The 141,864-nt window shown below is 39.8% G+C and overlaps 12 protein-coding genes, 3 long non-coding RNA genes and 1 other non-coding gene across 33 annotated transcripts in view; 10 read left to right on the forward strand and 6 right to left on the reverse strand.

Moving 5' to 3' along the window:
• Positions 1-2,214, reverse strand: part of LOC103723166 (2-oxoglutarate-dependent dioxygenase 19-like) — a 3,397-nt gene extending 1,183 nt beyond the window's left edge. The window contains exons 1-2 of the mRNA XM_089927396.1: positions 1,589-2,214; positions 1,283-1,518 (exon numbers count right to left, since the gene is read on the reverse strand). Of these exons, the coding sequence (XP_089783522.1) occupies positions 1,283-1,518; positions 1,589-1,855 (503 nt within the window). The 5' untranslated portion in view covers positions 1,856-2,214. The remainder of the gene's footprint in view (positions 1-1,282; positions 1,519-1,588) is intronic.
• A 1,796-nt stretch (positions 2,215-4,010) lies between these two features.
• LOC103723165 (2-oxoglutarate-dependent dioxygenase 19-like) lies at positions 4,011-6,373 on the reverse strand. 3 transcript variants are annotated; one of them, XM_089927394.1, is made up of 4 exons: positions 5,883-6,373; positions 5,576-5,811; positions 4,743-5,070; positions 4,011-4,646 (listed from the first exon to the last, which is right to left on the reverse strand). In XM_089927394.1, the coding sequence occupies exons 1-4, from the start codon at positions 6,354-6,356 to the stop codon at positions 4,395-4,397; spliced, it is 1,290 nt and encodes a 429-aa protein (XP_089783520.1). In that variant the 5' UTR covers positions 6,357-6,373; the 3' UTR covers positions 4,011-4,394. The 3 variants fall into 3 exon arrangements, with proteins under 3 accessions (XP_089783520.1, XP_089783521.1, XP_008812215.3); XM_089927395.1 differs by having other exon boundaries at positions 4,011-4,661; XM_008813993.6 differs by having other exon boundaries at positions 5,687-5,811; positions 5,883-6,332.
• A 1,783-nt stretch (positions 6,374-8,156) lies between these two features.
• Positions 8,157-10,439, reverse strand: LOC103723164 (E3 ubiquitin-protein ligase ATL31-like). The gene has a single exon (XM_026799996.4). The coding sequence runs from the start codon at positions 9,813-9,815 to the stop codon at positions 8,457-8,459; it is 1,359 nt and encodes a 452-aa protein (XP_026655797.2). The 5' UTR covers positions 9,816-10,439; the 3' UTR covers positions 8,157-8,456.
• An 8,970-nt stretch (positions 10,440-19,409) lies between these two features.
• LOC149751260 (uncharacterized) lies at positions 19,410-21,346 on the reverse strand. The gene is made up of 3 exons (XM_089927423.1): positions 21,171-21,346; positions 20,668-21,058; positions 19,410-19,478 (listed from the first exon to the last, which is right to left on the reverse strand). Exons 1-3 carry the CDS (start codon positions 21,344-21,346, stop codon positions 19,410-19,412), a joined length of 636 nt encoding a protein of 211 aa, XP_089783549.1.
• A 14,607-nt stretch (positions 21,347-35,953) lies between these two features.
• On the forward strand, positions 35,954-39,599 carry LOC103718747 (transcription factor bHLH94-like). The gene is made up of 3 exons (XM_039134215.3): positions 35,954-36,586; positions 37,320-37,733; positions 37,842-39,599. The coding sequence occupies exons 1-3, from the start codon at positions 36,119-36,121 to the stop codon at positions 37,935-37,937; spliced, it is 978 nt and encodes a 325-aa protein (XP_038990143.1). The 5' UTR covers positions 35,954-36,118; the 3' UTR covers positions 37,938-39,599.
• An 11,661-nt stretch (positions 39,600-51,260) lies between these two features.
• LOC103718737 (uncharacterized) lies at positions 51,261-52,850 on the reverse strand. Its single transcript, XM_008807687.5, has one exon. It carries the CDS (start codon positions 52,633-52,635, stop codon positions 51,577-51,579), a length of 1,059 nt encoding a protein of 352 aa, XP_008805909.1. The 5' UTR covers positions 52,636-52,850; the 3' UTR covers positions 51,261-51,576.
• A 4,481-nt stretch (positions 52,851-57,331) lies between these two features.
• On the forward strand, positions 57,332-58,355 carry LOC103718746 (uncharacterized). Of its 2 annotated transcripts, none has more exons than XM_088711336.2 (2): positions 57,332-57,685; positions 57,774-58,355. In XM_088711336.2, the coding sequence occupies exons 1-2, from the start codon at positions 57,435-57,437 to the stop codon at positions 58,138-58,140; spliced, it is 618 nt and encodes a 205-aa protein (XP_088567462.1). In that variant the 5' UTR covers positions 57,332-57,434; the 3' UTR covers positions 58,141-58,355. The 2 variants fall into 2 exon arrangements, with proteins under 2 accessions (XP_088567462.1, XP_088567463.1); XM_088711337.1 differs by having other exon boundaries at positions 57,332-57,650; positions 57,751-58,355.
• Positions 58,356-62,615: 4,260 nt separating this feature from the next.
• On the forward strand, positions 62,616-64,081 carry LOC103718736 (mavicyanin-like). The gene is made up of 2 exons (XM_008807686.5): positions 62,616-62,877; positions 63,495-64,081. The coding sequence occupies exons 1-2, from the start codon at positions 62,712-62,714 to the stop codon at positions 63,863-63,865; spliced, it is 537 nt and encodes a 178-aa protein (XP_008805908.1). The 5' UTR covers positions 62,616-62,711; the 3' UTR covers positions 63,866-64,081.
• Positions 64,082-72,661: 8,580 nt separating this feature from the next.
• LOC149751261 (uncharacterized) lies at positions 72,662-73,503 on the reverse strand. The gene has a single exon (XM_089927596.1). It carries the CDS (start codon positions 73,413-73,415, stop codon positions 72,972-72,974), a length of 444 nt encoding a protein of 147 aa, XP_089783722.1. The 5' UTR covers positions 73,416-73,503; the 3' UTR covers positions 72,662-72,971.
• Positions 73,504-78,197: 4,694 nt separating this feature from the next.
• On the forward strand, positions 78,198-78,300 carry LOC113463503 (U6 spliceosomal RNA). Its single transcript, XR_003387838.4, has one exon. It is a non-coding gene; the product is annotated as a U6 spliceosomal RNA (small nuclear RNA).
• A 7,860-nt stretch (positions 78,301-86,160) lies between these two features.
• On the forward strand, positions 86,161-104,123 carry LOC103707981 (uncharacterized). 11 transcript variants are annotated; one of them, XM_039134219.3, is made up of 16 exons: positions 86,161-86,297; positions 86,974-87,020; positions 88,222-88,315; positions 89,035-89,213; positions 92,917-92,967; positions 93,591-93,647; positions 95,893-96,013; positions 98,783-98,849; positions 98,978-99,019; positions 100,527-100,632; positions 100,730-100,840; positions 102,755-102,826; positions 102,916-103,017; positions 103,097-103,143; positions 103,241-103,268; positions 103,750-104,123. In XM_039134219.3, exons 2-16 carry the CDS (start codon positions 87,003-87,005, stop codon positions 103,849-103,851), a joined length of 1,197 nt encoding a protein of 398 aa, XP_038990147.1. In that variant the 5' UTR covers positions 86,161-86,297; positions 86,974-87,002; the 3' UTR covers positions 103,852-104,123. The 11 variants fall into 11 exon arrangements, with proteins under 11 accessions (XP_038990147.1, XP_088568082.1, XP_038990145.1 ...); XM_039134217.3 differs by having other exon boundaries at positions 86,188-86,380; XM_039134222.3 differs by having other exon boundaries at positions 86,191-86,380; positions 89,021-89,213.
• A 1,765-nt stretch (positions 104,124-105,888) lies between these two features.
• LOC120113269 (uncharacterized) lies at positions 105,889-110,968 on the forward strand. 4 transcript variants are annotated; one of them, XR_015973750.1, is made up of 5 exons: positions 105,889-106,587; positions 108,528-108,613; positions 108,724-108,825; positions 109,497-110,010; positions 110,433-110,968. It is a non-coding gene; the product is annotated as an uncharacterized LOC120113269 (long non-coding RNA). The 4 variants fall into 4 exon arrangements; XR_015973752.1 differs by having other exon boundaries at positions 108,724-108,817; XR_015973753.1 differs by having other exon boundaries at positions 108,528-108,608; positions 109,708-110,010.
• Positions 110,969-111,762: 794 nt separating this feature from the next.
• On the forward strand, positions 111,763-112,223 carry LOC148699928 (uncharacterized). The gene is made up of 2 exons (XR_015973755.1): positions 111,763-111,902; positions 112,001-112,223. It is a non-coding gene; the product is annotated as an uncharacterized LOC148699928 (long non-coding RNA).
• Positions 112,224-114,072: 1,849 nt separating this feature from the next.
• LOC148699929 (uncharacterized) lies at positions 114,073-114,878 on the forward strand. Its single transcript, XR_015973754.1, has 2 exons — positions 114,073-114,267; positions 114,397-114,878. It is a non-coding gene; the product is annotated as an uncharacterized LOC148699929 (long non-coding RNA).
• Positions 114,879-130,081: 15,203 nt separating this feature from the next.
• Positions 130,082-131,142, forward strand: LOC149751262 (uncharacterized). The gene is made up of 3 exons (XM_089927465.1): positions 130,082-130,306; positions 130,416-130,523; positions 130,630-131,142. Exons 1-3 carry the CDS (start codon positions 130,238-130,240, stop codon positions 130,990-130,992), a joined length of 540 nt encoding a protein of 179 aa, XP_089783591.1. The 5' UTR covers positions 130,082-130,237; the 3' UTR covers positions 130,993-131,142.
• Positions 131,143-134,571: 3,429 nt separating this feature from the next.
• LOC103707964 (homeobox-leucine zipper protein HOX20-like) lies at positions 134,572-136,345 on the forward strand. Of its 2 annotated transcripts, none has more exons than XM_088711707.2 (3): positions 134,572-135,074; positions 135,181-135,557; positions 135,670-136,345. In XM_088711707.2, exons 1-3 carry the CDS (start codon positions 135,026-135,028, stop codon positions 136,045-136,047), a joined length of 804 nt encoding a protein of 267 aa, XP_088567833.2. In that variant the 5' UTR covers positions 134,572-135,025; the 3' UTR covers positions 136,048-136,345. The 2 variants fall into 2 exon arrangements, with proteins under 2 accessions (XP_088567833.2, XP_088567832.2); XM_088711706.2 differs by having other exon boundaries at positions 134,573-135,077.
• Positions 136,346-141,864: the final 5,519 nt, after the last annotated feature.

Below are 141,864 nucleotides of genomic sequence, written 5' to 3' on the forward strand. Positions count from 1 at the left end.
CTGATTCGCTAACAAGTGAATTGTGAAGTGCCCTCTTGTTCGCATTTTACTTTCACAAAATGAGGCAGGGCAAAAAAATACAGGGGAAAAAGGAAGAAAAAAAAAAGAAGCAGCAAAGTGGTGTGAATTAAAACACAGTTTAACAATAGTGTAATTTTTCTTTTACATCAATATTCTTCTAAATATTAAATTTTGTATGAATATCCTCCTAAATTGATATTTACATGTATATTCTTGTAAAACAATTGTTTCGCTATTCTACCCTTTTTTTTCATCCTTATTTTTGCATATGTACCCATGCTATCTAACGCCCTTAAAAAATTAACAGTTTCAAATTAAAAAATGACTATAATACTCTTAATGGTTAGATGTGCAAAAGTAAATATTTATAAGGTGATCATGATGGAGGATAAAAAGATAATTTAAAATTTTTATTTTATTTTAATTAAAATAAATATGGTTTTTATTAACGGTGTTAGAAGAACCGTTATATTAGAGGTATTTGTGTAAAAACAGTATTTTATGAGCGTGTAGACATAAATATAAATTTTAAGAGGGTATTCACGTAAATTTAAATTTTGAGGAGACATTTAAAAGAAACAAGAGGGGACATTGTGAGATGGGGAAAGCAGGAAATCAAACCGTATATCCAGACAAAATATACACCAAACCAACCAGCTCAAAAAAGATTCCAGGGCTGCTTGTGCCTCCTAAATATTATAAGAATGTGGAATATTACGTACATATCCATTTGTTTTGTTTGGATGTATCACAATTCATAGATGAAATGAAATGTTGATGGGAAAACAATTTAAGTAGCAATTCCCCATAAGAACCGACATCATCCACATAAATCAAGAATTTTATATAATTTATCAGATGGTATTTTTTTCTTAGGTACATAGTTTCTTTTCTCATCATATGATTTATGAAATCTAGATCATCAGTGCCAACTGACAACTTTAGCAACTACACTAGTTGGCATCTTCGGACCCCAATTTATAATCAAGTTATTTGATCGACAAATTATTCATTGCTACAACAAAATCTCATACGAAACTATAAATTATTATTATTGTTATTATTATTATTTTGATTGAACTATAAATTAAGAATTAAATTAAACAAAATTTCTCATCCATTCCGAACCCAGTAGTTTCATCAACCGGCAAATACGAACCGAAGCCATGAGGCCCATAATCGAAATAACCTAGGTTAAAGACATGTTCGAATTAGCTCAAAACTAAACCGGGTGAACTCAGATCTAGGTTATAAGTATTACCTGAAGCGTGGAGGCTTAGCGGGTGAATAGAAAATCGGGTGCACAAAAACCTTCAGGTAGTCCCTCCAGTACCTAACATCCTCCACCGTTAAATTGAAACTAGTCCCACACCTGATGGGATCCATCACGTGCTTGCCAGTGTACTCTCCCTTCTCCTCCTCCGTCTGATCAAAAAATTCCTTCAACGAGATCAGCATCGCCTCCATTAGTCTTTCCGGTATGCCATGGTTCACCACCTGCAATCAAAGACCAGAAGGATCAAGCAGTGGAATCCGACGGCTCGAGCATAGTACAGCTTGAACATACCATGAAGCAGCCCCACTCCTCACAAGCCTTGCCGAGGTGGCGAACCACCTGAGACCTTTGCTCAGGTGTTCCTTCGGTCAGCAGAGAGAAGTCAACGGTTGGGATTTCTTCTTCGATGATGGGTTCGATGTCCATGGTGGTCTCGGGGTTTCGGATGGCATACTGGGGAGGAACGGAGCCAAGGGATGTGGAGTTGGTGAGCTCTTTCACGGAGCTGGGGGGAGGGGAGGGTATGGGAGCGGTGTTTGGGAGAGTTGGAGGAGCCATGGAAGGAGCAGCTGGAGATGGCCGGATGGGAAAGGAGATGGAGGTGGAGGAGTGGCGTCGAAGCGACGAGATGGCCGCTTGGAGGCTGTCGACAACAATATAAGGACATTTTCACCAAAAAAAAAAAACAATATAAGGACATTTTCACCAAAAAAAAAAACAATATAAGGACATTTTCACCAAAAAAAAAACAATATAAGGACATTTTCACCAAAAAAAAAACAATATAAGGACATCGAATGGACAGAGAGAGAGAAAATGTTGGCAATTTTAGTTGGCATGGTAGCATCAGAGAGAGAGACGGGAAAAGTTTTGTCCCATGCTTATAGGGCAAATAATCAGAGAGCCAGCAAGCCAATAGTCTGAGTATCATGGCAAGTAAGGGATCAAATGAGCGATGTAATGAAGTGATTAGTAATGAATATGATTGGAGTTCCAAGTAGTCATGCCTTTTAGGTTTTTAATTATATGGTATCTCTTAGAGTCTTGTATTAATTGTATCTCTTGGGCTATAGTGATGTATTTATATGAAGAGTATTTGAAGGATCATATTGTATGTACTTAACCACTTTGTATGCAGCCAAGCATTGAATGAAAATATTAGTGAGTATTCTTTTTTATCCTTTCCTACCCCCCACCTCAAATATTAAGATAGAATGACTACTTTTCTATTTGGTAAGGGCAAAAATTGAATGGAAATATTCGTGAGTGTTCTCTTTTATCCTTTCCTACTCTCCACCTCAAATATTAAGATAGAATAACTAGTGTCCTATTTTGCTTCTATTACTACCAACATAGTGGTATTAGAGCTCTATTGTTTGAGCCCACCATACATCCAGAGCTAACACTGACGATGGTCTGGATGCAAGAAGCTCAGCTAGTTCAGCGATGGATGGTTGAACTAGTTTGAGCCAAGCTAGGTTTTAGTGACTTGTTGGATTGCTGGGAATCCTCTATTAGTTTTTTTTCTTGTTTTTTTTATAAATTTTTTTTTTTATGTTTTTATCAATTTCGGTATTTCTTCTTTCCGTTTCGGCCGGCTGTCGCTAGGCATGGCACGTCGTCAGCATGCATGGGCCGTCGGCCGTAAGAGGGTCGCCCAAAAAAAAAATCAGGAATATAAATGGAATAACCATTCATAAGGCTACAAATGGGTCGGATTGATCCGTAATCCGACCCGGTCTATTTTGGAGAATCTGTAGGGTCGGATCGGGTTCTAAAATTGGACTTGTTCTATTTTTGGATTATGTCTAAGTTTACCAAATTCAGGACATGATCCAAACGATTTATATAAAAAAATATTAAAATGTTACTATAAATAATTACCGTTCAATCTGCACTAGTTGGTAAATGTAATGGAATAAATGTTACTATTTATAGTTACCGTTTATTACATATAATATAATAAATGCATAGCGTGGCGTCCAAGATGGTCTTGTATGTTACGAATCTTTTAACTCTATTCGCATCGTTAAAGAATCTAACTGAGTAAGCAGGTAATGCTGCATCCATCACAAGATGTATCTGTTCTTTTTTCTTCTGAAAAATACACACCGGCAAGGCGGCCATTAATTAGGTGCAGGGCCACATAATTGCAGCATGCGGTGCGTGCGTGCGCATCAAATTACATGTATCCCGGCGGAGCAGGGGAAGACCGAGGGACACAGATTTTCGTGGGTGGGGGCCCACCACCGTTGTCACGTCCATCAGACGTGACAAAAATACAAAATTGACCCCACACGCGTGACGACCACCCACCTGCAGCACGACGTGGCATCTCCAGCAAGCTGGCACGTTTCTTCGGCATGTCCGACATGCGCGGCTACTGTTGTTGATGCATTGTTTAAAAAAAATAAAATAAAAATAATCTGCAGTTTCAAAATTTTTTTAGATAAAACCAAATTATACGTGAATCTAACTCGATCTGAATGATCAATTAAATTTACTCTAGACCTGAATCATTCCAACCCGATTTTCTATTGGATCGGACCTGAATCCAAAATTAAAAATTTAGAAAAAAAAATCGAATCGGATCGGATTGAACACTATCTCCCCCCCAAAAAAAATCATCATAATGGACAAACTATTCCTTTTCCATCTGTTTCTTATACTCAAAAATTAAATGAAAACAAGCAATAAATGGAGACTCGATTCGTGACGATAAGGCCTTTCTTTTTAACTACATACAATATTCATTCAATATCATACAAGCTTTGCTTTAGCAAAAGCCAACAAAGATAGCACATACGATATTTTTATATAGGGTGGATATTTGAGTTCTTTCTTGGTGCTACCTTATTTACCATACCGATCCAAACCGGCCGATTATGCTATCTAATTTATTGTATCAGTTCAAATCAGATAGCATAATTCCAAATCGGATGGTATAACTGTATCTATCTCTGATACAAATAGCATACATAATACTGAAAGATCTCATACTATACTATAATAATAGAGTACTAACGTCGCGCTAGTACAGAAAGAACCAGTTCTAATACTCAGGTGAAACACTTTGACATGTCAGAGAAGGGTGATGCTACTCGGCATGCAGTCTTACAGGATCCAGCGCAGACTTGGCCTTGAGCCGGGTGGCCTGCTGACACTCCAAGTACTCTCCATACCGCATGCCTCGAAACATCATCGGGTGCTCATCGCCCACCAGCTGAGAGGCTGGCTCGACAATCGTATCAAGCGATGGTGCCACCACGGTTGCTATCGACATCCTCGTGCTTTGGCTATTCACCTCAGCCCGGTGCAGCACACTCTTATACCTTCCATTGCTGACGACCTTTCATCACCCGAACTTAATTTATACCATCAGAACGATCATGAATTCAACGCAAGAAATTAGAAGCGATCGGTTTGCAGCTAAGGAAACTGTTACCTCCATTTGATCGCCAGTGTTGACGAGGAACGAGTTAGGGAGGGGTTCGACACGGACCCAGCTGCCTCTCCGCTTCACTTGGAGTCCGTTGACGCCGTTCTGCAGGAGGATGGTGAGAAGGCCATGGTCCGAGTGAGCGGGGAGGCCGATGGCCAGCTCGGGTTGTGGGCACGGAGGGTATATATTGCCCACGAGAACCTGGTAACAGGAATGGAGGTCCAAGGCCTTGGTCATGTCATTCTCCTCTAATCCCAAGCTCTCCCATATTCCTCTCAGAAGTTCCATTCCCATTGCTCTAGTGGACGCAGCGTACTCCTTTGATATCTCCCTACAATGAACATCACTAAATACCTGTTTTGCTGTGATGGTAGTCAATCCACTGATTCGCTAATAAGTGAATTGCGAAGTGCCCTCTTGTTCGCATTTTACTTGCACAAAATGAAGCAGAGCAAAAAAATACAAGGGGCAAAAGGCAAAAAGAAGCGAAGTGGTGTGAATTAAATTAAACACTGTTTAACAAAAAGAATTCATTTTGAGAGAAGGTTTAAATGCACCGAATTTCCATTTATGACATGTAAAAGAAACAAAAAAGGGGTCATTGTGAGATCGAGAAAGCAGGAAATCAATTTTTCTTTTTTTGATTGAACTATAAATTAAGAATTAAATTAAACAAAATTTCTCATCCATTCAGAAGTCAGAACCCAGTAGTTTCATCAAGAAAGAGCAAACTGGCAAATACGACCCGAAGCCATGATCGAAATAGCCTAGGTTAAAGACATGTTCGAATTAGCTCAAAACTAAACCGGGTGAACTCAGATCAAGGTTAGTATTACCTGAAACTTGGAGGCTTAGCGGGTGAATACAAAATCGGGTGCACAAAAACTTTCAGATAGTCCCTCCAGTACCTGACATCATCCACCGTTAAATTGAAACTAGTCCCATACCTGATGGGATCCATCACATGCTTGCCAGTGTACTCTCCCTTCTCCTCCTCCGTCTGATCAAAGAATTCCTTCATCGAGATCAGCATCGCCTCCCTTAGTCTCTCCGGTATACCATGGTTCACGACCTAAAATCAAAGATCAGAAGGAACAAGCAGTAGAATACGACCGGCTCGAGCATAGAACAGCTAAAACATACCATGAAGAAGCCCCAGTCCTCACAAGCCTTGCCGAGGTGGCGAACCACCTGAGACCTTTGCTCAGGTGTTCCTTCGGTCAGCAGAGAGAAGTCAACGGTTGGGATTTCTTCTTCGATGATGGGTTCGATGTCCATGGTGGTCTCGGGGTTTCGGATGGCATACTGGGGGGGAACGGAGCCAAGGGATGTGGAGTTGGTGAGCTCTTTCACGGAGCTGGGGGGAGGGGAGGGTATGGGAGCGGTGTGTGGGAGAATTGGAGGGGCCATGAAAGGAGGAGCTGGAGATGGCCAGATGGGAAAAAAGATGGAGGTGGAGGTGTGGTGTGGAAGCGACGAGATGGCCGGATGGAGGCTAAGTCTTCGAATGACAACAAGATGAGGACATCGAATGGACGGGAAATTGGGTAGCATCAGGGAGAGGGGGGAAAAGTTTTGTCCCATGCTGATAGGACAAATGAGCATCCTACAAAGCATCCCATATGGTATAGTCAGAGTCAGCAAGCCAACAGTCTGAGTATCATGGTATTAGAGCTTAAAGTTTAAGGCCACTAGGACCATAGCATAAGTGGCATCAAAAATTGAGGTTTAAAATCACTTGAGCGTGATAGAATCATAGCCATAGACGAAAAGATTGAGCTGCTTCCAATTGACAAGTTCAAGCAATGGGACTAGTAGACGCAGTAGATTGAACTTGTCTCATGAAATGGTTCTTCTCGACAATCCATTTATTGTAGGTTAGATTCGGACCGAGCAAAAGCTGAGAGCAAAGAAAGCGACCGTTCACGTCAGGAATAGAAGTTGTTGATGTATTTGCTTGATTTTTCATCAAGATTGGGATACTTAACTTATCTGTAGAGATTGACATTTTTAGGGCAGGTGCGAAAAAGATGGTAGATTTGGTAAACTTCAAGCCAAGATGGAGAGTTGTTGAGTATGTCTTGAGTTTATAAATCCTAAAGATCAAGTCCAAGTCGACTTAGGGCGCCATGCCAATTATATATTAACTTAACTTAATTATTATAGGAATACCAGTTTAAACCAAAATCAATTTACTCTATTATATATATATATATATATATATCTTGTATCTCCTGCAAGTTGCAACAGAAAGAAAGTAGAAAAATACAAATGGCAGAGTCCAGAGTTCAATTGGGTAGCTGTTCAAGCTACTCCATAGATTTCCGTTGTTTGTATTATTAAAAATACTAAATTTTCAATAAAGAACGCGCGACGGGTACCCCACTCCCTTCACTTCTCTCTCGGGGGAAAAAGAAAGCTAAATGTCGCTGCTCCTGATGAGGTGTTGATGGGATTTGCAAAATGGCCTATCATTGGACTCATATTGCATCAATCAGTGATCGCCGTATAGGACTTGGATGCTTTTATACTGGCTGGCACCTAAGTTCGTGGCATACATCCTAGAGATTACATATAAGTTTCTAGCGTTCGAGAGTCACAACTATTGTAGGATGAGACGCTGTCTTACTGGCTAGCACCTGGCATATTTTAGCGTTCATAAATAATTTTGTTATAATAGAAACTTTTTCTAGGTGAAAAATGATCCACTTTCCTTGGTAATTATTTATTTTTTATCAAGTTGTAACTTTATATATATATATATATATATATATATATACAGACGGGATATACAAGTCCAGCATGAGTATATCCATAAGAGCTGCAGCACTCAACTATAATATTTTGCCAGACTGAACAGAACACACGGCTCTATTTAGCTCACAGTAGTTATAACGCATTTTGAAAATATTACCATCCCTCGCACAGTAATACGGTAACTTTCATATCCTCAACCGCTGGTTATGCTTGTTAGTTTTTTCCTTTTTTTTTTTTTTCTTTCCCCCTCCTTTTTAACACCCTCCTTCCGACCCACCTACTTGGACAGCGATTCCATCGTACGCTTAGCTTTCAGGGGTCACATGCATCCATTGCAGAGGATTAATTTAATTTTATGTATGTAATCATCTAAACTAAATCCGGCCTTCTGCTGGACTTTGAACGGTTTGCAGTAGCTAATCATAAGTCAAAACACCTTGGAAAATGATAAGCTTCCAGGCACCCACCTAACACATGACATCAACAACCACTTCAGATTTAAACTATAGTACACAATCAAAGCGTCACCTTTCTTTGGTATTAAAAAAAAAAAAAACCTAACCACGCTTAGACCGTGACTTCTTCTTATCTATTTTTGGTCCCATGTCACTGACAAAGAGAGCCGGGCAATGGCCGTCTTCCAGATCACTTTCAAAAAAAGAAAAAAAGAGAAACCCATTTCCATTGCACAAAAAAAATACAGCCAAAAACATCCCCCATCCGGTTCTAGGTGTCATCCGACGGTCAGGATTTAGGGAAGAACCAAAAATTGTACAATTTTACAACACGTTCTATGTACATCTTTGAAACGAAAGAGTCTAAAACAGGCAACAGCTCTTTGATAGAAGAGGACTTAAGGCGAGCGGCACTACCGCCGCCACGTCACCCATGGGTATTTGAATTGATTTTTTTGATATAATAATGAAATAATAAATTAGGAAAGGAGAAAATTCGATACGGTCAAACCCGCCGGGCGAGTGCGGCAGAGGACGATTCGTCCACGTCGGCGACGCCTTCGGCCTTCCCGCCGGCGGCGGCTCCGCCGCCTAGGCAGTCGAAGGGCGCCATAACCGCGGAGCGCTTCCCCCTCGCGGATCCCTCCCCGTCCCCCTTCTTCACCGACCCCTCCCCCTCCCCCCTCCTTCCCGTCGCCCACGCCGGAACTCTCGCCGAGAGCGTCCTCGTTAAAAACGACGGCCACCGGTCCGACCGCCCCAGCCGGATGCTCCTACCCCCGCGGCTACTCCCCTCACATCCACCCCCTCCGCCGCCTCGGTATCCCCGCCGCGAGCTCCCTTCGGCCGCGGTCGGGAACGCGACGCAGCTTGTCGACCGGTGGAGCTTCCTGGAGGCGAATATCTCCCGCCGGATATGCTCCGGAAGCCGGAGCGTAAACCGGTCGAGATTCTCCCCCTGCTGCACGACGGAGTGTCCCGTGGAGTGAGACCTCGCGAACCTCGCCGGCCGATTGCCCGACCTAGATCGCATCGCCCGCTTCCTGCTCCCGATCCTATCCAGCTCCGCCGCCTCCTCCCTCCTCTCACTCGCCACCGTCTCCTCGTCCACCACTATCACCACCTGCTCCGCTGACGACGCCGCCCACTCCGTCGCCGGTGCCGCATCAGACCTCTGGCCGCCGCTCTCCGTCGCCTCTACGGCGGCCTGCGCCGGCAGTTGGAGATCGGTGGAGTCGGTCGGGGGGGCTTGGGGATCGAGGACGAGATTGGAGCGGCAGACGGGACAGGTGACATGGGAGGCAAGCCAGGCGTCGATACAATCGGGGTGGAACACGTGGCTGCATTTGGGGAGGAGTCGGAGGGTCTCGTCGTCCTCGAACTCGCTGAGGCAAACCGCGCACTCTAGGGCCCCCTTGCCGATCTTGAGCCCCTTCACCTCCGAGTACACCAGCGTCGGGAACGTCTCCAGCACCGCCGGATCCAGCCCCCGCTGGCGCCGCGACCGCCCCCCGCCCACGCCCCCGCGCATGGGGAAGCGAACCGACTCCGCCCCCTCGCCGGCGCACTGCCGGATATAAATTGAGAAGAACCCCAGGAAAAAGAACGCGCTGATCAGCACCACGATCACGATCGCCATCGAAGGGTTGAAATTCTGCGCATTCAAATAAGAATTGTTGTTATTGTTGTTGTTGTTGTTGTCGTTGTTGTTGGCGCCTCCGCCGCCGCCACCGGCGGAGGGGGGGGCAGACTGGGCAAGGGAGCACCGGGGAATGAGGAGAAGCAGGAGGAGCAAGAGAAGGGCAGCGATGGAGCGCCCAGCTCCGGGCGCGTGGATCGGACGGCGATGATTTGTCGGCGCCATGGGTGGCTGCACCACGAAAGAGAGAATATTGGGTCGGGGAGTGGAGCTAGGGGAGGTGATTATAACGGGAGATGGAAGGGGGAAGAAGCGATGCCGTAGCCGTCAAGATACGCTCTGGTGGGTCAAAAGTCTTCGGTGGCGAACCAGTTGAGCAGTCCGGTCACCGGTTCGTGTTTGTCACGCGGGCGTCGGCTGACCCTCACGTATGAGCTTAGGTGGGTTCTAAATCAACGGTGATGCTGAGGTACCCCTGTGCAGGTGCATTGATGGTGTTTTAGTCAAGGATGACCGCTGTGGTGGTCCACCGGGTTTCTGGAGGGGCGATGGGTTCTAGAAGAGCCTACTTTGGGGCGACCGGTGGTGGCGCGACCGCGAGATGGGAGCGGGGTGACCGAGGCGCCGGGTTTGGCGTGGGTCCGGAAGCCAGCAGCGTTAGGCTGCGGCTGCTCACCTGGAGGCGGGCCTTTGGGTCGCTTCACCGTCTCCTGCATCGCTGATGCCGGATTCAGTGAACAAGGTATCAAACAAAAAGAAAAAGAAAATATTTCAAACTATTTCATGCACAAAAATTTGCGTCACATACATTCAATGTTGCCTAGGGATGTTATCTTGAATGGATGCGGTTAGGTATATACACGTTTTTTCGTGCCAAAGTAAACATCAACTTAGATTGAAATTTGTAGGAGCAAAGCTTGCTTTACTTGCTACAAGTTCATATTTGTGAGAATTTGGAAAGTGGTAGATCATAATTTGTATGCACGTATATTCGAACTAGAGCTGCAGCTCATGCATGTCAAAGTATGGACTGCAGGCTGTTGCACAATTTCGAAGTGGAATGTAAACTTTATGGCTTGTACGCTAGAGACGTGCAGCTGTTTACTTGGTGCTATTTTGTGGCTAAGCTCGGAAAGAAAATAAGGTCGGTGACCCTCATTCAAAATATAACTCTACATCACTTATTATTCATAAGTTGTTTTTTTTTTCATTATGATTATTCATAAGTTAGTTCTTATGTAGTCATTTTTATGGAATCAAGTTAATTTCACAAATAATTTTTCCTATAATATAGGTTATCTTAGATGGAAGTCAGGAGGTTCCTATTTTTTATTTCTAATCAGGAAGTTACATGAGAAACATACTCAATTTGGTATAAAAGAATCTGCTAATTTATTAATTTTGCAAGAAAAAGCTTAGATTTATTTCTCTATAGAAGATGTGGTTGTGTGAATGAATTTGTAATGAATATTTGAATATTCAATAAATACGTATCAAATATTTTAAATTTGCATATCACCCATCTCGTAGTTAGACCCAAAGGTAAAATCATTCGAGAATATCTAAATATATACTATTGTATTAAAAAATGATCAAATCTTTTCTTGTAAAATTATAAATTAAATAAGTCCTTATGCAAAATTCACCAGAAAATTTTGCTTGCGAGTAGCATAGATCCAAGACATGGAGACCCTTGTTGAACAATTATAGATTCTAAATGATCGTGAAAAATATTCATATAGATACACATCATCTCAATTATTACAGGTGTAGATAACATATTTATTAAGTTTAATTTAACCTAATGATGCTACAATCCAAATTGAATTTAATTCAGTTTCCTTTCTAATATTGACAAATTGAGTCAACGATCAAAAACATTTTCTAGAAGACAATTTGAACTAGACTTAGCTACTTCTCCTAACCAAATTCCATGTGCCATAAATTTATTTGACAGATTTAACCAAGCAGTCACCATAGTTTCAAATATCATTTATTCTAAACAAATGTGATTGATTTCTTATGTTTGTTTCCCTATTCAAGTCTCAAATAAGTACCTTCCAATTTAACAAGCTGACTTTTTAAATATTTTGTCAATTAATATTACTAATATGCAGTCATTTTTTATTAACCTATTCGATTCCATGACTGCTTAATGAATTTATCAATTGTGTACCAAGTAATATTCTTTAATAAATTTTTTTTATAACATTAGCAGTTATAATGTTGTTCTCACAGTTTCTAAGAAAACAAGGGTAAATACGTACGTAACCCATATATGCATACTTTTAAGGTAATACGCAATAGTATAATTAATCCATATTGTTGGAACTAGCTGCTGTCCACACATTGATAATAGTATATAGAAACCAACCTATTATTTAATGGAACAATTCTGCAGCCTAGATTGCATGTTGATCCCATTTCATTAGTAAAATGGGAAACAATACTATAAGCACAAACTTCCTATATTGACTCTCTGCACGAGCAAATAGTTTATTGTAGCATTACTTACCCAAATTTATTTTTTTAAAAAAAGTTACTGCAACATTAAGCCTCGATTTAGTTGTAATTTATATATTATTTTAGCTAGTATTCTTCATAAAATATTTTTATGATTAGGACATCTTTATTGATAAAATCCTCTGGCTTATTAGCTCGGAGGTGCAACTTTCCATATCTTGTTTCACATCACTTAGGTTCAGCCTCTGATCTGAAACAACGGTGGGAATGCCACCACCAAGATTCAAACTCTGATGTTTCTTCTAAAATGAAATGTTAGGAGGGAGGTGCCTACCAATGGACCCAAGTCAAGTTTGGCTGCCCTTGGTTACCCCTTTTAGTCACCCTCTTCTTCCTTATATGCACCAGCCTGTTATCCTGAAATTTCCCAGGCAATAGCAGCAAAGAAAAAAGAAGGGTGAAACAACCAAAAGGTCAGCTTCCTCCCTGGCTTCCAATAATATGGCATCAGTAGCATCATCCAACCACATCTTTCAATACGTAAACAGGCATCCACCATGCATCATGCATGCACAACAATTCGCCACCTAACGAAATTATTAAGGAGGTCATACGAATCGACAAAGACATTTGATTAAATGTGTTTAAGGATGGCATCACCGGAAACTATCCTTGGAAAATAATGCTCTTAATTCCTCACCGCCAAGGACCATATTAGAAATCTAAAGCCTTTGCAATCAATCCTCTCCGTTTATTGAAGCCAAAGAGTTCCTGGACGACTTAAAGAAACATATATGGAAGGTGTGAGTTAGTATGGCCATGCCAAGGGCCCAACCAGCGCAAAGCACAAGATGGCGTATACCCCCGCCTACTCACTCTCGTCCTCAAGTAGTGGGAAGGATGAAGCATCCTATTGCTTGTCCTCCCAAGTTTTTTGGTACAGCTTAATCCTTCTAAGTTTTTAATTGTGGCCTGGGCCTCTGTTTATGTAACGTGGTTCCGGTAGCTCCAAGCGGCTTCCATAAAGTGTCCGTCGGCGAAGAAATAAATTCTAATCTCATCCTACGCTGATAATGTCTTCAGAACCTGGTTCAAGCATCAGTCTCTTTCTTCTGGTCTCGCAATGATTTTAAGGTTGGATCCAGTCACCTCTGGTAATAAGATGGCCCTTCCGTTTCAACTTGCACCAACATGCTATATGGAAATAGTCGTGCAACAATTTGATGTTAGATGTCTATGAAGTTATAGCAAATATCCCTTGTTTAAGTTATACTTAATTATGACCAAAAATTGATATGCAGACACCATGTTAAGGGAGGCGAAAGAAAAGAAGAATAAAAGGAAGGAAGGAGGGAGGGGAGAGAGAGAGAGAGAGAGCGCTAGGTGTCGGCTAGTGGTGGTGGCTTAGCATGGACAGTGGTAAGGATTGCGATGGAGAGAGAAGAGAGAGAGAATAGGAGGAGGGAGGAAGGGAGCCGAGACTTCTTGCGATTGTGGAATAGACGAGAAACAGAGGAGAGAGGGGAAAAAAAAACTCGATCTATGGAGGGGCTTGTTGTGGCCGGTGATGGCTGCACTCATAGGGTTGATCGGTGATGGAGGTGACTACATCAGGGACCGGATCCATCCATAGAGGTAGGGGTGGCAATTGGATCGGGTCAGGTCACATGCATCTCGGGTCAGAAAATCATAAACCTGAACCCGACTTGTTTATTAAACAAGTCAGAAATTACAACCTAAACCTGTCATGTTTAATAAACAGGTAATCCGACTCGATCTGTTTAACCTGTTTAATAAATAGGTAACCTGTTTTTCCAACCCGACCCGACCTGTTTAACCTATTTGCCAAACTCGATCTGTTAAACCTGTTTAGACCTGTTTAACCTGCCCAACCCAACCTGTTTAATCTGCCCAATCCAACCTGTTAGACCCATTTAACATGTTTATACCTGTTTAACATATTTAACCCGTTTAACTTGTTTATACATGTTTAACATGTTTAACCCGTTTAACCTGTTTAGATCCGTTTAACCTACCCAATAGTTAAACGGGTTAAACGATTTAAACGAATCAGACATTTAAAACCCGTATCCGATCTAATTAATAAACATGTTAAACCGGTCGACCTGTTTACAAACCAAACTTGTTTAGGCCAAACCCAAACCTATTTATGGCGGGTCGAACTTAAGTCGGGTTGGCGGGTCGGGTCATATTTTGCCACCCCTATATAGAGGTGGCCAATGGTTAAGAAACAAAACAAAAAAAATAGAGCAAAAGGGGCCTCACCTATAGCTAGTCTTACACCAGTTATCAGAATCTGACAAGGTCTTTTTTTTTTGTTTTTTTTTTTTGTAAAAGTGGCTACTCATATCATATAACTCTAACGTGAATACAACTTGCCAAATTATGGAAAAGTAACAAATACAAAGAAGGAAAAACATCTGGCAAGGTCTTTATTGGCTGGGTTTGGTGAAAGAAGAGGGCAGAGATTAGTGGTGGGCTTGAATGGCTAGGTTAGGCAATGGTGGATTAGGAAATAGGGGATTGGCTCCCCTTTTTTCCAAGAAAAACAGAGGAGGTCCTTCCCTCCTCTCAACTGGCTATGGTTGGCATGACATCAACAACCGCGGAGAGAGACCGGGCAGGAAAGATCAGTTGTGGGAAGTCATTGCTCAAGGAGGAGGGAAAAGAAGATTTAGCGGCAAAGTCCTGCTCTCGAGCGGTGCTGCCAACTGCCACCTGTGGACTTGAGGGCACCGATGAGGTGGTGCAGGAAGGAGACACCTTCGACGAGTTGCATATAGCTGCTGTTGCTGGAAATTGGACCCGGGGGTGGCCGTCGGCTGAGGAGGAGGAGCTCCGGCGAACACTGGCGGGCGGCAATCTGTCGGCGAGCGACGTCCTCCGTGGGAGTACCTGCAAAAAGCCGGTGGCACACTGGCGGGCGACAATCTGTCAGCGAGCGACGTCCTCCGTGGGGGGGCCTGCAAAAAGCCGGTGGCCGGGGTTTCCGGCGCCGGCCCTCCGATGCTTAAGTCAGAGAGGGGCTTAGTTTTAAAAAGAAGAGAGGAGGAAGATATATTCTTGCTGAGTTTTCTGAGTCCAACCCCCTCTGGGAAGGAAGGGTCCCATTTTTATTGGGGGGTCGGATTACCTGTGATGTGATAGGGCGAGGTCGCCGTACGACTTAGCACGTTGCTTGAGTTGGTGCGCGATCAGGTGAATTAATGCCTTGATGTCGGAGGTGAGGCCGAGATCAGAGAGTTGTCACGGCCGACCGGACGCTGCCGAGCCGATTTGCCGTGGAGGGCTGAAGATCCGTAGGTAATAGGAGCCACGCGCATTAATTGTTGAGTGAGTCGGAGATATGCATTAATTGTTGAGTGAGCCGGAGATATGCATTAATTGTTGAGTGAGCCGGAGATAGGCATTAATTGTTGAGTGAGCCGTGGGTTTGCAGAGATCATGCGTATTAAATGCTGGAGGCGGTGGCAGGGTATGGCCCCTGGCCGGACTTCGGAAGGGTGCAACCGCGGTAGGTGGGCGGCGAGGACGGACTTCCGAGGTCAGGAGCTCTTCGGGTCGGACGTTCCGGGGTCGGACACCGAGCTCGGCCGTCCAAGGTCGGCTGTCGTGCAGTCCTCTGATGACGAGGTTCTCATGCACTGGGGGGGGAGCTGCACTCCCCCAACAGCTGCAATTCTCGACAATGATGACCTGAGTAATCGCCACCATAGCCTTGGCTTGGGCCTCGCTATTGGAGTCGGATGAAGCGAGACGGCGGAAAGGGCCAGCACCACCCTCGAGCAGCGGCGATCATGACTTTCTTGTGGTCCTCTAGAGGAGCGCGATTGGAAAAACTACCTGCAGTGGGGTTGGGCAAGCAGCAAAGGAGGGTGAGGGTCACGGTTAGATGGTGTTGGCTCTGAGATCTATGCAAGCAAATGAATAGAGTTTAGTGTTATTTGAGATATGTGCGATGAATGATTCTCGGTTATGGGCATATAATAAGATCACAAGTAGATAAATGAAAAGGTTTGAAATATTTTAAGAACTGTGTATTTTCTGATCTACAACTATGAACTATATACTAAAGATACTTTGAGACCTATAAAGTAAGGTGGATGAATGCGGGAATTCGAAGTGCTTTTGGATTTGTAATTTCATGCAAAAGATACAACCCGCTTTCCGTTGGTTCTTAAAAACTACGACTCAATGCGAAAAAAATGATATAAACATTTTAGTCAAATAATAAATTTATAATATCATATGAAGGTCATGTGATACCATTCTACTAACCAAGGTGGACGATAAGATTATGTTGGAATTTAAAATGATTTGGAGACTTAAAGAGGCCTTTTAAAAAAAATTTAAAGATGAGAGGATGTTTCAGAGTCCCAAAAACTTGAAGGGGATGAAACTGTAAATTTTTTTTAAAAAAAAATTTACAGTTTATAGCGTTACCACTTTCTTGTTTTGTCTTTGTCAGCTCGTTTCCTTTTGTCCTCTAATTCTGGGTCAAGAGCCATCCGCCCAAACAAAGGAGGTTACGTTCACCCTTTTCTTCCTCTCTATAAGTGCAGCACCGCATGTGTAGCGTTGTTATCTTGAAATTGCCCAGACAATAGCATCACTAGATTTGGTTATCTGGCAGGGAAGCCATCAGCAAAAGAGAAAGAAGAGTATTCTAATAGAGAATAAAGAAGCGTGAAACGACCAAATAGGTCAGCTTCCCCTCTTGCTTCCAATAATATGGCATCAATAGCATCATCAAACCACATGTGTAACCAGAAATTATCTTTACAAAATAATGCTCTTCATTCCTTACCAACAACGGTGTTTGAATTATTGTTGATTGATTGTGCCAAACTTGGTTGATCTTCATAAAGATTGATTGTGCCAAACTTAGTCGATCTTACCAAAATTTATCAACCTTCTGATACTATATAAAGGCTGCTCCTTTACATTATAAACAGAGGTAGAATTACAATTTTTTTTTCTTATTCTTCCATTTTAACAAACGGTTTGTAATCAATCCTCTCCTCTTACCGAAGCCAAAAAGCATTCCACAAGATGGCTTAAAGAAACTTGTATATGTATAAGGTCTGAGTTAAATGGCACCCAAAGGGCCCAGCCAGCACCAAGCACACAGGATGGCATATATACCAGTCTACTCTTGTCCTTCAGTAGTGGGAAGAATAAAGCATCCTGTTACTTATCCTGCTAAGTTATTAATGGTGGCGTGGGCCTCTGCCTATGCTACTGGGTTCCAGTGTCGATAATATATGGTTACGGTTGGCGAAGAAATAAATGCGAATGCCATCCTATGTTGAGAAGCTTCTTTCAGTCTCGCAAGAAACTCGTCTATTATAATTTCAGCTTCCACCACCATATAATGGTGTAGATGTCTATAGATTATATCCTTTGTCTAAGCTATACTTTAATGTAACCAAAAATTGCTGTCTAGCTACATTGCTGTTTAAAAGTTTAGCCAACTTTCGTAGTTGGATGCTGAAAAGATGCAAGATGACATTATTTTTTTCATTAAAGAACGGGAGTTACTTGAATGTAAAAAAGGAAATTCGAACTCTGGATTATTGGACACCATAATTTAATAAGTATACTAATTAATATCCATGACAATGTCTAATTTGTTGCTACAAAATACCATGATGAAGTTATTCTTATTTAAATTTCATTCTTTCAAGATGCTACGTGATGAGATTTCTGTTTAAGTAATCCATGCAGGAGATAAAAAAGGGAAACATGCTCTATTAGATCAACAAGGCTCTCTAAAACAAATTAATTTATAGTGGCACCACTTCCCTGATTTGGCTTGTCCGCTCATTCCCTTTGGCTCTCTAATTGTACGCAAAGAGCCATCCATCCAAGCAAAGGAGGTAACGTTCACTCTGTGGTGACTCGACTTGGCCGTGACCTAAGCCATCGCGTAATGGGGGAAGGACATATTCCATCGGACGCGCGCACCTTCCACGAATGGAGAATCCTGACATCATCTGCCACGTGTCGGGACAGAGCTGTATCTTTCGCACGAAAGATAGATTCAGTTCCTCCGAGCGAATCTACCGTTGGATCGAGCAAAAGACACTTCGAGATCTGCGCATGGTGCGATCTACCGGTCGACGTCCAGGAAGAAGATCAGACATCCTTTCTCGCGAAAGATACTACCCGAACCCATGCGGCGGTGCAGGCGCCCGAGAAAACGGACAGAGTCAAACTGTTGAACGTCGCGGGACCCGCAGTCTTTTTTTTTTGTTTTTCTTAGATTGGTCTCTTCGAGTCGCGCAGAGGCGGCACGTTCGGTCAAATGCTCTTTCCAAATTAATTTGTTCGTTATCGATATAATTAAATAATTTAGGTGAAAGTTTAACATTAATGTATTCCGTTTCGCGACCGAGCTAGCCTGAGGTCAATATTCTTATTATAAAATGATGTCTCCAGATAATAAACCCCTCCGTTATATATAACGTCGTAACGGAGAGAGCAAAAAAAAAAAAAAAAAGTCCTTTCCCACCGAAATATGTTTAGAGAAGAAAATGTTAATTATTCTCGGTACTAAGATGAGAAAATTGGATGACAATAAAAATAAATAAGAGTATTATTTGCTTGTATCAATTTATTAAATAGTAAATATTTGTTTAATATTATTTATATGAATATTAAAATATTGTATTATAATTATTAGACAACGGCTTCTATTTTTAGCTTAGTTTATTTTTTGGCTAATTAGTTGCACTGCAGGATAGTCCCTAGCAAATTTTTGGCGTTGAATGCCATCGTAACTATGACCTTGGAAGGGTTAGGTGCCTTCCAATTTGGTTCTGGCGTTTTTCGGCAAAGAAAAGTTTGCTAGGTAATTATTCATATATATATATATATATACATCATATTTTTTAAAAAAAATTGTGACAATTTACAACAAAAAAAACATGAAATGCCTTTTTTGTTTCGTATATATCTTACAAATCACATTTTATGATCATTAGTTATCGAGAAAACTTTAATGTCTTAATATTTATCAATTAAAATAACTACTAAGATTATATGAGATTTTCAGCAAGGCACCCATTGCACGTATTGAGAAAATAACTAACTCAGGCAAAGATTAACTAGACAAAAATAAATCTACCAGTGATCAACTGAAAATATTACGATAATAATTTATTTTACATATAAACTAAATTTATAACATATTTTGGGGGAAATAATTTCTCTAATATCTAGTTTGTCTGCAGAAACAATGGATATATAATCTCTTAACTCTTGCTCACTCATATCCTACATTATAATATTTTTTTGTTAAAACTACAATCTATAAAGTTCTTCCTCCGGCAATTAGTTTTGCTCCTTTTCGTTCTCATCTTTAGCGCATACCAGACTGTCTCCAAATACTCCACCAGTCACCTAAAACGCAATATGAGGCAAGTGTAATCACAATGATAGCAGCTTAATCCAATCAAGAAAGCAAGAAGATTAAAATTGATACGAAGAAAAATGAATATCCTTAGTCTTACATAGCTGACCCTAAAGCACAATGTAGGACATGAAGAGCAACATATTTTTATCATAACAAAGCTGAATAAATGATATTAATAAGCAGCTAATAAAATATGTTACCAGTATCAAACACTTGAACCAAAAGGGAGAACAATAACATCAGCAAATCCCCATCATTTAAAGAAACAGGAATGTTGAAGAAAGCATATTAAGGAACAGCAAACGTTTCCATATTCATTTTGGTACCTTTCACACAACCTGAAACACAGAGGACGACAACGGCCTTGCATAAGAAAGTTGAAAGAATAATATTAAGAAAATAACTCCTAATTAATCTGCATCATAACTCAAAGCACAAGGCAATAGCTGAGGAACAAAATTCGACGTACATTGTAACCCAAAGCACATCATGCAAAGAGGAAAGAGGACCAAACGGCACATTAGGAAATAATTAAACGCTGCCTGTGTTCTTAGGCAAAGGATCCTCCATAAGCCAACTTCTAGTAAATTCCTACAATTTTGATACATAAAAGATTTGACAATTCAAAAAAAAAAAAAAAAAAAAAATCTAGATGAGATTCTTTTTCTGTTCACTACAAGAAAAACAAGATTTGGCGACGCTTTTTAATACCTTTTTTTTTTTTTTTTTTGGGCTAAACCGGGCGATCTATACAACACGTGTACGTGTACGGATACACCCAATAAAATCGGACACTTTTTAATACCTTTACCGACGCTTATAAGCGTCGGTCTGTGTCCTTTTCACGCTTTCCAAAGCATCACCAAAGAGTCGGCTATGTCAGAGTGGAAAAAAGAATTGCCGACGCTTCTAGAAAGCGTCGCTAAGTTGGTTTTTAGCGACGCTTTTAAGCGTCGCTAAAAACCCAGTTAGCGACACATTAAAGCGTCGTTATAAATATTTTTTTTAAAAAAAAATATTTTAAAAATTATTTTGAATCAGAGCCTTGTTTCCTCGATTCCTCCCCAATGTCCACCTCCGCGCTCCTCCACCGCCGCACGTCCTCCACCGCCGCCTGCCGGAAAATCCCCACATCCACTGCCCCTGTTACCATATGATATCCTCTCATCTTCATACTCTGCCGTTTCCCGCGGACGCCGCGCGGCGGGAGACGGCGAGCTCGGCGGCGCCGGGGGACTCGATCACGGGGAACATGAGTCCCTGGGGGCCAAGATCGAGGGCCTTCTTGGCGCAGGCGGCAGAGAGCTCCGGAAGGCGGAGGATGGCCGGGGTGCGGGCGGCGGCGAGGGCGTGGAGGCAAGGGAGGGCCTCGACGATGCTGCCAGAGCCATGCTCCATGTTGACGACCATGTAGTCGTAGCCGGCGAGGCCGGCGATCTCGGCGAGGGTCGGGGAGGAGCGCAGGAGGAAGAGGCCGTAGAGGGTCTCGCCGGCGACGAGGCGGGACTTGAGGATCCGCGGTTCGGGGGAGAGGGGGGCGGAGTCGGGATCCAGAATAGAGCTTCTTCTGGAGCTTGGGAGGGCGGTAGTCGGCCGAGGGCTTGAACACTGGGTTCCGGCGGATGAGCTGGGAGATGAATTCCTGCCGCTCCTTCGTCAGCCGCTTCCTTGCTCGATACCCCCGAGTATTGATCTTGATACCGATGTTGTCGTAGATTGGCTTCGGAGAGGGGGAGCGGGCGCCCTCTGGCCGGTCGTCGAGGGGCATGCCGGATTGAAGAAGCTGGTTGATTTCAAGAAGCCTTAAGTTGAGCGCCTGGACTTCGGGGTCGAGGTCGGCGACGAACTCCTTCATGAAGTCAGGGAGCTGGACGACCGGCTTGGGCTCCTCATCGGCCCATCGGGTCTTTCGCTTTCGGCCACCAGAAGACCCATCGCCAGCGCTGTCGCCGGACACCGGAGGGTCCCAGCGACTGCGGCGGCGGCGGCTATTGATCTCCTCCTCCCCGCCGGACACATCCTTGTCGGTGCCACTGTGGGTCACGGCAACCAGGCCGTTCTCGGAGACCGGCGGCCTCTCGGCCGCAGCGGCGAAAGTCTGGCTGTCGGCTTGGTCGGGCGGGGGGGTAAGGAGGTGGGTTTTCAGGGGTAGGGGGAGGGGGGAAGTGGTCGCAGTAGTCGAGGGTTTTGGAAGAAGGAGGAGGGTTTGAGGCGACGGATTGGAGGGTTAAATAGATGCTTGCATTCCGTTCTCTTCGATCTCTGGAATGGGTTGAGGGAGGAGGGATGAGAGAGAGAGGGCGGTGGCTTCCGACACCTTTTGAGAGCTCGTTGGCTTCCGACGCCTTTGGAGAGGTCGTTGGCTTCCGACGACGCTTTTTAGCGTCGTCTTAGGCCCGCGACTACACCGACCCTTATTAGCGTCGTCTGTTGCCGACGCTTGTTAAAAGCATCGGCAAATGTTGACGCTAGGCTAAAAAAACCCACTTTTTCTGTAGTGGTTGAACCAAAAAATAAAATTACAAAAACCTTCTTAAAGATTTCGTTTGTTACACTTACACCTAATTACTTGTAAAACCTATACATACGATGTTAGCAAAATTGTTTACCTCATGTAAAAAGTCGAAATTTTTTTTGATGGTAGAGAAGGATACACATATTTTTTTATATCTTTAGATGAATGTTATACCACTTAAGGTTATTTTGGTTTTTTTATCATGTTGATGTGTCATTTGGGTTCTATTTAAGATTAATGGTTTGACTAATGTTCCGTTAAATTATGAGTTGAAATGTAGGATAAAAATAAATCTCAAGAGGGGTAAGTATAGATTTTTCAAACTATTGAGTATAAGTGCAATTCATTTCTAATCTCAAAAGGGTTTTTATAATTTATTCAAAAAGAAAGAAGCTCTCTTCGAGAAATTGGATGCAGCTGGACATTGCAGAATCCAAATCATGTACCCCAATTATAAGAGGTTCTGAAAATTAAGGTTGTAAAAGATATTTGCACTGGGTTAGTTTTGTTGCTTTTCTCTCAACTTGAAGCACAATAAAGGACTGAACATTGATACATTTCCGTTGCAAAAAATCTGAACAAGTGATATTGAGAAATGAAAAGCAGGTGCTCCTTAGCTCAGCCACATGTTTCAAAACCTAAAGCATTTTGTTGAAGAGCATCATATTCCCATAGAGCTGAACTGCTGGAGAGCATATCAGGAGGACTACTGGGTCAGGTTGAGCCTGATTAGCTATGAAGCCAGACCGGGAAGTCTAAAATTTGACCCAAATCATACCTATCAAACAACTAGCTCGGGTCGTGCAGGTTGAAACCTATATCCTACCCAACATCCATTGTGTTTGCACCGCATACGGATTAGATTAGGTTTACATCCCAAACAAATAGCATTATTTGATAAGCTCAATTTCTCCAATACCCCCAAAGTATAATAAACTATTTTTGAAGCACAATTAGTTTTTTTTTCTTTAAAAATTATACTATATTATAAATGAAAGTAGAATATAATTCTGTCTAGAAAATTTACTAACCAATATGTTATTTGTTTTATAGAGAAACATCATCTCAAAATCATATCATCAATGATATTTTTCATAGATATTTAAAATACTATATTTTGTTAACCATACAAACCATTCTCTCTCCAATCTAACCAATCCCTCCACTAATTCTAAGTATTCTACTAACTTCAACTCTAGACATTTCGAAAGTACTCTCTCTATCTCCAATCCATCAAGCCCATGTCTCTAAACTACTGCCTAATTTTAATTTCATGTATGCAATACTTTTATTTTTATTTTTGTTTACAATATAATTCGTATAATTTAATTACAAATAGTTATATTTTTCCTTTTTATTTTATATATAACTTTAAATGTGCATTGCATATGTTGAGTTCCTAGTGAGGGATATACCTTGCATTATGTAAGTTGGGTAAACTATTGGGCTTCAATGTTTGGGTGGGGGGTGTTGGTTGAGGCCCACAAAGAGCAACTCCAGCCCGTAAGGTGCCACGTTATCGAGCCTAAATCAACTTGATCCATGTATATATTAAAATCGCTCCAGAATGTCTCTCTTTTGCATTCCCATACCTACGTCTTACGTTTACTAGATATCACATACGTTTAGGCCTGGCCAAATTGCTGCCACAAGCATTAGTTCCAAAGTTTGCATCTAGACCCTTGTGACCTGTGAACAGATCCGACTTAACTCGCCAAAGTTAATGGATGCCAAATTTCTCTGCAAGTTCCAAAACGGATATCAACACAACTTGCAGCACATCAGCTTTTGCGAGGTATGAAGCCGGTATGTATATGTGTGTGTGTGTGTGTGTGTGTATATATATATATATATATATATATATATATATATATATATATATATATATATATATATGATCCTCCAAAAGATATCAATTTTTTTCCAAAACCTTAATTTTACAATCACATCCCAGCATACTCCAATTCCTATTTTAGCTCTTCGAGCTCACCGTTACAATTAAACATCTAAGCCCTCATTAGGGCAAGAAATGCTAGGTGCTAAAGAGATGCTCGATTTCTTCTACAGTGGCAAGTCAAAAATTAAGATTCTAGACACAAAATGTTGAAGAAAGGCTGAAAAAAAGAGAAGAAGATGATGATGAAATCTCTATATCATGTATCTCTATTTACAATAATGTACATGTATATCAATATATAGCCTAATAATGTGGCTCATAAGGATAGTGAACATATTTTGGACTAGGACTGGTACAATAACTCAAAGGAAGTATTGAGTGTCCCATTGGTATCCATCATCTAGTAGATTTGTTCAATTGTGTTCTGATGCATCATCGATCAATGTACATGGTCAAGCAAGATTTGTGGGGAGTTACAAGATCTTGCCGAGGTCAGATGTTATGAGCATTTAAGAGAGGCCTTATGTCAAGGATTGCAAACAACTTAGGATTCACAATTGAATTAGGTGGAAATATTGGCTAACAATCAAGCTTTAGTGAGCTTAATTAAAAATAGACAGGAACTGCTACAATCCTTAACAAGATTAGAAATTTGATGGTCCAATGACACTCTCAAAGTTGCATTTTATTACCTTATGAAATCTAATAAACCAGCTGATCTGTTAGCCCGAGCAATTACCTCGCGGCCTTTTAATTTTGAGTAATTATCTCACAATCTTGAATTAAGGAAGGATAATCTCTCAATTTTATTTCCGCAAATGTCAAAGCCATGCATTACAAAAAAAAAAAAAAAACACCCCACCACGTTTCTCCCACGTGGATAGGAATGATCTAACTCCCAGTGAGCAATAAAGAATTCCGACACCATACTTAGGAGAGGAAACATTTATTCCCGTGGAGATGCTTCACCCTGTGATTCGGGTATACCCAAAGGGCTTAATATGATTTGGGTACATAGAATATTTGGAACCATGCGAGGGGTTTCCTGCGTAAATTAAAAGGTTCATTGTTTTCTTATGGTAGCCCTTTAGATTGGGTCCCTCTGCACGTATCTCAAGACGCCATGTGATATATCCATATGCCAAAATATATAAAATTTGAGGGTCTTCTTTGCGATGGGAAAAACTCGAGCAAAAGTTTCCCAAGAGAAACTGCGGTTGTGGCTGGTGGTTTTGAGATCGAGCGGCTTTTGATGAGGGGGAAGGGATCCATCGGGCCCCATGGTGGAGCCCACCGGTACAATCGGTCAATGTGTTGCCACGTGTGATTCGGAGATGACGTTCCTGGTGCTCGTCCAGACGTGACCGACGTGCCCGCGTCAAATCATGGCCGCACGTTCGTACCTGCTCCGCAACCGTCCCATGCAAAATTCCAATTTCTTTGTACCCTTTTCCTTTACTTTTGGTAGGATCATGGATTAAATGACCCCTGATTGATTGAGCCTTACCAAGTGAGGAATTATGTGCGTATAAGCGATTACGAGACACGCCAAGAAAACCAACCAGCAAAGACATCAATTGTTGTGCAATAAATCCTGAAATCAATGATTCATCTAATTGTACTGCACTCTTTCCGGATGATTTGCTTGTATAATCATGTCAAGAAGGAGATTGTATATCTAAGCATAGTTGGTACAAGCAAACAAGACGGTGTTTACATTGTCGTTAGCTCGATGTGCCAGAAATGGAATCAACAATTACAATTGCCTATGGGTCTATAAGGTATAGAGATGGCTCGAAAGCTAGCAAGTTTCCAAATATTCATGAGAATAACTCATCCATTAGTGCCCCTAAATCATTGCCGCTATTGTGAGGAAAATATGCTGCAAATAAATAGTATCGGTCCATCCTTTTGATTTTGATTTTGAATCTGTTTTAAATTTTTGACCGATGTATTTAGTCGGGTACGTATATAGGATAGTTTGCAATAATATCCAATAATGAGCTAGATGAGCCGGTTATCCAAACAAACCATATAGATATATGACTGAAACTTTGCAATTTTTTATCACAAAGCCATCGGGTACTTGTTAGGATGATATTTTCTCTTGCTATTTGGATAAAGATATGAAGAGTCAATTCTGGACAGTATCGCCTTTTAGAATAGGATGGAAGATAGAAATTAGCCTTTTGCAATCTCAAAAAAGAAAAAAACAACTTCATCTTTTGCAATCAAATCCACGTCATCATGTTGTAAGCAAACGGTCATTGATAGCCAATTGAGTTATGCATTATTATGGTTTTTTGGATACTATTTCTCATTTGAATTGAGTTGTCTTTAGGCAACAAATTACAAGATGCCCTCCTTTCTTCCCTAGTCCAAGGCCACACCATGCACTGGTCGGGCTTGATGGTGGGCCTGGCACATTGACCTCCTCTATTTCTATCATAATATAATAGACTACGCAAAGAAAGGAGTGGGGACAAGACTTGACATGGCTTTGGTTTCGACTTTCAAGGGATTCCAGATTCTATGGATTTTCCCAATAAACCCGACCCCACAAGACAAAACTCCCTGCTCTTTGCATTTGTGCCCGTGGAATATTATAAGGCCCTAGATTCTCCCGTCCACTTGGCCTTTTTTTTAGGGTGGGGGGGAGGGACAGAAAGGCCAACATCACACTCCCCACCCTACCAACATTGAGATTAGCGACACAATCTAACAAGAACCCAGAGGGGCAGGCAACTAGGTAGACATGCGTTAGTTTATAATAATGCAATTTGGGCTTATTTGAGTCTGAACACATGGATTAGTATAAGTTTCCAATAAATTTTGAAAAATACTGTAAGAATGCCACCCCCGATTGCTTCGTGCAATGATAAGAGACTTAGACCGACAGATACAATAGAATGAGCCCAAGTGCTAAGGTAGTAGCTTTATAATAATAATAATAATAAGAGTCAAAAATTAGGTTTGTTTCTAATTTATCATTTTTAGAATTCTAGATTACCAAGATCACGAATTGGTAATGCTCTTTTACTATAAGAATGCAAACCAACGTAGGTCATTTTGGCGATGCAAGTTCGAAATTGGGACATGAGATCTAATTTAATCATATAGAGGGTAGAATCAAGCACAATTTGAACAAAACCAAATGGATTTGATTACGCCCAAACATCCGGGTTATCCAACTCAATATCTAATTCAAGAAAAACAACAAGGGTTTAAGAGCTACTAGACATGCTTTGAAGTTGAATTAAATATATCTGGTCGGAGTTGAATATATCCTATTAAACATAGCATGAGTCACCTATTAAAATTAGAACCGATTGGGCCAGATTTGAGTATACATTACAAACACAAACCTATTTCCGAACTTGCTTCACCGTTGCAACCACAGAAAAGCACCCAGAAGACTCCATGGTTTGTCAATTCAAACCCATGAGAAAACAAGAAAAAGAGGGAGAGGGTAAATGAAAAGACTTGATGTCCTCATTGAGAAAAGGCAGGAGTTTTTGGTAGCAAGATTGATTGATAAGTAGAAAATCTTCGGTTTGGAGACTGATGAGGCTCTCATTCATTGAACCAACCATGCCCTCATCAGTCTCTGTCTAGATATTTTTTGATTAAACGTTGGCTGCTTGTGTTTGTGGGGATGCGTGGTGTTCATGGCTTTGAGTTGGCAGTCGTTTTTGGTGGTAGAAAAAAAAGGGGCTGATGCGGGGATTTTCGTGCCCTACGTTGTCGTTTTTTCGCGCAAAGTATGATTTATTCGCTCACGTGGCTTCTAAAATCCACGCTAAAGGTTCATGCATTTCGAGAAAATACTTTGGACGTAGCATCAATGCTCAACATGACACATGACGTTGTCATAGGAAATATATTGTCGGAATGCAGATCAGATTACCATGCACTCTCTCTCTTCTGATGCAGAGGTACGGCCTTTTGTTTTTAAATTTAAGTCCCAGTTTGTTTATTATTATGGTATATACCTGAGTTTGTAGTCTGGGTGATGCATGAAATGCTATGATATTGGTTTCCTTTTTTTAATAATTAGTTAGGGTGAGAAGAAGAAAGCGTGGCAATGGCATGTGCCTAAAGAATTTTGGGAGTTTATTTAGTAGTTTTTTCACATATATTAAGCAATAGTTTTAATGAATTTTCTATTTTTTTATAATTTGTTCTAATTTATTTGTTGTTGGAATACTACATTTCTATAGTTTTAATGATTTTTTTTTTTGTAACTAGAGATCCCGGAAACCAAAATAACTCTAACCCAAACGCAATATAAGTTGAGGTAAATTGGTTTACTTGAAGCTTTTTTCATGTCAACTTTGTGTAAGATGTGAGAGCTTGCCGTTTGCCTGAACTACGTTGGGAGGAGGGACTAGGAGATTCTTTGCAGTTTGGAATGCTTAATGACAGTTTAAGTTAGAACAATTCTTAATTTTTCAATTTTGATGACATAGATGCCCCTAAAGACTTGCGTTCGATCTTTCTCCCATTCCATCAGCCTTACGTTGTCTTCGAATCAAAACAAGAATATGAGAAATTAAGGACACAAGAAAGGAAAGGAAATGATTTTTCATTCTTTATAGGAAGACAGAAAGGCTTTTAGGCCCACCTAGATTTCCTAAAGCAATTGAAAACAAGTAACAGAGGAGTAGAGGGAGGGGGAGAGGGAGTGAGTTGGTTGACATGAAAGAGAAAACATAGTGCACATTTGGGCAAAGAGGGCTTGTCCAGTCTTTGAAAAGTTCGATGATGGTTACTGACTCCATAGTTTCAGAGGTGGCTGTTGAAGATTGACTGTTATCCTCTATCCAAAGGCACCATATACAAGTTAAGTGTAAATCCCACCTGTTAAGAAGGTCAACAGTCAGGCACTATTTGATTTGTCTACTTGTATGAAACTATAAATCAAGTTGGGTAGAGTTGAGAGCTCCATGTTAAATTAACCAAGTTGGATTAGGTCCAATATAATCAGATTAGTTAGAAATTTTTGTTTTTATTTTTATTTTAGTCGAGAGAAATCCATCCATTTTATCATTATTTATGTATAAATATTTCATGATCTACCATTCAGAGTCTTGAACTAGAACATTTGGTGTCTTTCACAATAGCGCCATGTATGCTATCAACAAATCACACACAATGTACTTTGAATTCACTACCTACTCTGCAGTATTTGAAACTGCTTTTATTTTATTTACTTTATTTTATTTTTTGAGAAAGAGTCAGTAGGTGAAATCTAATCCACTTTTTTTAAGAGAATCAAAGAAAGATAAAACTCCTCAAGAAAATTAAACAAGAAAGAACAAATAAAAGCAATACAAAGACCAAAAACCAGAATCCTAGGGAGCAATTAAAAGGAGGACAAGCAGTTGTCCGAAGCACTGGTATAATCAAAGGTAACTTGTTCTTGGTGTCACCTTAACGCAGTATACCATGAGGAAAAGGATTGAGTTGAGAACTCGATCCATTCCATACTGCTTGTCTGATAAAAACTCTGTTTCTTTCTTTTAACCTAAAGACTCCATCAAAACCACAGTATCCTAATCTCTACTCACAGAGGACCTCCAAGTGGTCCAAAAATTCAACAAGAACATTGGTAATTAAGAAATGGCAAGGGAACTTGGAATAGTGGACAAAAACAGCACCGTTGGCTCGGCAAACAAATGGAAAGCACTCAAAAACAGTGTTTGGGGTAACCATTCCCAATACGCACTATACACTACTATTGCTCTGAGGTCATTGACCGAGTAGCCTCGAGTGTGTGAGGTCAGGTACAAAATCCGACCATCACAATCTAGGAGGCCGACACCTGTCTGCTGAGATGGGAAAATACATGCATGCGAATGTGTGAATTAATGGCCTAAAGTTTTGTTTGGACGTGGAGGAGATGAGCTGTGGGACATCATAACTTGCAAGTTGATATAGAGACAAGCCATGCCTAACACTGAATCCAGCCAAGCAATTTCCCTCCCTATGCTTAATAATAGCAAACTTGCAAGAAACTGGTAGCCCTTTGTCCAAGCCCCACAAAACTTCCATACTCACACATGGGAAGAGTTTGGAGTTTGTGGATTATAGAAGAGCATCCCAATTGGGTTTCTCCCTTTTCCCACCTTCTGGTTTAATTTGTTAGGCTTCTCATTTAGATTCCATGAGAGTGACCAATTAAGGTGGCCTAGGGTGGAACTGAATGATTAGGTCTTATTAATTTAAAAGTGAATTAAAAAGAGGCTACCACTTAATTAGATCGTTACCGTCACTATTAGCAGGCTGTGCTATGTGGCTATTCTTCATACCATCTTGTGTAATGGCGACATAATGTTGAAAAAGGCTCACTCCTATCGCTGCCTAATTTAATAAGATTTGTGCTTCATATAGTTAATCGTGTTAATATTCCGATCAATCTTGACTTCTGAGCAAGGTTGCGACATTGCCAAGCATATGCATATAGGTAAAGGGCACCTACGTGCTAGGAAATGCACCACCTCACTATTATGTAGGTTGCATCTAATTTACAGTAGGGCTTGTACTTACTCATGACTCCATGGCTTATAATATGTATGTATGATTTGGAGACACATTTTTCTATATCTTACACTGCTAATGTAAATAAAATTGTAGCTTCTAGACTTGCTTCATTATATCTCGCGAGAAGCTAGCTATTAATGATCGTGTTGCACTTTAGCAAGCATGGACACTATAATTTTATAGCTCTCGGATTTTATTCTCATGTAGCTTGATGCATTCTCTCAGTGTGAATTTTCTTGCATTTAGCATTAATTCTTTATGCGCCAACAACGAAGAGAAGTGCGATGTCAATAGTTTTGTTCAGCCTTCGGGAAAATGGGCTTCCAAAGGAATTTTGGAGAATATCGCATATGTTTGCTTATTATTCTTGTTTATTTCTTCTGAGGAACACACGAGCATCAAAAGAGGATCACTGAAGTTGAAATGAGAGCCAAATCTCCCAACCTCCAAGCCCCAATCATCTGGCTGGGAGGAGGAATGATTGGGTGAACTCTGATCCACCTGTTTGACGTGTGGAATCCCCATGCAGCTTGCATCCACGGGCCTCACTAATCATCAACCTCCATCTGATCGAGATCTGACAGCCATGGCCGGCCCTATGCAGTCCCTCGGTAAACCTACACGCGCCACAGTGTACGTATCATGCAATTATTAATGCAACAATAGTGTCAAATTGCAGACATGGTCCAAGTGGATTAGCTTGTAGGGAGGGAGGGGACAGAGGAGGAAGCCTACTTGCATTCACTCACTCTTCTTCCGTATCGCTTAGACAAGGGAGATTAGTGATAAAAACATTTCAATAGGACCAAGACCACTTAGCAGCAACTCTAACTTCTGGAATACCAATTGTTGTGGTTCAAATTCGGCCCGAGGGTAACCATGTCGAAGGAGCCGGGGGAAGCTGTTGGATGGGATGGAGAAGGGAGTCGCTTCCTGCGCGCCGACGGACCTGCACAAAGCCTCGTCGGTGGGATTCCGGTGAAGGCCTTCCGATGATGAAGTTAGAGTAGATTTTAGGTGGTCCGGCCAAAAGTCTTAAAGTATTACCTGGTGGAGCTATTTATAGTCCCCTCGGAGGTACCCAGGTGGCGGAGATATGGTCTGTCTCCATTATGGGAGGGAATGGTGAAGGCCAGGTGGCGCATGGCCATGGCTTGCTTGAGGTACTGATTTCGAGTTGTTCCCACGCATGGTATAGTGTTACAGACGTTAACAGGGTATGACCCTTGGTAGCAAGGTATGGCCCTTGGTCATCATGTCGTAGAGTGGCCAGCAAGCAAAGCATGGCGCAATAAGGTTATAATGTACAGCTATGTATGCAGGCATAGGGGCGCACACAGGTGCATACGTGTATGCGGTCGTAGACGAGATCGGGCTCGCTTGGGGCCGCAACCTTTACTTGGTGAAGTCAGCTTGATAAGCACATACATTCAATGAGGTCGGCTCGGCAGACTCTGAGGTCGGCCAGGCCTCCTCGATTCTTAGTCGACTCTGTAGGACGCTCAGCTTGGGGCGTCGTTTTCTGCGGTCGTTTAGTATGTTTAGCGAGGTCGGCCCGGCCTCTTCGACTCTGAAGCCAGCTCGGCAGGGTGCCCCAAGCTCAGCTCGAGGGGCATCATTGTCGATACCTGTGGTCGATGGACCCTCTTCGGCTTTTGGTCGATCCTGTAAGACGCCCCGAGCCCGGCTCGAGGGGCGTCATTGTCGATACCTACGGTCGACGGGGCCTCTTCGGCTCTTGGTCAATCTTGCAGGGCGCCCTGAGCCTGGCTCAAAAAGCGTCCTTGTAGATACCTGTAGTCGACGGGGCCCCTTCGGCTTTTGGCTGATCCTGCAGGGTGCCACGAGCCCGGCTCGAAGGGCATCATTGTCGATACCTGCGGTCGACAGAACCTCTTCAGCTCTTGGTCGATCCTGCAGGGCGCCCCGAGCCCAGCTCGAGGGGCATCATTGTCAATACCTGCGGTCGACGGGGCCTCTGCGGCTCTTGGTCGATCCTGCAGGGCGCCTCAAGCCCGGCTCAAAGGGCATCATTGTAGATACTTACAATCGACGAGGCCTCTTCGGCTCTTGGTCGATCCTGCAAGACGCTCGATCGGGCTCATGACAGCAGAGAGATCTGGCCGAGGTCGGCTCGGCCTTTGATAAGGTCCGAAGTCGGACTGGCACTCAGTGGGACCGGGGTCTGGCTTGCTCGGTGCTGAGGTCTATTTGACTGGAATTGGGTGGTCTCATGCTGAGGTAGGACGATCCATTTTACCTGACAGCCATGGCCGGCCCTAGCTATACGCAGTCCCTCGGTAAACCTACAAGCGCTTACATGCGCTACAGTGTACGTATCATACAATTATTAATGCAACAGTAGTGTCAAGTTGCAGGCATGGTCCAAGTGGATTAGCTTGTAGGGAGGGAAGGGATGGTAGAGGAAGCCTACTTGCATTCACTCACTCTTCTTCCGTATCGCTTAAACAAGGGAGATTAGTGATAAAAACATTTCAATAGGACCAAGACCACTTAGCAGCAACTCTAACTTCTGGAATACCAATTACCACCTTGCAACTCTGAATTGGTTCTCTAAAATAAGCTGTTGATAATGTGTCTATGCCACCTTGCAACTCTAATTCCAGTTGCTGCCGCTGAATGATGCCATTACTGCCATTTTATACGTCGTCTACTCCGAAGTCATGCACTTGAAGCTAGACGCTGGAGTTGGAAAACCAGCCTCACGCTGTCCCCTTCACTTCAGGAGAGGCGCAACCCAAACCTTCGCCCGAGCCATGCAATGCACTACCCAACTTGGAACGGGCGACCCAACCATATGCAGGATCTGCACCCAGACTGTTGGGCATGACCCAGCCTCCGAACCACCCAATGCCTCCACCCGGGTTACAAGCTTCCGCTATGGAGGGTGATTGGGGATGGTCGAACTATTAACATCTTGGAGGACAGATGGCCGATAGAACAGCCACTTGCCTGGATGCCCACCATGGTTGACTCATGAAGCCTAACGGGGTCTAGAGTATGTGACTTGTTCGTTCCGGATGAGAGGCAGTGGGACGTGGACCTAGTTCATTGGGCCTTCGGGGAGCAGTTGGCGGGGAAAGTTCTGGCTATGCCGATACCCATAGAAAAGTCTGCGGACATAAGAGTATGGAGAGGGACTGGGAGATCAAAGGTCAGCGCGCGAGACCAACGGGACCTTGACAGAGAGAGGACGGCCCGATGGATCGACAGGGGCTGAATCTAAAGATTACACATCCACCCGCGTTCACCTTGTTTGTATGAAAGGTAGCATGGAGATGTCTGCCGACTAGAGAAGTATTAGCTAAGAAAGGAGTAGAGTCCCCCGGTATGTGTGTGGTGCTCGGAGGTGGTAGAGACAACCAACCATATTCTTTTTGGGTGCCCAGGGGTGGCTCATCAAAATACATTAGTGTCGGCCTAGTCTATTAGGTATCTGCAGCTCACCCGTCAAACTTAAATTGAAGACAATGTGTATTATTATCACAAAAAGATAAAGAGAAAACAATGCATAGCTGCTCAAAATAAATTGTTGTTATAACACAAATTAACCTATATTTTGATACTTTCATGTTCTCAAAATACCAAAAAGATAACGTATATATGTTGTTGATTTGCTAAAACGAAAAAACTTATGAAGGCATGGTTTTGCTAGTTCAAAAATTAAGTAGCATGTAACATGTGATTGGTTGCGAAAATAATTATACTTAGTAACCTGCATTACCAAATGTATAGGAGTTATTATTGTTCTCTATAAACGAGGTCCGTAGACAATTTTGGGCAAATAATCCTAAACCATCCGAGCCCGACGAAGTTAGGATTCAACCGTATCTCTGGTTCGGCCACCAAGAGACCTGCAGAAAGCCAGTGAGCACCTTCAAGCTTTAGGAAATGGATTGCTGATATGAAGCACATTTGCAATATTTGTCTATCTTCGGAATGTGTACCATGTTTTTTTTGTTGAATATAAAAAATACTGTAATACTGCTCGGAGAAGTAAGAAAAAGAAGCATTAGTGCACCGAGATCAACTCTCAGATTTGATAATTTCTGTCATCACAAAGTTGAGTCAATTACGCATTGCAAAGGACTTTTTTTTCTTTTTTTTTGAATTACTTCATACAAATTACTAAACTATTATTTTATTTTTTTTGGTACAACAGCGGCTCATACATGACAGGTGTGAATACGGCCAACAAAATCAGAAAACAAAATACAACATAAAGGCAATGGCACAATCACGTGGTCTGTCCAGGTGAAGCCTCCAGAGTGATGAGCCGTGGAGGACACAATTCAGTCTGCAGCGTCATTCGTCTTCCGATAAGCGTGCATGACCTAGTAGGAGCCACACTCCCTCAGTACTCTGTGAATGTCGTGGAGCACCTCCAGCTCTGTTTCCACTCAATCACCGTGGTCGAGTCCCCTCGAGAAGAAAGAAGGCAGTTTTTTTTATATTTTTTTTATTGCAATTTATCGATTATTATATGATGATTTCTTAACTTTCAATATATAGAAACAGATAGACTATAAATGACATCCGCGCCCAGTATCTGCCTCGCGTAGGAGATTTCCTTTCAGATGGCTCGAAGCTCAGCGCATACTACTGACGAGTCGAAAACCCGCAGCCCCCCGGCCGCCACCATTTTGGCATCATAGTCCTACTTCAAAGCAAGGATATATAGCTAAATCATGATATCATCTTTACATCAAAAAAAATAATAATAATAAACAACAACATAATATTTATCATTCCTTTGATCACCTCCTTTTCTTGATCCTGGATTCCAAAGTGCAACGAAGACCCACCGAAGGAACCTGCAAACAAAGCTAGTATATTATTATAATAAAAATGTGAGGATATGTATGAACTGAGAGGTGACAGGACTCCTAGGGAAATTTGTCTTCATGGCACAAAATTGCAGGAGAGAAGAAGAGACCAGACCCAAGTCCTGGATTGTGGTCACATGGCCGTTTCATAGCCATTGCACCCACACATGCTTCCTGCACTTCACCTCATCCCTTGTCTTCTAGGAAGACCCGTCGAGAAGGATCGTAGCTTATCCTTCGCGCGGATCCACCGTTGGATCGTCTTTCGGATCTGTGTAGGAGGATGGATGGCGAGTTCGGATCGCTTTGAGATCTGTGAGGTGGATGATCAACGGAGGATTCGCGCGAAGGAAGGTGAAATCCTTCTTTCGCACGAAGGATACAACCGCGAAATGCTTAGCTGCTGACCGTGCTGCCAACTGCGTTTGCTGTCAGCCTTTTTCTTCAAGCCCTTTTACTGCCCTTTCCGCAACGCTTTGGGCCCCGGCACCCGACCAAATTATAACCGAACAAGAACCAAAACGCTCACTTTACGTACCAGTCCTTGTATTATTCGTAATCTACCATCGCCCTACACCATGCTAAAACAAAACAAAACACGCTACCGCCCAACTCAGCACCATGTTACTTGTTACCTGTTGCCCTCCCTCCCCCCGTTGCCCTCACGTGGCAACCTTGTGTTGCTTTTGTTCTCTCATGCCTTTAAAATCCCATCTCTTCCTCATCTTCCCACAGAGGAAAGGTGAGTTGGGGCTGTGTGTGTTTGAGTCTTTGTGAGCTTTTCTTGGGGTGGGTATCCATAGATAGCTCCACGGGTAGAGAAGGATGGCTCTAGATGCTGTGGTCTTCCCACAAGACCCCTTCGGTTGCACCATGAAGGAGTTCTACGCCATGGGAGGAGGAGGAGCATGGAGCTACGGTTTTGGTGGGAGGGAAGGGAAGGGGGTGGTGCTCGAATGCAAGATGGATGGTGGTGTTGGTGGTGGGGTGAGGCAAGACCAAGGAAGGGGGGTGGTTGATGGAGTGCATGGGAACTGGGACTCCTCTTGCTCCTCCTTGATGCAGAACCTTGAGGAGTGGCATGTGAATTCCTCGCCACCATCGGAGACTGGTGCCCAGGAGATGGCGGTGAGGGGCCGGAGGAAGAGGCGACGCACCAGGAGTTTCAAGAACAAGGAGGAGGTGGAGAACCAGAGGATGACCCACATTGCGGTGGAGCGCAACCGGCGAAAGCAGATGAACGAGTACCTCTCAGTGATCCGGTCCCTCATGCCTCCCTCCTATGCGCAAAGGGTCTCTCTCTCTCTCTCCCCCCCACCCCCCCCCCTCTCCCACAACCCCTCCCCCCACCCTCTCCTCCTCTTCATCCCCTTAGATTTGAAATATTGTAATATTGAATTATTTCTTCCCCACTTGCACCTCACCATTTTTTTGGTTCTTTCTATTGGCGATTCAAATATGATAGATCTTGTTTTTGGCCATACCAGCCTTGGTTTTATGTTGGCTCTGAATTAAAATGTGTTCTTTTTCCCTCAAAAAATGTCTTGCGTTTGTTTCAAAGTTTTCAGGGACATTGTGGCAGTTCTGCAAGAAAGGCTGGTGAAGGTCTGTGTCCTTCAGTTTCTACACCAGCAAAGAATCTAAAATTTCATGCAGAAATGCTTGAAAAGATGCACTTTCTTGTTTTACATGTTCGTACATTCAAGGCCTAGAAACGATCACTAACTAGCCAAGCTCTCCTCTCTCTCTCTCTCTCTCTCTCTCTCACAGAACTAATTGAGCTCTATTACTTAATGTCCAGTGGTGGTTTCTTGCAATTAGCTCTTGTCAATCTCCATAAGTGCACTGAAAAGATGCATCTTCTTGTTTAACATATTTGAAATTTGACAACTCCAGGCCCTTACATCAGCCATATCAATAATTAATCGAGCTCTATTACTTGATCTATAAAGATACTTCTAGTAATTAATTCTTGTGAGTCTCCCTCAGTCTGAAGCTCTGAAGTTGTTGATTTCTATATGGATAGGGTGATCAAGCATCAATAATTGGTGGCGCAATAAATTATGTCAAAGAGCTTGAGCAACTTCTCCAATCTCTCGAAGTTCAGAAGAGACTTAAGCAAAGATCCGACACAGTTCCATTTGCTGATTTCTTCACCTTTCCTCAGTACTCGTCATGCTCTTCTCAAAGTGGAAATAGCACAGCAACCGCCGCCGCCGCCAACACCAACACTCCTGAGATGATGGCTGAGAACCGGTCGGCCATAGCTGACATTGAGGTAATGATGGTCGACAGCCATGCCAATCTCAAGGTTCTCTCGCGACGGCGGCCCAAGCAGCTGCTCAAGTTAGTGGTGGGCTTGCAGAACCTGCAGCTCACAACGCTCCACCTCAATGTGACCACCATCGATCAAATGGTTCTCTACTCGTTTAGTCTCAAGGTATCATTAGCTCGCAATTGTTTAGTCTCAATTGTTTACCTCTGATGCCATGAATTGCAGTTTGATGGATTATACACTTTTCTATTGGGTGTTTTCTGATTGGTACAGGTAGAAGATGATTGCCAATACACATCGGTGGATGAAATTGCTACTGCAGTCCATCAAATGGTTGGGAAGATTCAAGAGGAGTCCGATCTTAACTAATCTTATCTTCATGTAATCCTAGCCATCATGACATATTGTTGCAGTCTCTTGGGTTCTGATATGTTTTTAAGAATCATGTTTGCTGCTTAAATGCTAATGGTTTGAATGCCAGTAATGCCTAGACCTTGAAAGGGTACTCAAATCTATATTGAATAGAAGAGACATACTCAGGGGGCCCTATGAGATCTCTTTAAAAATTTGCCCATATGCAACCGATTCAAAAAGAACCTTTTCAATTGATTACTTTCATGTCTGGTGAAAGAGCTTATTCGAAGATTTTACCAAAGGTGCAGGAGAAATGAAGTAGGTGTATCATAAGGAAGGATCTCTCACTTCCTTCTCAATGAAAGCCACCTGAGGGATGAGAACAGTTGCCATTGAAGTTTTAGAAGGAGCGGCCAAGCTGAGCTTTTGAGTTATGATGATGGGATTCAGCAGTGAAAGGTAGAGCTTTGTGATCATGTCTGGATCCCATGGGTCTAGATGGGGACTCAAAAAGACCGAGACCAACCAAAATAAAGGGAAAAGAAGGACAAAAATAAAACACTGAATAAAGGAAAAGGCATCGCATTGCAGTGCAATTTCCCGTGTCATTTGACTAGGTGAGGAGATCCTGTGAAGAGGGTCTTTTTCCAAGTCTTTAGATGAATGATTAGAAGGTGAAATGCCTGGGACAACTACTATCATGCGGTTCCATAAAGACGTGAATAATACTGCAAGAGGAGTTTTGCAGTGTACTAATGCACAGGAAGGGGAAAAAAATAAAAGAGCAAGTCTTCGATCTTAGGTCCATGCTGTTCTTGTAAGTGATCCTCCTTCTAATGGTCGTTGATCTAAGGATAATGATCAAATGGCCCCTCATGCGAAGACCCATATTTTCCAGGTGATCATTTTGTTCATTGGTTCGTCATTCTATTTTTTGGTCTTCCATATTCGGTGTACACCTCACAGTGATGGACCAGAAGATACTCTGACTTGTAGCTGCTTTTCACTTCATTGCTATCCTGTGGGTCAATGACTACAAAGCACAAGACTAAAAAAGTGCAGTGCAAGCTAAGCCCTTTGAACAACTAGCTCACTTGCTCTTAATGCGCATGCACACACGTGTGTGCAGAGTTCTTTTCGAAGAAATGTAAGCTGAAGTTATAGGGTGAAATGCGATGCAATATTCAATACTATGATAATCTGAAGGAGTGTACATATAAAACTAGCTTGCTTGGGAAAAAAAAAGACTCCTGAGAATCTGACCTTCTGACATCCATAACCAGCATGGTTTTTCCATCTCTTGGGAGTCTTGTCCACAGACAGGCCAGATTTATGAATCAAAGAATGACCAAACAAGATTCAGAAATTATCTAAAGCCAGCTCTTTTTCTGCAATCAATCACGGCCGGATTAGCACAGAGTTCTTTTTTGAAAAAAAGTTGGCACAGAATTCATGGGACTCCTTTGGAGATGACTGGATGACCAGGTGGCAGGAAGAGAAACCTTTCTCACGCTTTAGACAGTTTAAGGTCATGAAAACAGGGATAATTTGTTTTAGATCTCTAAGAGTCGGGGAGAGTCTAGACAAGTAAGGTTTTTGTATGTTTAACTGGGAAATGAAGGAAATGTAAAACGTTAAAAATGCAGGTCTCTAATATGCCTATGCTGAAGATTACTGTAAGATCATCCATATTTACACCCTCAATTATGACCTTTCACTTTCTGCATCTTAACAGAGTACGAGAAAATATCTGACACATATGGTATACAAGGTAAAAGGTTAGCCAGAAGCATCATTAGATGGCAATGAAATAGGTGATGATCAGATCCATCAAGACAGCTCATGGGACTTGAAGTATGCATTTGATATTTTATAACAAAAAAATTCAATAATGCAGTTGTCTCAGATAGTCATTTAATAGTATTTTCTAAAAAAATTATGGAAGATTTCAAGTGGTCCTGAAGAATTCTTGAGTTTCTAAAGACAATCAATTGTCTTGACACTCAAAACTGCGCCATTGCAATTCAAAAAGAATTCACAGAAAAAAAGATCCAGACGTTGCACTGGAGAAAGATGCCAAGAACTGATACATCAGATGGATCTTCAGGATCAGAATGACCGAATATTAGAACTTCAAGGCCTGAAAGAAAATCAATGATGTCATTGTATCTCTTGACTATCCTCTGCAGATGTTTGGCTGCACTTGTTTTTGCTATTATTAATCCAAGGTATCTTCTCTGTCTCAGCCAAAGGCACTCTGGTATACAGGACTTTAGATAGCAACAATTTGATGCGTTTTTTGCCTAGCCAGCCACCAAATACATTGCCTGAAAAATGGGCTTGATTTTATTGCTCCCTTCCTCCTGACTCTTCAGAGGAGCAGATTGTGTCAAATTAGTGTTTTCAATTGAATGATTTGCTATTTAAAAGTTAAAGAAGCAACAAGAAAAGAATGGAAAGGCCAAGAAATCATGTTTGCACGTAAAACAGTTTTAGATAAAATAGAGAAGAAAGCACATAATATTTCACTCTTACCAGCTAGCTAAAGGAATTAAAAACTTGCACTCACTTGATCGATTTGTTGTATCCAAGGGGACCATTTTATTATGATGACCAGCTGTAAACGGTTGATGTTTAAATGAGGTTAATCTTAACAATGAATTTGGAGAAAATTCTGCCAATTAAATTGCTGAAATTTCTTGGCTTAGTGGAGCAAAGTATGCAGACAGACATGCATTACTTTAAACCAGTACAATTATACTTACCATTCTTTAATGGAGAATGCTGCTCAAGGAAGAAATGTAATCATGCTAAACAAAATATAGATGGGAAAGATATTCAGATGTATACCGGTTAGAATTTATAATTGATGTCACAAAAGAGAACGGAAGGAATTCAATCAGAGTAGTTGGAGAAACAAAAGCAATATTTTAAATCTTTCCACAGCCTATAGTAGGTCTTGCAAGACAGAAAGAAAAAAAAATCCAGCATCACCACAGATTTCAAAATCAAACATAATAATTGTGAAAGGTAGGAGATGTCATAATGTACTACTATAAAATATAATTTATGATATTTCATGGTTCTCAAAAATAAATAATAAGCACTGGGATTTCTAAAACCAAACAACATTTCAACTTTGGAATCGAAGTGTTACAGGGAGTAGAACGAATAGTATTTGCACCCTCACGTTGCAATTCTTTTGAACTCAGCCTTTTTTGACCAACAAATATCCCAAGTAATGCAGTTCAACCTCCAGCCTCATGGCTTAAGAACATACCTCAGAAAGCCCTATTTGTTTTATACATTTATTTTCAAGAAGCTACGTGCAGGTTGCGTTGGTGAATAGAGCTAAGAATAGATGTTGAGGACCACAATATACCATTAGTAAGCAATTAGATTTTAGCAAATAAGGACATCAATTTCCAGCTAGATCATGTATAAGATATTTGTGGCAAAGCATTTTCAACAACCTGTGGACATATACATTTGATGCAGAGTTATGGTCCCCTCTAACGGTACAAAACAAAACGGACAGTAATATAAGTTCATGACCTCATGCATTCTCCCTTCTAAATCAAAAGAAAATTGTTTAAAGAAGGAAATTTCAGTGCAGGAAGCTGACAAAACTACAGGGGTCGGAAAGTCAAGCTTAATTGGAGAGATCAGCTGTCATTGAACATATAATAGTATGCAGCCGCAAGTTAGATAACGAGTATAATGGTCCACTATAGTAGTTTTAATGCCGACTCTTTTGGCCAATTACTGGCTTCCAAAATATTCATGCCCTCATTATCTTCTCCAGGACATGGGCCTTTGCCTTTAGCATTATTCTTTGCTTGGATGATTCTATAAGATTGCCACTCTAAGGCTGGCATTTAGACCAAACATGTTATAGATGCTTAACATGTGATTTTCCATGCATCTAATCTGCTAAACTTGTCAAGTAGCAGACATGAAGTGCATAATGAAGTTGCTTCTCTTAAAAGAAGTGCATGCTGAAGTTGCGTAAGACAATATCAAGAAGAAGTTGGAATTATTGTCCTAAGGATATTCTAAGAGAAAACCAGAATGCACTGCAATCAACCAATGAAATAAATAAATTATGAATGACTAGCTTTACCCTATAAATCCAGAATGGTTACACGGTTTCTTCTTATCCCTTAATATATAGGATAAATCATCTAGATATAAGGTTTCTTTAGATTAAAAATAGCCAGGAAATGCTTTTGAATGTTAAAAACTGATGAAAGAAAATTGCCTTTTCAATCAGCAAGGTAGGCTAAATATTTCTTACTGCCAGGTTAAAGTCTGTGATTCTAAAGGAGTCATTTCTATAGTTACTAACAACTTGGTGGCAAATGGCATCAAACATCTTTAAAAACTGGAAAGACAAACAACATAATCGACATCTTACTCCCAGCTGCATGAGCCTTAAGGTCAGTTGTTCTGAAACTAGACACAATAAGCTATATTGCTCCCATAATTTTATGAGTTCTGCTTTCCAGAACCCAGTACTACTACCCTAAATTTCCAGATTACACTGTTTACGTTAATGCTATTCATCACGATTGATATTGAAGCAGTGTGAAACTATAAATGGAAGGAGTTGATGCTTCCAGATTGTTATTTTTTCATGTACAATTAGAGATGGTTTAGTACATGAATACATGTGTGTGTGTGTGTGTGTGTAGAGTAGAGCTATAATTTACATAGGATGAGAAAAAAAGAATGCTTGGTGAATGAGGATTCATAGAGCTGACCTCAAATAGTAGGAACAAGCCTTAAGCACAGGCATGACCTATGAGCGTGCAAATGCAGGGAAGGCCAAAAATTGTTTGTCGTGTCATGTAGTGTTACATTCACGCTTTTTTTTATCGTGAATAGTATTTGAAATAATTTTTGGCTTTTTCCAGCAGCAAATCCTTGGAAATTGATATAGGTTATGTTTGGGCCTTCCTCACTTTCACTAAGGTTATAAGTTTCTGCATTTCAGAACCATGATTCCATCCTCTTTCTTGATTCAAAATTTTGAAAATTTAAGGATTTTGAGTTTTTTCTGAAGAAAAAATATGAAATTGGAAAATTATAATAAAAAAGAAATTAGAGCTTTATGAAATTTATTACACAACCAAAGACCTAGGTAAGAATATAACATGTTGTACATCTAGACACATGCTAGGAGATGCTAGAAGTTTTTCCATTTTTTCATGAAGCAATTAACCATTAACCCATCTTTATCTGAACTACTCTCATACAGTTTGAATCATTGTATTTTACTTTGATTTTTAAGAGACCTGCTTGAGGCCTTTGACAGCTTTCTTCATCTAATTTACAACCTTCTTTTTGAATGTTGATAAACTACCATTAGGCCTTTTACATCCTTTTTCAGCTCATGTATGGACAGAATAATGGCCAGCATTCTAAGTTTATCCGGTGCCATGGTTGCTATACCATATCTCTCATCCTCATATTTCCTTATAGTGGGTTTGCTATATGTCACATTACTTGACCATCCTCCCAAGGCAAACTCATGGTGTATGATGATATGATTGATCTTGAGTTCGAAGCAGCATGTCAGAATTTCATGCAGTAACATGTAGCCTTTGTAAAACTACTAATTTGTGCGTGTTTGAACCGAACAGTGGCATCCACTAAGGCCACTGGATTTACGTTTACTTTTACTACAACAATCTCTTCCAACACTTTTTAGAGGTAAAATGCCAGACGATCAGACAGTGCCTGCTTGAACCATGTCAAGTGATACTCAATACCTCTAGGAGCTTACATCAGCCTTTGGTTTCATGCTAGATATTTAACTCCATCATATTCACATCCAAAGAGATGGTTCATGTCAGATTGTCTCAGGATTCGAAGCTCATGACAGCATTCCAATGATTTTTTTTTTCAGTTACATAATTCCACTACCTATGAAAGCTTAAATCCCACCAACTCCACCAGAAAGGCAGTATGGTCTAAATGCCCCCACCATCAAGCTAAGCAGCTTGTGGCAAGAGTATCAATGGCATTACAATTGTAAATATAGCCATTATAAAGGTGCATATCATCATATTGTCATGCACATGATAATTAGAAATTTAGAAATTATCATAATGTTGTAAGGAAATATATCATGGGAACAAGTATAATTTAGCTGCAAGATACAGCTGGTGCAACATCTTCATTTCATTGTCTATTTGTTCATACAAAAGGAAACAAAGATTAGAAAGTTTCACTTTCAGACTTGTAGTTACACTTTTGTTCATACAAAAAGGAACAAAGATTAGAAAGTTCCACTTTCAGACTTGTAGTTACACTTTTGTTGCCAATATTTTAGCAAATTTGGTTTTCAAGTGATTTCATATCCAAAAGAAAGAGATATACACATGTTAAAGAATAATGACACGTATTTTGATGACTCATAAGATCTGGAAGTAACATTAATGAACAAGCCTTTTCCCAACCATTTTGGTTGGCTTTAGAGATCAAGGTATAATAAATAAAAACTGGAAACATTTAACGGTTGGATAATTATAAGATCTTAAATACCTGAATAAAAATATAAAATGAGGAGACATGGGAGTAACTATATACATATATATACATATACATATACATATATATACACACATATATACGTATACGTATACGCGCGTGTGTGTGAGAGAGTATATATGTATGTATGTACGTATGTATGTTGTCCAAAAATGACTGTAAATGTGAAAAAAACAGAGGAACAAGTGATAAGACTAGTAAGTATTTCAAAAGCTGAGAAACTTAATATACTGCAACAATACTTCAAAATATGACTGATAAAAATGCTGAAAATAATAGTTTTCTCAGATGAGATATGACTCACTAGCATGGCAGTACCAAAACAGAGAATTGTTTGGCAATGATTTTGTCCCCTATGCTTTAGTGCTCCAAAGAGGAAAACTGAGGGATTGTCGCAGGAAGACAGCATTCATCTATCAAAAAATTTTGACCTATTTTCAGCATCTATAACCATACGTGAAAAGATTTGTTCTGTGACAACTGGCATTTGACACTATTGTTGACCTGAAAATCATATTGAAACATGGTAGTCTCTCTAATTGACTAAGATAACAAAGACAATGAAGATTAAGAGCAACTGCTTCATATGTGATTTCACCCTAATTATTCTAGTTGTTAGTAATTAATATAATTGAAATGTGAAATTCAATTGTTGACCTATGTAGCATCTCCTATAAAGGTGCAGAGTGCAGTCAAGTTTCAAACATTACAAAAGAAGTACTTCACTTGCTTAAATAATGCAATACTGCAAAGTATAAATCAATTATAAATTTGAAAACAACAAATCCTATTATTTCCACTATTCCAAGAGATGAATCAAATCCATTCCCAGAAGATTCAGATTTTAATCTGTTCTTTCTTTCTTTATTTATTTTTCTTTTTTGTTTAAAAGAGAGAGGGGGGGAGAAGTAAAGGATGGAAGCCTATCTGAATTCCTTTTGATAAAGAAGGTGAAAGAGCAGCAAAAAATAGAGAAGAATGAAAAAAGAGAAAAAAAAAAATAAGGCACAAAATGATATGCCAGCATGGCACCACCCCTAGCAGAGGACACCAACAGTCAGCAGGCAAAAATCTTAGGTGTGGTCAACCACTAAAAAGTGCACCACACCCGTCAGCTTTCTTTCAGCCCTTTCGGATATATTCAAAATCCAAAACTGAAAGAGCTCTGAACATTTAGTAAGGACCCTCTCCAAAAAGACTGCCTAGCAAAAGATTCCATAAGTTCTTTCCAGCCAAAAGCATCTCTAGACCTCTAGGACAAGAACATCCCTCCAGTTCCGGGGAAGCTTTAACTCTCCTAATCTGCCATTCTGATCACAAGGATACAAAGCTACCAGTGTCCCCTGGATCACCAGTCCTCTCTCATATTTCTCCATATGAATCCACAAATGGACAAAGAATAAGAAGGATAACAATTTTCCCTAGAACATTGTAGAGCACCTGACTGGGTGGTGCTATCCAGTCCTGTTTCCCTCATAAAGATCTAGCTGTTGATGCACAACTAAGAAAAAATCTTAACCCTGCAGGGGCACCGAACAACTTCAAATACAATTGGAATAAAGGGAAACAATCCCTCCAAAATTGAGAAACATGTACAGAGACTGGACAAATAAGATATCAAATCTTCGTATCTTCCAATCAAACTATTCTACTAAAGCGAAGCCAAGAAGAGAAGTATATCAGTCTGGCGCAATTAGTTATCACCAAACAATTCCTTTTTTTCTCAACTGGAGTCTTCCAAAACTGGTTATCATTGACAACAAGGACATACAGGAGAAGAGGAAGGTCCTTCAAGAACCTAGCCAAGTAAGACGAGAAGTTTGGAACACCCCTCTGCTTAGCAACCAGAGATTCTGGGTTCAAGTCTTGGGTAGTGAATCTCCAAGAATTTGGGCCGAGATAATTATAGAGAGGGCAGGTCTTCCTCCCCTTCTTTCTCAAATAAATAAAATCTTCTAAAAAGGCAAGACAAACCCTCATTGCTTAAAATTTCCTAATGATATTGCTCCCCAAAAGTTGGAATTGGATGAAACAGGGAACAGATTAGGAGAAAGGTTCGGGGGACAATTCTCCAAACCATCTATCCATCTAGAATAGTATAACCTCCCATCTCCCAACCTGAACGAGGTTTCATTACTAAAGGCATTCAACATGTCGAGAACTCCTTCCTAGGACAGGAACATGGAGGGAAGGGTCAAGGAATGTCAGAGAAGTCAGTCCTTCAAGAGTCGATTCCTTCAGCAGGGAGATTCCCTTTCAAAATGTTCTCCACTGCCATTTACCAAGTAGACCACTGTTTACATCAAGAAGTTGATCACACCAACACCATCCTGCACCCTCGATTTGCAAACCATTTTCCAATTAATTAGTCCTGCACCCATGGCTACTCTCTAATAACCTTGCCAAAATAATGCATTCCAGAGACCAGTCATCTTTTTCAATCACCCACTTGGGGAGAAGGAAGGTATATAATTAAAAAGAAAGGCCAACGGGTTATTGTTAACTATTGTCAACCTCCCTCGGCCTGCTTCCATCATGCAAGTTTCTTGTCAAATATATCCAAAGGAGCTCGACATTCAGGAAAGCAAATGCTGAAGCATATTATAGGCTGCTGCAGCTGATCACTATACAATTTTGGAACCTTGTTCACCAAACCCCAACATTCTCTAGAATGCTTAACTGGATATGAAAGCTCTTCTGAAAATAGATTGAGCCCCAAGAGAGGTTCAAATGATTATAATATAGGAGTCTGATAATGAAAATTGAACAATTGAAGTCAGAGGTGGCACGATAAATGGCTATATAACATTTGAGTTGAAGCATGTGATGCGACATATGATGTTATTGATAAACATGAGTGGTCGGATTGATCCAAGTTGATGTTACTAGAAAGGTGCCACTATACCAAACGAAGTGAACAAAAGAGAAAATTTGAAGTAAGCCCTAAGTTCCACTTATTGAAGTTCAAATTTCAAGGTTTCAGCATTAAAATCCTCCGTCTTTTTGTGTTTACCATGCAAATATTGAAGGGGCACAAACAGACCTGTCAAAAGCAGAAAGCAACAAAAAATTGACCAGTGTATGATTTTGTGCACAGCAATTTGGTCCCTGCACAATACGAAGAAAGCAATTCCAAGAATGTACCGACCATTCAATTAACTTACTAAGATACTAGAGTGTCATTGTAAAACTCCTGATCTACTATTGGTTTCACATTAAAATACTTGCAAGAAATTCCCTATTTCAAAGCCAAAATGGTAAATCCACTCAACATTAGATTTCATGCAATCCTCCATCATGAAATAATTTTCTACCTCTTCAATAAATGCAGTGCTTTGTAAAAAAACCTTATTTTGGCTGTCTTTACATCATAAATCACCTGGATTAAGCAATGCATTTGCAATTACCATATCAACTATGGATCAAAGTGGCCATGCAAAGTGGCTAAGCAGTACATATGAAGTAAGCATCTCCTTGCTAAAATCAGCCAAACGATCAATTTTATAGAAAGAATGAATAGAAGAGGTATCATAAGAAAACAAGTTTTTATTCAGTAGAAATTTGATTTTCACATGGAAGAATGAATGTAAAACCGAAAACAACGTGGAAAGAAGAACAAATGCTTCAAAAGGAGAGAATTTGGAGGTTGGGAGGTTGGAAGCAAAATACGCCACATCCAAGACTCAATTGCCAAGTTTAACTTCTGGAGGCTATAACTTTCTCACCTAGTATCCGTTTTCGACATACCGGACAATATAAGAAAATCTTAGTGAGTACTATGACAGTACCATGGCCCCTAAAGGGGGTTTTCACACCCCACTGACATGGATCCTCAACAATGTTTTGGGTTCAAAATGGGCCAGTCAAAGTAAAACTTTCCATTTTGAGCAAGACTTTAAGCACCTATAACTTCCAATCCAGTTGACGACATGGTAGGAGATAAAATTGATATAAAAATTACAATATAGCTTAGGAAAAATTTAATTTTAATATATTTTTTACTGCATTAAAATATTCTAACCTTGTTTGATTAGAGAGGAATAAGACCAGGATTGGGGGAGTCGGACCTCCCTATAAATAAGAGGTAGTGTAATCACTTATTCAAATAATGAAAGCAAAAAGGGCTTAGAACCCTACTTTCACAATTCTTTAGATTTTCTATTATTTTCTTTGGGAAGTCCGAGTTAAATAGGTTGAAAGAATTACTTCTTTCTCTCTTTAATCAGATCAAGCTCATATCAAAGGCTAGGGCCCTATCTCTAGGAGCCATAGTTTGTGGTTCAAGCCGTACGAGTGGACAATAGAAAAGCTTTTGGTGCTTAAAGCACATTGAAGGGGAAAGGCAAGGATGGCTTCTACCTTAATGTATAATGACATGCAGAGTTATCTTGGTTAAATGGAGGAGAAGATCATACAACTCATAGAGCTTGTGGTTTGACTGAAGGCTTTAATTCTCACACCCTGAACTCCTATCGCAAAACTATGTCCAACTTTTGGTGATGACAACTAGTCATCCGGCAAAGAGGAGGATCAACCTAGAGGTACCCAAAATCCCCCTCTCCAACTTTTGAAAATTGAAGTACAATTGAGATACCTATATATAATGGATGTGTCGATGTAGAGAAGTTGGATAACTAATTAGCTATTTAAAACTTAAAGATAAACATGGTAAGTTTTGGCCAGATTTCATTGGAATTAGCTGAAACCATATTGGGCCTAAACTATTTAGTTTCAGCCGAAACTGATGAAATTAGCCAAAACTAACTAAAACCAAATTTACAAGTCAATTTTAGTCAGGTGCCATCCAAACCTAGCTCATCATTATCCAAATTAACCTTCTTGAGCAGAAATATCAAACAATGGTGTATACTAGGTCATGATGGATGGGGAGAAAATTTCTTCAGCTATTGTCCTCTTCTTTTTTTATCTTTTTAGGATAAGAATTTACTTCCAGGATAAGTATATGTTTGGCTATAGATACAAATTCATTCCACGCGAGTTTCTATACAAAATCTAAAACATTATTTCAAAATTGAATAAAAAAAATAGATCTGAAACTAATTTAGATCATGCAATCTTGCAAATCCAATCAACTTAATTTATTCCACAAGAAAGGGTATTAGAGCAGAATTTATTGATTCAGCCACATGGCAGTACATGATAAGAAACATGGCAAAACCAAAAGAATGGGCGCCATCAACATCCAAAGGACACATGATAATGCAAGGATGCTCCATTTGATCATATGGAGACATACTTGAGGAGATTCTCACAATTCTAAGAGTGAAGAAACCAAACCATGATTACATATTAATCAATTTTATGGAAACTAGAAGGTTTGATAGTCAAAGATCTAGCGACTAAAGCATCAAAATTGAAGATCAATTGAGCCAACAGGAATCTTGCAGCCAAAGTTTTTTTGGGTAAGTCCCTGCGGCCAGAGATTTGACAGGTAAGGTTTCAGCAGACAACTTGATTGTGGAAGATCCAACCATTCAAGGATGATTCAACCCTTGAAGATCCATAAAATAAGCAATTACAAGATCTAGCAGTTGATTTAAATCAACAACCATGATCGAGTCCTAGCATTATGACGATCCATTCCTACATTGTAGATTCAGCATTGTTCAGCATCACTCGAGCAATTGGAGTTCAGGACCACTGATCATGAGGCACTGGAGCGACCCATCAGACTGTACGACAGCAAGGAAAAAGTCTACAGGTGTCCTAGTGGGAGAAGTTCCATTTTGCAAGTCCTTTTTATCTCTTTAACTATTAAATCAGAAAAAAGAAGAGGGCACATTTTTATGATGAATGAATAAGTTAGATTCTCTTTTTCTATATTTTCCTCTCTTCTTCTCATCTTTTCTTTCCAGACAAGAGAGATCACCTCCTGGATGTGTATTATTTCTCCCAGTATATGGATTTGTCCTATGCAAATTTTCCTGTGTAAATTCTCATGGAAGATTCAGATTTTAATATAAACATTAGGATCTGAAATTGATTTTAGAATGGAGGGATTTGCAGATTGGAGTAACTTGATCTTTTCTACATCAGAAGGCAAGTTTCGAAAAACATATACCTAGATGGACAAGATATTTCTTGTATTTTCACCGATATGTATGTGCACACTTGACCACTGCCATCTAACGCTACTATGAATATTTAATTTGCTGCCAGCTTCTAACACTACACCTAGATGGGCCATAGCACAAGATTTAACTCTGCCCATTTTCAGTGTATATAACCAAAGCAATTGAATCATGATAACTTCTTCAATTGATCCAGGCCATCAATACTGCCATCAGAAAAAAAGGCCCCCCGAGCTGTTGAAGAAAGAATTCAGCTAATGAAGCTACATAAAAGGGAGTAATATACAATACACTACTTCAAATTTTAAGTTGCAGGATACTTCTGTGGTAATGCTTAACTGATCATCTACTGTCAGCTGGAAAAAAAAAAAACACGAGGACCCTATTTCCAGGTAAGGTGGAGTTTACCAGAGAACATGGTGATCAGTAACAAACACAGCAAGCAGCTACAAGAATAAAATTATGCCATCCATAAGATTTTCAGATCATGGAAAAGCATTGCTATAAAAATATTACACTGCCTGCACGAATGTACCATAACCATAAACCACACACATTCCTCCAAAATCACATCCCTGCTTACATATTGTAACTAAGATAACTGGAAAACAAGGAAACAAAATAATGCAATCTATAGAATGAATCCAATACCAGAGAAAGAGGTAAACATAAAGAAAGATGGATAGAGAAGTAAGCACTAATTTCTGCTGCAATTTGCTTTTCATTGATCAAATTGAAACATCGATGCAGCTACTTTAGCAGGTGAAGACATTCATTGATAAGAGAACAAAGTTCTATTTATTACGATATAAGTGTGAACTGCCTACTATCTGTGACATGGAAGTTCACTTTTTTTAACCTTCCTCACTATCTCTAAATGTATGACCAGCAGTGAGTAACTCTCACATTGCTGAGAACACTTCATATTCAAAATTCACAGACACTACAAACTCGAAAGGACATTGTTTTAACGGCAACCAAACGAAACAAACCACCTGTATCCACCATCACGAGGGGAGGATCGAGTTTCTGGCCACCCGTCCATATCTTGAGAAGAACCCCCTGCCGCTGCTCGACAGAGATCTTTCTATTTCTAAATGACCCTTCCGCAATGAACCCTGTTTCGAAGAATTTCCTTGCTTTCCCCGGTTATTACTTGTCTGCTCTTCCCCAAAGTAGGGATCTTTTTGCTCCTCCGCAGAGTTCTTTTCCGGCTCCACTCTGATGGGAAGAATACCCAAGTATGGCGAGTCCATTGAAACCGACCTGCGAACCGGCTGCAACCCATCTTCCCCCAACTCGCTCGGTACCGCAAGCTCAGAGCTTTCCAGCAACTGGTCAGTCAAAATTCCAATTTCAACTCCACTCTCCGTTCCTCTATCCTCTTCTTCCACATCCTGCAACCCATTATCGCTCTCCAGTGCTTGGATTCCAGTGTCGGGATTGTCCACAGGAACCGAGGAACTCGAGTCGTCGACCGAGACAGCACCGACAGTGGTAGCAGCAGGAGGAGGAGGAGCGGCGCCGGCGAGATCCGCCGCTGGGTCAATGATGCCGGCCCGGCAAAGGGGGCAATTGACATGGGCCCGAAGCCAGGTATCGATGCAGGGGACGTGGAAGGCGTGGCCGCACTTTGGGAGTAGCCGGACGAGCTCCCCGTCCTGGAAGTCCCCGAGGCACACGGAGCAGTCGGCGGCGCCGAGGAGCCCGCCGCCGGCCTTGTATTCGGCGACGGCGATGGACCCGATGGTTGCCTCATCCAGCCCAACGGTCCGGATGTACCACACATGGTGCGGCCCCTCCCCGTCCTCGGCGGCCCCGTCGTCATCGGAGGGGGGAGAGGCAGCGCCGGAGCCGGCGGGGACGGCCGCGGGGGGAAGGAGGAGGTGGCGGAGGCGCCAGCGGCGGCGGAGGAAGGAGTAGTAGACGAGGGAGAGGAAGATGACGGCGGCGATTACGGAGACGACAATGATGATGAGGTTGCGGTGGGCGCTTGGGGACGGCGGGGCGGGGTCGCGGGGACGGTCGTCGTCGCCGGGTAAGAGGATCCGACGGTGGAGATCCATCGGGGGTTAGGTCTAGCACGGATCGGGCGGTGGAGGAGTGCCGGAAGCCGGGACTCTTCTCATCTCTCCGTCCGCCGGTCGGGAATGGAAGGGAAGGGGGAAGGAACTCGGTTTTCTAATCGGGAGGTCAATGGCGGGGGCGGGCGGTTTTGCCCTTTTTGTTGCAAAAGGAAACGCACACCATTTTTTGGCCCCCTAACCCACGATTCTACTGGCCCACACGTTGGTGGAGTCTGTGTGGGTCCCCCTGTAGTTGCATCGAGGTATAGTTCTGGGTGTTCATCGAGATGGGTGCAGTGTGCAAGGGGGCCGGGATGATGAGATCGTGAAACGCTCGTGGGGTTAAAATGGGTGGATCGCCGTGGGATGGCCTGGAAGACGCGTGGAAATTTACCATATGATGTGATGTATTTCGTTTTCCATTTGACTTTATGAGCCCAATGGTTGGAAACTTGAACACGGCTCATGGAAGGAAGCTTCATCTCTGCTTCTCTCTTTACCATCCATGATCTTAAATAGACTAGGACAAAATTCTGAAGAGACTTGGACAGCAAATTGTTGCTTGACAAATCCGACTGGGCTCAAATTCTTCGACCCATTGAGATTGGGGCCAAGCTTGGATTTACAAAAAATTAAGCTGATCTAATTTGGCCCAAATCGATGATAACATACTATTTTACAAGGACAGTTGATGTAAATATATAATATATTATTGGAATATTTTTAATTCTAAAGTAGTATTTATATCATCTACCCAAACATATTAGTTTATATCAAAATATTATTCTAATTATAGGTGGCAATTTATGACCCGGCCTACCAACTTAATCCTCAACTTTAAGCGAGTTCAGATTTGGCATAAAACATATCCAGGTTTTAAAGAGGTCAACCTGACTTAATTTATTTATTAACTAGGTCGATTTCATATTTAGAGTCTTAACCTGTTTAGTAGTTAAAACGGATTATAACCCAACACATTTAACATTTTTTAAAATTTTAATATGTTTAAGACTTATTTAATATGATTCAAGTAATTTTCTAAACCAATTATGAAGACCGGGTTCAATTACTTGTTTAATATAAAAAATAGATTTTTAATGTGTTTAATAAATAAGATGGATTAGGGTTGATAAATATTTGACCCTACTTGCATCGATCCAATTTAATGGCCACCCCTCCCCTAATTTATTTGCACATACCAATTACACCCGTTTATCATCTTTTGTCCCCTTTGTAGGCTTTTAGGTTGGGTAGGGTTAGGCTGGACTATAACTTTGGATCGAATATTGGATTAGTTTGAGCTAAAGAAAACAAGCCCAAGGTCAAGCTGGTTCGAGCTTGGGTTGGCATTTCGATTCTCCACCTTGATATTTGACCAAACCCAACCAACAAATGCCAGTCAACCTAATCTTGAGATTTCATACAAATTGAAGATATTGTCATATATGGCGATCTATAAGATAATGTATACATCACATTTTTGTTTAAGAAAACTATTTCAATTAACTTGGCTGAAGATATATAAATATTCTTGTAAGGTTCTAAGCTTATATCCATCTCTATGCTGAAATGTTGCCAGTTAATCCTTTGCTAAAGGCGTGATATACGTTTTTTTCTTGATGATAAGGGAGGCCGGAAAAGGAGCCACCTGGCTTTTATTGGAGTTCAGGAACTATATTTACAGAGGACGATGCAGTGAAGCACAAAAAGAGAGAGTGCAAGAAAATGAGTGAAACATTACATCCAGCTTCCAAGATATGCGGTGAAGTTAAGAGAAGAACGAACAAAATATGCGGTAAAGAAGGTTCATTCAATTTGGTACGTAGGGTCCTTTCTTATCTGCAGCAATCCTTCCTATGTAGGCTCTCCCAATTTGGTAATGGTTCCCTCAAATCAAAGCAGAAAGTAGGTTGAGAGACAGCCGGATCACTGAAGGTCCAGTCAAAACCCAAGAAGACACTTGCAAATTCCTTCCGAGTATCCATTCCAAAGATTAGACTTTGTGCCAAATGCGTATCAGACGAAGCAGGGGAGAACAATAGAGTGTGGTGGAAGCAGAGACTATCAAGCATCATTCAAGATCCGCCAAGCCAATAATTTGTTGCCAGGCTAAAAGTTTAAATCTATACAAATATAATCACAAGTTGTATTATTTGGATTTTTTTATTCTATATTAATATCCAAGATCTATCCAGTAAATAATCAATGTAGGAATAAATATACTCTCGCATGGTCCTCACACATTCGCCAATATTTTTACCAAGCTTTCCTACCAAGGGTTTCTCACGTGTTGAGGTTCTTCTTCCAGCATAGCTATAGGAAACTTTTCACCTTGAGTGGCGCACTGACGTTGCCATTTCCGATTTGGAAGTGAACTCTATTCCAAATGGTTGGAACGACATCTTTCTAAAAATTAGAGCACTTCCAAGGTGGTTTCCAACACATGCACAATTTCACCTTCTTATGATAGGCAAACTCTATTTTCTTTCTCCAAATATCGGGATCATTGGTTGCATTACCTCCATCCCCATTTATCCAGCAATGCATTGTTAAATTAGGTGCCATCCTTGATCCTCGAAACTCATTTCGTCCTTCTGCAAGCATATTGTTTCCCAGCTAATCTTGCATGATAAACCACGAGCATTTAAAAGGTACCAGTCCCAAAAAAGAATCTCCTGCGCTTGTCAATTCTCCTGATGACTTGGATTCGGAGCTTGAATAAAGACATGCAGTAAAGATGGAGCGAACGATGTAAGGATGAACTTGATAAGAGTAAGTCAACCTCCAAAAGAAAGATACTTGCTCTTCGAAGATGCCAGAAGAAGTCAGTCCGACTTGAAAGATTTGGCACCACTTAGAGGAAGGCCCAAATATTTGAAGGGAGTAAAAATCTCTAGATAATTAAGCCACTTCGACCATCGTACACACGCTCCATTCTTCCAACTACAAGAACCACTAGTGCTTTAACTCGTAGGCGAAGACTACATGCACTCGCGCAAGGGGATGTAGTGGAGCATTTCCCACGACGCGCTGACATCTATGATCTATCCTTCTATGAAGCTTGACAACACTGTCATATATACAAGTCTCCGTTCCACTCACGATCTCCTCCGACGTTCACCGGAATTGGTTGGTCGCCTGGGGCCTCTGCTCGATCTGCGTCTCCGTATCGGAGTCTGACGTTCACCGTCATCATCCCACCGTCCTGTAAATAGAGATGGCTCCCTCTCCCCTCCTCTCTTCACCCCGACTCGTTAAAACTTCTCTGTCGAGAGAGAAAGGTGCAATTTGACAAACTCCATCCGAAGGTCCAATACAACAAGAACAGCAAATTTGCTGTTCTTCTTGTATTGGACCCTCGGATGGACACGATTGATCAATTGGAAGGATTTCTCGAGTTTCTATGGCTGCTTTTGAAAGTGAGGAAGGAATGTACGTTGCTCCTAGTCGCAACTTTTATCACAACCCAAGGATGTGCACTCCGAAAGCTCCAAATCGAGTCTTTCAAAGCTCCAAAGCAGAGGACACGGGGTCTTTATTCCAGTTTTAGTCGGTTTCACAACTTTTTTTCTTAATTTTATTTTAAAGGTTTAAGGTGGACGGATATGAGACTATGGTACGTGGACAGCTACATGCATTCCTCGTCTTGTACTCCAGGTGAATGAGTAGCAATATCAACTGTTATTACCCAACATGGGACCTGTAGATGATTTATTATTATTATTATTGTTGAAGATCATAGCGATATTATAGTTGCATTTGTGGCAGACATCTGGTTAATTTGGACTCTATAGTTGAGTCCGACTTCAATGTTATAGTTTCTAAATAGTATATAAAATAAATCCAATAAAGTTGTCTACCTTAGGTATTACATAGTTTTATTTACATCTTCTCCAAGCTGGTGTTTCTGTGGCTCTAAATTGGCATATAAAGAAAGAGCTTAGTTGCCCGTTCAGAAATCAGGCAGTCCTAATCGCATAGATCATCATGAGCTTCTCTATAAATATCAGGCAAAGGGACGTTCTAGGTATGAGAAACTTTTCTGCTATGCTCCAGTTCTACCATCTTTCTCTCAAGTCTCTATTGTTTTCTCCTGATTTAAACATCAAAAGGCCTTCCACCAGACATGTTCTGGTTGTTTTTCACTGGTCGCGAGTTGAAGCCTACGCAATGCAGGCTTCTCCAGCCGGGTCGAGCACAGCAACATTGCTCGTCAGCTCGTCAACCTGTTTGCTCCGAGCTGCAAAATAATTTTTGTATGCATTGCCATTGAATGATCAAAGGGTAGTCAGTCATATTTGTCTAAGAGCTATCGTTGTTTGGAATACCTAGGAAATGTCAAACTACATCAAAATCTAGTTTGGATTATCCTATTCAGGATGCCGAAGGAGATTGAATCAGGCAATATGTCACTGTGAGTAACATCACTATTTTAGAACCATCTGCATGGTCCAAGGCTTCTCTCTTAATTTTTTTTCCTTCAGAAAATCCCTGAAGCGTATCATCTCGACGGCCCTGACGCACGCCATCCAAAGGTTAGACAGGCATTTGACAACCAAAGGTGCGAAGTGCGTAAATGCCAATGGAGTGACGCGAAGGAGATTGCTCAGGCACGCTACCGAAGTACCCACCGGATAATTAAAATCGTAACAACGCAAGCAACCCTTTAAACAAGGAAAACGCATGGCCTGCGGCACGCTTTTTCCAACCATCCTTTCCCCACCAACCCCCGAAAGGAACCATTCTCCTCAGCCATTCTCTGCTTCCCTCCCACGAAAGAAACCAGTTCTCCTGAGCCAATGGATGAGAAGCCAGCGTCTCGTCCACCCACCAAGAAAGGGTGGTTTGATTGGCAATTCGAGCACCATGACAAGGAGATGTTAATGGGCTTCGAGTTCTCGAATCGCACCTCCGGTGCTGCCGACCTCCTCCAGAATTGCGACCTCCCCCCTCCACTCAAGCTCTTCTCGTCCATTGAAGATGATGACAAGAAGAATAAGATCTCCACCCCTTTGGTGCCGCAGAATTCACTGCCGACCCCAGCTCCCAGGCTAGTCAGCAGAGCTTTGTTAGTTCTCAAAGATTTTGTTCTGGTTATAGCTTTGGTTAACAAAGGATGACATCGATCCTGGCAGCAGGGCGAACCAGTGGGATGATGAATGGGGACTGGATCACGGGGGTGAGAACTCGAGCCTGCTGAGAGCTCTGCGGCGCTCGCAAACACGAGCAAGAGAAGCCGAGAAGGCGGCGTCGCTGGCAAATGCGAGAAACGAGCAGATGGCCGCGTTGCTCCTGGAGAAGTCATTGAGACTCTCGGCTCATCGGCAGTGGGTGGCGCTGCTCGAGGTCGAGGTCTCGATGCTTCAAGAAAAGATGCTGTGGTCGGAGACAGAGGAACATGGAGAAGGTGATGCGGTGCCGGCGTCGGCGACGTGGTGCTTGGCTTTGGCCCTCTGCTTGGGAGTTGGTGGAGTGGGTTTTGCATTAGGCCGATGCTTATTTTGATGCTTCTTTTGTCCTAAAACTAGGTGGTGGGGATCTTAACGTTTGTATCAAATAGAGTGAGGATTCGGTGGATTCAAAAGGTCATATCTGTATTCCATGTAACGAATTATTTGAGCGGCAGCTACAGATGACATCTGCCTGCAGATTCCTTCATTGCAGACTCATAACCATGCACTTCGACAGAGAAAAAAAGGAGAAAAGCAACATCAGAATCATTTACTACACAGTTCTTCCTTTTCATCGTTTACGTCAAGTGAAGATCGCAAGATGTATTAAGTGAAAATTCTTTTGTGATATGGGTGATTACAAACTTTTATTTGGAAGTGAAAAAAGTGAATGACAATTAGGGCTAAGGTTTTAAGTCCCTGTTCCGTCCTATATTTACGAGAAAACGAGATCTGGATGGGTTCAGAACTCCAAAGAGGAGGAGGAACCATGAAGAAAAAATAAAAGTGAAAGGCCAAGGACAAAAAAAAAGAGAGAGAATAAAAAAATGAAGAAAAAATGTAGAAAGAAAAGAGAAACAAAGAAATAAGGAAGAGAAGAAAAATAACAAAAGGGAAAAAAGAAAGATAGAAGAAAAAAAAAGAAAGAAAATAAAGGAAGGTAACAGAAAAAAAAAAGAAACAAAAGAACGAAAAAAAGCAAAAAAAAAAACAGGAAGGAAGGAAAAAAGAAAAGAGGAAAGAGAGATGAGAATATCTATCGGGATACCGCCGCGGGACGGACAGAACAGCAGACATCAGGTTTTATACAGAAGCTGGGATACTCCATTCCGCGAGATTTAAAACCTTGATTTGAACCTAGCAACTAAGATTCGTAAGCGTGGAACTAATTCTCAAGAGTAGCTAAAAAATTCTCAGTGAATCATGCCTTTTGTTAGATACAGGACCACTGCAACAACAACTCTAGGGAGAACAAAAAAAAATCCTAGAAAAATATACTCACAGAATTAGAGTTAAGTAGTATTAAGAAGATTAATTGTATGAACAGATCTATCAACTTGAAAATCATGAGGACAACAAGGAAATATAGGCATAAAAGGACGACACTGTTGGAAAGAAGACTAGTAATTGGGGATAAATGAACCCCTAAGATTACTAAGCAGTTTATAAAGCAACACTTCCATGCAACTTAGGCCCATTATTTCAAAATATGGTGCAATGATGCCTCATGATTTATCAACTATTCCAATCAGCAACTTCATTTAATCGAAAAATTCAGCATAATGGTTGCCAAAATGTTCCTTGATCTTACATATAACCTAAAGCGCCCAAAACTATACTCCATGTTGTTGATTCTAAGAGTCAAAATGTACATTAAATTGTATCGGATCTTATGAAGAACTCAAAAATAATCAAAAACTTCATCATGCTTTTCCATGACATAATTCCAAGTCATAAAGAAGAAATCAGAAATAAAGAAAACCAGACATGAAAACGATCAACATAACTTAAAAATTAAAGTTGAAGCATTAAGCATAAGCTTTAATCTGCACCAAACTAATAATCCAAGTCCCATCTATACTGAGGAGGGCAGTCAGTTCTAATCAAGCTATTATTGTTCAGTTTTGGGAACATTTATTATGACTCTCAACCTGAAGTCAACCCTTCAACTTGGCATCAATTTCTTTGCAAAAGCAACCTTGGGCCAGAAAGAATCAGACATGAAATCTAGGTCTTTGGTAAGTGAGACTTGCCTACCAGATTACACAGCTTAATTATTTACCTCTCAGACACAAGTTTGAAAACCAGATAGCCAAATAAAAAACCAGACCATGAACATGCTTACAAGGAAGTATCAGATGAATAACAAATGTATGTTATTAAAATAAGGTGGAAATATAGTATTGGAACCTTAGAATTTCACTAGAGTCTCCAGCCATATCATGACAGGAAAAGAACAAATCAGCAATAGGTTCAACACAGATTCAACAAAACTGAAGCTTTGCCGCCCCTCGACATCTCATCTCCGGGTTAAGAAATCAAATTTTCATTTTTTTTCAATTGAAGACCATTCTCTATCCTTTCTCTTTTTTTGTTGATGATCTGCTAGCCAATTATCTTATGGTTAATCAGTCTTATTTTTTCCAAAATGTGTGCACTCATCATCACTCTGATCACCTGTGTGATGTGCATTCCATTGGCCTCTTTTTCAGCAAATGTGCAACAACATAATGAAGAAAGATGCACACTTACTGAACTTAGTGTATATATGATCCAGATTGAATATCGCAGATTGAAGGGTCAAAGATATACAAATAAGTCCCTAAATACCGTGCTAGTCGCATTAACATTAACATCATTTGTGCACATCCTCAAACCTTCTGCCAAATAATAACATCTACAAACCTAGCTAGGGATCATTCATAGCATGTGGTGGTGATCTTGCATGCATGGAATAAGCATCACTTATATATACATGGCCTTTAATGGCTTGGCTTGATAAGGTTGGTTCCTGATTAGCACTGCAGGAACCTTATGGAAAACACCATAATTTCCTCTGTTACTGAGAAAGAAAGGGAGTACGTACTACATGGGAGTGTAATTCACTTTTAAAAAATTATAAATACATCATTTGCCCAATGCATTCTTCTTTGGACAATGTAATATATGCTTCCATTGGGGAGTCACCTAAATTTACAATTTGCAATGATGCTTTCTGAGTTAACTACTATTTGAATTTACAAACGAGTTTCAGAACATTTAAGAAAAGAATAAGCTCATTAAAAAGATTCAAAGTTTATTCAGAAGTTTGTAGTATTGCATCAATTTGCCAACCAAGAGTTTATCCATTCTCTTGAAACGTTCTTTAAGAAGTAGTGCAGAACTTCCTGGTTTACACAATTATAGCCAACTCTTGCGAGGAAAGGATCACAAGAAGAAAGAAGCACGAAATCAAAGCGGTTAGAATTCATTGATTGATTAATTATGCTAAATTTAGTCGGTTTTACCAAACTTCATCTTAATTGATTTGTGATTGATTGTGCCAAACTTAGTCGACCTTACTAAACTTCGTCAACCTCCTAGTCTATATAAAGGCTACTACTGTACATTGTCACAGACAAGCAGAAATATAACTTTCTTCCTTTATTCTTCTTTTTCAACAAAAGCCAATACATGTCACAGTCCTATTTGTGGAAAACCTGTGCCCTGTTTGATTTGCATTAGCAAGCCCATCATCATTATTCTACCCTGAAAGTTCTATTCCTTTCCCAAAGCCCTGTGCTGCCCAAATGTAAAAGAAAAGCATATCTGGGACAAGCGAGAGAGCATCCATGAAAGCTGGCCATAGAAAGAGAGAGATGAAGTGCGTTTGGTGGCAGCTATTCCAAGCGAAAGCAACGCCTTGGCGACCAAGTTATGCCCATACACACGAAGATTCCCTGTGCAGTCACTTCCGCGCGGATAAAAAGGATCCCACTTCTGATACAGCCGGGTGGGTCCAAGTTGTTGACTTGATGAGCCAATCAATCCCACCATGAGATGCCTTTACCGGGCTGTACAATTGTGTGGCAGCCAGGTCAGAGGGCCAAGTTACATATTTGTTTGGTCAACAATTTATCAACCAAATCGGATTATTAAATAGATCGAAAATTCAGATCCAAACCTCATCTTTTTATAAACAGCTCCAACCCACGTAATATGTTTACTAAACAAATTAAATCAAGTTAAACTAGTTAAACAAATTATGTAGGTTCTCAACATATTAAACAGATCTAAAACGAGTTTAGTGGGTCGTAAAATAGGTCTAAAATGAGTTGAGTTAGTTTTAAACAAGTTAAAAACCTTTTAAATGAGGCGATCTATAATTGGACCTAATTATTAGACAGATTAAAATGGTTCAAATAGGTTAGAGGTGTAAACCTGAATCTAACTCGTTTGATAACTGAGTCTAGACGGATTAGCCTATTTATGACCCGAACTCATTTATGATAAATCTAATTATGCTTAAAATGAGCACCGGGTTGACGGGTCATGTTATTAATTGTCACCTCTATATGAAGAAAGACAAGAAAACTTCTTAAAAAGCCAAGACTTGGTCTCACAAGTAACCCAATTGGCCTTATAACAATTGAGTTAAAATTGGAGCGAATCCTAAGATGATGTCCTAGGGGGGCCAAATCATCTATTTGCGCTACCAGGTTGCCCATTTTCATAATATGTTTCTCCCTCGTTAATGATCAATTCGACTCACAACCGGCGTTAATGTTACAACATAATAAAAACCCTTGCTTTAGGTTCATGCAAATATAATCAGTCGTTTGACAAACCCTACCATGGGTCGGCATCATGCCAGATACTGGGACCTAAACGCTGGGGGGACACAAAAAAAGCTAAAAGAAGTGGTCATCTACGTGGTAGGCATGGAGTCTTTCCTAAGGCATTCTCATCGAACTCAGACTTACAGAACTCATAAAGCTTAGAGGAATATCGGACAAAATGGACCTTATCCTGTTCACTCCAACCACTCCACCCCTCAACCTCTTTATAATGACCCTCCTCTCCTTTCCTCTCCTCTCAAGCGTCCTTCTCCCCCCTTGCCTCTCTTCTTTTTGAACAGGGCCCAAAATGGCTGGTTACACTTCGGTCGCCTTGGGTGCTCTCTTCCTCATAAGTTGCGTCGCATGGGGCTCGGCCACCGTTTACACCGTCGGGGATACATCAGGCTGGACGTCGGGCGTCGATTACTCTACCTGGACCAGTGGCAAATCCTTTGCGGTTGGCGATAGCCTTGGTTAGTCTCTGTCCCTTTCTCCAACTTTATGTTTGTAAGGCTGATATCTGAACAAAAACCCAAAAGATGTCTTGAGTATATGGCCTTCTGAAGTATTTTAGCTTTAATCTCTCCTCTTGTATCTAATACTTGTGCTAATTAACAAAGTTATTGCTTCATGAATGTGTTGTACGCATTCAACAAAATAAAGGAAGTAGTTGGTTTAATTCAACCTCAGTAGCACATCAACCTCAAGAGAAAAGTTGAATCGCGCCAGCTAAAAAGAGACTACTTTCATGTGAGATTTTGACTATGATAGCTCTGCTTGCTATGGTCCCCCGTGACTTTCCGTCATGCAGCTGGCCTTTTTACTCTTTCAATAATTCAGGATCAATTCTTACGATATTGATCTCAAACTGATAGCAGTTCATAATCATCTGTTTATATTCTTTAGACTTTCCATCGCTAGACTAGTGCTGCTGCATAGCCAAATTTCTGTTTGTAAAGGAACTGGAATAAAGCAGCGTCAACAACTTGCATTCACATATAGCATACATCAAATTTGACGTCAGAGATTATGCAGAGGAGATACCCATAGCTTCCAAATCTCATCCAATTCACTCTCCTGGTTATCGCAGCGTTCAACTACGCCAGTGGGGCTCACACCGTGACCGAGGTGAGCTCGAGCGACTACGATTCCTGCTCGTCAAGCAACGCCATCAGCAACGACAGCAACGGGCCGACGACGATCCAACTCAAGACGCCAGGCACGCACTACTTCATTTGCGCAATACCCGGTCACTGCAGCGGTGGGATGAAGCTCGCCGTCACGGTCGGAGGATCGTCCTCCGGCTCACCGACCACCCCCTCCCCTCCATCCACCTCCACCACGCCTACGCTCACTCCGCCCACAACCACCACCACCGGCACCCGCCGTTCTGGCGCTGGAGGCCTCGCACCGGCATCGGCGATGGTGGCGCTCACTGGGCTGGCGGTGCTACTCTTCTAGGCCCGGCCAGGGTAGAGACAGTGCTCCTGCTCTATTATTGAGTCATTTCTTGTATTTTAGGTGGCTAGATATCATTGTGTTGGGAGAATGCTCATGGAACATGGTGGTTATTGATGTATCGTCATGACTATAGCTTTATTTGAGTGTGATAGCCTGTACAATTTGGACATCTGCTGTGATGGTTTAAGGTTAATTTCTAGGCTCTACGTTTTCTTTTGTTGCTTTGGTTGGTTAAAGGATTTGGTGGATGATGATGCATGGATGGACATGAAAGAATGGTCATGGGACTTTTGTGAGTTAGAACATGGCACATGCAGTTGGTGAAAGAGCCAAAGTGAAGTTATCATTGTAGTATTTAATTTCATGCCAAATAATTCAGAAGATGTGAGCTAGAGAGAGATCCTTATTGAATTTTACATTAAAAAAAAGGGAATGGAGAGAGTTTGTAGGGATGGGAATGAGATTCTGGGGAAATTTTATGCAGCCATCACTTGAGACAGAAGCAATATATATGGCCAATCGTGGCTGCTTTATTCCCTTTTTCTTCTTGCAAAGAATTAAGTGCTGCCCTTTGAGCCTTTCTACTTGCTGACGTTCGTTGGATGCGCGGGGCTGGAGAATCATTTCTTTGTAACCTTGTAGAAACTTCCTACAGCTTAGAAAATAGATTCGGTGGTGTTCATGAATAGTATAATTCTTGACCTTTATTCGCGGGCATCTCTCTCTTTCTTTTTTTTTTTTTCTTTTTTTTTTTTTTACTAGAATGGATGATTCATGTAGTTTTAGCATAAATACATCCAAAATAGTCAAAAAGCAGCAGATCACAGAGCGCTCTAGGCAACTCTCTCTCATCAACTCACAGGGCTCTTCTAGAGTGATCGGCCACATACGAAACTACCCAATTCACGATTCTATTAGCTTCTCTATAAACATACTTGGCCTGGAACGCTATGCCGCCACTAACCATGATCCGGATGTCTTGAAGCAAGAAGTGGCACCCACCCATACCGTCAGTGCCCTTCTGGATTCAGCCAATCACCGTAGCCCAATCACCCTCTATTCCTAGCACACACCCAGCATGGCCTAGGCCGGTCTATATCGCCCTCATCTCAGCTTCCGGAACCGAGGTATCGAGGTGTCGAAGTCTCGAAAAGCATGGGCGCGTTTATTCAAAATTAACAAATAAATGGTAGTAGTGTAAGAAAGCTTGAGAATATATATACCTATGATTTCTAGTATGGTGAAATTTTAAAAACTAGCACCAAGTCTAAGTTCTATAAAATTTTTCCATGCTAATTAGCTGTAAGTTTTTTTCCGTTATAGTTTGTTGAAAGAAGGGAAGATGCATTCACTCACAATATAATTATTCAGTTCAATTATTTTTATTTGAATGCGGCATATCATTGAGATCTGAATAATTGAACGCTTCACATGTCGTACATCCAAGAAAAATGATAACTAATGAGGTTACATCACTGCTGGTAGCACCACAATCCAAATCAAGTTATAACAAGATATTCTCTCTTTTTTTAAAAAAAAAACTATGCGGGGGAAACTAGTCACGGAAGTGATTTCCAATACGACGTGCTACCCCTTGAATGTCCCCCAAATCACACAAATCACTTTGAATCTGGAAACGTTAGATAGAAGCGGGTGACCACATTTGGGCCTCATAGCGGTTCTCTTTCTCCTGGTCTTGATTTAAGGTGATGGAGGTATGGTCAAATGTGTGAAGACTGAAGGCTAGTGTATGTGAATCACCTCACCACCTCCTTTAATCAGGTTAGGGTTGCATCTTTTGTGCCGAGCGATCGATCTTTAACGATGTCATCCATTGGATGGCATCTTGTGCGCACATAACTCAAACACTCCTAACTTATTTATTCATCCACCTACACAGATCTCAATGTAGCTATTGCGCAACCAAACAGTGGATATGTGATGGTGAATTTTCTTTCACACAAATGATACAACCCAAACCGCATTATCACCACAAAAAAAATGCTGATCCATAAAGTTTTTGAAACAGGTCACAATGCAGAAATTGGAAGTATACTTCAAGATGGTAAACGGAAACTCATCTTTTCAGGATTTTCAAATCTATTCAGGTCTCTAATATCTTCATGGCAGAGGCAGAAGCGGTGCAAAAGGGCATGGTTTCCTTAGGCCTCATTGACATGATAAGAGAGAAAGGCATGGTGCTTAACGTAGTAATTTTAGAAAACAACAGCCATCAAGAGGGAGATTAACTCAAGTTCCCTGCACTCATTTGAGGATGCATATTAAGAAGCTAAGTAGTAAATTAGTTTTCGAATAGTGCGAAAGTAGTGAAGTTACAAGCCTTGACGGGGGCTTGCCGTATCCCAAAACCTTGCAGTAGATAATGCATAGTGCGAAAAAAAGACATCCATAAATAAAATCAAAGCTTCTAGCAGCATGTTTAAAAGAAAGGAAAATTAAAAAAAAAATGGTAGGTGACAAGAGGAAGAGATGAAGATTGTGAGAAAAAAAAACGTGAAATAGGAAAACAAGATTGATAGATTAAAATTATTTAATAGAAGACCTGAAGCGGAGGAAGCAGTTGGTAGAATAAAGTCACTATACCTAACGCGCTCTCGTCTTTTCTTCTCGTCGATCGCGACTCACAATGTCTTGTTCTGTTTTGAAGTTATTTGCTCTGTTTAGCTGACAAAAATCCACATCAAGTTGATGGCTCACCCAACCTACTCAGAAAACTGACCTTCAGGCCAGGTAAGAATGCAGAGAGTTACCCTTCAAGTCTGATTAAGTTTTGTTACGCCACTGAATTCAAAGCGTTTCTTAGAAGAAGAAGAAGAGGAGTAATTGGCTAGTGGTGTAAGGTGGAAGGTGGCTGGGTGGAATGGTCCTCCTTGTTTCTTTGGCCATAAAAACGCCAGGCATATACTACTTCTTTCAGAAGACCCCATTGGAGCATCTATTTGCATACTAAAATGCAGGGTGTTTTGATGGTGATTTATGCGCGTTTACACGCCAAACCCTGGAGAAAAAAAAGTCAGGGGAGCGAGTTGCGACTAGTAACAGGATAATATTTTCATTTCCTTTCTTAATTTTAAATATTAATATTATCAACTCCTGATGATCTCATGGTGATGAGATAATTGCATCATATTTCTCAAAAGAAGATGTGGAAATTGCATGAAGCCGGTTGTTACAGTTATGGGTTTTGTAAAAATGATTCATGCTGCATTTAGGACTGATTTCTAAATCTTTATTTCGATTTTTTTTTTTTTATCAATGTAGCTTTAGTGACATAAGGAACCAGGCCTGGATGTGGATGGTCATATATGAATTATGTATTTAAGCTTTTTTTGTGGTTAGGCATCATGGAAAATGGAGATGGAGCTATTCGAGTGGGCTAGATGACTAACTGTGTATGAAATTGAAACGTTAGGTTCTTCAACCATGCTTGTAGCTTTTCAGCAAGTTAAAAACAGTATTGCTGACACTTTGAATTCCTGTGGCACGTTGCCTACCCCAATGAAGTACTTGAAAAATTGACCATTTTAAATGATAATCAAAAGGGCAATTATCTACAGAGCATTACAGCCCCCACCATGTATTTTGTAAGTTCTTTGATTTGAAATCCAGGCAACCAGCTGCTAATGTTTTAATCTCAAGTTTAAGTTATGCCATTCAACCATTTTGGTGGGATCGTGGGGTATCTTCGACTCCTCCGGAGTATCAGAAGAATATTTGGGAAGATCGATTCAGATCGAATCTTCCACAGGAAAGAATGATTGATCTTCTTGACCAACAGATTGTGTCCTATGCAGATGAACTCATTCATTCATTCATTCACTTGCATAGATCTCAAACCGACTGTTGCACGATCTAATGGTAGATTGGCATGGAGGAAAATAAATTCTTCTTTGGCGCAAAAGATACAACCCCTCTCCGATACGACGGTGGCAACGATACCCAGCTTGGTCCAAACATTAATAACTTATTGTCACAAAAAATTTAGACTCTATCCTGGCCGTGGTAGCACTTCAGCTTAGGGTTAAGCCTGGAACACTTTCCTAAACTTGAATCCAGATCAGCTCAGCTCCTGGTGGTTGAACTAATGCCAGCGCCACTCATTTGTACCCAAATTATTCTAACAGTCAATTTGAAGCTTGGCTGAAACAGCTTTCAAGTCCGAGACCATATGTGGATCCAGCTAACTATTTGCTTAGGAAAATATATGCCTCTTGCATTGCTCAAGATTCGTGTAAATCACCAATAATGCATCGATTCACAGATGCGGGAGTTGGAATTATTTTTGAAAATTTTCTCTGCAAAATTTTTAATAAAAAATAAAAGAATATTGTAAACTACAGAACCATGGCATTTTATTTAAGGATATCCAAGTAGTTGGAACAAAAAAAAAAATTGAATTAATTACACGAATGTGTGAGATCTTGACCATGCACTTCCTTCATCCATTATTTTCAGGTGACACATTTCGCCGATGTCTCACCTGCTACATTGGATGACAAGTCCAGGTGCCATTTCTATCCCATTCGCAACTTCAGCCTAGCCAACATCTGGTCTGCCTTATGCCCAACACTCACCTGTTTCTGCAACCTCTACCTTGAACCAATTGGACGACCAAGATCACCTCAGCTTGTTCCTATGGGTCAACCATCGAGACGAGCATATAATGAGTGGAGCCCACAGGAACGAGCCGAGGTGATTGGCATAGTGTAGAGCCATATGATGCATATGGTGCAAGATATAATTTCGACGGGCTCTATCCTGAGCTCTATTTGACACAAAGTGGAGGAGTTCAAAAAGCAGCTGAGAGGGAGGGCAGAGAGAATGGGTCTCAAGTTTAGGTTACTGGATGCTACTGAAGCCATGTTGCTGAGAGACCAGATGGCCACCCTAGTCGTTATGGCCAACTGCCAAATGCAATGTCACATTTGTACAATGACTGGGTCTATAGATGATTTGTGATTTTAAGTTATTGTGATTGACCTGCAAGTCAGGTTCGTTGAACTGCAGAAGCATTATTCATGCAATAAAAGTAAAGTTTGTAGCAAGATTTAAATTGAGACGATCTTCTATTAGAAGAGGTGCATAAAAAAATAATATGAGATTAATTTGGTAGGATTTGGTACTAATGGAAGTGCCATCCATGTGATTACTAGGCATGGATGACTGTGAACCCCACCCTAATAAAAAGAACCCATTCTCTTACCTAGCTCAGCTTTCATGATTCTCTCCCTTAAAAAAAATAAAAAAAAATAAAGAACTAAACAGAGAGGGTCCGTTTACTCAAGATAGGTATGCAATGGCGTTTCACAGGAACATGGCAAATGATCTGAAATGATACCCCAAAAGGGACAAATATGTCATGATCCTTTATCCGTGAGTCCGTGGAAAGTATTACATTGTGATAGGTGGATCTACTCGTCTCATTAATTTTTTTTAATCAACAAAAAAGGGAGTTAAGACCGGTAGACGTTGTCAATTGTTTCTCTATTGGTTTAAGTTTCTGGGATAAATTTGTTTGTTAATATGATATCAAAGCTCAGATTTTCTGGAGATAATGATTTCGAATTCTCCCATGAGAGGATAGTGCAGCAACCAGGAAGAACTTCGCAAAAGGGGGACTTAGCTAAGAGCCGAAGTAACACTACTGGTCAATTGGTTAGTCTTCCCACCCATTGATTTAATAGAGATTATGAAAAGACAATAGAAATTACCATGAAGAACTCGACTTAGTTGTAAAGCTGTAAGTGGATCAGGTTGACCTATGATTCGTCCCGACCAATCCCATTCTTGAAGAGCCGTGGAGCCGAAGAAGGTTCAAATATTAGACTCATTCCACATTTCGGTTCAGATTAAGATTTCATAAACTTTGACTTGATCCTACCGACCTGATTTGTACACTATATGGGTCAATTTTGAGACTTCTTATTAGTTATCCATAATCCGACCTGATCCGAATTGACTCAAAAAAAAATATTTGAAGTTATTTCTTCTTTTTCTCTTTCAAGAGAAAAGTGCTAAAACTAATTACAATACATTAAGAAACACTAGCCGTTGAGGTTTTAAGATAAATATTAATTCATTGAGTTTTAATCGTATTAGTAAACAATTTTATAGTAGTCAAAATTCAGTTTGATCCAGATGTAGGAAGATTTTTTAATAAAATCTTATTATTAAACAAATATAAATCTAGACCGAATCAGCCTTAATTTAGTGTTGAATATTGTGGATTTGGTCCGGTCATAGATGACACCAACCAATTCGAATGGCCCACTAGATCTAAAATATCTTCCATAGACCCGATCCTATCCAACTTAATTGTCTACCGAACTGGGTTCGAATCTAATATCAAGATCCGTACATAAAACCTAATTTGGTCAGATTCAAGCATACTCCGATTCAATCCGACCTATTTGCAGCCCTCCTTAGCCAGAGGCCATACTAAGACAAGAGTCCCATAGCAGAGCAACATAAAACAACAAGAAGACAAACCGAATCAATGCATGTTCTTCTCGTGGGTTTAATTTAGATAAGTAGCTAGCTTCCTATCTGCCGCTTCCCATGGTGAGAACAATCTGAAGGCTTCTTTCGTTACAACTTCCACCACCTTAGTTTTCAATGAGAATATCCGCCTGTCCAAATCTAAACTCCCATGGTTTTTACATGAAATCTCGTATGCCCAAAATAATTTGGCTCTTAGATTTTGTCTTTTTTTAAGAAGAATATATGATCGAGGACCTAGATTTGAGCCCTCGACCTGCCCCAACAGCAAGCCATCATGAGAAGTACCATACTAAGTAAACGAACAGCTGTCGGCTACCCTTGGATTATCAATCACCTGCTAAATTTCTAGTATGAGAGTATTAACTCAGCAATTACGTACGCTTCGGCACTCGCATTACTGCACATAAACTCTATCAAATTTGACAAGTCAACATTCAACAGTGCTCGGTAGGGCACCAATTCCCACGATTCACATGAATCCCTGGTACCATGCGGAAAAAGAGCTTTCTAAGTTACAGGAGTACTCAAGTAAATGGCCCTCATATACCACCACCAGGTCCCGCAAGGACAAGTTATCTCTCTCCTTCTTCTCCTTCTTTTTTTTTTTTTAAATTTTTTTTTTTAATACACCAACGGCTCACATCAGACGTCCCGTAAGGGCATCTAGAATTATCCGACAAAAAAAAAAAAAAAAAAAAAAGCTGACGAAGAGTGACACAAACAGTATCAAAAAAATTCTTTCGAGTGATGCGCAGCAAAATAAGCAATCCAGTCGGCGACACTATTTGTTTTCTGAAAAATATGAGTGATTTGGAAGTCGTCAAAGCCTCCCCTCGAAATCCCACAGATATTTTGAAGCAGTGGATACTGATTATCACTGTTGTGTCATTCCTGAATCCAGTCAATCACTGTAGTCGGGTCAACTTCCAAGTAGATACTATCTGCACCCAACACACGCTTCGCATGCGCTATGCCTTTCCATGTAGTTCTCAACTCTACTCCGTTAACAGACTCATCGAAGGTGCATCGACTGCTAACTGCTACGAGCCTGGATTCGTAGTTTCGAATCACAAAGCCCACTCCCCATTACTTGCACTCTCCGAAACACTACCATCAAAATTTACTTTTAGTAAGCTAGGTGGTGGGAGACTCCCAAAAAACAAAAACTATCATGGCCACTACATAACTTGAATAAGAGCTCCAGATGTCTCTAGCCAATCCAGACACTATCACAACAATGATACTGGTTGCCTCAACAGCATAAACCAATACTTTATCCACTACTGTTCTTGGATGCACCCTACTATCCTCGAAGGTCCAGTCAGGACAAGTTCTCCATGGAGAGCAATCCCATCCAGCCTAATTAATCAACGGTCGGCTACCTTTTGCTCGTCATTGAGTGGGATAGCACAAACAGATGGTATGAGAACATTAACACACCGAAATATACTAATGCATCATCGAAATTAAAGTACTTGGTATGTAGAAATAGTACAATTTCATCATTCATTACAGCACAAAATAATATCTGATCAGAGATATAACTTGTAAGGATGCTTATTTGATTCCAATATGCCCAGCGAAGCCAACCACAACATTTTTACAAATGGAAAAAATTTGACTTGATGGAAAACCCGGCCCGCGACGGTTCTAGAAATCCAGGCTAGCTGCTACCTTCCACCGACCATCCCTAGTACTTTCTCCTAAAACAGATCACATCATCACACATACAACCAAATGCCAACTCCCTCCCGTTCTCACCAAACCATAATTCTCTCCACGCGCGCACGGCCACATCCCCTTCCCTCCCTCGTCAACGACAAATCTCAACCATCCCTTCCCTTCCCCCGCACCTAGACCACCGACACGTGCAGCCACCTGGCTTCCACCGCCTCTCCCCCCTCTCTAGAGATATCTCTCTTGAGTCTCTCCCTAGTCGCCACCATGTCTAACTTTTTTTAATATCTCTAACCACGCGCCATGGGATTCCGAAGCCCACGCACATGGCCTTGGGGTCCATTTTGCCATACAGCTGGCCTGCGTCCCCTCGTGACCTATTTATTTTTTTATTCCTAAAAATATATTAATTAATTAAAAAATTTGGAGAGATGCAGAAGACTAAGAAAAGCTCTCCACTAACTAAAGTCGGCATCCACCACGAAGCACGAACCGCCTCTTTCGTCCCGCTCCAATCTCCGCGTTATCCAATTTCCCATCTTGCCCTCATATATATTAGTACGCGATTTAAGCAAAGAGCAAGAGAGGGAGGGTAGGTTTGGAATAATGAGGAAAAAGAATCACTAAAATAATAATGATATAACAACAATGATAACCACCACCACCACCACCACTACTCAGACGCACTCGGTCATGCCTACAACCACAGCGAAAAGAAAAACCCACAAAATTAAAAAAAGGGAAAAACTAAGAAAGGGGAGAAATAAATAAAAAGGTAATGACAAGAATAATGATGGGATGATAAAACAACAACGGATCGGGTCAGAAAAATAAGAGAGAACAGATCCAGCGACGATGACCACCGTCCGATCATCCGATCGAGCATCCGCCGCAACGAGAGATCGATCTAGAAGGCGTAGACGGCGGCGGCGGCGGCGGCCACAGCGACGGAGATCCAGGAGGCGCGGAGACCGGTGGCGAAGCTGCCGCCGTCGGCGGGCGTGGTGGGAGGTTGGCTGATCGGAGACATGGGGCTGGGGGCGGGAGGGGAGGTGGACGACGGGGTTGGGGCCGTGGGAGATGGAACGGGGGCGGTGGGGGAGGGGGTGGGGGCGGGAGAGGACATGGGGGCCGGGGTGGGGGCCGTGGAGGAGGGGGCGGGAGCACTGGGAGTCGGAGCCGCGGGGGTGGGAGCGGGGGCGGGGGCGGGGAACACGGGGGGAGGCGACGGGACGGGGGCCGGAGTTGGAGGGGCCATGGGGGCGGCGCCAGGGGCCTGGGCGGAGGAGCTCACAGCAAGCAACGCCAGCGCCACCGCGAGGAGCGAGAAACGAGCACCGGCGACCGCCATCTCAGCCTCAGAGAGCAACCGACTAGAGAGAGAGAGAGATTAGGACTACGGTTTAGTGGGAAGGGCACAGGGAAGCCAGGAGGGTATATAGAGGGGGGAGGGGGAGAGGGAGAGAAAAGTCGTGCAAAAGGGTATTTTTTTATTAATTAAAGTAATTATTATACATTGGAATAAATAAAGAATTAAATAAATAAATAAAAGGGAGGGCAACTTGTTCCTTCATACTTACTAAAATTTATTTTTTGATCCATAATTAGTATGTATTTATATTATATTTTGTGATAATTTTGGATGGTAGGGCAACGGCGGTTGGAGTGTATGATAATGAATGACAGCTATTTTGCCCGTCCGATTTAGATTGGATGGTGATGGGTCATTGTTGTCATACAACATTCTTTTTAATTTGGACTAACCCACGTTCGCGTCTCCGCGTTTAGAATTTAGTTTCCAAACCGTCTTCCGAGCGTAATCTTAACGGTTATGATTTCATGACGATTGATGCACGCACAGATAGCTACACTTTACCGCAGGTGGAAACTTCAAAAGCTTCTTTAACGGGTCCTGATCTCTTCTTAAATCCTATGAAAAATAGTTCTCCATTTGCCATCTGATTGTGATCTAACGGTTATAATTTCATGAGGGTTGGACTTGCACAAAAGGTCGCGTTTGCCGCAGCTGGAAGCTTATCAGGAAGCTGCTGGCCGTTTGTGGGGTCTTGGTCTAGTATTTATTAATTGGTTTCTAATAGCTGAAAGTTTATGGGGAGAGAGAGAATTGGTATTGTTGGATGTTGAGATAGTTTGATTAAGGGGGACAGAAAGCGTGACGGGTGAACAGGATTTTTTTAAAATTTATTTGGGGCAAATCATAAATTAATTTTGGCCAATTATGTCTGATTATTATTTTATGTGTTCTGATTTTGGGGTTGGTGTAGCATTAGCATTATAACGTGAAGAGCACATGGAGCATGGAGGGATGTGTGCCCTTCTTTCTTTAAGGGTAAGGTTCTGTAGGATACTGCTGCCATTGTGCCATCAAAAATGTCCCATGAGGTTGTATTCATGGTAGAGAAGGATCGTATCTAACTTGACAAGGAATATTTCGAGCAGTGTTGGAAATGGATCACCTATGGGTCTAATTTTTTTATTAATCCAGCTTCTTTTTTTAGTTTCTAGTTAGTCTGGTATAGTCGGTGCATATAATTAACTATTTCTAAACTACTTATATACCGAAAATCGTGTGAATTGGTGGCCACAAATTATATAATTTTTTTATGTGTAAATAGTTTAAAAATAGTAGATCACATATCAATATGTAGATTTTATCGTCCAATCTAAACATGATCAGATTTAAATCAAGATCTTCTTGAGTCTGGCAAATTATAACTCTCTCTCTCTCTTTCTCTCTCTCTTTCTCTATATATATATATATATGCATGTATGCATATACGTATACATGTATATTAACTATGCAGTTTAGCTTTCAAGCATGAACTAGCATAATCCTAATTAGGATGCAAACTACTATTTTTGGAAGTATTTTGCGGTAGTTGGAAATGAGCCATTTACCCTATTTTGTAGTGACATATAACTTGCGTTTTTTTTTTTTTTTTTTTTGCCAATGCTTACTGAAATTTTTTGATTTACTAGAGTCATCCACGATTAATCTACAGCACAATACTAAATAGTTTGATAGCAAAATATACACACCAATAGATTTTTTTAGGAACTAGTATGGTAGTGGATGTTAGCATGCAGTTCGACCTGCAAGTGCAAAGTTGGCAGGATCAAGTTCAAGATAGATGTGAACCACACCATTTAGGAAAGATTTGTCAGCATTCAAGATGATTTGAATGTAACATGATATAGTTTTAGGATTAGTATAATTAGCATGTCACCAAGCTCAGAATAAAAGAAAAAAACTTATGTAAGAATGACTAGGTGATGGCCATCCATAAAGCATCTGATGGCATGTAAGGGTGGATGTTAACAATACCTGCAATGATGGAAATGGGGGCCACTAATTATTGTGGGAGAAGCTTAAAGAATGTCATTTATCAGGAGTAAACTGTGCGAGGCTGGAACCTGGAAGGTAGGGGTTTCTTTGTTTTCTTAATTTTTTTAAGTTTCAGCACCAACCACATGGAAGATAATTGTTGGAAGGTAGAGGCCTGAATAATTGAGAAGGTTAAAGTCTTCAGGAGTTGCCAGTTCTGACAATCCATTGCAACCACCAGCGAAGCTTCCAAGCAATGGGGGGTGGAGGGGGGCCGAAGCCCCTGCCCTGATCCCAGGTATCATTGAGTCGAGATCCCAAAACAGAGGTAATGATATGTCCTCGTCTATCTTCTTCTTATCCAATATCTCATGTTGAATGTTTTAATTATATTATTATTAGATGTGTTATTTAGACTAACAACATAAGTTTCGCTCTCTCTCTCTCTCTCTCTACATATATGCTCACACATACATACATATATACCTATATATGCGATCCTATAAATATAGGATATTATATGTTTATATCTCAAAATTTATTTTATTCTCGAATATGTTGGCATAATTTTAGGGATCACGTAACAATCATATTAGCTCATATTATTTTTCTTTATTAGCATGATCCACTATCATTAGTATTATTTTTATTTGTTAGTATGATTCTATATCGGTTGGTATTATTTTACTTTGTCAGCATGATTTTGTTAAAGTAATTTTAGGGATCATATAACAAATTATATTAGTGAGTATTATTTTTCTATATTGTTTTTTCTATATAGAGCATGAACATGAGCATATATAACCTCTGAGATGTACGAAATGTGATGGAACAAAAAAATAAAATCAATTTTCTCTCTCTCTTTTCTTTGTTTTTCTCTTATTTTTCAAATATTTTTATATAATAAATTCAATTTTTCCCATGGTATCCTTCAGTTAAATTTTAAATCGACGATGCTAGATAATAACCATTTTAAGTAAAAGATGTGACTATCATTGGTTTGCGTCAATACCTCTTAAATATTTACATAAAAATATCTCTTTACAATACAAAATAAATGTTCAAATTTCTTTGAGAAGTATTAATGCAAAAGAGCGATAAGATCATTTTATACTTAAAATGGATACTTGTTCACACTAGCCAAAAATCTAATGGAAGAAGTATAGTTGCAAAAACATAAAGAGTTGAGGTGAATATGAGTAAATGATGATTTTAGGAAAAAAATATACAATATCACATATTTGTAGGGTATAAATGCAAAGATTTTTTAAACAATACATATTTTTTTCTTTTCATTTCCAGAGAAAAGACACATCAAATGTAAATTATCTGGTGTAAATATTTCGATTTTCAACTTCAAAGTTTGGAACTTGGGACCACCTTCAATTTAAGAGGGCTGTTTTGATTTCACATCTATTTAAGTTTACCTTAAGATGCTATGGTCTATAGAAAGATGTGTTGAATGGCATTGATTATGCTCTTTCTAGGCTTGTTTCTCGATCAAGCAAATTTTTGTGCTTGTTGTTTCGGTTGTTCTAATTTTTTTCATTTTATTTTCAATCCAAGCTCATTTTACCCAAAACAACTTGATTTGGACTGAAGCTGTTCAGAACTGGGGTATATAAGACTCTAGCATATTAAATCTGAGATGATCTGAACCTTCAATTTCATGGCCAGAATACAAATACTTTTGCAACTAGATCAATATTGATTCTATATAATACATTTTTACGATAAAAGTCTATATAAATATATTATACTGTAAGTTTTAGATCAAAATTTCATTTAGTCAAACACGAGCAATTTACGTAATTTTACTTTCAGCAAAGTTTTTAGATTTAAGCCTGAATTATTTGCAAACAAGCAAGTTCTAATAGAGTCAATTATGGAATTGAGCATAAGCTACTTCTATAGCCTAGCTGTGTCTCGGTAGACAACCTTGGATATATAGATTGCTGTCTCATTTCTCATTTGTTACTCTGATATATGTATACATGACGATTTCTCTAAGCTTATATTTGCTTCATGCACAGGATTGTGATGGAGGCTAAAAAAAAAGGCAAATTTTACCTACAGCTTCACGTAGTTTAGCACCAAATTGTTTTATAACTTGTTAATAATGTACTATCTTCTCATCAAGTATTTATTGATAAGAAGAAGCTGGAGTTATAAATACTTTTGTTTTTTTAGGAGCTTATACTAATTATGACTGATTTTCTGAAAAATAGCAAAAGCTAGATCCAAGGTGAACTTCAACATTTCTTGGAGGAGAACTGCAAGGTTTACTCCCTACCAATTTTCTTCTGGGATGGTTAAGGACATCTGAGGTACTCTTCACGTTGTTTCAGCGCTCCGTTTTGCCCTTGTTTCTTGGGTACTCCCACTCCTTGGCTATCTCAAAATAAACTTCGACGGCAGTAGATCAGTGGATGGTGTGACTGGAGGGGTTGAAGTTGTGATCATGGACCACCTTAGTAGGATGATTGCAGCAAGAGGGCGGCGCACGCCAGTTCTTACAGTTGTCGGGGCAGAACTGCGGACAACCTGAGAGGGTATATCCTATGCTAGGCAGGTACTTGGTGTCGAGCGGGTGTACCTCGAGGGGGACTCATCTATAGTGATCGATTGGATCCGGAGGGCGAATAGGTATGATGATGATCATCCCACGTTAGAGTTATATAAAATAAGTAGCCGTCTTTACCAAAAAAAAAAAAAAAAAATTCAATCAAAGCGAAGTGTAACTTTGTTGGACAGCTATCAGATTCCTCGACGAAGAGCACGCCACCAGTCTCTTCGGAGACATCCGATAAAATTGGAACGATACAGAGTAGATTAGCATGGCCCCTGCGTAAGGATGACACGCATAAATCAAGAAATGGTCCAAATTTTTCACGGATCACAGGGTTAGGAGAGTCCTTTGGTAGGAGATCACCAACCTGGCCGCCCAGGGTATCCCGACGGTTGTGGTTGGTGACTTCAATTGTATCCAGAGTGAGAATGAGAAGCGGGGGGGCGCTGCCTTTACTGATAGAGTGGATAGGAGGGAGTTCCGTGATTTTGTGTCGCGGAATGGCCTGGTAGACTTAGGTTTTTCTGGACCACAGTTTACCTGGTGCAATAATCAGCTTGGCAGTGCTAGGGTTTGGGAGAGATTAGATAGGGCCTTTGCGTCCCCAGATTGGATCCTTCGATTCCCCACCTATAGGGTCAGTCACCTCCCTCGGATTGCCTCGGACCACTGTCCTCTGCTACTCTCTACCTCATTGAGTCCCACCCACCACAGCCCCTTCCGCTTTGAGAAGGTTTGGCTGTCGTACCCCCAGTCTTGGGATATTGTCCGCGACGCGTGGCGGATCCCGGTGCACGGGGATGCCATGCAGCGGGTCTCGCGCAAACTTGAGTTGACCAAGAGGCGCCTTCGCCGTTGGAACCGCGAGGTTGTGGGTAACATTTTCCGGCGTTTGGAGGGGATAGAGACCTCGATCGCTGAGCTGCAAAGGAAGGAAGACCTAGGGGGCGTGCTTCCGGAGGACGATATGGTCGACCTTCGGGGCCTACTTGCGACTCACCATTCGCTGCTATGGCAACATGAGGTTTTCTGGAGACAGAAATCTCGTGTGCAGTGGGTAAGCGAGGGTGATCGTAATACTAGCTTCTTTCATCGGACGACGGTCATTCGGAGACGACGGAGCATGATCCATTCCCTGCGCGATGGGTCTGGCCATCGGGTGGAGGGTGAGCCTGCCATTCGACAGGTCTTGCTTGATTTTTTCCGCGCTAGATGGACAGAGGATTAGGAGGCCCATGATGGTCACTACCCTCTATGGGTGGACGTGGGTATTGGTGATGTTGAGTGTGCATCCTTGATCCGACCGGTGTTGGCACAGGAGGTGCATGAGGCGGTCTGGGCCTTGGCAGCTGACAAGGCCCCGGGACCTGATGGTTTCCCCCCTTTCTTCTTCCGGCGGTATTGGGGTATTATCCGACCAGCAGTGGTGGAGGCCATTCAGTGCTTTTTCACCCAGGCAGCGATGCCTGAGGATTGGAAGGCCACCTTCATCACGCTTATGCCTAAGCGCCAGGATGCGGCTGAGCCTTGTCACTTTAGGCCCATTAGCTTGTGCACAACCTTATACAAGGTTGTGGCAAGAATTATGGTGGGCAGGATGAAGCCCCTTTTACCTGGCATCATTAGCCAGGAGCAGGGGGCCTTTGTAGCTGGTAGAAATATTTCTCATAATGTTATGTTAGCCCAGGAAATGATGTGGGATCTTCGGCGAGCATCGAAGCGGCACAGCCTGATGGCAGTCAAGATGGACATGGAGCGGGCTTACGGCAGGATCAGGTGGAGTTTTCTCCAGCGGGTACTGGAGGCGTACGGCTTCCCCATGCAGTGGATTGGGTGGATTATGGGGTGTGTCCGGGGGCCAAAGTATTCTATCTTGGTCAACGGCACTCCATTAGTTTTCTTCGAGTCCACGATGGGGTTACGACAGGGATGTCCCTTATCCCCTTATTTGTTTATCATCTGTGCTGATATTTTATCCCGTGCTTTGCAGGGAGTGTGTGCCAGCCGGGAGCTGGAGGCCTATGTTCCAGCACCGGGGGCTTGACCTATCTCCCACTTACTCTTTGCTGATGACTGTCTTCTCTTGGCCAGGGCACGGATTCCAGAGGCACGGGTCCTACGCAGGGTGGTGGCAGACTATTGTGCGGCATCCGGTCAAAGAGTGAACTTTCTCAAGTCTGCCATCTTCTTCAGCCCCAGCACAGAGAGCGGAGTCAGACAGGAGATCAGAGGGATACTGCAGGTACCGGAGCAGGAGGGGACGTTGACCTACCTAGGCGTCCCTATCACGGGTCGGAGGCTACGGGTGGCCGAGTGCTTGGGCTTGGTGCAGCGGGTCCAGAGCAGGCTGGAGGGATGGAGGGCGTCCTCCCTATCCATGATGGGGAGAGTGACATTGGTTAGATCAGTGCTGGGATCCATTCCGGTGTACCTTATGGCCAACACAGTGGTACCGAAGACGATTCTGCTGAGGATCGAGCGCCTTCTTCGGAGCTTTCTGTGGGGGTCATATAGTGGAGGCCATGGAGTGCACCTGGTAGCTTGGGAGCAGGTTTGCCTTCCTACTAGCGAGGGTGGTCTAGGGGTGCAGTCCTGTTGCCCAGTAGATACAACCCAAGAGGGGGGGTGAATTGGGTCTTTTAATACTTTTAACCTACTTCTAAAAGTTTTTGATTAATTATGCTAAGTTGTATAGATGCACAGTGAAAGTTAAACTTAGCAACAGTTTGATGTATAAAATGTGACTTGATTGAGTATGCTTGCTACTAAAGAATTCGCGGATAATAGTTAAGCATACAATTTATCTAAGTGAGTAAGTGTGTACGTTAGACAATAACAAGAAGCATTACAAATACAACAAACATATAGTGGTTCGGTGCACCCCAGCACCTACATCCACTCCCCAAGACCTCTTGGAAATTTCACTATAATCCTACAGATTACAGCCGGTTGTTTTACAAGCTCACAACCCAACTTGTTGTTTTACGAGCGCACAACGAACTCGGTCGGTTTTCACAGGCTCACCGACTAGAACCTACCGATTGTTTTCACGGGCTCACAATCCAACCCAGTTGGTTTTCCCAAAGGCTCACCAACCACAACCTTACAACGATTGTTTTCCGGGTTCACAATCAACCCAGTTGGTTTTCCCCAAAGGCTCACCAACCACAACCTTACAACGTTGGTTTTCCCTTTGGCTCACCAACAAACCTTAACACCGTTGGTTTTCCTTTGGCTCACCAACAAACCTTAACCCCTTGATTCAATCCCTTGATTGAATCAAGTTACAAGATATTAAAAACAAAGTTTAAAACAAATCAAAGCTTCTTAAACAAGCAAATATAACAATATAAACAAAATAGTATAAAGAGAAGCCCTCAACCGAGTTTTGAAGATGAAGGAGCTCGGCTTCTTTACTTGACCCTCTTCTGATTTGGCACGAAGTAGAGGATCACCGAGGCAGCACACGGATGAAGAGGAAGCTTTGTGATTCACTTGGATGCTCTTCTTCTCTCTATTTTGCTTTGAATGGCCCTTTTGTGCTTATGGGAGATTTCTCTTATAATCTTTTGAAATCTCTTTCCTAAATGTTCTTTCCTACTTCCATAACTTCTCCCCTAGCTCTCCTCTTGTTTTTATAGCTTTTGATGGCGTGGAAACAAGAATATAGCCGTTAGAGATAAAAATAGAGCCGTTGGACACAGTCTGCACTTCCTGACAATATTACCGTTGGGATCGGAGTCGACTCGCGCGATCAGGAGTCGACTCGTCTGTTGCAGGAGTCGACTCGTGCTTTACTGGAGACGACTCGGCCACTGTTCCAAATTTGAATTATTGTGCATCCTTGACTGGGAGTCGACTCGACTTAACCCGGAGTCGACTCGCCAACATCTGGAGCTGACTTGGCATTTTCGGAGTCGGCTCATCCCATGAATTCAGAGGACATACTTTCTGATTTTCTTCCTCGAGTCGACTCGGATTCTTTTGGAGTCGACTCGGCTCTCAGAGCCCGAAAACTGATCCTCTGTATTTTGGGGTCGCGCTGCCTTGGAGTCGACTCGAACTGTCTTGGAGTCGACTCGCATCTCAGAGACGAAAATACCGTCTTCTGTCTTTGGGGTTGCGCTGCCTCGGAGTCGACTCGGATTTTGTGGGAGTCGACTCGGCTCTCAGACACAGCAGATTGGTCTTCTGTCTTCTTTGGGGTCGCGGTGTCTAGGAGTCGACTCGCGTATTGCGGGAGTCGACTCGAATCTGAGAGTCAGTAAATTGGTCTTCTGTCTTTTTCCTTGTATTCCTCTGAGAGTCGACTCTCACTTTCTTTGGAGTCGACTTGCCAACCATCGGAGTCGACTCGCGTTCCACTGGAGTCGACTCGAATCTCAGACCCGAAAACTGCTCTCAGACTTTTCTGCCTGTGACTCCTAGGAGTCGACTCATACTACCCTGGAGTCGACTCGGTGAACATCGGAGTCGACTCGCGCTCTTCAGGAGTCGACTCGTTGACAGGTTCTGAGATGAATCTTTCTGTCCGGCTGTCTGTTGCTCCTTGGAGTCGACTCGGAACTGTAGGAGTCGACTCGAGTGCCTTTCCTTTGAATTTTTCTTAAAACTTGCTCTTCTAAATTGAAGCCTTTGAACTTGAATCTTGGGCCAATGAGGTGTGGCTTTCTTCTAACTTTTCTTGAGAGCTTTGGAGGCCTTCTTGAATTCTTCCAACTTGCTATGTTCCTTGCAAAATAAATAATCTTTCTTCTTGCAACACAAACATTAGTATTTATACTTCAAGGTTTTGTGATCATCAAAATCAATCTTTAAATCAATCTTTGGGTCATCAAGTCCCTCATAGAGAGGCGTGAGGCACTCATTGCTCGGCACGCGGCTCCGTTTATGTTAGTGCCACACGGCTTCTGGAGTCAGGTGATGGCAGCCAGATATGGTCGGGAGGCCTCAGCAGTAGCACGGACCGGTCGTCGAGTCTCCTTCATGTGGCGCGAGATCGGGAGGTACCTGCCATCAGTTGCGGCACATACCAGGTGGTTGATCGGCGATGGCCGGAGTATTGATGTGACCAGTGATTCGTGGGTGGACACCCTTCCCCTGAGTTGCTGGCCGACCATGGTTGATACAGAGGCAGTGGAGGGGCTACGGGTGTGCGATCTCCTAGTACCAGGAGGGGCAGAGTGGGACGAGGCCAGATTACGGCTGTTCTTCTGGGTACACCTAGCTGCGAGGATTCGGTCCCTCCCGCTACCAGGATGTGGGGGGCCGGATGTCAGAGTATGGGGCACCTCGAGCCGGGCCGGTGTTAGACTGGGAGACCTCTCCCGCGCCATTCAGCCAGAGCACGAGCCGGGGTCAGATTGCGCTTGGATCTGGAGGTCCGGCCTCCACCCGAGGGCAGCTCTCTTTTTGTGGAAGGTGTTCTGGGACCGCCTTCCAACGAGAGCAGTGCTGAGCAGGCGTGGCTGGGGGATCCCTGCGGAGTGAGGGACGTGCGGAGCTGAGGAGTCAGTGGACCACGTGCTCTTCCAGTGTACTTGGGCGAGGTCGACATGGCAGTGGACAGGGATCCCGCAGGGGGCCCGAAGTGCGCGGATACAGTTCCTTAGGGTGACGCGGCAGTGGCTAGCTAGTCAGCAGACTCATGAGGAGGGCATCAGAGCGACTTGCACAGCCCTTCAGATCTGGCTGGCAAGGAATGCTCGTACTCTCGGCAAGCGCAGGGTGTCACCGAGGTTTGCAGCAGAGCTTGCTCGAGCACAGGCCGCGGAGATCAGCCATATCCCTTCCTTAGACAGACCTTTGACAGCTCGGGACACCTGGGGTTCCCCCTTGCTCCGGCAGCTCCTCAGATGGTGTTTTTCACCTGGGAGCCCCCACCCCCGAGCTTCCTCAAGGTCAACTTTGATGGGTCTGTGCTGGATGGCGGCACACGAGGCGGTGCAGGTTTTGTCATACGGGACCCGCACTCCAGGGTCGTGGCCGCAGGCGGCTGCCAGTTGTTCGTTACATCAGTCCCGGGAGCAGAGCTGCGCGCAGCCTGGGCGGGTCTTCGACATGCACGGGCGATGATGCGGACCAGCTCGATTATTTTGGAGGGCGACTCAGCCACTGTCATTGGATGGATTCAGAAGGGGTTGAGGGGTGAGAGCTTAGACCACCCCTTGATCCGCGATATAGTCAGGATGATGAGAGATAGGGGGGCCATCCAGACCAAGCATGTATTTCGAGAAGCCAATGGGGCGGCTGATTGGGTGGCCGCCTATGCGGCCCACCACTCGGGTTACGCCCTTTGGTCGGAGGAGGGGGAGCTGCCACTGGCACTCCGCGAGATATTGTATTTTGATCTTATTGGGTGTATTCATACATGCACTGTATGAAGCACCCGCTTCAGCGAAAAAAAAAAAAAAAAAAAAGGAGCACGCCACCAAAAGCAGAGAGATTTTTTTTTTTTTACCAAAAAAAAAGGAATGGTGGGGCCTAAGTATTTTGACTTTTTAAAGTGGCTCTGATGGGTGGGCGGGATGCAAATTCTAGAAACATCCCATCTTTGTAGTATATTATACGGCACTTTTCTTGACGAACTTGCTGGCCAATTTTCCCGAAAAAAGATAAAAATACAAGTGAAGAAACCTTGGAATATTGAGAAGAAAACATATTGTGGGGTGATATACTGAAGATTTGATGAAACCTTGTTACAGAGGACCAACTAATCCTTTTTTTTTTTTTCGACCGGCCCACTCCAAAACTACTATTAGGTATTTATGAATATAGATCTGGCTCGACCTATAACCCTATGATTTTACTGTTTGTTATAGTATAATTTATGAATCTCGTAGAACTTTCAGCCTAATTATCTAAATAGATTCTAAACTGAAATCTTTTTCATAGTATTTTACACGAAAAGTACTCTATAAATCATCCCTCCCATATCCACCTTATATTTATTTCTTCTACAAATCTTTTGTTGTCTATATCCTACTCTACCTCCTCATTATTTCATCATGTAATCAATTATGTGAATCCTTTTCTATTTTAAGGGCCTCTATCTTCAAGTCCAATGCTATTTCCACCAAATTAGATATTACCCTCTCTCAGAGAAAAAAATGTTTTGGTCCGAGATTTGAATACCAAGAGTGCTTGTAACTACGATACACATCCAAAAAATGCATAAAATCTGCGTATTTCTATCTTCACGAGCGTTAGCCAGTATACATTCACAATTTTCAATGCACGCTTATAGAACTATGTGCATGCTTTTAACATGGGGTGACAAATACATTAAGGTTTTAGATTGATAGATACTCTGCAAGTAATCGATACACATTTTTGCTTCACATGGTGCATAGCTTCTACTGTTCAGCATGCACATTTTGTTCGCGGATGCAAAATTTTTAAAATGGATGCATAGGTGCCCCTAAGTGTATGTAAATATTTTGTTCAAGATACCAAATCAAAGAGACTAAAAAGCATAATGTAATAATACAAATATTTACTCATGCGGGGCGCGACACCAAGAAGCTCAATGTTTGGGCTGTAGGCCCGTATTCCTATGCCAAAAGCATTTTCTAATTGAGAGATACTAAAATGCTCAAGTCAGGTGAAATTACATGGGAGGGAGGGCAAAGTGCTTTTCTTGAGCTTATACAAAGCCACCATTTACAAATTCTTACAACATGCAAATAAAGTCATACATTCTGAAAGCTAATGTCCAAATTAAGAAACGGATCTATTCTTATGGATCATATGCGTAGTATATACTGTGATAAAAGATTCCGATTTGTTTGCAATGTGACACAACTTTAATTTTATTGGCTGTACTTTTGCTAGAGTTTTGTAGCAATCGTTAAAAAAAATATATATCGTATTGCATGGTATGGGAGACTTCCCATACGGATATCCATATAGAAGTTTATATGCGTCATCTAACGTCGATGGATGGTGGCGGACGCGCGTCGAGCGAACTTGGTTTAGAAAATTTAACGGCAGATCTGAAGATTTCAACCGAAATTCCTTATCAGCATCTTTGCTGGCCCATATGGAATCCAGAATCATGAATCTCAGCCGTTCATAGGGGAAACGAACGGCGCCCCGACGACCGACCGTGGGCCGCGGTCGGCGAACCTAACTTTTGGACGGCTGTGATCCGCTCTTCTCCCCGATCTGCGACGTGGAATTGAAATGGGCGGACGAAGGGTACCTTCCGCCATTGCCGTTGCCTTTCCGCATCTTGTTCTCCTCAGCCGCCGCAAGAGACTTCAAACACCCGGGAAAGCTCCTCTAGGGCATCTCAGCTTCCATTCCCTCGGTTTTAGGTCTCTCTCGCCCCCTCTCCCTCTCCAAAGACTACAAGGTCTACCTGCTTGTCTTGTCCCAACTTGGGCTTAGAATCAGAAAGGTTGCTGTCTTGATTAAATTCGAAATTTTTGATTCATATATGCTTCATTTTTCCTTGATTTTGATTTCTTTTCTTCTTTCCTCCTTCTGCTTGGGTGTGTGATTGAGTTTATTGAGCTATTTTGTTCTGTGGTGATTATTCGGATTGAGCGAAGGATATGTTTGGTGCATAGTTTTTGAGCATGGTAACTACATTTTTTTTCCTTGCAATTTTCTTTATCCTTCGGTTAGCGCCTTAGCGGGCATATATTTCAGAAAAGTTTGCTATTTTTAATAAATTTTGAAATGTTTGATTTATATATGTTTCTTTTTCCCTTGGTTTTGGTTTTACTTCCTTCTTTCCTCCCTCCGTTTGGTGTATAATTGAGTTTATTTTCTTTTTCTTTTGTTTTTTTTTCGGATTGAGTGAATGATATGTTTGATGTATATTTTTGGAATGGTCTATCTTGTAAGTGGCATGCTTTTTTTTTTTGTAGTGTTCTTTATCTTCAGTTAGCAAGCATGAGAATCAAATTTTTTTGTTGTTTTTGCTTTTATGGTAATCACTCCACTTTATGCTTCTTCATGAGCTAATAATGCACAATGTGCTTGCAGAGTAAAGTGGTTTGAGGATTTTTCTTTCAATGGCGCTGAGGTTTGAGGTATGGAACAGTTTCTTGTTAAATTATTTTTGGAGTTATTATCACTCATATTGTTTTTATGATGAAATGAACCATCTGTGCCATCTGTGCCATGAGGTTTTTCTTATCGAGATGCATAGTATCTGAGTGGATTTGTTATTCTTTGGGTTGAAATGGCAGGTTATCTATGACTTTTTTATGGATAACCTAAAATTAAATTTCTTACAGATATTAGTGTAAGTTGTATATTTTGATTGTGAGAATCTTTTCTTTACAATTTGCTATCATATTAGTGTGGAACCTGCATAAGGAGCAGCAATTTTTGCCTTTTGTTCTTAAGGGGTGTGTGTTTTCTGAGACTCTCAAAAGATAGAAATATTGTTGAATTTAACTGCATGCAGTTAGACTAGAATATGCCCAGGTAGATGCTACGTGTTTTGAAGGAAGAAAAGGATTGAATTCTCATATTTCTTTAGGCTCGGTTTGGTTGACAAGAAAGTGAAAGAAAGGAATGACAAATCAGCTGTAGAAAAGAAAAGAAAAGAAAATTGAGCATTTTCTCATGTCTGGTTAAACTAAAAATTGTAAATTGTTGAGAAAGTGGTTAAAATATATGCGATCAAGTTATCTTAAGCCACTTGCATATGTTTTATTCTCCCAAAATCACTAGCGAATTGGGCTTCTTCGAGAAATTTTTTGCCTTATATTTTCTTTTTGACTTTCTAGTCCTGATTTTTTCTTAACCACCAAACAATAGAAAAGAATATTCTTCCCTAACAAACTTTCTTTTCTTTCACTTTCTTCACAACCAACTAGAGCTTCAAACTTTCTCTACATATGCTTTAGCAGCAATTTATGGGCCTAAGTTATCTTAAGCCATTTGCCTACATTTTATTGTCTCTCAAATCCGCTAGCCCTTGAAGAAGAAAAATGTTAGGCTTGTCAAAGAAAATTTTTAGCCCCATATTTTCTCTTTGATTTTCTCTTCCTTAATTTTTTTTACCGGAAAACAATAGAAAAGAAGGTTCTTCCATGATAAATCTTCTTTTCTTCACTTTCTTTGTAACCAAAAAGACTCTTAAACTTTCTCTATATGCTTTGGCAGCTTCATATTATCTATTTTAATGTAAACAAGAGTTCTGCTCACAAGTTTTGCCTTATTCTGTACATTTGTTTTTACTTATTTGATACTGGATCTTTAAGTTATCATCTGTACTTCCAGGTGGTAGGGAGATTCAATCGTGCCCGTGCAGCTCAATTAACACTTCCTCACTTTGTTTGCCAAACACCACTTTTTATGCCTGTGGGGACTCAAGGTTATGATCTTCAAACACTCTTTTTTTTAATAATTGTATAAGATTGCAGTTCCTAAGGACTTTCTTGGGAAAGCAGTGCTTGCTGACATTGAGAATTGAGTAGAGTGGGACCCATCGATTGGTCCTTTTGTGGGTCCTTCATGCCTCAAAACAAGAATTTTGTGTTCATCAAACAATTGGCAATTGAATGAGAGATTCAACTATGAATTGAACAAAATAAAAGCTTACAACTAAGAACAACATAAGATTAACTACTGCAAACAATGGACTTCTTGAATAGACTAAAATATTGCAAAGAAACAAATAACTGGGACTCTAATCATGTAGTCTAGTCCAACATAAAAATATAAAAGAGCCTAAGAATCCTCTTTTTTTTTTTTGAAGTCATCAAGCGGTGAAGTGTTTGTATGAATATGAAGCCACTGATAGTTTCTTTGAACTTGAGTAATGAAGAGTCCCGATAGTTATCTGCATCCATGACATCCTTTGGTAGTGGGTTCCCATGAATAACTTCCCTTGGTAGCAGTGGCAGTGCAAGTTTGATCGACAGACAAATCACAATATGATATAAGTATCTTTGCTGTTCCCAATATGGTGTAGTTGAAAATATTATCAAATGACTCATTATGTTTTGTAACTTATTCGATATTACCCATTTTCCTTATTTATTACATGATGATATGTTGGAATTGATTTTTTGTTTAGGTTTATTATGATAGGTACTATAAAGGGTCTGACTAATAACCAGCTGGAAGATATTGGTTGCCAGATAATACTTGGCAATACATACCATCTTGCTCTTCGTCCTGGTGCTGATCTGATTGATGACTTAGGTGGTCTGCACAAATTTATGAATTGGAAAAGAGCATTGCTTACTGACTCGGGTGGTTTTCAAATGGTTGGCACTTCTTTGGCTATTTTCTAATGCTACTGTATATCTTTTGCTACAGCAGTTCTATTCTTGTTTCCATTTTTCCATTTGTTTGAGTTTCTTTTAGTTGAACTTCTTATCTTGCTTTGAATACATATATTTTAATATATCCTTTTCAACTCCTTATATCCTTTTTTGACTATTCACCTCCTCCAACATAAATTATTGTTTACCACATGCAAAGCTTATGCTTTTTAAAATTTCCAAACTGGTTATAAACTTACCTTTGAGCAACTTATAATGTCTGTTCCTTAAAAATCTCTTACTTTTTGTGCCTACCTTTGTGCTTCTAGAAAATTAATGGAAGACATGTGTAATGGAAGCAAAAAAAACCCTGAAGAGAAAACAATGTTGTGTCCAAAGCTTGGTGCTAGGATGTTAGTTAATCAACTAATATTTTATATATCTATATCTCTATCTTTATGGCATCTTATTCCCTTATCTTGATTGAGAAATTGACATGGTATATAAGAGTCATGCATAAAAGAAAGTACCTTAAGAGGTGAGGTCAGTTCAAATTTTATTGTTAACTCGAGGAAAATACATGTGTGAAGTATATCAAAACTTGATTGATGCATAAAAACTTAATTTGCGTAAGACGGACATAATATAAAAATATCACTTTCTTTTTGATGGTAAAAGTTCCATAATCTTAGAAATTATGCATTCTGGGTATGAACTTCTAATGTGGAGCTAAGCTCACTTGGAAGACCAATATCTGCATCCTAATTTAGAATGTACACATGAACCATGTTAGTTGCTTTATTGGCAAGCCAATCAACAACTTGGTTCACCTGGTTGAAAGCTTGCTAAGAAACTGAAGTCATCTCATGTTTTCATTACCATGAAGCTACCATTCATGATGCTAACCAAGACAAGAGAGTTGATTTCCAAGTTTGGTCTTCGGTGGCAAAGGTCCATTTGTTCCATCAATATTAATCCTTTGAGAACAACATTAATTTTGTCTTCAAGTTGATTAACTGCTTTTTATGATCAGTTGAAGAGTGATTTTTGCTTGTGAAAAATGTATTAATGAAGGATATTGTGTGAAGAAAGCTCTAATAATGGTGATCTTATATTTGAAAATCGAGGCACTTTATGACCCTTTCTTTTGGTTGGAGGGGGGAGCCTAAACATGGAGCTATAGTTTTGAAGGTTTAATTTATAATGAAAATGAGTAGAAATATTATTAAGGCAGTTATTATTTTTAGACTTTAATTATTGAGTCATCATGTTCTGATTATAGGTCTAAAAGCACTTAATCAAAACCCAGTTTCATCCAAATCAACCTTTTCAGCTCAATTATACTTGCAGCATACTTTTTAGATGACAATTCAAGATTAAACTCATAAATCTTCATGTGAAAGTTACTGTTTGCTGCTGAATCATATTACATAATAGGTTCAAGTTGTTTCCTAAATATTGACAAAATGCTGACATTTGTGCACAAAATGCTGACATTTGTGTTTAAGATACTACTTGAATCCTGGAAAAGCATATAACCATTGTACAAGTATAGGTATATCTTATACATACCCACATTAAGTAAATATGAGTCTGGACTGCTGGCTAGACATTAAGCAGTTATTATAGATACATCTTTATTCGACCCTTCAATCAACTTTGAATTTGTTGGACTTTAGTAAAGTTAGAATTGAGACCGATCTTGTAAGCCACCTTGATGCAATGGTCATCAAAGACCAGTTGCTAATAAACAATGGTGGTTGCAAATAATCTGCCACTGAAGTACCCAAAGCAAGATTTTGAGTGACGGAGGGCTCCTATTTCTTAAAGATATGTCAAAGGTCAATTTGGGCCCTCATTACTACGAGAACTTTTTGAGTGGATTATCCCTTAAGGTGTGGACCAAGGTTTGCCTTCTCAGTACTGTACCCCATACCAGTACCTTTCCATTACATTGCCGGTATGCTCTATATGGGGGCTGGTTCGGCATACCGAGTATTGGTACGCCCTTTGTACCGCATATCAGTTCGATATCGGTATCGTACGGTACATCAATACACATTGATACTGACCAACACTGTAGACTTTGGTGTAGACAGCTGAGGTTGGAAGGTTAAGGGCAACGTACAAGTTTTAGGATAGTCTATTTTGTATTTGAATCCCATCCTTTTGGATTTTTACCGTTCACGACATTGTTCATGCTACTCTATCACAAATAGGGCCCTGGCATCGATAATAGCTGATTTCTTTTCTTGCTTGTTGTCCTAGTTGGAATGTAACATACAAAGGACAATAGACGAATCAGTTGCTAGGTTATTTAAAGGGAATTTGGCTTTCTAGGGTTTGGGGTCTTCATAGGACTTGAAGATGCTTAAAGCAGAGACTATACCAAGCCTCAAATGAACCCTAAGACATGCCACCTTGGTGATTATGTGCTGGGTTGCTGAGAAGAGGTAAAAGAAAACCAAGGGCGAGATTTGGTCTGTCTTTGATCTATGTGCTATCTTCTTGTTGTCATCTGTTAACTTCTTTCATCTAATTGCATCCATATTTTGCTGTGATATATATAGCTTTGCTACTACCATTTTCAGTATTTATTTGCTGATCTTGTTGAAGAATATATTTGAGTTGCAGTTGTTATTAAAGATTTTGCAGAAAACATCCCTAGAGACCTGACCATCACTTACATACCAACTATTTGGTATCTCCAGATCTCTTGTCAATGCAAGATTTCTTGGACCAACCTTTCATAATATCCCACAATCAAAATTTTGGACCCATGTGATCATTATATTCAAAAAATGCATGTTTCTTCTTTCTTCTCCTTTAACAAGTCAATCAGATCATCTCTTCATTAAAACCATTCCTCTAACCATTGAGATTTCCCCGTGCATACGGTCATTTTTAATGGTCATCCAACATACCTAGATCACAATAAACGGTACAAACATTCTTTTATACCTGTTGGGAGGGTATAAAAGGCTTACATGATTGAAGAAATTTTTTATATTCTTTTTATTGCTTTACCTATGTATGGGCAAGGCAACAGATGTTGTCTCAATATTTTCAGGATGTCAATTTTTTTTTATAGATTAATTGTTTGAGCCAGCTTATGCAATGATTCTCAAAAAATTAATTGGATGAGGACCCTATCCATCAAAGTAGTAGCTTTATTTTTTAACTGGAACTCAGTGAAAGTCTTTGCTAATCCAATCCCTTGTTATGTTGAATGACAATGTTTAGTTTTTACTCTTTGAAGCTGACTATTCAGGGGAAATTTTTAATTACTTTTTCTTCCTCTTCATCTTCCTTTCCTTTCCTCCCTTGTTCCCTCATCTCTTTTCTCTATAGACGGAAGATTCTACATAATCCATTCATGTATGTCTATGTTACCTAGACCCTTCAGTTTACCTGAAAGTACTCCCACTGGACACCTAGAAATGGGGTATGATGGATCTGCAAGAAAAAAAATTTTGGAAGTTAGGCTGATAGGCATATAATTAAACTGGAAATATTTTATGCTTTACACATCTTAAGTTTAAAACAACTAGAAACAAACTTGTTACACTGCATAAGAAATTCCAAGTTTCTAGATAGCTTAAGCTAGCTTACTGGGATTTTGTTGTTCAACTTTGAACTTTATTCAGCTTGTATATATGCCATTAATCACCTCAAATAGTAACTTATATTGCATTTGCTTTTGCAGGTTTCCTTGTTGCATTTAGCTGACATCACTGAGAAAGGTGTGACATTTCAGGTAATTCTGGAAAGCTCTTTTAGTACTTAATCTATCAACTTTGTTTTCTCAGAAACACCTTTCCAGAGAATGAATTCGTTTTCCAGTCATGAACAAATTAATGTCAGATAAATTTCACTACATTGTGCCACCCATGGAAAATGTAGACTTAATTGACCTTTCCTTTTTTATGTTGTTTTGAAATTTTATATCAATAAATTTAGTTAAATATCTAATGAAAATAGATATTTCAAAAAGAAAGGAAGCTAATATATGTTTTGAAATCTCAATGCTGAAGTTGAACAAGATTCTTTATACATTGCAATAGCATAGAATGTCCATCTTCATTGTCTTGAGAAAGAATAATTTAGTGATCGTGTTATCATCATAATCTTCAGCACTATAATCACTTTTAATATAATTATTCATCCCGTTGAACAGTTTTGCATTCCTCTTTGAAGTAACAAGGTCTCCTGTCATGGTTCTGTTCTAGAATCATTTATGATCTGGGACTCGTAAGCTTTCTTTAGCAATCTCCTATCAAAGAGAATTCAAGTTTCTGTTACATATTGTAGTTGTTTTGATGATTTTCCTTTCTGGTTCTTTTGTGCTCATATATGATCTGAAATTTCCCTCCATGACAGTCTCCTGTTGATGGGAAACCCATGCTCCTAACACCTGAAGAGTCAATCCAGATTCAAGTAGGTATATTTTTGCATGATACTGTTATTTGCTTGATATTGGAGGTCTTGAAAGCTGCAGAAATATTACTATATGCCTTCTTTCATCTATTTCTCTTCAGTGATGATCCTATCTAGTTAGAGATTGGTTTTCCCATATTGTAGTTACAATGCAGTACTATATAAAGAGGAGCATATGCTAGCTGCTTATGAAAATTTGAAATGGAGGGCTCTTCTACATAGTTTTACTCTAAAACAAAACCTTCATCTAAACTTGGTAACTTTTATTTTGAAGTGTAATGTCTCACAGTCACAACCTTTATTCTGTCAAGATGGTGGCAAATGTGTAGGCATATATATGATGCTTCCCTTGTCTATGTGAATTCAAAAATAAGGTGTAGGTAAAATTGGATTAAGTGGGCAAGTTGCATTAGTAATAAATGATATCAAAACTTGATTGCTAGAGGCAGTGGAAGGCTTCAGTTTGCAATTGCTTCAGGAAATGTGGCTAGTATCATGCACTTGTAGGAGTAGATATGATTTCCTGACTTCAAATATAGTGCATGACAGAATATCACGACCCACATTTCTCACTACAATCAGATAAGCAAGTGTACTCATTGTGCTTTGACAAGCATTGATATTGAATTCTTAAAAAAATTGGTTGGCCTTTTGTTTCCATTATATGATTTGGGCAATTCTTTGGTGGGCAATGTACTGGTATGCCACTGACTATTTAAGAATTAAGATAACTGTTTCTGCCAACCAAGTACAAATTCTCCACCCTTATAGTAAATTATTTATAAGCTTATGTCCATCTCACATCAAAGAAACTTGTTCTCCATGAAAAACATTGGCGAAAAGCATAGATAGTTTATATTTATTTTATGATTATTCTATCGAAATATATTATCATCATCTAGCCTCCCACAGGAATATGGACCATGTCTCAGTCCCTGTGTGGCTGATTATCCTTTCGGACCAGCTACTGATCATCGCATTGGTAAGAGATAATCCCATACCTTGGAGACTATGTATCCCTACCATTAAAGTGTCAATAATTGATACAGATACACATCGACCTCCCAACTTTGGGAAATTATTTTTGTCATATGTCCAACGATCATCCTAATAGAGCAGTTTCAACCAGATATTCTCATAGGTGAATTAGTCAATGTGGAATAATACACCCAGTTATTTATGTGGATTGTTATTTCCAGAGATAGAAAGCATGGTCTACCATCTCATGGCCATCATCCACAAAACTGAACTACCTAAAATAAGCCCTCACAGTGACTGTTTTTGAGACTGAGATCATACTCTTAGTTTCCTGTGATTTGAGTAGTCACTTGTTTTTTTCTTTAATGTATGCTAAGGATCATAGTTGTCAGACTCTGAATTACCAAACACATGCTTGGTTAGAAAATAAACCATCTCATATAATGCTTGAATGTTGATGCTGGAAATTGAATGTGTTTAGTTGCAAGAAGAGAGAGTGCTTCAAATAATCCTACCTGGTTATTATAAAGTATGAATTCTTCATCGCATTTCTTTTTCAATTATATGCCTCTATACAGATACAAGATAACCATTTATATTCCTTACTATAACCAAGGAATCAAAACTTGGTTGTGCTAGCTCCATACCAGCTGGGCGCACCGTACCAGCCTTAAGCCAATACCATAAGGGCTGGTATGCCCTGAGAATGGCCAAGTCAAGCCTAATTGCTTGTCTTTGGACATATCAGATCAAAAATGGCCTTCTGACATGGAATTGAGCAGTATTGCTAGTACCGCTACCACTTGGATGGCCTTCAAAGTTTTTATTTTCTCTTCATAATTGGAAGGTAGAAACTGCTAGGAAAAGAGCAGGCTACTAAACAGCAAACAAGCTTTTGACATTTGAGCTTAATTACATGAATATCATTTAAATGAATTTTTGTAGTGTGGGTAAAATTGTAATTCCTTACTAGGATAGCTAACTTGGTTGTTCCCTGGGTACCAAGTAGCCATCCACAAATGCAGCTAGGGTTCTTACAAGCCTTGGTTTAAAGATAATTTCAAATCTAAAACCTGTGGTCAGGAAGTTTGGCTTGTTTGTGACTAATTTAAGTTTCAGGCTTGATTGAGTTACACAAGCACTTGGGATCCATTGCCAATCCTAACTAGACATTGTTTAAAGAAAATCTATCTTTTTATTTTTATTCGTCTATTCTCACCTTTCACAAGGGTTGTATATTTATATATTTTGTAAACTACTTTTGCAGAATAAGATTGGAGCTGATATTATCATGGCCCTTGATGATGTTGTGAAGACCACCACTACAGGTCCACGAGTTGAGGAGGCTATGTACCGAACTCTTCGTTGGATAGACAGATGTATAGCTGGTATAATCATTTATGAAATTGATGCCATAGATGGAGTTAATTAATTTGTTTCAATGTTCATGCTTTTCTTTTTGCTTATTATGACTTTGATGTTGTTGCTTCTTTTTAGTATTTCTATTCTACTTATGCAATTTTTTGTTAGATGGAAGACTTTCATAGTTTTTTTCCTTCTTTCCATGAGTTCTGGCATGTTTGTTTCATTGAGAGGGAATGGGAGTTTTGCATGCGTTATGTTATATTGTACAATAGGAGCCTAATCTGAATTTTTAGCAAATGCATGCATTTGAAAAGTTATATATCTTTTGGTGGAAATTATTTGGAAATATTTCTAGGTTTGGGCCTGGAGATGACCTCATCTTCTTCTAGGATGGTTGTCAGCAAGATATGCCATCTTGGTACCGTGCCCCATATTGATGCCACCGTGTCACTATGTCGATATGCTCGGTACAGAGGCCAGTTTAGCGTATCGAGTATCGGTACACTCTCTGTACCATATACTGATACCAAATCGGTATGATGCGATACATTCTGTAATGCCCAATTCGGCACCATGACATACCATGGTTGTCAACATGGATTGTGATAAGTCTTCAAAAGTTGCATCCAGAGAGTAAAACTTATTCAAGTACAATGTTTGGAGTGGTCCCATAAATGAAAGTTTGTGAATTCTTGTTTTATATTCAGGGCTTCAGGCACAATTGTGCATCATTGTTAAGCACCTAGTTTCTTTGAAGGTGGTTGGTGGCACTGCATTGAACTGTCCTTAACCACTCATTTTGTGACATGCTATTTGTACTGAGGAGAAAAGAGTAGGGAAATAAAGGGGGGCAATGCATGAGACATATGAAGGGTATTTAAAGGATGGATTTGTATATATGAGCCAATTTGCTATCAATTTTTTTTTTTTTTTTTTTTTTTTTTGCACCGGTGGGGGGGGGGGGGGGGTGTTGTTTCCATATACCCCTTTGATACTCCCAACATCATGCTCTCTTAACATTCATGCAGGATTGTACGTGTGCATAGATAGTTCGATGCTTCAACAACCTTGGATGCAGGAAATTCCTAAAAGCTGGAGTATATTGAGGTGCTTACTGAAATATCAATAGTTTTATAAAGGTGGTTATGTCTTAGTGAGGAGGATGTGCTTATGGGAGGCATTTGCAAAAAACAAGAAGTTGATCAACCTAACAGAAGAGAGGAAGTGAAAATGATTATGGGCCTTATATAGTTAGTCACCTAAAGTAGTGGCCTAAAATCAGAAACCATTTGCTATTTCCAAATAAATATGTAGCATATAGTCAAATTGTTGAAGATATAGAATGCCACAGAAGTATGATAGCCTTTGGAAGCTAAGTTATTTCTTTTCCATTGTTTGAACGAGAATGTGGATCCTTAATTGGAAATTTTTGTTTGAAGGATTGCAAACCTTATTTATCAATAAAAAGTTGCTTGTCTTTCAATAGAATTTGTTGGAAAGGAACAAATGGAAAAAGGAATGGATACATAAATTGGTGAATATTTGAATCTTGGAGGGTGTGCTAAAACTTGGTAATTTTTTCTTTTTCTTTATGGAAAAAGAATGTGGATCTTCAGTTACGGAATATTAGTTTGAACAAGTATAGTTCTTGTGATGCAAGGTTTTATCTCTTGATCCCAGACAATTTCGATGGGGAACCATATTGGAACGATACCATCCCGACACTAGGGATTGATTCCGGTCCTAATGATTCACGAGGATGCCATTTTTTAAGCTTTTTAGATTTCTTTATTTTTTGATTTTGTTTATTTTTCTAATGACTGTTTAGAGGTTTCTAAGGCTGGTTTGTCATAATTTAGGATTAGAGGAGGTTTTTGATTCTATGATTGGGTTTATGGTTCAAGTATCGATAAAATACAAATTTGCTATTGGCTTTGTAATGCCCTTGGTATGAGCACTTTCTTCCTCAGGGTCTCTCCTCAAGCCTTTAGCTTGGAGACTAAGACCAAACTGCAAACAGTAAACTCTTCAAAACATCCCATTATCTTAGAGTATGACATAAGCAAATGCTGAAAGAACTCTAAAAAACCATTAAAAACAACACACAAGGGAAAAAAGAAGGCACCCTGATGAATTGCTGTGATGCCAGGACATCCTAAGTATTAGGATAGTTGGGTATTGGTCGTCTTGGTGCATCCTAGGAGGTACAGACCCAGACAACCTTGTTTTTCATGTACCATAGTCCCAGGCCCATCCCAAGGCCTGATAACTCATTGGTCTGATCCGGGGTAGCTGGGACAGCCATTCACCAGTATGATTCAGGTTTCCCAGTATGGACAAGCCCATTTTAGTTGAAACTGATATATGGCCAATTCCCTCTGGTCTCTAATATCTCCACTTTTTTCATTTATCACATTGGCTGGGCTTCACTCTCCCATTCTACTCAAAAAAAAGTCACCTAATCTATTGTTAATAGAAACAAAGAAAAATGTTTACATAGTACCTCTACTTCAATATACATTTCATCAGCGCAAGATATTTCACATTTTACATGCAATCATTGTTTTCTAATCCTTTCTTCATTATCCTTTGTATAAGATCTTCTCAATGCATATTATCATGTATAGTTTGCCAAATGTATTCATTTTTCTTGATAAACTAGATTTTTGACCAAGAATATGATATTAAGTTATTAACTAAATGTTAAGGATGTTTTAATCATTCAAGGTAAATCTCTCATCTAGTTTTAAAATGGTGTTTCTTGGTGCTTGTCTGGCTATATTGAAGGGCAGCTCATCAGAAACCTGATGTGCAGAATTTATTTGGAATTGTTCAAGGAGGATTAGATCCAGTTCTCAGGTGAATATTTATTGATCATGATGTTATATTATGTCTTGAAAACTTTGGAAATTTTAGTAGCAAGATGCATATAGTATCCTTAGATATTGAAGCTTATAATGTCATGACTAATTAACCCTTATTTCCAGAGATATATGTGCGAGGGGCTTGGTCGAACGGAATTTAGCTGGGTATGTCGATAACCTCCCATATTCCATTGCTTCCTGCCTATTATAATCTATGGAAATTTTCTTTGAAATTCTTTAGCAAATTAGTTGAAGTGTTATGAGAGAAAAAATAGTTTTGTGGTGTTTTATATCTTATGGTATTTTAGTCTAATGTACTGATGGTATTGGAGTTGTCGGGCATTATTACATTAGTAATTAGAACTTCATTTTCATATTTACTCTGTAATTTGAGCTAGTTGCTCATTTACATAGGAGTGAATTTGACTTGATCACCTTTTCTTCCATCTATAACTAATTTATGTTGCTGATTCAATGAATTATCAGTAATTCTTTTATCTTATAAGCAAGATCTAGGTGTGCTGGTCCATGCCAAATTGGCACATCATGTCAGGTCAATACCAACAACCAACCTTAGGTCAGTATTGGATACCAAGCATGCCAACCTGTATCGACCCATGCTGGTTTGTATGGTCTCAATACCAAGCCAAAAGTCTTTTCTTTGTCCTTGATAAGCTTTGGCATGGCATGGCATGGCATGTGCCATGCTAGCCGCTAGCCAGCATGCCTATGCTAGCAGAATTTCATTTTTTTGCCTATAGGTCCTTTATCTGTTCTTTAGGAGATTTGGGATTGAAGGAGGGGAAGTCGAACTTGGTAGATAATGCTTCATTGACCTTCTAATATTGAGTATCTCAACATTAGTTAGAGATAAGGATGAGGCTGCTTCACTACTTTTATGAGATAAAATATTGCTTATTGCCTCTAATACATGTTATCACAAGTTAGACAGACATAAACCTCAAATGTAACTAAAAATACTTGGATCATCAACTATCACACAGCTGATACTTTCAGAGATACTTGTAACATTCATCCTACTAACAAGGAGTCCATCTCTATTTTTACTTGAAAACTCTATGTCAGATCTCTTGTGCCTTAGTCATGTCATTGTCCCATTTGTCAGTGCCTTTTGCTTCTTCTGTTCAAGTGGTTCCAGATGTTGCATTTTTGATACTCTATAGCATGATTATCCATCTCTTTTCTTTTCACAAGCATCTCAGATAGAAAATCTTGTCTTTATCTACACTACCTAGGTTAGGATGGTTATGGAGGCTGCCTGTACAAAGTTCAACAAAAAGAGCTGACATGGGGTTGAGAGTTGGTTGTGGAAAGTATCGAAACTCCTGTGCTCATGCTTTGATTAGTTAAGCCAAACATCTTTATTCTATAACACTCGAATGCTATTTCTTTTTTAAGAAGAAAATCTATAGACAACAGCAATCCACCACTTTATATTATTCATGGAGACTCATCTCCATGAGGGCAACGTTTTCGCTAGGGTTTTGAATTTTCCACTCCTACTCTTCTGAATCCATTTATCATTTTATCAAGAGTTAAAATGCAGATCTTGCAAATTATCTTCTTTTCTGCTTAGATGCTTTACTTTTTACCAAAAAAATATTTTTTTGACAATCAAGGAGCTGATTTGTTTAACTTGCTTTTATGACAGCTATGCTATAGGTGGTCTTTTAGGAGGTGAAGATAAAGACTCTTTCTGGCGTGTTGTTGCCCAGTGCGCTGCTGCACTTCCTGAAAATAAACCACGCTATGTGATGGTGCAAATTTTGTATACACATCATATTTTTATTTTTTATTATTTATTTATATTGGAGCTTTTTTTTTCTTCTTTATATAAATGCACATACTTTGCAGGGTGTTGGCTATCCGCTTGATATCGTAGTTTGCAGTGCTTTGGGTGCAGACATGTATGACTGTGTTTATCCTACACGTACTGCACGCTTTGGTACAGCACTAGTACCTGAGGTAGGCATGCATATAACTCTTTTATCATCAAATATGATTTGCTTCATCAAGATCCTAATGAAATACTATAAAAATAGCAAGCAATGGATTTTGGTATATTCTTATGTAAGATTTGTTTGATAAGTATCATCACTTAAAACGTGGGTCCACTTGAATTCAAAACCGATCGGCAAAAACTTTGCATCTGGGGAATGTTTTTCGGGCAAAAGTTTAGGAAAAAGTCTGCCAACTTTTGGCGCTTTTTTTTCCCTGTTGCACTTTTAGGGCAGTGATGGCATATTTCCCTCAATGAAGTTAATGCTAATGAAACTAGAAAAGAGCACTGGGACATTTTTCTACATTTTTAATAACAAATGACATGTTGTTTAAATCTGCAAACTAGGCCTTACCACAATGGTTGTACCCCTTGGCTTAGCAACCAAAGCTTCTAGGTTTGAGTCCTTGGTGCATCTCCAAGAATTTGGGCCTGGGTAATTGTAGTGCAGGTGGGCTTCCCAACTTTTCTCTCAAAAAAAAAATGCTTAAATCTCTGGCTGGAGCATTTTTTTTCTCTTCCATATACGTGCAAAATATGTATAAAACAACATACATATGCTTAAATATATAAGGAGAAGTTGAGCTGCCATACTTCCAGTAGGAATTGAGCCCCACACCAGCTGCAACAGGATACATCAATTTCAATAACAAGACAAATGGTCTGGTCGAATTTCTGTGTACCCACTGCATATTGAGCTGTATTTGTTTTAAGACTGCGCAGCTTAATGGTCAACAATGTGGGTTTCAATATATATGGCCCACTATGCATTTTGGAGCCACCACTTTAGTAGGTAAAAGGTCTAAAACATTTGATTTTTGCTTTCTAGATATTTTAAATTATTTTTCTGGGGGATGAGAAGATATTTTAGATTCTGTAGATCATGAGTAGATTTCACACAAATGGATGTCAGTCTATTTTGCCTAGTAAGACTTTGTTGTTAATATAACGAGATGCCTGCTGGCTGCTGCTCAACTTGATGTTCTCAGGCAGATTTAATCAGATATATACAGATATTTACCCGTTAAATCTGGTGGTCAATTCTAGAATTTAAGAATAACAAATTAAAGAAAAGTGGGTTGCATAACTATTTTATGTTACTTTTCCTTTCACAGCTCTCAATTATTTTTAGAATTTTCCTCGTTTGGCCTCATGTGTCTGGGCAACTTATACAAGCAGACAGTCCTACGGTCCAACCATTGGTCCTTGGAAGTTAGTTGGCTAAAATGAAGAAAAACCTACTTCTGCAGCAATCTAAATTCATTCGACCAAGAATCAGCCCACCAAGATTCCTGTAGATTCAAAAAGAGTCTAGATGATGAGGGAGGAGGGTTAGTTATAATAATAGCTAATTGCATATTTGCATTCATCATTGAGAAACAGGTTTTTAGCCGTTAGCCAAAGATCATAGGCACATCTTGGCTTCCAAATGATTATCTGCAAATTAAGTTTTTTCAGCAAAAAGCTCACACCATTTAAATAGGGTTGACATCATTTTGAAAGCGATAAATTATGCACTCAGACATTGGTGGGTTCAATATTTTTCACTAATTGGCCCCATATTGATGTAGGATTTCTAGCTTAGTTCAAGATACCCTTTCATGTTGAGTTTATTGGTGATGCAAATGTTTTGGTAGAATCCATATCACTCCTTGTGACTGCAAAATGTGACTGCCTCTTTAGTTCTAGCACTGGTCCTAGAAGCTGAAGTTACATTTTGTACATCTAAATGCAAGTTTCATCAATTTCATTTCTGATAGTTGTTTTTCAAGTTCTATCAATGATTTCTGAGGCTAGCTGGAGCCCCTTTTATGCCTCAATCTTATGAGGGGGGTCTGGTTGTTCACTTGTGATAATGAATTTTGTTATCTCCCAATTAGGGAGTTCTGAAGCTGAAACACAAAGTGATGGCCAGTGATGAACGTCCTATTGATCCCACATGTTCATGTATGGTAAGCCTTTATCTAATCTAACTTGTTAAAAATAGCATGTTGGCTTACCTTAATATTGGCTATCGTATGTCATATAATCTTCTCTGCAGGTTTGTAAAAATTACACTCGAGCTTACATACATTGCCTTGTCACAAAAGATGCTATGGGTTCCCAACTTCTGTCATATCATAATTTATCATACATGATGAGGGTAAAGTTGCAACTCATCTTGATACACATATTCTGGACTTCAGTCATCATAATTTTTAGCTTCCAATATTCTTTTGCAGCTTAGCAGGGACCTTCACATGTCAATAGTTGAGGGATGCTTCCCACAGTATGTTCCCTGCGTGCTTGCTTTATTTTACCTAAACTGTAATTGTCCATACCGATGACTGATTTTCTTTGTTTCATGATCTGATTTTGTGTTGTAGGTTCGTGCAAGGATTTTTACGAGCACAGGTTTGCTTTTGGCCACATCTGAGTATTTCCTGGGAAGTATCTCACTTCATTATTACTCAAAAAATAGATATGTGATCAAATTGATGTGTCCTCCTTTTCTAATGTATCAGTCATGTCTAAAATACTTAGAAATTGTTATTGTGTCCCCCCCCCCCCTCCCGACCACCACCACAAAAAAAAAGGACCCATTCACCCACGGAGACTGTTTAGTGTTGCGAGGGAAACTCGGTCCATATTTTGCTTTATTAAATAGTTTGTTCTCTGAATTTTGCTTCTTAAAATCATTCTAAAGTTGATTTCTATCATTGTGAACTTTGAGGTTTGTGAAACTTATTCAGATTACTCGTGATTTCATATGAATGATAAGGCAATAGCCCATCCACAAAATCTAGTAGTAGTGCCAAATTTCATGATTCTTGTTTTTATTTATCCTTTTTTCTTGATTAGCTTTTAAATGATTGATATTGGGAATTTCTTACAGTTCCCCAAGGGTGATGTCCCAAAGTGGGTTTGCAATGCCATGGAGGTTGCTGGCATCGACATCTCTGCCTGCTGTGTGCTCCACCCATCATCCCAAAATTAGATGCAAGTATTCTGATACAAGACCAACCATTTAACAGCTTAGCAATTCCTCAATCTAGAGAAGATCTAAAAGGCAATTCTTTCATGGATACGTAGATGGCAGCATATATTTGTTCCTAATATGCTGCTTGAGTAGGAATACCCTTTTTTTGTCCTTTTTTTTTGGATTGTTCTGTTGATTATCAGCTACTCATACCAAGTGGCATTATATTTTTTTTGTTGAAGCAAAGGACTATAAGTGAGACGCAATTTGGGAAAGAAACTTGCATTGCATGTCTAGTTCTTCAGTTTTGTTTCTTTCTGTCGCAATTTTGGTGCTTTGGAATTGCTTGCAATTTCTTCCATGCTGACCCCGCCTTAAGCTCAAGGATGAGATGGTTGAATGCCCAGAAGACATCAAGTTGTCTAGAAGTAAATAGCTTAGAACATAGCCATGCACCCTTATGCAGACATGCCGCTGGCTACTTGCTGATTTCTTTTTCCTTCACAGCTCCTTTTTTGGTTTCTGTAATTATACTGTCAATCTTAAGAGTTCCCACAGAGCTATGTTTAACCACATTTACGTGCTTTTAAAGTCTGTATTTTTTCCTTTTTTATGGAAAACCATGTGCAAATTTCATTCTTTATTACTTTAGGACTGTAGCAGATCATGCCTTTCTTCTTCTTTTTTTTTTTATTTCAAAATTTGAAAATGTTTTCTCGAAAGTGCTTGGTTGTTGACAAGAAGATTCAAATTTGGGGGAAAAAGTTAGAAGATAAACAAAGAGTGAAGAACATTAACTTGAAAATTTTGACTAAGTAGAATTCTAACCTCATGGTTTCAGGGATTTTTATGAAATTTTACCGCACAACCAAACACCTAATGCGACAAATTTTGACTGATAAATAAATTATAAAGCCATGTAAAATTTTAGAACATCATGTAATACTTGGACATTCAGATGTATCCTTGAGTATCTTGCAGCTTAGCTTTTTGTCATGAAGCTCATTTAATAAGATAGTTGTTACACATCCACTGCGTAGGAAATTGTACAGAATATTGGTTGACCACCATAAAATAGTATGGCCAATATTTATCTTCAAGTTTTGCTGCTTGCACGAAAGGACCTTGTATTTGTTGGTGGTTGCGTCTTCGTAATCTGTAACTATAGATGTGCCCCATTTTAGCTCTCTGTCTCGGAGTTTACAAGGGAACCCAGCCTGCCACGCACGAACCATAGCCTTTAAGCCCAATATAGTTTGCAGGGTTGTTGGTCATCAGCTTCATTGTCCTGGCACCTAGATCACATAATATCTGCGAAAAACGAATTTAATTCAGAAAATTTAAACTGACAGCAATTGGAAACAAATCATGCATTCTATATCCACGGCCGCGACGTCATCGCCCCGGCACAGTAGTCCGCATAGAATCTATGTGGAGGCAGCCACAGCAAGCATATAATATTTTATGCGGACGGATCCGCATATAATATTTTATGCAGACATGTACGCATGTTCAGCATGTAGTATGCGGAATCAGTCCGCATAAATCGTATATGCGGAAACGGTTGCATAGTTCAAAATAGTGATTATGCGGAAACAGTACGCATAATTATTATATGCGGGGAGAGCCGCATATAATAGTTTATGCGGTCATATTTCCCATATACCATTTCCGCATATTCGATTTATGCGTACCATGTCCGCATAATAACTTTGTAGAACTATGCGACTTTTCCGCATGTAATATTGATGCGGGCTGTTTCCGCATATTAGACTTATGCGGTCCGTTTCCGCATAATAACTATGCGACGTTTCTTCATATAGTATTTATGCGGACTGTTTCCGCATAATAACTATGCAGAATTATGCGGACGGGTTCCGCATAATAACTATTAAGCATTATGCGGACTGTTTCCGCATAATGACTATATAGAACTATGCGGACTGTTTAGGCATAATAACTAACTAGAACTATGCGATTGTGTCCGCATAGACCCTTTATGCGGACCCTCTCGCCTCCCTGGGTCTACTAGTCGCCGTTCGATGAAGATCAGATGGTTTACGTTTAGGATAGGCCCTAAGGTGTGCGAGATGGCTCTCCTCGCCCCCGCCCCGCCACCTCCACCAACGCCGAGCCCCAAAACCCCCCCTTTACGCCGTCCGCGGCGCCTCCTCGCCGGAGAAAGCCCCAGACCCTACCTTCCCCCGCCGCCAGCGTGGCCGCAAGGGGCGAAACCTGTCCACCCTCGCAATCTCCCTTGCCATCGGCCTCGCAGTCCGGCCCCTCGCCCCGGGCCGGTCGAGGTCAGCCCGCAGGCCTGGCATCTCCTCGCGATCTTCCTGTCCACCATCGCTGGACTCGTTCCGAGCTCGCTGCCGGTGGGAATCTGGGCCTTCCTCGGCCTCACTGCCTCTGTCGTCACCAAAACGTCAAGCTTCTCGGCGGCATTCGGGCCTTCACAAATGAAGTGATCTCCATGCAGGCGTGTAGTTAGTTCCACATCGGCTATGCAGTACGTAGATTTTGAATACTTGTACAGGGCCAAGGAATCCAAGTTGTTACAAATCGTATCGGAGGGAACCTGGCCCCTGGCCGATGTGGACTGGGGGGGACACCACAGCAAAGGCATAGTCTCACTATCAGTGAGGACTTCATTGCGCCGGCGATGCTCCAGAACCGACTTCCTGGGTCGCCAAAAGCAGGCCTGGGGACTCTTCATTTAAGAATCTCGGTTCCTATCTGATCATGTTTCAGGTTAGGGTCTTTTCTTGGCATGTATTACAGTAATGATACATACTTTCCTTGACAGTAATATCTTGCTTGTTTGTGAATTATTAGGCTTTCCGGGGATCAAGGTTTACGTTTGACATGCAAAACCTATAAAAAGGCTACTATTTGCATAGGGACACCTGCATTAATGCCACAGTTTTAGTTATGACCATGGGGTTCTTCCTTTGATTGTGATATACAGAAAAGAGAAAGAAAAGTTTTTTTTTTCCATATTCTTGATTTTATTTTCGTAATTGACAGAGTGCTCGCTGTTCATCGTCATTTCAATTATCCAAAAATGATAACAATTTTGTGTCTCGAACTTTAAGGCTTGGAAGAGTAGATAAACACTGCATGATTGCATATGATATGGTATGCTATGACGCAGTTCACTAATCAAGATTCACGTTATGTCTAAAATGTAGTTGCTGCAGGGTCTAATCAGAAACTGAACATTTCAAAATGCACAGCCAAACTGTAGATGTTGACATTTCTACTCAAGAGCAATTTACTCACTTCTAAGGTCTATAATCTCAGAGTTCATATTAGCTTCTACGACTTATTTTTCGCTACCAAATTATATGCTGTCCCTTTTGTTGTAGAAAGTCCTTTTATGTCCAGTATAATATGTAAAAAAAGAAGAAGAAGAAGTTGTGCATGTGTTTTCCCAGGGCCTTTTTTTTTTGAGGTTGCACATCCAAGCCATATAGGCTGACTCATGCTATATGCCCTCACCCAAACCCACACAGTTGCACCAGAAACAAAACCACTTGCGGCGGTTGTCCACATTTATAGTGAATTCCACATTCAAAGTTCCTTTCTGTGACATTGTAAAGGTTTGAAAGGCAAGGTGCCTAACCAACTCAACTAATCAGTTGCTTGATTAACAAAATAAAAAAGAAAAACATGTTATGAGAGATGACTTAAGCACTTATACTAACCATATATTTTCATTGTAATTTTTTTATATTAAATGATTTGACAATTGTTAGATGGCTTTTTTTATCTATATATTGTTTCTACTATGGTTCAGATTTGGTCTACTCTGGTACATGAGGTCAATGACTTCAGAGATGAATTGCGTCCTTATAGGCTTCCCTTCAAGTTTGGAATTGATTTCTATTACTGGATCCTTTGGGGCGGTTAGGAGTCTTTTGTGATCAAATAGGAAGTTGATTGACTTTTGGACGGTTATACACTGTTTGCTGGTAGTAGCAATGTCAATGGGATTAACCCAAGCAAATCATGTTCAAATTGGTGGAAGGGATAGGCTTAAGGCCATATTTACTTTCTTCTAGATTTTAGGCTAGCGGCAGTCTTGTGCCTCTCTTGGGCACTTTGGGGCTGACTAAAAATGAACTAGAAGATATTTCCACTGGTTGAGACAAGGAGTTGAGTGCCTTTTAACTATGACACAAGAACAAAAGCCTGAAGGGACTAAAGTGGTAACCTTGGTGCCATGCTCTGTCTTTTAAAAGAGAAGGAAAAGACATAACAAAGAGCTATGAGCCATGTTGGAGGTTTCATAAGTTTTTCCTTGGCCAGTAATCTCTGTTTCGTCCTCCCATGAGTTGTGACAATCCTTGCGAACCTTTAGTCATCTAGCAACTCCTTGGATTATAAATTGTCAACAGAAAGTCTCACTCCACAATGTACTTTGCAATTTCATTTCTCATCTATTATCTTCTAATAGCAATGTTACTTTGAGATGCATATTTATGCTTTGTGGTCAACATTGAAGAGGGCCACATTGATAATGGGAGAGATGTAAAATGTTTATTTATTATATATCATATGATGCCGAGGGGGGTTAATTCATTGAAGCTCCTAGCAATGACATTCACATTTTTTTTGGATTTCTTCATGATGCTGTTATTGTACTATTTTTAACAACTTATTCATGTCTTCTGTTTGGTGCATGGCAGCTAGCTGGTAACTCAAGTGCCCTTTTCTGAACTGCTGCAGCTCGGAACCTGTTATGCCTTAAATTAACTGAGGAATTTGGGGTTAGGTTTGAAAGTCCATGAATATCATGTTTCGAAACTGCAAGTTTACTTGCCATCATTTCTCTTCTAGCTACTCCATATATCTTATACAATTTTTTTGCCCTGCAAGTGACAGTTACACCAGAGGCACCTGCTTTGGCTGCAAAAAAGCTGGAACAAGGAATGAATGGGTCATGGTTGGGACAGTGGTTCTTGCAGTTCCTTTTTGGGTATTTGGGTAACTAATTATGATATTATTTAATTGATGGAATCCTTTGATATGGTACAAAAGAATGTTGCTTTATTCTATTAGTTGTGTGGATTGGTGTCAGCTAATGATATTATGTTATCCCCAGCTTGGCACCGTGCACGCTGGACTTATCAATATTAGATTGTTAGTTGGTCTACGTGATCATAGTTTCTGGTCAACACTGAAAACTTGTTAAAGACAGAAATTCAAGTTTTTCCATATTTGTGAACAACGATGATACTGATGATGTTAAGACAAGACTTCCCTTTATACCATAACCATAATCATCTAGCCCTTCCCAACTATTTAGGGATAGTAGTTTTATATATTTATATTTCTATTAATTAATATAAGATGAATGAAATCAAAGTTCATTAATTGATTATGGTAAAGACCAGCCTAGGGGTAAACAAGAACAAGCCACAAGTATCTGGTTGAGGTTGACTTTTTGGATTCTACTTTTCCATTGGTTAAATATATTTTTGAAATGTCTTGCTATTTTTCACATAAAAAATTTTGGAGCACTCATGCATAAATGTTAGTCACATGGTAATAGGCACCAGAAGTCTATTGCACTTGTAAAGTGAAGTTGAGATGCCTTCACTTAAATATAGTTTTGTAAGTAATATACTTACATTTTTCAATTATTACTTGGCCAGAGGACATAACTTTGTAAAGTTTTGCTGCATATTTGCTATGTTAAGAAGCTCAATGCGTAGAAGTTATTGCACATATAGGCTCTTGTTGCAGCAAGTGTTGTTGCAGCAGTGCTTGGCTTATCCTTCCTTCTGCTTCTGGGTGTTCTGGATTGGGATGATTGCCTAAGTGAAAAGTCTGAATGGGATACTTTGGCTTGGTTTGCAATTCTAGTTGGAATGGCTGGCCAGCTTACAAATCTGGGATTGGTGACATGGATGTCTGGTTGTGTGGCCAAGTCTCATCAGTCTGTCTCACTGAGGCGGACAGCAGCATTCTGTGTTCTTCAGCCATCCTACTTTCTCATCCACTACCTATTTGCAAGTCAGACTGGGCATGTAGGAGCCTTCTACTTGGCATATCTTGCCATGCACTTAGCAGCTGGTGTTCCTGGTATGAAGGCAGCACTGGCTGTAGCCTATAATACAAATCTTTTGGTGCACTAACACATTATAATGGTGGTCAGGCTGCTGTAAGGTACTCTCCTTTCCTGTTCTCTTATATTGAGTTCAAGAAAGTATGTTGTTTTTTAACTTTTGTACACTGCTATTTGCTCTCTAAAGTTATGATTAACTTGCCAAAAAACCATGTATTTTTCAAAATCATCATTCAATCTTGAAAAACTTGGTGAGGCATGGGAAAATTAGTATTTTAGTTACTGGTACTTGTACATAGATATTAAAATGAAGTGCAGAAAATGTGGAAAACAAGCTTTAAATTAATGTTTCCAATATCTGTTAGATAAATTTTCTATATTTTTAATTTGATACCCTGAATCAGATCCTTTGACATCAGTTTGCTGATTGTGTTTATAGAAAAAGTCTTATGTGCATGTGTTCTTCATGCTGATATATGTGGGTGAAATGACTCTCAAAACCTCTCTTCATTGTTTTTCACAGTGGGATATGTAGAGCTTCTTGATGTATTCAGGCTGGGCCTGATGACGGTCATGATTAATAGATCTGGGGGAGTTGTCAGAACCTTCTAGTGGAAATATTTGGGGATGTATTGAGGTTCGTGATTTTGTAAGTTGAGGAAGTTTTCTCCGTGCCAAAACCAAAGGATTTTTCTCCATAATTTATTCTGGAAGCATTTCTATCTTCTTTTCTGTGGTCTTCAAAGTTTTGATGATGGAAAGGAATTGAGTCATATGATCATCGCGCCTCCTAGTTGATGACATGGGAATCTGAACTTTAATTGCTTTTTATGTCATTTGTGGTTCTGCTTTCCCCATATCTATACACACCCTCATTATTGGCGATGTTTATCATGGCTCCATGAGATATTTTTCTACCTAGACTAGAACAATTTTTTATTATCTGAATTATTGATGAAACAATCAATGGGGTTCACATTGTTTCATATTTCTAGCGGCAGTCTAATCTCCTACCTTGTATGTGTTAGACCAACATAATGAAATTTGTCTTTTGATGAACTTTGTTCTTGTTTCAATTATGCATGAGAGGGCAATTGATAGCCTGTAAACTCACAGCGGATGAGTGAATCATGTTTATTTGATAGATAGGTAATATTCTGTTTTAAAGTATGCACATAAAATAGTGGAAACTTAACAGGTTGTACATAAGAGAAGGAAAAATAAAGAAGAGAACATATGAGCGATAAGAGTTTTATATTGGGGGAACTTGAAAATAAACGTCATAAAGTTGCGTGGCTTGGTTGCTTACATGTGTCATAATGGATAAGTTTTGTACTTTATCCCACGCACTATCTAAATTAGTTTGAGTAGATGATAATTTTCATAGGTTTACATTGTTATGATTAGTCCTGATAAGCTATATTCCATATTTACACGACATAATACACTGGATGCAGCAATCTGGTCATATACAGACTAGATTCTAGAAAAACACCAGAAGGTAAGCAGTGGTGTTAAATTAACATTATGGTTGGTTTAGTTTTCAGGTGATTGGAATAAAAAAAATCTATAATATTTGTTTTTCATGCTTTTATAATAATGTGAAAAAATATAAGTGACACTAATTGCAGAATGAGGCCGGTCAAGGATATTTACAATAGTGGAGAAAATGACTTGGATAATCATTAATCCCATTTCACAATTAAAGCATCTTTTTCCAAGCAAGTCTATTGAATGAAGGGCTGATGTGGCACCAATGTTGTGGACAACTTGCTCCTTAATGCTTATCTTGATTCATGTTCTGCCCTGGGTAACATGGCTGAGCAAAGTTTTGACTGAGTTTGAGAAGGTTCTTGATTGAGCTCTTTCTTAGATCGTCTCCTTGAAATGCATAATGTATCTGTCAGTGAACTTTGTTATTTCCTAGTGATTGATACAGAAATGGAAGGGGAGCTGATGAAATCAAGGTCAGCAAATCCCATTACAACACAATGTAAACATTGAAAGGCTTAGTCTAGTTGATCTATTTCCTACTGTAATTTTTTTTTCTTCAGTTCAGCAACTGATTAGAAATCTAATTCCTATTGTCAGTTGGATATGGTAGTAGAATTTGAAGAGTGAGGAAAAGAAGCGAAAACACATGAAGTCATTCTTTGTATTTGTAATGCTGGTACTCCTTTCGCAATGGTTACATGTATTATGTTCCCATCATCTTGTCACAATCACTTGCAAAAGTAACATGTCATGTTTTTTCTGCCTCTTAGACATTTCAAGGAGCCTGTGGCTGTTAGACAATAATTATTTGGAAATTAGTCATGAAAATGGGATTGTGGGAGGGGTCCAGGTTTTTTTTAACAAGCAGCAATGCAGTTTGGAGTTTAACAAGGGTCCATTTTACAGAATAGTTACTTCTTATTTGTAATATCATTTTTTTATGCCTGTCATTAGAAACACTTAGGAAAATGATGATGCATGCGTAGCAGCATTCATTGAAGGTTCAGATGAATGAATGTTGTTTTGGTAGGCCTTCAGAGAGCTTTGCATCTCTTGATATTTGTTCGAAGCAGCACTTCTATCTCCATTATTTTCTTTTAGCAAAATACACTCTTATCTTCATTTATCTTTTGATTTTCTTCTTCTGTTTTTTTTTTTTGCTTAATTACATGCAACTTTCTTTAAAGTTAACATATGTGTTGTAGGTGAAAGGGTTTCGTTTGTGGGAAACGACCTCAAAGGATGATTCAGTTGGGTGATTTATATTCCATGTCTGCGAGAAAATATGAACGTGAAAAACATTAACATAGACTATTTTCAAAAACCTATTAAAAACAAGATGCTGGAGCTAGAAGATTTTTTTAAAAAAACTATGGTCGCAAAAACAACAATCGATGCATTTTTCTGCTGTCATGCATTAAACTCCCTATACAAAAGGAAACCTAGCCATGCTATATATGTATATATTAAATCTTAATAATCAAGTTCTGCAAAGAATATTTTTATAAAGATCCTAGGAGCAGAAATTACTGTGCTATGGTGCTGAGCACATCTTAACTACACGCCTTGAGGTTGTTCCCTACAGCTGCTCTCCTGTTCTTAATACATATATCACTTGAAACTGTAAAAATTGAAAATTTAGTCAGTCATTAGTTTGCACTGTCTTTTGCTGCTACCTTGGTTTCTCGGACGTGGATTATAGACAGAAGCGGACTATTGAAATGGTATTAATGTTTGTCACTTTTTCTTCCATGAAGAGTTCCTCAGTTGACTGAGGATGGTGGCACTTTCACAGTTCTTTCACAAAAACGATTCAAGAATTTTTGTATTTGGGCTCTGGAAAAAGTTTCAAATGACTTCATTTATCTATCTGTTCACCTTTGGTTCCTATAATTAGTGAAAAACATTTCAGAAGATATATATCTAAGCCTAGATCCCATTGCTGCACAATAACATGTTCATGCTGCCAAGTGGTTCTATTCATTGGATTGATCATAAGAATTTGCATATCTTTTGGTGTCAATGAGCACAAAACATTTTCTTTATAGTCATTGTTGAGTGCTTTCTTCTATTTATGTTTATTATTATCTTAAGGGCCTTGGACAAGCTGGTCTGAGGCAGTCATTACGATGGGCGCACCAAGTCTCTGCTCATCAAATGACTATTACAACCCCAAAAAATGATTCCTGAAACATCTCATCATTTTGGATCAGTGGTCTAGTAGGCATGGAGTTTTCAACAAGGTACCTGGTTTTCATTTAATGCTGAGATTTATAATACACTAGAAGCTCCTAATAAGGTTTCTTAGGACACAGTAGTTATTTTTTAATTGGTTTTAGTAATATGATGTTAAAATTTCTTGTATGTTACAGTAAAGTTGGCTAATGAGATGGTTTGAGTTGAATTTGTAAATAATTTACGAAATTTTTATGATATAGTTTGAAGGATAAAGACAAACTGAACATATGGGAATGAAGGACAGTCTCACAAGTAGAAGCCTGAATTCACTCGTCTCTGCCATTTCACGGTTTGCTTGTTATTTAGTGAGTTAGGTGATATGCTTTGACATCTACATAGTCACCCTCTACTGATGGAAATCAAGGCCATTGAAATGATGATCTTGCGCAAAGTATCATTTGCTCAACCTGTTTCTCTGTTCATTTGCTCAGGAACTTTTCTCTGTTCTTTAAGAAATTATCTTGCGCAAAGCATGCGGGCAACCTTACCTGTTATCAAATGGCATAAGAATTCCAACCAAACCTTGTTCGTTCACCGGCCAAGCTTTTCTAAAGTTTTTGACACCCAAATACCTTTGGCTGTGCTTTGTATGATAAGGGAAAGAAAGGTGAGAGAGACATGGAGAGGTAGTCCATCTTTCCCCTTCTTTTTAGGCTTTCTGGCCACATGACACACACCCATGTAAACCAAATAGCTCCTTCCCTCCTTTTCTTTATTTTCCCCTTCTCTTTGCTTCAGCTTTTTCTTCTATGCAGGATTCCATTAGGTGGGGGGCTAACACAAGCTCTAGCAGGAGACGTGGGAAAAAGACCAAGCCATCGCTTTCCTAAACCTATAAAGATAGTGGAAAGAAAGAATGGGTAGATGCGCTGCATGGAGTTCCAAAGCTGGCTCGCAATCGATTGCTTGTGGGCAGAGAGAGGACATCTTGTTTTGCTTGTGAACTTTGCTTGGATTCCTCTGCCAGCTTGGAAAGCGGAGCTAAGAGAAAAAGAGCTTTTGCTTTCATAGCAGTGTCCGGTCACCAAGGTAAAGATGAGCTTTTCTTTGGGAATCTTCACAAGAACAATCTCTATCCACTGTGGTTTCTGTCCTGCTTAATCGCTGCTGTCCGTTATTATACATTTATTTCATTTAGCCCTTTCACCACACACACACATACATATATATAAACATTACAGATTTGATTCAAAGAAAACTAATATTACATAAAAGGAAAAAAGATATATTTAAAGGATGCTATTTATGATTGTTATATAATTTCGGTGTATCAGTTATAGTTATAGGTTCAAATAAAACAAGCTAAAAAAATTTTGAGCTGAACTAGTGATGTTAATGAAGAGCTCATTTAAGGAATTTATTGAGAAACTGAGCTCCACCAAGTCTTTCATTTAATATAAATTGAGTAAATATCATGGTATGCCTTAGTCTCCTAGTTGAATTATATTCTTCTTTTTATAAATTGTATTATTATTTAATAAATAAATATAAACATCATTTATATTTTTTAACATAATTTTAATTAATAAATTATAATCAATATATACTTTACAATGAAATATGTATATATACATATTAAATTAATGAAAATTACATAAATACATATTCTTCATTTATGTATATTTTAAACATTTTTGAGCCATACTAAAACAAGCTAGGCAAAGGCTTAAGCTTGACTCCGCCAATCAAGAGAGCTTGTACAACCTAGACTTTAAGCTGAACACAAGTTGCTCGCAATTATCGTGCTTGTCTTGCAGCCTAGTGATATCATCACCTGGATGGTTGTTAGAATGGAGTTGCTTTAAGATCTATTTTGACTGTCTTTATTTAAAACCATGGTCTCCATGAATGGAATAAAGTCTGTAATAGAATGGCATAAACAAAAATGAAAAGTAAAAGGAATAATTGCTCTTTAAAGTGGAGAGCTTAAGTGAGGCTATACAACATATTAAATGACTATTTTAATATGTAACTAAGAATGGCAGTAGCACCTATTAGTGTAATTAAGGGACTTCCTATGTCTGCATAGATATACAATTGATTTAGTCTAGTAATATTTATTTAACTATGGATTCAAATATTGATCAAACTCCTAGCATGATATCTACCATACGAAGCCTTACTGGTTTATGTGTATCTATACAGTATACGTGCCTAGTGTACTAAGCAGTCTGGTACGGTGCAGCACAGCTCGATTGTATCATGCAGTCGCCAAAAGTCTTGCTGCTGCAGTGCAATACCTAAATTCTTGTAACTCAATTTATCAAAATCCTCTATGTTAAGCTGAAGGGAATAAGATTGCCTCAATGGCATTTGGATTGCATTGCATACATGTAATGAGAGCTGGTGACAGCCAATTAAGCATTGTAAGCTAAGCTACAACTAGCTAGCCAAACAACTGCATATGAGTACAGTTATCGCATTTGCTTTACCATGTGTGATGACGAAAATCTGTTCTTTTCTTTTCTTTTCTTTTTTTGTTTTGTAGCAATATGAAAATCTAATTACTTGCTTGTAACCAAATGGACCCAAAATGGAGGTTAGGTTCAAAACTATACTTGTGAAGCAGCCATAGCTTTTTAGGTCTGTCTCCCTAAAGTTAGTGGTCATCACCCTAGAAATGCGCCTTCTGTAAATGAGCTAAATGCGCTCGGATGCAATGAACTCGGTTCTTTGGGTTTGGGGGAAGAAAATGACTGTGGCCTGCAGGTGATGGCTTCAAGCATTGCAGCATGGTGCAGGTGAAATATGAGGTGGTAGATTACCAAGCCAACAGATAGGGAATTTGTGAGGACCCGTGCGGGCGTGTGTTTAGTCCTACATCGGTTATTCGCTGGGTAGATCTTGGGTATTTATGCAGGATCAAGGAATCCAAATAATATCTTCTGGCTAGTCATTTTGGGGGAAGTCCTGGGTTGTTACAAATGGTATCAGAGCGGACGCAGCCTATAACTTATATGGACTAGGGAACACTGCAGCACGGATCCATTGGGGCTGACCACAGACAGATCGTGGTGTTTGTGATTAGATTTAAATGGATTTGAACCCTTAACCTGATGAGAACGTCAGGGCTTGAACGGGGGGAGTATGTGAGGACCCGTGCAGGCGTGTGTTTAGTCTCACATCGGTTATTCGCTGGGTAGATCTTGGGTACTTATACAGGATCAAGGAACCCAAATAATACCTTCCGGCTAGCCATTTTGGGTGAGGTCCTGGGTTGTTACAGAATCCTATTTAGTTAACTTAAAGGTGCAACATGGTTAGAGGCTCGGGTTGTATCGTTCGCGCGAAAGATATATCTACTGCTTGCTTTGAGATCTAAGCAGGTGGATGAATGATGGAGTTTAGAGTATTTTGAGATCTGTGCGGTCTTTACCTCTTTCATGTCAAAGAAAAAAACTTGAGTCTCATGGTCACCTGATTTGCTTCAGAGGAATACAAATGCTATTGCAAGCGTGCGAGCGCACGGAAGAATAGGAAGTGTGATACTGCAGTTCATTTGGAGTGGGAATCTTGCCATTCTTTGTATAGACCACACTCAGCATATCCTACTTGTCATGCTCAGATCCATGCAGACTTGGTGTTCCACATGGGTAAGTAATTCTCTGCCTCTGTGAATAAAGAGCAAGTCATAAACTTATTCAAATAGATAGTCATTGAATTAGCTAAAACTTCCCAAGGTTCCATTTAGCAAGCAAGTAATCCTCTGCCTCTGCCAATGCTACCTAGTTTTCAGTTTCCCTCAGGATATAGGCTTTTATGTACTACTAGGTGGCCTCCATAATGGCTGGCGAAGCACAATGATATCCTTCATTAGTTAAACTAAGAGGCCTTAAGACATATCTTGTCTGAAAGCGATATATGGTGTTGATGCCTTGATGGACATGCATGTGGGGTTGTTGTCAGGCCTGAACGAAGTCACAATTGATGTGGGTCTCTCCACCTTTAAGGCTAACAGGTAGAAGAGGAAGGAGGTAGGTTGTGCTGGTGGTCCCTTGAAGTGGTCTTATCATGTAGTCCAGTGGTCCACCTTTATAGGCATTATTAAGTTATTATTTAGTATCAGAACCTATGGATATGTATGGCGAGCTGAAAACAGAGTCTTCAAATCCTTGAGTTCGTCTTTGATGAGGTTGATACCAGCTTTCAACAGTTGCACCTTTTAATGTAATTGCAGAGGCTAAAAATAGATAGATATTGTCCAATGTGTATATATATATATCTATGTATAAATGATTACATGTTGATAAATCTCGCATTCCCAACCACATCTTGCTCTCAAAGGAGAAGAGTCCCCCCACCTACCTTTCAATGTGGCTTTCAAGAGGAGACTTTATAGCTTCCCACTTCAGAGGTACTGTTGTTAAGGATCTAATGCGCGTCACTTTTAATGGCGAGGCTTCCGCTTTGGAATTTTTTTAAGGCTCGTTTGGTTCGCAGAAAGTATTTTTTCTTATAGGAATATGATTCCTGAAAAGCAGATTTCTGGAAAGAGAATATATAGAAAAGTACTGTTGACATGTTTGGTTGATCAGAGAAAAATGATAGATTTTAAGAGTACTTATATTTGGTTGACCCTCCACTTTCCTGAAAAAGTTATGTTTAATTCTTATTATACCCTTAATAAAAATTAGGTCTTTAATGTTTTGGATCAAATAAGGATAGCTGAAGAGCCTTTTTGGAAAAAAATAAAAATATTTCGATTTTCGGCTCACAGAAAAATAATTTTTTCATAAAACATGGGAATCATATTCTCACGGGTATACAACATTTCCGTCGCTCTTCTTCGAAAACTCTAACCAAACAAGAGGCATTTCTTTATTTTTTCGTTAACTACACTTTGTCTCCTTTTTCTGCGAACCAAACGAGCCCTTAGTTTGTTGACCGGATATACACTTGGCAAAAAGGTAGAGCTTGTAACTGAATCTCCAGCAATTCATAAATTTCATACGCTAACTCAAAAAAATATAACAAGGTGATAGCTTTTTCTTTGAAGGTTGGTCCACTTTTTCTCTCACGAGACAAATCACCCCTATATCAAAAGTTCAAAACCCATAGTTCAAATGTCAAGCCCTCTTTGTTTGACTAGTATCTCATAATTCATGAAGGAAAATGATTCATGTTATGGTATTTCATTGCTAGGGTAACTAACAAAACAAAATAGATGGACATACCTAGGTAACCCAACAATCTTTTAGATGTTCTTAGCCAAATATTTGGTACAAGGTTGAGCTTTGCAGTAAACACTAGTTTTAATCAGGGACAGGCGAGGAGGGGAGGGCAACACAAAATGCATATAAAATGTAATAATTTGAGATAAAACAGTAATAAAATCTCATCTCAGTATTTTTCATATAGAAGAAAGTTGATATTCTTATGCCACTATGCAAGTTCTCAGCAAACAGTGACCATATATTATATTAAAAAAATTCTATGCATAGTTTAATGATGTTGAATAAAAATGTTTTTATAAATATATGAGAAATACTTTCAAATATTTGTTGATCCATATAACCCATGGTTCGATTAGAAGGCCGACAAAGAGGTATGGAAGAAATATAAAAAGTTAATTTCCTAAATTATCTTCATGCTAACTAAAGATTGCCCATCACAAATTATTTCATCACACGAGAGACAAGAGGAAATATGCCTTTTTCAATTGTTTAGCCTTTTGTGGTAGATTGAAAGCAAACTCTTCTTCGCTTGAGATACGATCATTTCTTAATATCTATATCTATTTTAAATAAAATATCTTAAAGCATTTTTTTTTTGCATATATACCCTCCAAAATATACAGAATTATATGAATAACTTCATAAAATTGATATTTATATATATACCCTCATAAATACTTATTTTACTTATATATCCTTTTTTTTCTTTCTTTATTATATATATACCCGTACCATCTAATGCCGTTAAAAAATAAACGACTTAAATTTGAAATGACTGAAATACCCTTACAATAGATATGCAAAAAAAAAAACTTTATAAGAATATACATGCAAATAGCAACTTTGTAAGGGTATTCATACAATTACGCACATTTAGTAGGAAATACACTTAAAAAAATAAAAATGATGAAAATTCAATAAAATAATTTAATTATTTTTAATAGAAAAGGTGGTAAAGAAAGATTAATATTATTATGTGATCTCATATTAATATCAACTCTTATAGAATGATTCATACTGCTTTTATAAAATTCTCGCCTCAAAAACAAATAATAACTCAATATTTATAAATCATTAAAAAATATTTTACTAATCTAAGCAACTATAATTAATTTAAATTTGGTAGTCTTTAATATTTTAAAAATAATGAAGAATATATAGATATCATAAATTCAATAATGATAATTATATCAAAATAAAATAGAAAATTATTACTAAAATGATCACTTGATATTCAATTTGACGGAGTCATGATCTTTAAAAAAAAATTGACAATGTGGCTCAATCTTTTTTTTGACTTGTTGATCCAACTGAATCATAAAAGACTTAGCAAGTTCCAACCAATTTTTAATATTTTTTAATATATTTTTTTAATGTATACCTTTCTAGATATGAAAATTTGTATGAATACTCTCAAAAAGTTATTATTTACGTGTATACCTTGATAACTTTTTTTTGCATATCTACCCATAAGAGTATTCCAGTTATTGTAGTTTTAAGCTGTTTATTTTTTAACGACATTAGATGCAAAAAAAGGAAAAAAAAAAGAAGAAGAAAGATATACATACAAATAGTTTTTACGAGGGTATTCATGTTATTTCATATATTTAGAAGGGTATACATGCAAAAAGCCCTATCTTAAATTTAGGAGTCACAACATCAAAGTTGTTATAGCTAAATTGGCAATGAGATCCCTTTATTTTGAGGGAGTGGGAAATTACAAACCAAGATTCTATGGCAAACAAGTAATCTCCAAGATTTTAGAGTGGGGGTGCATGCCTTTAATTTATTTCTTTTTGGACATTAAACCTAAATGCTCTAAGATGCTCCGTGCCCAGCTTCAATTAGATATTTGTGTTTTGTGAACATCAATTTAATTTGTTTTCACCATTCTCCTTTTTCTTGACCCGTCAATATAAATTTAGATCTTCTTCTTATCCATGTCTCGATATCTTCGTTGTAAAGTCATGTTCAATATTGATTATCAATTTGATATAACTCCTAAGTTTTTTCTTGACCCCTTTGGCCAATTACTGAAAGTTATCTTCAGCATGTGGAGTCTCGCACTATAGGATCATGGACTGCAACATATCATAAGCTCATGAATTTTCCATGTCCTTTCCCTTAAAGAAATTATTACCCACATAGTGAGACTCCATCAGACAACATGGTTGGACTAGTGATCATAGCTTAGAAGAAAGCAATAAAAAGATGAAAGGGGCAGCTTACACCATGGTCCAAGTCAGATACGCTATTTAATGAGGGCCATACTCATATGACACGTTTATGGTCCCATTTTTTCGTCTACCCCATCTCATGCTGTCACATAGTATTAGCAATCAATTGCAATGGAACAACTTGCCCACACCCACATCCGGAACCAAGTAGAACCCAAACAAAACCCCCATGGCCTGCAAACATTAGATGGGGACTCGACTGTGGTGGTGATCAAGGGTTCTCTATAGTCTTTAGAGCTGCGAGGAATGTGACTACAGCTATATCAACCACTTAGGACTTATTTGATTCACAGAAAAAAAAATATTTTACTAAACTTTTTTTTTTCTGAGTATATAATTTTTGAGAATATGATGCTTGAAAAAAAATGATTTTAACATATTTGATTGATCATGAAAATATAACATATTTCAGAATAGCTTATGTTTGGTTGAGCATCTATTTTTTTAGAAAAGTTATATAAAATATCTATTATGCCATAAATAAATAAAAACTTTATCCATAGATTTGGATAGTTTAAGTGTATTTTTTTGAAAAAAAAGACCACAATTCACAACCGGTAGAATAGTAACTTTCTAATATCCTTTATGATTTTTTCATAAAATATTGAAATTTTATTTCTATAAAAATGCTACTTTTCCATCTTTATTTTTAAAAATTTTAACCAAATAAAAATATTTTTATATTTTTTTGTTGACCCATTTTTTTCTTTCTAAATTTTATATATTTCATGATACCTAAACTCAAAAAGAATCTCACTTTCTTAAAGATGGTGAAAGGAAACCAAAAGTACACACGCAAAGATAAAGCCATATGTGGAAGAAGACAAACTAAAGAAAGAATACTCGATGCCTTACCTGCCCCAACAAACGTAGTATAGGAGTTCCACACCACTCTTCAAGCATCGTCCTTTGCTTTTCAACAAAGAGAAGCCATGATGGTACCAAAGTTCAAATTCTCACCTATAGCATCTAGTTTTCCCAAGCACACACTAGGTAAAAGATGGTAGGCTATGTGAGCTGGAAAAAAGAAAAAGACCCCACCAAGTGATTGACTAATATTAAGTTGCTGGATTAATAATTAACAGCTATTTAACATTATGCAACTCGTTTGCAAATGTCCAGAGTTTGCTGCCACGACGCCTAGATATGGTCCAAAGTCGTTCATGCTTTGGGCTAGGAAGTGACACATCCAGTTGATAGATTCGGGTTAGGTTGTGTCTAAATTAAATTGAGCTCAGATTGGATTTAAATGCCATGTACAACACGTCACTTAGATTTTGTTGGGTTTAATTGGTAGAAAATCTATGATGGTGGAGTCCAGTTTTGCTTGATTCACGCAGGACAAAGTGTGAGAAGTTTGGAGAAAAGGTGAAGGGTGACCAAGATAGGGAACTAACTCGTGGTTCGCGACCCAACTCTAACTACAAGAGTAAAAATTTGAGTTGGTTTAGTCTAAAGGGGCATCCACTCTATTAAGTCACTATCTATTTAGAACGAGTAATTTTACTTTTTGCTTACTTTAAATATGCATGTAATTAGGGGTAGGGACACACAACAAGATCATTTTAATCCCTTAGTGAATTGATCGGACAACAATATAAGCTGTAGTAAGTTATATAATGCACATTGATCATATAGAAGGCTACTAATGAATACTTTGTGATATGCACCTTCCAAGCACTATGGGCCATAGGCTACTTTTCTTTTTAAAAAATTATGCTTGTAAAGCTTCATGTTGATTAGAGAAACAACAACGTGAACGATTGACAGCTGTAAAGATAGATTTGATGCCCAATCAATAATGATTGACGTGGTGAAAAATAAAGAGTTTTTTTTATGAATACCCTTCTAAATATCAAATTTTATATGAATACCCTCTTAAAATTAATATTTACATGTATATCCTCGTCACTTATTTTACCATTCTACCTTTTTTTTCCTTATTTTTGCCTATATAACCATGTCATCTAACGTTGTTTAAAAAATTAATGATTCAAATTTAAATGACTAAAATACCCTTGATGGGTAGATGTGTAAAAAAATATTTATAAGACGATCACGATGGAGGACAAAAAAATATTTTTAAAATTCTATTTTATTTTTAATTAAAATAAATATGGTTTTTATTAATAGTATTAGAAAAACCATTATATTAGGGGCATTTGTGCAAAAACAGTGTTTTATGTGGGTACATAAATAAATATAAATTTTAAAAAGGTATTCACGAAAATTTGAATTTTTAGAAGGGTATTCATGCAAAACACTCAAAAATAAATTATACAAAATATTGTGTCCACATCCTCCATCACTACTTGACCATAAAACAGATGGCCTAAAATGCACAAATATAAATGCTGTATAATTAATCATGTATTAGATCACAATGCCGAAGCGCTGTAGATTCATGAATAGGAGATAAGATGTATCTAATAATAATGCTTGGATGCTATTACTGAAATAGCTGTAATTCCATTCATTAGTTCAGTCTAAGTTCAGCCTCTTTTTTCTTTTTGGCACATACAAATTACATTCAAGATGCTACAAACCTATATCCAGTCAAATAAAACTTATCTAAACAGTTAATAATTAAAGCTGACTAATATTTGTAAAACAGAACCTAGACGTCTCGAATGTCTGAAGATTCTAATGTAAGTTCTTACATAGTTTTTTGAGTCAATTGCCAACATGCAAAACAGAAATATTATTGCAAGCCATGAGATTGGGAGAGCTACTTCTCTGATGAGCAATTACATGTCAAAGATGAGGGTTCATCAATTTATGACTAACATGCTCTAATTTCTAATCGACTAACAACAAGGCTTGAACCAACAGTGAGGAAAAAGTGAGAAAAAAAAAAAAAGAAAATTCATTTGAATACATGCATGCATGTAAACTAATATGGCGTATATAATAGTTGATCAAAGCTTTTGTTCCAACCTATCACTATTAAAGGCACCATTTTTATTTTTTTTTTTGTTCTTGGAGCCCTTTCATGGAGAACTACGGACACCTCCCATGTCAATTTTAACAAAGGTGAGTGGGTGTCGGAAGTTGGAACCACTCAAGAAAGCTCCAACCCACACCATTCCTCTTTGGCCTTGGCAAGTCTCACCACCCAACTTCCTCCTCCTACCTTTCCGTTCTAGACAAACCATTTCCTTCCTATCTACTACTTACATGTTAGATATAGACCGTATTCAAGTGGCAAAAAAAAAAAAAAAAAACTAAGACAAGCACAACAACCAAGGAATGCAGGTCTACAGAATAGGCATGAATACCTTTCATAAAATGTTTCAATGTTTAACATTGAAGGACTTGGCAAGCTTCTCATTATAATTGACTCCATTTAGGCGTCAGTTTAAGAATTAACAATACAGCACACCTCAAGTAAAGGAAGCATGCATGTGGTTCGAGACGGGGGTAGTGCATGGAAATATTACGTAGGAAAGAAACACTACATTTTATGGCTTGTAATCTGTTTAATTGCTCAATTTGATTTACATTGATGATTTTGATGCTTAAATAAAAAAAAGGAGTACAACTCTTTTCTATTTTAATTTAATGGTTGGTTGATAAATAAGTAAAGCGGACAAGATCACCTTGGCGGAGCTTCAGGGATGTCAGTTAACAAAAAATTGTGCCAGATCCCATACCCAGCCTGTTTCCATTCCTATAGATGCTCTTTCTTGCCAGATCCAATGCATTCACAAAAATCCAGTTTTCCAAGCTTTTTCTTGATTTTTGTGTGAGAGAATTAGAGAAACACTTAACTAGATAGCCTCACAAAATTTTCATTAACCTCTAAAGGCTCGTTTGGTTCGCGGGAAGCATTTTTCCTCCTACGAAAATGATTTTTAGGAAGCAGATTTCTAGAAAGAGGATGTCTGGAAGAATACTTTTGGCATGTTTAGTTGACCATGAAAAGTGACAGATTTCCAGAGTACTTATATTTGGTTGACCATCCACTTTTCTGAAAAAGTTATGTGTAATTCCTATTACACCTTAATAAAAAGTAGGTCTTTAATGCCTCTTTAATATTGAAGGGCCTTTTTGAGAAAAAATGGAATGATTTCCGGCTCATGGGAAAGTAACTTTTCCATGTTTCTCATGAGAAAGACTTTTCTATGAAATGTGGGAATCATATTCCCATAGAAATATAATTTTTTCATCTCTTCTTTGAAAACTCCAACCAAACAAGAGGCATCTCATTACTTTTTCGTTGACCACACTTTTCTTCTTTTTTTTTCCGCAAACCAAACGAAACCCAAGTGACCAGAGATTACGAGATAAATTTTAAATTATTGCATAGGTGCATTTTTTTTCTTTATTACAATTTTTTCTATTAAAAAAATGTTGCCACATAAAACCTTAGATATCTATATTTTTCGTAATTTAATATTTAAAGTATAGAATATTATTGAAGCAAAAAAAAAAAAGTTGGGCATAAACTGTGTTTAATTTCCCACATAAACTAAAGATGCAAAGGCTTCAATATAGAAGCAGGTAAACGGCTAATTTATTAACTTATAGTTATTTTTTTGCACCTATAGACTCCACTAGCACTGACCGTGATATTAAAAAAAAAAGGCTCATAAAAGATCTTCATGAACCCGAAAAATTAAAAAATAAAAAGGCTTCTAAAATAAAACAGCTTTCCTTCTTTTTATAGACATGCAAGTACTATAGACATTTTCCAGTATAATACAAATACTACCATACCTAAGTATATAAAAAAATTGACATACATACATACATACATATATATATATATATATATATATATATATATATATATATATATATATATATATATATATATATATATATATATATATACTGTTTAAGAAATAAACAATAGCGGGCAATTTTGATCCATTAGATCAAAATCAGATGCTTAAAAGACTGACATTTGGCACCTGGCACCCACCATGCATATATCTTATTTATTAATGAACGATGAGTTTGGAAAATGGAAATGCCATGCGATGGTGATTAGATTTTGCTAATATGCTTTTAGAAAGATAAACACGGTACTAATTAGGATTTTTTCACAACCCGACGCGCCGAACTCCCCGCTCTTCCCCTCTGTGAAACGGCGCGATCCGCTGACACCACTCCGAATCTTCTCGGCGATTTTTTTTTTTGGGTACATAATCTTCTCGGCGATTAACTGAATAAAAAAAGGGAAAAGATCAGCTCCACCATCGCGCTCCTTTCCGTCCTTTTCTTCTAGACGCCCGCGTACTGGATCCCAAATTGTGCGCTTACGTTCACCTCCAAGTGATATTAAGCTCACAAACATACTAATTAATACTGGGTTAATAAAGTTCACCATATAAGCAAGAACATAATTATCTTAAACCAGTCAATTAATTTTTTTGTAAGATTCGAAAAACACCTTTTTGTACTGACATGTTTTTGCTAAATTTTACTTGATTATACTGCTTTGAACTATTTTACATTCAATATCAATCATTGTTCGCTCGTATGTTACTACAGTAACAAACTAAAAAGAAAAATCATTAAGATTAAGCTCATATATTGCATGCTATTTAAATAAATGTTTTTGGTTGGAGTTACCAGCTGCTTTAGTCTTTTTAGTTTAATAATTAAAACAACAGTTCGTGCATAGGAGGTGCATGTGACTAATTAACATGCAATAGGAATTGATAAATCTACCTTCTGCTGACATACATATCTTGCGTTATATGTTATGAATCAGAAAAACTATTACAACAATTTTTTTCTTAATTCTTAAAGAAGTGTATGATTATAATGGAACTCATAAACTAAGAGTTTAAGGGCATCTTCGTCATAGCAATAACAAAAGTGATGGCCATAACATGATTTTGGGAAAAAAATCTCATTCGGCTCTCGTGGAAAGATCTTTATGCAAAAATTGATGCCATAAATTATCTTCTTCTCAAGAACTCGTAAACAAAGTTTAAGAGAATCTTAGGTATAGCAAGAACATCAACCATGGATGCAACATGGTTTTGGGGAAACAATCTGATTCAACTCTCTAGATAGATCTCTATCACTACCAGAAAACACGCGTATAGTGACGGAAAATTAGTGACGGACCGTTATCAGTTACTATTTGTGACGGATTAGTGACCGACAGAAATTTGGTCACCGTGGTGTAAACTTAGTGACCGTTTAGTGACAGACCGGTCACAGAATGCGCGGGTAGGATGGGCGCCAAACCTTAGTGACCATCATAGTGACGGGGTATCTGTCAGTAATATGATAACCAAAATTGCAACCAGACAGTGACAAATGCAGCCGTCACAAATATAGTAACCCTAGTATTTATAAATTTTTAAAAGATTATTTTTGGCAGTAACAGATTATTGACAAAAATTTCTGTCACCAAATTTAATTTTTAATTCCAAAAATATTAAAAATATTATTTTTGAGTAAACCTAAATTAAAAGAAAAAATAAAAGGAGGAATATCCAAAATGAAACTAAGTGTGCCCGCCGTTCCGCCCAAATTTCTTCGATAATCCAAATTCCAATCGCTCTCTATAAAACTCAAATTTCTTCTTCTCATTTTAAAATCTCATGGTGTCGGCCATGACCCATTTGCACCCCTATTGCAAGTTTCCTGCTTTATAGAATTTTTTTACCATACTTTATAGTTCAAAAATATTTTTGCCTTGCAAGTCCCATCCAATCAGCCTTATAAATAAAAAAAAAATTTGATATGAAATTTGGCTTGCAAACTGATTTAGCCCAAATCACGATTTAGCCCAAATCAGCCTATATACAATTTGGCTTGCAAACCGACTTAAATACCAAAACCCTAACCTTTCCCTTCCCTTCCCTTCCCGTCCCTCGCTGAGAGCAGCCGCCGCCCCCCCCCCCCCCCCACTCCCTCGCCCCCCCTCCCTCGCTGAGAGCCGTCGCCGCACCCCCTCGCTGAGAGCCGCCGCCGCACCCCCCCTCCCTCGCTGAGAGCCGCCGCCGCCGGCCCCCCTCCCTCGCTGAGAGCCGCCGCCGCACCCCCTCGCTGAGAGCCGCCGCCGCACCCCCCCTCCCTCGCTGAGAGCCGCCGCCGCCGGCCCCCCTTCCTCGCTGAGAGCCGCCGCCGCCGCCGCCCCCGCCCCCCCTTTTCCCTCGCTGAGAGCCTGATAGCCGCCTCCTCTCGGTGTCGTCGCCTCTTCAACGACCGGCCGGCGGCTCTTCGCGTCCTTCTCCCCCGGACGGCAACCTCCGCGGCTCCGGTCACCGACTCACAGTCACCGGTAAGAGTTTTCTCCTCCTCCTCCTCCTCTTCAAGCTCGATCCCGGTAGATTTTGCCCAAGCCCGGAGAGAGAAAGAGAGAGAGAGAGAGGTGGTGGGGCAGCGAGACAGCTCGGAACAGTGGGAGAGTGGGGAGTGGGGACAGTGGTTTTGTTTTGGGTGGAGACGGGAGACAGAGAAAGAGAGGAGGGATTTTTTTTTTTTTGCTAAAATAGACGAAAGAAACTTTGATATATCTGAGTAGCTGCTTTTATTATGATACTTGGACACATCACTTGGTTGGGTAAATCATGATACGGGCACTGTGTCGAATTTACTGTTGCTAAAATAGACAAAAATAATGTTGTACTTGAGGAGCTCCTTAATATTATGCATTTTTATTCTGACACATTTGTTAGTCCTACCAATGGTTTGCATATATTTAGACTGCTTCACTGATTATTGTTGTAATTTTGAGGGTTGATGGGTTGGGATTATGTAAAGTTCATGGATTTTAATTTTTTCGTCATGTTATTCATTTTTACAATCATTGTTCATCTGCAAGGAATAATGGAAAGTGGTGGAAAGTGGTGTTGCTTCATGGTTGTGAGTTATTTCCAGTGTGCAATCAAGAAGCTGGTCAAAAAGCTTGCTAAGAAGTACCATGCTTTCCTAGCATCAGAGGCGATCATGTATATTCACATTTGTTCTATGTGAAGCAGATAGTATTCCATATGTAAATTTGGATGATTTGACTTGTATTCCTTGTCTTTGTAAAGATTAAATGCTTTTTGAATATTGCTGGTATTAGATGAATGAACAGATAACTTGTAAAGGTTAATTCCTTATGTTCAGCTTTTTGTAAAGATTGAATGCCTTCTTAATGTCAATGATGCTGGGACAAGATTGAATGACTTATTTTTGTCATGCTTATGATAACTTCTCATCTTCATAAATATCATACCAGTTTTTGTTTCTTTTACATTTTTTACGATCTTGCCTTTCGTGTTTTTAATGGTTCGGTTTTTCTTATGTTGTTTTCTTTTTTTATCATCTCTCTAATATTTTCTAGGCTTTCTTATGTTGTTTTATTTTTTTGATTTTTAGAGGAACTATGTCAGTTGATCGTAATTGGATGTACCACCGACTTAGTGAAAATGGTTATATAAGAGCTGAGTTCTGTGATGGAGTTAAAGGGTTCCTTGAGTTTGCATTTACTCAGTTAGAGTATTGTAGTGGTGATAAGATTAGATGCCCTTGTATAAGATGTGACAACCAGAAATTTCTTAACCGTGATACGGTCAATGTTCATCTGTTGAGAAAGGGGTTTACACCGAGATATTCAACATGGTTTGCACATGGGGAGTTACTTGGTGCAGTTGCTCCTGTAAGTACAAGTGCAGTAGAAGCATCCACATCAATGGATGTTGGTTGTGAACATGGTCAGCAATATAGAACCATGGTGATGGAAGCTATGGGTCCAGAAGAGGAACTTCATTTGAGAAGTGCATTTGAAGTTAATCATGAGGAAGAGCCAAACAAGGATGCTGCAGATTTTTATTCTTTGTTGAAAGATGCAGAAGTACCTTTGTGGGAAGGGTGTAAAAAACACTCTAAGTTATCTGCTATTAGTCAATTATTAAATTGCAAGTCTGAATTTAATATGAGTATATCTTGCTATGATCGAATCATGAAAATAGTGAAGAATATGTTGCCGGAAAGTGAGAAGCTGCCCTCTGATTTCTATCAATCAAAGAAGATGCTTCGGAAGTTGGGGTTGGAGTATACAAGTATTGATGTTTGTGAGAATAATTGGATCAATCAAAGGAGATTTAAACAAAGCCCGTGATAAACCCCCTAATTGGATCTCTAGAGAAAATTGGAATAAGCTAATTGATATTTGGATCTCCCCAAAATGGAAGAAGAAATCAGAAGCCAACAAAAATAATAGAAACACCATGAAGAACGGTAGCATCTCTAAACACTGTGGAGGATCAATCACATTTGTCAATCATGACGAACGATTGGTACATATCTTTATTCAATTAGATTTCTATAATAATTTTTATATTATTGTTCAGTCATCTTAAATTAGCCCATTATATGTTAATGAATTTTTTCTTTTCTCTTTTGTAGAAATTAAAGTTAGGCAGGGAGCCAACAATAGTTGAATCTTTTAATCGGATGCATAAGACAAAGCAAGGCATGGGAGGATATGTAGATAAGAGAAGTGAAGCTGTCATGGTAAGTATAATTTTTCTATGATTCATAAATATTATTGAGCTTGCTCATGTTTATCTCTTGTTTGATCCACCATAATGTTTTTCTCTTCTTTTAAATCAACTGGCAGGCAAAGTATTCAGCTGAATACTCCAAAAAATATGGTGATGCCTCCACCTCAGATGCTCCTCCACGTGATTATGACTTGTGGTTTGAGGCAACTGGTGTCCCAACTCATGGCCATGTCTATGGCTTTAGTCCCCTAGAGGATCTCACTGGAATTATTGGGCAATCATCATCTGCTTCCACCTCTACAAGTCAAGCTCCAGAGCTGTACACTCATGAAGACCTTCTACGTATTCTTGAGCAGGAAAAGAAAAAATGGCAAGAGGAGGTTCTTCAAAAGATGAGAGAAGAGATTGGCTTTGGACCAAGGTATGCAGATCGGGGGAGTAATGGTGATTCTGGTTCTGCTGATCATGCTTCATTATAATTGTTTTTGCCTTAGATGATAGGTCTTTGCATTCCTAGGAGGAATGAAATCTCTGTTGATCTTTATGACATATTTTTAGACTTTGATTTTGATGGATTCAGGACATGTTGATGCCAATTTTGAATGACATTTAAAATGACTTTTGCGTAATGTCGAATGCCTTTGCTATTAATGATATTATTGTTATTATTATTATGTGCCAATCAATGTACCAAATGTACCAGGTTATTAGATTGTGATCGGTGACCAAATTTTGGTTACTAAATTGTTTACCAACTATTGACGAGCAGTCATAAACTTAGTGACAGGATTTTGGTCAATAAAAATTGATTTTGCTCAGCGCGTTTGTAACCAATTAGTGACCGTAAACTTATCACTAGGTCAGTGACGGGATTAATGACAAATGTAGTGACAAAATGTGTGACCATGTCTGTGACGACTAAATCTGTCACTAAAGGTCGTGACAGATTAGTGACCAAACTTGTGACCGCATTCTGTGACAAAATCAGTGACCAAGTTGCCTTCGTCACTAACTCCGCAACTGGATAGTGACGGGAAATACATAATTTCTTAAATATTTAATTCTTAAATTTGTAACGGCTTAGTGACGGCGGTTCTGTCACGGAGGTTAGTGACGGGAATCGCCGCCGTCACGGAGAATTTAGCGACGCGTGTTTTTGTAACGAAGTCAGTGACGGGAGCTCCGGTCACAAATTCCATATTAGTAACTGAAAACACGGTATAGTGACGGGAATCTCCGTCACTATACGCGTGTTTTCTGGTAGTGTATGTAAAAATTGATGCCATCCATTCTTCTCTTCATCTTCCATCTCACAATCTTACATTTATTACATCTTTTTTCTTAAGTTGCACAAGCAAAGTAAGTATGATATCAGTGCAATATTCGAGCTGTTTTGTTCTTCATTACAATTTTAATTTTAATTCTGTTAGATAAGAACTTTGTTCTCAGTTCTTGATTTTGATGGCCATTTTATGTGTGTGCTTAGTCTTTGTTTCTTTATATACTTGCATGTGTGTGTGTGTGTGTATAACTATGTACATAAACAGATATAACTGTATGCAAGACACTAGCCTAATTGTATTGGGGGTGTAAATATATAATGCTGTATAATTGTGTAAGGGCTGAATATAAAATGGAAATCAAACAAAGGATTGGTTATTAAGTTTCCTGGTGTGTTAGGAGGTGATGGTTGACTTTAAAGGTACTTTCCTATACAAAAATTCTTGTTTGAAAACTGAAATAAGTTTTGATATTTATTTTACACTCCTTATTTATTTATTTATATATCTGTATAGATAAATCTTTCTTCATCCAACACATGTAATGATAAAATTTTCTGTGAAGAGATGCTTTAATATCTGCCTTAGCTAGGAAGCTCTTCATTTGACCTAAGAAACACGATATGTGCAAATCACTCGGTCTATATATCAGTTAGATGTTGTATTTTACATTAATAGATTTCAGCTTAAGTTTAATGTTGCTTGCAAGACATATAGAATGTTTTTCTTTTATTTTGAGAAAGAATCATGCATAATTATTTTAAGCTATATAATTAATGTAATATAAGGAGCTTGTTGCTCTACGACTTATTCATTTATCAACTCGCCTTTGGATTTTTATATTACTCTTTATTGATCAAGGCTATATAGCATCAAGATTTATTTGTTGATAACTTTGAATTAAATTTTTTCTTGCTTACAGTGGTGACAAAGTTCTTTAGAGCAAAACATAGTATTCTCCACTTGTATACACCATTTGGAAAATAGTTTACATTAATTATGACATTTTTGTCATACCTACTGCTTGCTTTAATTAGGAGGATCAATTCTTCTAATGTTGTCAATTTGAATGCAAAGTGGTCCAACCAAGTTGCTACCTTGAATGTTGTTGGTTGAGATGCAGCAAATAGCGTCCTTCCACTATTCTTGTTGGGTTAAGCGAACTTCTATTTTGTTACTAAGGTTTACCCATAAGGGGCAACATTTGATAAATGCATCTAAGCTAACTTGTTGTAAGAAACTAACAGATTAAGAGTTCATTAAATATGAGCGACTTTAAGTGAGAAGCCTTATCTTAGAGAAGTATTTAGGATATTAACATGATTATTTTTTCATGCACCTATTATATATATAACATGTAGAGGAGCTCAATACTTTAATATATCTATAGTGCAACCCAAACTCTAGAAAAACATAATTTTATCGTACATATTTCACCTCTATTTTGCTTGATGTATCTTGAAAACAAAAATATTTATTTGTAGACTAACTAGTTCAAGAAGGTATGGAACTGAGAATTCTCCTTAAAAGACTTGAAAGCCTCACCATTTTTTAAAAAAAGTACTCAAAAGGATAATTTTGTAATGTCATAACTAAACATTAAAGTTTATTAAGATTTTCTTTAATTAAAACAAGTAGAGTGAAAAGGGGGGGGGGGGGGGGGGGGGGGGATTCAGATTATAATTATTCAGATTCATATATCTAGAAATTTATCATTCAAGAATTGAGTTTAAAATCTCTAATTATGAAGTATAGAAGTATGACTACTAAGACAAGCCGTAGTTATACGTTCAAAAAATTAAATGTTATACTCCATTCATGACTAAGTCAATGTCTTTGTGATTAGACTGAAAAGGATAGAGCATAGGTTTCTTTTAAATTCATTTACTTTCAAATATAAGTTAAATGTGTAGTAAGGGATAAGAACCCAGTTGAAAATAAAATGACAAGCAAGAATGGATATTTGCCTATGTATATACAAAAGCCTTTTGAGGTACTTCTAAAATGTAGGAAGGCACATTGAGGATGCTACACAAGCATGCAGACTGTGACCCTCGTTTTCATCAAAAATATCTCCTCTTTTCCTAAATCGCCCACATCCATATAATATAATAATGTAATAATACAAAATTATATATTTATAATCAACTCAATAAATAAATAATATGAATAAAATTACCAAATTTTATTTCGTTTTTTATTTCATTTCCTCTAAACCCTGGCCATCTCTTGTCCCACCCTCCATCTAAAACCATTCAAGAATCGAGTCTATAATCTCTAATTATTGAGTACAGAAGTGTAACAACCAGGATAAATTCCGGTTATATGTTAGGAAAAGCAAATGACATACTCTATGTATGCTAAAGTTAATGTCTTTGTAATAATTAGATTGAAAAGGTTAGAGCATAGTTTTGTTTAAATTCATTAATTTGCTTTCAAATGTAGGCTAAATGTATAGTAAGGGTATAAAGGTATTGTCTGCATAAACAAAAGCCTTGAAGCTTGAGGAAGGCATAACGAGGGTGTTGCAAAGGAATGGAGTTTGCGACTCCTTGCTTTCATCAAAATATCCTCTTTCCCAAAACGCCCAAACCATGTAATATAATAATATAAAATATGCGAGCTTATAAATTTATGAACAACTTGAAAAAGCAAATAATACATACGAATAAAACAAGCTCCATTGCGCCGAATTTCATCTCGTTTCACATTTCATTACCCAACCCCGGCCCCACCTAACCCCAACCCGTGAGAGTTTTATTTATACTCTCTGGAGATTCCGCACCCCCGAGCTCTCAGTTCTGCTTCCTAGCTCCCTCTCCAAACCTCTCTCTCTCTCTCTCTCTCTCTCTCTCTCTCTCTCTTCCTCTTGGGCTATGAGGATGTTTGGAGGTTCCCACTGAGGGTCGACATATCTAAGGTGATGGGCTCTGTGGGAAAGAAGATGGGGAAGGAGAAAAAAGATGGGTCATGGAACAGACCCTCCTACCCCTCCATCTCTTGTAGTCTCTCTCTCACCCCCACACAGCTGCTTCCCCAGCCGCTGTGTAGAATTTCTCTTCGCCACCTTCGCTGAGAACACAAACAACAATAATCTTCAGCAGAGAGAGAGAAAGAGTGTGTGAAGCCTTTGATATATATCTGCACCATTTCTATTCCGTCGAACCTCTTACACATCCAGATCACAAATCTATTGTTGGTATTGGGCTGAAAACCAACCATACCGGCAACCATGAAGCGGCTCAGCACCTCAGACTCTCTGATCCCCATCTGTCCGACTGGTGGTACATTACAAATTCTTTCTTGCATCTTTTGTTACAGTTCAAGTTAGATGAAGCTATTTAAACTTTTAGATTTAGACTATATGTACGTTTTGAAATGATTTAGACGAAGCGAAGGGGATGTATGAGAGAGGATTCCAGCCAATAATAGACGGGTTGGACGAGGAGGAGTGCGGTGACGGGGAGATGTGCTCCTCCGCCGGCAGCGGTCGGGAGAAGAAGCGCCGCCTGAGCGTGTATCAAGTTAAAGCGTTGGAAAAGAATTTCGAGGTGGAGAACAAATTGGAGCCGGATAGAAAGGTGAGGCTGGCACGCGAGCTCGGCCTCCAGCCCCGGCAAGTCGCCATCTGGTTCCAGAACCGCCGCGCCCGGTGGAAGACCAAGCAGCTGGAGCGCGACTATGCCGCCCTCAAGGGCAGCTATGAAGCGCTCCGCCTCGACTTCCACAGCCTCCATCGGGACAAAGAGGCCCTCCTCGCCGAGGTCCGTGACTAAAATATATGTATATGTAAATTTAAAGACAATTGAAAAGACAGAGACTGGAATTTTGATTGAATTTATTTGTATCGTGTGATGGATTGATGATGGATTGCAGATGAAGATGCTGAAAGACAAGTTAGCAGAGGAGGAGAGCGCGAGCTTCTCCTCGGTGAAAGAGGAACCGCTGGTGTCGGAATCCGAGAACAAGGCCTCGGGGGAGCCACCGGCTCCGGTGTACAAAGACGGGTCGTCGGACAGCGACTCGAGCGCTGTCCTCAACGACGAGAACAGCCCGCATGACCATCGCAGGATGTCGTCGTCGACTGCCTCCGGGATGTTCTCGGCCGCCATCGGATTCGAAAACTCCACATCCTTCCCATGCTCACCACCCTCATTACTAAATTCCGACTCGAGGCAACAAAAGGGATTTCAACACCAGCTGTTAAAGACCGAAGACGATGAATTTGTTAGAACCATTACTCTCGTCGGATGACTCCTCCTCTCAGCAGACTTCCAACGGCTAGTGAGCAGTTCCTCCCAACCTCCCAACGGCTCAGCAGCTTCGAGGTTCTCCCCTTCACGTGGCTACTCACTGGATTATTCTTCCCATGAGTTGTCTGAGGAGTATTCCCACGAGCAGCTTCTTCCAGTTATAACAATATTCTGTTGTAACAGTAGTTTGTTTTTAAACTGTTTCTCTTTCTGAAACACTAAAGCTTTCTCTCTCTGAAACTCTATATATTTGAATGAACAGTGTAAGGTTTGGTGAGTTAGCCAAACTAGTTATTCAACTGTCCTATTATTTCTTACATGGTATCAGAGCTAAAAAGCTCACGCTTGATCCTGGTATAAGCTTCCATACTTCTCACAAATGGCTGCCTCAGAAACCACTTCTTCCTTCACCCCACGAGATTCCTCTCTACCATTTCTCATGCCCAATATTGCACAGCTTATCTCTGTAAAACTGGATGGCTCCAATTATCTTGTTTGGAGATCTCAGTTCCTACCGGTGCTTAGAAGCCATGATTTGTTGGGTATTGTGGATGGCTCTGAAGCATGTCCTCCCAGCATTCTTCCTGATGGCTCATCAAATCCGGCGTTTATAGTATGGAATAAGAAGGACCAATGCTTACTGAGTTGGTTCCTGTCTTCACTTTCAGAAAAACTTATCTCTACCGTTTATGGCTTGGATACTTCCAGGCAGGTATGGGGTGCTCTCGCAACCCGTTTTTCTTCTCAATCTAGATCTCGCCTTGCCCATATCCGGCGTCAACTTCAAACTCTTTCTCAAACCAACAAAGGTTGCATGGAGTACCTTGAATACGCCAAGTCTTTGGCAGATCAACTTGCTGCTGCTGGAAAACCAGTAGATGATCAAGATCTGATCTCATATGTTCTTGGTGGTCTGCATCCAACATTTAATCCGTTTGTGACTTCCTTCAACTTTGCCTCCCGAGACAAAGACTTTTCATTGGAAGATTTTCAAGCTGAGCTGTTGAGTTATGAGTCCATGCTTGATATTCAGAATGTCTCTCTTCATTCTGATAATGCTCAGTTTGCCATGGCAGCTATGAAATCAAAGCCTTCAAATTTCATAAGAAAGCCAAAACCTCAGAACAATATCACTCGGCTACAACAACAAACTCCAACTGGAGGTCCCACCAATCGCTCACCAAAGTTTGCATCTCGACTCAATGTAAACATGAATACTACAACTCCTGTATGCCAGATTTGCAACAAACCACGGCACACTGCAATTGATTGCTACCACAGGTTTGATTACTCCTATCAAGGTCGCCTTCCACCATCTGATCTTGCAGCAATGGTCGCTGAGGCTAATTCTGCTTATGAACATCAAGTCTGGTATGCAGACAGTGGGGCGAATGCACATATTACCCCTGAGGCTTCTAATCTCATACACCAACAGCAGGTTCAAGGAGGTGATACTGTCACTGTGGGAAATGGCTCAGGTTTGCCAATAACAAGCATTGGTTCCTCCTTCCTTCACGTTGGACATTCCATATTTAATTTGTCTAACGTTTTACATTGTCCTACTGCTTCTACAAACCTACTGTCAATCAACAAATTTTGCCTAGACAATGATTGTTATTTTGTACTCACTGAGTGTGATTTTACTGTGAAGGAGAATCAAACAAACCGAACACTACTCCATGGACAGGTTGAGAATGGACTCTACCCAGTTGCTGATCAAAAGAGCTCTCAAAACAAGTTAACATGCCTCACTGCCAATTTAGGTGTCAGTTCATCCCTTGATACTTGGCATTCACGGTTAGGACATCCCTCCAACAGTGTTCTAGAACATCTGCTGCGTCTCAAACTTCTTTCTGTCAATAAATCTTCTAAGCATTTGGGGTTTTGTTCTTCCTGTCAACTTGGCAAAGGGAAGCATCTACCCTTTACCGATTCTACACGACAGTCCACAGTCCCTTTAGCTCTTATTCACTCAGATGTTTGGACCTCCCCAGTACCATCAGTGAGTGGCTGTCGATTTTATGTCATATTTGTTGATGATTTTTCTCGTTTCTCCTGGTTGTATCCTCTTCGTCATAAGTCTGATGTATTTCCTACTTTTGTGAAATTCAAAACTCTTGTCGAAAACTTATTCTCTTGTTGCATCAAACAGTTGCAAACTGATAATGGTGGCGAGTTTTTGTCTACCCAGTTTACTGGGTTCTTAGCTCATCATGGCATTTACCATCGCTTAACTTGTCCATATACATCCCAGCAAAATGGGATTGCTGAACGCAAACATCGCCACATTCAAGAAATGGGTCTTACTCTGTTAGCTCAATCACATCTTTCACCACAATATTGGGTAGATGCCTTTCAAACCGCAGTGTTTTTAATCAATCGTTTACCTACCAAAGTCTTACACCATACCACTCCTTATTTTTTGCTTTTTCGGCAGCTTCCGAAGTATTCTGATTTACGAATCTTTGGCTGTTCTTGCTATCCTCTCTTACGACCTTATAACGCCCACAAGTTAGCATTTCGAAGCAAACGCTGTGTCTTTTTAGGTTACTCTAGCAATCATCGTGGTTATCGTTGTCTTGATCTTCTTACTGGTCGCGTGTTTGTCTCTCGTCATGTTATCTTTGATGAGCATTCTTTTCCAGCATCAGTGGTGGATCTGCACTCAGCCAACCCACGGAGCTTGCTTCCTACTAGTAATCTTCTTATTCCCAACCACGTGGTACATCCTGCTACTTCTCCTTCTACTTCCCCAACTCTTTCACTGGTAGATATTTCCCTCCCTCCACATTCACCCACCTCTGGTCCAGATTGTTTGTTACAAGGGGCTTCTACTCCTCCGGCTGATACCAACTTTTATTCTCCACCTACCACCAGACCAGACTCATTACTCTCTACTTCACTCAATACCTCTTCTGATCTCCCACTTCGCCACACCATGGTAACCCGCTCTCAAACCGGCAACTCCAAACCCAAACAATTCCCAGATTACAAAGTCTTTCATTCCACCCGTTATCCCTTACATGCTCTCTCTACTGTCCATGATTCTGAACCCACATGCTTTACAAAGGCAGTTTCTCATCCTCAATGGCGCGCTGCTATGGGTATGGAGATTGATGCTTTACTGCAAAATGGCACTTGGTCCTTATGTCCACGGCCTACAGATCATCGCATTGTTCGAAACAAATGGGTGTACAAAATAAAGCGACGCCCTGATGGATCTGTGGAGAGATTTAAAGCCCGGTTGGTTGCCAAGGGCTTTGACCAGCAGGATGGAGTTGATTATCATGAGACTTTCAGTCCGGTCATCAAACCATCCACCATTCGGCTTATCTTGGCTCTTGCTGTTTCTTTTAATTGGCCGATTCGCCAATTGGATGTCTCCAATGCCTTTCTTCATGGTGTTTTGGATGAGGAGGTATACATGGAGCAACCGAGGGGATTTGTTGATTCCTCCCATCCAGACTTTGTCTGTCGTTTGCACAAATCCCTTTATGGCCTTAAACAAGCTCCCCGGGCCTGGTTCAGAAAGCTTTCTCAACAGCTACTAGCATTTGGGTTTACTGAATCCTCTGTGGACTACTCCCTCTTTACTCTTCATTCTATGGGGTTTTCTCTTTTTGTGTTAGTTTACGTTGATGACATCCTTGTCACCGGTTCTGATTCTGGTGCCATTATGAATTTACTTACTTACTTACAATCCTGCTTTCCTCTAAAGGATCTTGGGACTTTAAGCTACTTTTTGGGTGTTGAAGCTTCACGAACTTCCACCATGTTACATCTGAAACAATCCAAGTATATCTTTGATCTGCTGCTCCGATCCAAGATGGAAGGTGCTAAGCCTTTGTCTTCTCCGCTCGCGTCTGGTCAGAAGCTTTCTGCTCTTGATGGTGATTTGTTATCTGATCCTACTGAGTATCGTCAGATCGTTGGTGCATTACAATACTGCACCATCACCCGTCCAGACATCTCCTTTGCAGTCAACCAGCTCTGCCAGTTTATGCATGCTCCAAGAACACCACATTGGGTTGCTACCAAACGTGTTCTTCGTTACCTCAAAGGCACCATTGACTTTGGTTTACTATATTCACCTTCATCTGTCACTTTACATGCTTACAGTGACTCTGACTGGGCTGGCAATCCTGATGATCGACGTTCCACCAGTGGCTATGGCATTTTTCTTGGTCAGAATCTTGTCTCCTGGAGCGCTAAGAAGCAATCTGTGGTGTCTCGATCCAGCACGGAGGCGGAGTATAGGTCCATGGCTCTTGCTACGGCTGAGCTTTACTGGATCAGGATGTTGCTTCATGAGTTTCGAATTTCCTTGCCATCCCCTCCTACTTTATGGTGTGACAACATCGGTGCACTAGCTCTGGCATCCAATCCGGTTTTCCATGCTAGGACCAAACATATAGAAGTTGATTATCATTTCATCCGAGAAAAGGTTGTGAACAAAGACATTGATGTTCACTACATTGCCACTCAAGATCAGGTGGCTGATATTTTTACAAAAGGTCTTTCAGCTTCTCGGTTCGGTCTCTTGCGATCCAAACTGATGGTTTGTCCCCTCCCATCAGTTTGCCGGGGGGTGTTAGAACCATTACTCTCGTCGGATGACTCCTCCTCTCAGCAGACTTCCAACGGCTAGTGAGCAGTTCCTCCCAACCTCCCAACGGCTCAGCAGCTTCGAGGTTCTCCCCTTCACGTGGCTACTCACTGGATTATTCTTCCCATGAGTTGTCTGAGGAGTATTCCCACGAGCAGCTTCTTCCAGTTATAACAATATTCTGTTGTAACAGTAGTTTGTTTTTAAACTGTTTCTCTTTCTGAAACACTAAAGCTTTCTCTCTCTGAAACTCTATATATTTGAATGAACAGTGTAAGGTTTGGTGAGTTAGCCAAACTAGTTATTCAACTGTCCTATTATTTCTTACAGAATTTCTTAGCGGCGAGGAGCCATGCAGCAGCTTCTTCTCAGATGACCATGCGGCCACTCTCAGTTGGTACTATTCCGAGCACTGGACCTAAACGGCGGAGGTGGTGGAGGAGGAGGAGGACGAGCAGGAGGAGAATAATAGTGTTGACTGAGGAAGGGGCCGGGTTGGAATTTTTGTGAAGTTGGAAATGTATGTAGCTGTTGGAATTAATGGGTACTCTGTAGCATGCAGTAGTAGTGTACAAAAGCTATTTCCAGGTTGCAGACGAGTAGATAAAAAAAGGAGAGTAAGGTGGAGAGGGATAGAGAGAGAGAGGGATAAAGCTTGATCTCTTTTTATCTCGAATAAAGGAATCCTTTTAATATTTTGCTAAATAAATAAGGGAAAGGAGTAGAATACTGGCTCTGGCTGCTGGGGGAGATATAATGAGATCGGTTCACGTGGTTATGGTAGGAGCGACGTCGCCCTTAGCTTTTTGTCCTACGTGATATAACATTACAAAGAAAGGACTGATAATGTCAACCAAGAAGGCTAAAAAGTTTGTGCTAGTTTTGTCCAGTTCGATGCCGATCGAACCATCTCCTGGAATTCATGGCACACAGTTCGGGTGGGTGGGCGAACTGGAAGAAACTTTGACCCGCACATGAGAAGATGCGAACTCTTTTCCGGGAGTCATGGCGTATTATTGAACTGCGTAGGGAGTCTCAATTACCACCTCCGCGCGATATATGGATGGAAATTTAGAGGTCGGACTCTTGGATGGACGAGAAGACACGGATCCCTTCATCCCAAACTGGAGAGGATCCCGTCTCGCTTCCATTTTTTTGTTGCTCGTTGTCTCTGTGATTGAACCAGATAGGTTTTTATCCAAAAAAACCTAG

The sequence above is a fragment of the Phoenix dactylifera genome, chromosome 15 (genome assembly GCF_051530095.1).
Source record: "Phoenix dactylifera cultivar Ajwa chromosome 15, Ajwa_hap1_PhDact_Kaust_v1.1, whole genome shotgun sequence".
Taxonomy (NCBI): Eukaryota; Viridiplantae; Streptophyta; class Magnoliopsida; order Arecales; family Arecaceae; genus Phoenix; species Phoenix dactylifera.

What these genes read in the sequence shown, in the direction of transcription:
- LOC103707981 (XM_039134219.3), top strand. An exon ending in ACTCGGGTGGTTTTCAAATG is followed by an intron (nt 89,214 to 92,916) that starts GTTGGCACTTCT and finishes TTGCTTTTGCAG; the next exon opens with GTTTCCTTGTTGCATTTAGC. An exon ending in GTTGAGGGATGCTTCCCACA is followed by an intron (nt 103,144 to 103,240) that starts GTATGTTCCCTG and finishes TTTGTGTTGTAG; the next exon opens with GTTCGTGCAAGGATTTTTAC.
- LOC103707964 (XM_088711706.2), top strand. Translation starts at nt 135,026, where the DNA reads ATGAAGCGGCTCAGCACCTCAGACTCTCTGATCCCCATCTGTCCGACT. An exon ending in CCCCATCTGTCCGACTGGTG is followed by an intron (nt 135,078 to 135,180) that starts GTACATTACAAA and finishes GAAATGATTTAG; the next exon opens with ACGAAGCGAAGGGGATGTAT. An exon ending in AAGAGGCCCTCCTCGCCGAG is followed by an intron (nt 135,558 to 135,669) that starts GTCCGTGACTAA and finishes GATGGATTGCAG; the next exon opens with ATGAAGATGCTGAAAGACAA.
- LOC103718747 (XM_039134215.3), top strand. Translation starts at nt 36,119, where the DNA reads ATGGCTCTAGATGCTGTGGTCTTCCCACAAGACCCCTTCGGTTGCACC. An exon ending in CTCCCTCCTATGCGCAAAGG is followed by an intron (nt 36,587 to 37,319) that starts GTCTCTCTCTCT and finishes CTATATGGATAG; the next exon opens with GGTGATCAAGCATCAATAAT. An exon ending in TCTACTCGTTTAGTCTCAAG is followed by an intron (nt 37,734 to 37,841) that starts GTATCATTAGCT and finishes TGATTGGTACAG; the next exon opens with GTAGAAGATGATTGCCAATA.
- LOC103718737 (XM_008807687.5), bottom strand. Translation starts at nt 52,635, where the DNA reads ATGGATCTCCACCGTCGGATCCTCTTACCCGGCGACGACGACCGTCCC.
- LOC149751261 (XM_089927596.1), bottom strand. Translation starts at nt 73,415, where the DNA reads ATGGCGGTCGCCGGTGCTCGTTTCTCGCTCCTCGCGGTGGCGCTGGCG.
- LOC103718736 (XM_008807686.5), top strand. Translation starts at nt 62,712, where the DNA reads ATGGCTGGTTACACTTCGGTCGCCTTGGGTGCTCTCTTCCTCATAAGT. An exon ending in TGCGGTTGGCGATAGCCTTG is followed by an intron (nt 62,878 to 63,494) that starts GTTAGTCTCTGT and finishes TGGTTATCGCAG; the next exon opens with CGTTCAACTACGCCAGTGGG.
- LOC103723164 (XM_026799996.4), bottom strand. Translation starts at nt 9,815, where the DNA reads ATGGCGCCGACAAATCATCGCCGTCCGATCCACGCGCCCGGAGCTGGG.
- LOC149751262 (XM_089927465.1), top strand. Translation starts at nt 130,238, where the DNA reads ATGAAGAACGGTAGCATCTCTAAACACTGTGGAGGATCAATCACATTT. An exon ending in TCAATCATGACGAACGATTG is followed by an intron (nt 130,307 to 130,415) that starts GTACATATCTTT and finishes TCTCTTTTGTAG; the next exon opens with AAATTAAAGTTAGGCAGGGA. An exon ending in AGAGAAGTGAAGCTGTCATG is followed by an intron (nt 130,524 to 130,629) that starts GTAAGTATAATT and finishes ATCAACTGGCAG; the next exon opens with GCAAAGTATTCAGCTGAATA.
- LOC103718746 (XM_088711336.2), top strand. Translation starts at nt 57,435, where the DNA reads ATGGATGAGAAGCCAGCGTCTCGTCCACCCACCAAGAAAGGGTGGTTT. An exon ending in CTGCCGACCCCAGCTCCCAG is followed by an intron (nt 57,686 to 57,773) that starts GCTAGTCAGCAG and finishes TCCTGGCAGCAG; the next exon opens with GGCGAACCAGTGGGATGATG.
- LOC103723165 (XM_089927394.1), bottom strand. Translation starts at nt 6,356, where the DNA reads ATGCTTTGTAGGATGCTCATTTGTCCTATCAGCATGGGACAAAACTTT. An exon ending in AGGACTGGGGCTTCTTCATG is followed by an intron (nt 5,812 to 5,882) that starts GTATGTTTTAGC and finishes CTTTGATTTTAG; the next exon opens with GTCGTGAACCATGGTATACC. An exon ending in GCTAAGCCTCCAAGTTTCAG is followed by an intron (nt 5,071 to 5,575) that starts GTAATACTAACC and finishes TGTTCATTGTAG; the next exon opens with GGAGATATCAAAGGAGTACG.
- LOC149751260 (XM_089927423.1), bottom strand. Translation starts at nt 21,346, where the DNA reads ATGAAGGAGTTCGTCGCCGACCTCGACCCCGAAGTCCAGGCGCTCAAC. An exon ending in ATCAAGATCAATACTCGGGG is followed by an intron (nt 21,059 to 21,170) that starts GTATCGAGCAAG and finishes CCCAAGCTCCAG; the next exon opens with AAGAAGCTCTATTCTGGATC. An exon ending in CGTCCGCGGGAAACGGCAGA is followed by an intron (nt 19,479 to 20,667) that starts GTATGAAGATGA and finishes ATTGCGTTTTAG; the next exon opens with GTGACTGGTGGAGTATTTGG.